The sequence below is a fragment of the Bos mutus genome, chromosome 22, assembly GCF_027580195.1.
Source record: "Bos mutus isolate GX-2022 chromosome 22, NWIPB_WYAK_1.1, whole genome shotgun sequence".
NCBI lineage: Eukaryota > Metazoa > Chordata > Mammalia > Artiodactyla > Bovidae > Bos > Bos mutus.
The window spans coordinates 58,115,716-58,257,053 of NC_091638.1; the positions used below are offsets into that span (position 1 = coordinate 58,115,716).

Sequence of the window (141,338 nt, forward strand, 5' to 3'; positions counted from 1 at the left end):
ATAGCTGGAACCTCACAAATGCAGTGAAGTCAGCGGCTTATTTGTATGCTGCCCATACTGTGATTTTTCTTTAAACCTAAATAAAACTAAAATTCAAAGCTTTTTCTTTTAATTTCACCTCATTCTAAATAATGACAGTTTCTGTGAAATCGTGGATTTGATGTATGAACCGCTACTTTTCTAAAAACATACCAAAGAAGCTTTGGTAATGTAGATCCTGGCACCCCTCAAACCACCCCAGGCACCACCGGCAATTTGGATACCACATTTCAGAAGCTGCTGTGCAAAGTGCCAGCCCCTCATTCCTGCAGGGAAGGAAGCATGGAAATACCCACTTGCAAGCAGATCGCTGCCCCCAGGGCAATTCTGTGGGCACTGAGAACATGAGGTCCGCTCATACAGGGGTCTCGGCGCAAGGCCGTGCAGTCCTGCTGCGGGTGAGGTCAGAGCTAGGGGGTTGGGTGCCCTTCTGAGCTCTCGGCCCTGAGACTGGAGTCGGGGCTGGAGCCTCCCGGGGATGCTATGCAATGGCGCCGTCTAGTGGCCAAAATCCAAGCCACTGAGGAGACGAGCCAGGAGGGGTCAGCTCCTTGACTTGAGAGAACTGTAGATGAGACACAGGGGCAGATAATGGAGACCCAGAGCAAGCTGGCCGCTGGTCAGATACTAAATGGGCAGGACAGAAATAACTTCAGTATCCATCCATGGATCACTGGTTAAAAGCTCACAGTGTGGGCGCTGCCAAGGATTCCATGAAGATATGCTATGGATACGGAAGGATGCTCAGTTGAGAGGGGAAGGAGCCCCCATCAAAGCAACTCCATGCAGCGTATGCAGACGTGAGTGCAAACCCACCTTGGGTCCATCTAGGAGAGAATGGCTGGTACATCTTCCCCATCCACACCGTGGCTTGAGCCAGAACCCAGCACTCACTCAGGCCTCTCCCCCACCTCTCCCCCCGCTCCTGTTTCCCTGCTCCTCTCCGTCTCCATGGCTACCACCTTGGGCAGAGCCAGCGTGACCTCTGCCTTCACCTCAGCCAAGAGAGCGGTCCCGAATGCCAGCCAGAGCACGCTGCCTCCCGGATAAAATACCCCAGCAGGTTCCTGTCCCCCTCTGCCCCCTGCCCCTCGCACTCCACTCCTACCTGCTGAGCTGCTCACTTCCTGCAGCCCCTGCGTCTTTGCGTGTGCTGGCCCCTGGCCCTGGAACACGCCTGGCTCTGCCCCTCTCCTGTCTGAAACGTTGCCTCAAACTCCAGGCCTGGGCACAGAGTCACCTCCCCAGACGTAATGGAATTTCATCTTTGCATTTTCTGATTCATTTTGGGGAACAAGTGGTATTGTGACATAATGAGAAGAAAGTCAAATCATAAACATTTTAAAACAAAATCAAGTGTAGATTACTGGCACATGGTGAATTTAAAGAAGGGAGAGGTCAGTGTGTCTGGAAGTCTGGGTTTCCAGGTAGGTGAGGATCAGAAGAATGGACACATTAATCATGGGAAAGAGCACAACATTCCAGAAAGGAAAACGTGTGAGCACAGACGTGGTACATTTGACGCCTGGTACATTTAATTCTGGTAGCAAATCCTCTTTCCCTCTCAGGATTCACCCTTCCCACATTCTCAGGGTTCGCAGTGAGGCTGATCCGCAATACGGGTGTTATGAATTGGTCTGAGCCAATGAGAGCCTTTCCTGGGATTTTTGCCCCTTTTTGCCTCCTCTGTTAAAGAGGGTGTTGCCTTTCCACGGGAGCTGCTAAGCTGGCAGGAGGTGTGCCAGACCTCCCTTGCCAAGGCAAAGGGAAAGCCTGAGAATAAACCTGCGCAGGAGAAACCGGAGCCGAAGGCAGAGGGGGTCACACTCATGAGAGCAGTGTTGGGGCATCCTGACCCAGCCACGCCTGAAGTCATTTCCCTCTCGAAGTTTCAGATCTGTGAACCAACAAATGTCCCCTCTTTTCAGGATTGGGCTGGTTTGCCATTTGTTCCCAACACTTGTGAGCTACAGGTTTCTGACTCCATGCTAGTCTGGGGTTGGGTGGCGGGGCAGGGGATGGTGGCAGAGACTTGCCATGGAACACAGGAAGGGGGCCTGAGCAGTGACAGCAGAGCAACAGATGCGGTGGCCGTTTCTTGAAGGCAAGACTTTTACTCCCAGTAGATTGAAGCATCTAGTGTGGGAATTGCAGAGTCTGAACATATGAGCCAACCCAGAAATCTGAAACAACAAAATGCCCTCTCCCCTGACTGCCCACAGGCCACAGTCTCTCTCATCCATGCAGAAATCCTTTGAAAGGATACCCAGGGACGGGAATGGCCTGGGGCAGCTCCTGTTCTTGGCTTCTTGGGGCTCTGGAAGGAAGCCTTCTGAGTCTTCCCAGACCGCACTGGGAAGGCCGAGACTCCACAAGACAACCGGGCAGGGGATGAAATGCTGAGGGTGGGATCAGCTGGAGCATTTTCCACGGCTCTCTGCCCGCTCGGGCACCGTCTGACTGCCCCCGAGGGCCTCTGGTCGGGCAGGGGGATGCTGTGGGGGCAGAAGAGAGAGACACGGGCCGGCCCTGTTCCTGGCCTAAATCAGGCTCCTAGGAGCTGCACAGTACTCTTGCCTGGAAACTCCCACGGACGGAGGAGCCTGGTGGGCTGCAGTCCATGGGGTCGCTAAGAGTCGGACACAACTGAGCTACTTCACTTTCCCTTTTCACTTTCATGCATTGGAGAAGGAAATGGCAACCCACCCCAGTGTTCTTGCCTGGAGAATCCCAGGGATGGGGCAGCCTGATAGGCTGCCGTCTGTGGGGTCGCACAGAGTCGGACACGACTGAATCGACTTAGCAGCAGCAGCAGTAGCAGGAGCTGCGCCAAGGCATGACACCCAGGAACCCTGCAGGCCCCAGGCAGTCAGCACCAGGGTCGCGTGTCCCCCACGACGACCAACCAGAGTGCCTGGCACAGGGCTGTGCAAAAGGGATTAATTTTCTTTCAGAAAACAGAGCCCAAGGCCCTGCTGGGAGTGAGCAGGGCAGGAGCTCACAAGGACTGAGGTGGGCGAGCACGCGTGACACTGCCGTGTCTCTTAGGGCTCCACACTGCCCCCGACTCCCACAGCCATCTTATCCCGCCCCCGCGAGGGCACCACCGCCTCTGAAACCTCCGGCCGGGAACCAGACACAGAACACTTCCCAGCTTCTAGAGCTGCAGCTGCAAGTGAGCGAAGATCAACAGAGAGAGGAAGATATTTGTGAAAAACTGATACCTAGTCATGATAAAAACTCTAAGGAACAAATAGTATCAAAGAGAACTGCCTTAATCTGATAAAGGGTATCTGACAAGCACAGAGACACGTACTGACAGACAGACAGACACACACTCGAGCACACACAGAGCTAACACCATTGCTGGTGAAATACTGAGTGCTTTTCTCCTAACAATCTCCTAGGATCAAGAAAAGGATGTCCATCACTGACATTTCTGCTCAAGACTGTATGGTAGGACCCAGTCATCTCCATAAGGCAAGAAATAAAAATAAAACAAACAAGGATTGGAATGGAAATATACAAATGGTCATTATTTCAGATGAGAAACCTGTGCATGGAAAAATCCAAAATAATCTACAAAATATTAGAATGAATCAGTAAGTTTTACAAGGTTGCTGGATATAATCAATGTACAAAAATTAATTGAATTCTTATAAACTAGCAACATCCAGAAAATGAAAAAATTTTAAGTCATTTATAATAATATCAAGAATCATCAAATCTTATGAATAAATCCAATTAAAGACATGTAAGACCCAACGCTAAAAACTAATAAACGCTGCAGAGAAACTGCTCAGTCACGTCTGACTGTTTGCGACCCCATGGGCTGCAGCCTGCCAGACTCCTCTGTCCATGGAGTTCTCCAGGCCAGAATACTGGAGTAGGTACTGTTTCCTTCTCCAGGGGATCTTCCCAACCCAGGGACTGAACCCAGGTCTCCTGCATTGCAGGCGGATTCTTTACCACCCGAGTCACTGGGGAAGCCCAGAGAAACTACAGAACAACTAAATAAATTGCGGGCAATGCCATGTTCACTAACTGGTCAACTTAAGATTATTAAGATGTCAATTCTCCCCAGATAGATTTGTATACAGATGGTCCTGACTGAGGATTTTTAGGACTTTTGTTGTTCAGTCAGTCTTGTCTGACTCTTTATGACCTGATGTACCACAGCACGCCAGGCTTCCCTGTCCTTCACTGTCTCCCCGAGTTTGCTCAGATTCATGTCCGTTGAGTCAGTGATGCTATACCCATCTCATGTCACCCTCTTCTCCTCCTGCCTTTAATCTTTCTAAACATCAAGGTCTTTTCCAAGGAGTTGTCTCTTCACATCAGGTGGCCAAAGTATTGTAGCTTCAGCTTCAACATCAGCCCTTCCGATGAATATTCAGGACTGATTTCCTTTAGGATGGGCTGGTTTCATCTCCTTGCAGTCCAAGGGACTCTCAAGAGTCTTCTCCAACACAATTGGAAAACGGCAGTTCTTCGGCACTCAGTTGTGGTCCAACTCTCACATCCATATGTGACTACTGGAAAAATCATAGCTTCGACTGTATGGACCTTTGTCAGCAAACTGACATCTCTGTTTTTTAATACACTGTCTAGGTTTGCCATGGCTTCCCTTTCAAGGCGCGAGCATCTTCTCATCTCATGGCTGCAGCCACCATCCGCAGTGATTTTGGAGCCCAAGAAAAGAAAATCTGTCACTGCTTCCACTTTTTCCCCCTTCTATTTTCCATGAAGTGATTGGATCAAATGCCATGATCTTAGTTTTTTGATGCTGAGTTTTACGATGCTGTGAGAGCAACACACATTCAGTAGAAACCTGACTTTTGCTCTCTTTTCAGGCTAGCATGACATGGTTACCGTTCTCTCTCGTGACGCTGGGCAGTAGCAGCTACAGCTCCTGGTGAGCCCTGCGATCAGGAGGGCGAACAACCCATACACTCACCACCGTTCTGTTCTTCGCTTTCAGTGTAGTATTCAATAAATTACATGAAATGTTATCATGAAATAGGCTTTATGTGATGACTTTGCCCAACTGCAGGCTAATGTAAGTGTTCTGGGCATGTGTACGGTAGGCTAGGCTACATGATGCTATTCAGTAGGTTCAGTTCAGTTCAGTCACTCAGTCGTGTCTGACTCTTTGTGACCCCATGAATCACAGCACGCCAGGATTCCCTGTCCATCACCAACTCCCAGAGCTTGCTCAAACTCATGTCCATGAAGTCGGTGATGCCATCCAACCATCTCGTTCTCTGTTGCTCCCTTCTCCTCCTGCCTTCAATCTTTCCCAGCATCAAGGTCTTTTCCAGTGAGTCAACTCTTCTCATCAGGTAGCCAAAGTATTGGAGTTTCAGCTTCAGCATCAGTCCTTCCAATGAATATTCAGGACTGATCTCCTTTAGGATGGACTGGTTGGATCTTTGCTGTCCAAAGGACCCCCAAGAGTCTTCTCCAACACCATAGTTCAAAAGCATCAATTCTTTGGCGCTCAACTTTCTTTATAGTCCAACTTTCACATCTATACACGACTAATGCAAAACCATAGCTTTGACCAGACGGACCTTTGTTGGCAAAGTAGTAGGTTCAGTTCAGTTCAGTCGCTCAGTCGTGTCCAACTCTTTGCGACCCCATGAATTTCAGCACGCCAGGCCTCCCTGTCCATCACCAACTCCCGGAGTTTACTCAAACTCATGTCCATCAAGTTGGTGATGCCATCCAGCCATCTCATCCTCTGTTGTCCCCTTCTCCTCCTGCCCCCAATCCCTCCCAGTATCAGGGTCTTTTCCAAGGAGTCATCTCTTCACATGAGGTGGCCAAAGTATTAGAGTTTCAGCTTCAGCATCAGTCCTTCCAATGAATACCCAGGACTGATCTCCTTTAGGATGGACTGGCTGGATCTCCTTGAAGTCCAAGGGACTCTCAAGAGTCTTCTCCAACACCACAGTTCAAAAGCATCAAGTAGTAGGTTAGCTGTATTAAATGCATTTTCAACTGAACCATATTTTCAGCAATGGGTTATCAGGAGGTAATTTCAGTTTAAAGTGAGGAAGATCTGTGTTCAGTGACTACCCAGTCAGTATCCCAGCAGGCGTTTCTGAGGAAATTGGCATGACGCTTTTAAAATTTATATGGACATTCAAAGGCTCTACCGTAGGTCAGACCAATCTCAAAAAACCAAAAACACAGAGCTGGAGGACTTATACCAACAGATGCCAGAGTTTTGATAAATCCACAGTAGGTAAGACAGGGTGGGACGGCACAATAGTCAAAGGGACCAGGACACAAGCCCAGAAAGAGCTTGAGGGCAGTTGACACATTCCGTCAGCCGATTTACAGCAAAGATGAGCTACGATCCAGGGCGGAGAAGGGTCTTTTTAGTAAATAGTATTAGCTCAGTTGGATATAACCACATGGGGGGAAAAAATGAACCTTCCTCATGCCACACACAAATACTAATTTAGCCTTAGATCTACAGTAAAATGATAATTCTCCGAGAAAAAAAAAATAGAATATCTTCATGACCCTGAGGTATGCAAAAATTCCTTAAAACAGGTTAAGAGAAGATGCTTGCAGTGTATCTGCGAATAAGAACTCACATCGAGAATATATAAAGAACTTTTATAAATTAGTAAGAAACTGGAGAACACCCCAGTTTCAAAAATGAGTAAAAGCTTGCACAGCCACCACGAGGAAGAGGACACGCAAACGGCCAGGAAGCAGAGGCGCGTCCCCGGCCGTCATGGACGCGCGGGCTAAATCTCAGCAGGGCTCCACCCCACCGTCCCCCGCAGGCACCGCCCCGCTGGCCAGTGCGTGTGGTGGACCCGAGAGCTCTCCCTTCCGGGGACGCTTGTTGGTCAGCCCCAGGAAGTGCCCCGCCGACGTCTGCCTCGGCTCCAGAGAGCCGCCCTGTGTGAGGCCACGGCCCTGGCAGAGCGGCCCACATCCGGCGATGCAGCCAGGCCCGCTGTTTCCGCCGCAGCGGCTGCTGGGACGGGAGGGCCGCCCCGGGACTCCCTGTGGCTGATGGGGCCTCGTCGGCCTGCGTCGCCCATCAGCGTCTCCCTCCGGCCCGTTCGGCCTGTCTCCTCACAGACGCTGGTCCTTCACAGACGCCTGGCAGCCCAGACTCCATCACAGCACCGGCTTGTGGAGGACGTGGACTCAGAGCAGCTGGAACGCTCAGGAAGTCCCGTCTGGCCCGGGATTTACTGCCCCTTCAGAACACGGTCTGACAGCATCTGCTGAGAGCCAAGGGTGCAAAACACCCTGCAGCCGGCAGACTCTCCCCTGGGTGGGCGTCCCTCTGGAATCAGTGCTCTGTCCGCAAAAGCTTTGTTCACAGAAGCTTTATTCCTGGCGGCCCAGGCTGGCAGCCTTCCAAATGGCCCCCCGCGAGAGAAGGGATGAATCCATGGTGGCAACACCCGACCGTACCTTGACAGGAAAAAGCTGTTCTGAACACCACGGGCACGAATTTCACTGGCGATATATGCTGCCCTGAAGACGCCAGATCCAGGATGGCATAGGCCGAGGGACTCCCCTCAGGTGCCGTCGGGAAACAGGCTCACCCCACCTGTGAGGACAGAGCCAGTGAGGTGGGGAGTCAGTGCTGGAGGGGCATTCTGGAAGCTGGAGGAGCCCCATACCTCGGTGGGGGCGGTGGCTATGTGTACGTATGAGTGTGTGTGTGTGTGTGTGTGTGTGTGTGTGTGTGTGTGTGTGAGTTGCTCAGTCATGTTTGAGTCTCTGCAGCCCCATGGACTGTAGTCTGCCAGGCTCCTCTGTCCATGGGATTCTCCAGGCAAGAATACTGGAGTGGGTTGCCATTTCCTTCTCCACGGGATCTTCCCGACCCAGGGATCAAATCTGGGTCCCCTGCCTTGCAGGCAGATTCTTTATCGCCTGAGCCACCAGCGAAGCCCGTGCACATGTATTCACGTGCAAAAACTGGTGAATCTCTACAAGTAAGACTGGCCTTTACTGACAGCTGCACCTCAGTAAAGAAAATGAGGTTAAAGAAGAAAACAGCACATAAGAAGGCCCAGGCCTCCAGAATGAGCCACATTTATTGAGAACTTAATCTGCTCCAGGTCCAGGGCCTGACATGCTGGCTCATATACTCCTCACACGGACCCACACACACATACACACGCACACACACCCCAACAGACACACCAACACGCACTCCAGCATACACACACGTCCCTACACACAGAAACACACGCCCGCCAGCGACAGGGCACAGCCGAGAGTGCAGCCCCAGAGCCCCGCTGTGCAAACCCTCTGTGCTCCTGTCTTCCCATCTTTTGATGTGATCACACACCCATCAGCACAGGTCCGGGGGCACCCAGAGCCCCCTGTGTGCAAGCGCTGGCCATTGCAGCCGGCGCAGCAGGGGGAGGACGCACCTGAGGGGCAGAGGGTGCCGGGGCCAAATGGACGCTAGGATGCAGACCTGGAACCTGGGCAGCTTCCGACAGCTTTTGGTGTAAACTCGGATTTTGCCCTCTACAGCCTAGGGAGAGGCGTGACCATCACGCCAACTATCCTCAACCCCCGAGAGACCATGCAATCCATTCTTGTCCTTGGTTTTTGAGAAGTGGGGGAAGCGGTGATTTCCTTCACAGGTCTGGTGGGTTTGGGGCTCAGGGGTCCCTCAGTCACCAAGGTGGGAGAGGCTCCAAGTTGGCAAGTGGTGCTCAGTCACACAGTGATGATGGACCAGAACCCACTCAGAAATAAGGTTTTATCTACCCCGCAAGTCACACGGAGGCCTGGAAAACACAGGCAGGTGGGAGGAGAAGCAAAAACAGCCCTGTTTCCTCCCTGCTTCTTCAGAGAAGCCCCTCCCTGCAGACCGAGACCCCCAGCGCAGCTCCTGTTGAAAGGACGCCGAGCCCTGGCCTGCCTTCTTGTTTGTCCAGCCTCAGGCTGGACAAACATGCAAATAAGAACCATGCTGGCGAATTCCTCCACCCACACTCAGGACCACATCCCATCCTGAGGGAGCGGAAGGGAACTCAGACCTCATGAGCCCCACCCCTGGGACCCAGGCAAAACGCATTCCTGAAGGTCTAGGGCTTCGGGCTGGGTGTCTGGAAACTCAGCGATGGAAAAGTCCCTAATCTCAGGGCCCTTGGGGAGGCCGTGGGCCCCGCCACCCCAGGCACTGAACCAAGGCACGGCCAGCCTGTGGTTAGGGCTCTCCTCAAGAGAAGCTGTTTTGGCAGGGGATGAGAGAAGGTCTGGCACTCCCCAGACTTGCTGCCGTCCCTAAGCCTTTCATGCCACTTATTCTGTGGTGACTTAGGACTCAATCCATGCAGCTGGGGCCCCGGGCCCTCTGCACGCCTGCAGGGAAGGCAGAGGCAAGAGGATCTTGGTTTTGGTCACTTGGCCCAAGTTCAACGCCCCCTGGAAAATTGTGTAACATACATACCAGGCCCACGCCTGGTCTGTCCAGCACACCAGGCCCTGGTCCTCCCACACCTTTGCTCGGTTCAGTCTGAACCCTGTGAACTCTGGTCTCCAGAGGGCTCGAGGTCCACCGGCAGACTGGTTTCCTGTGTGGGATCCACGTGCTTTGGTTGGCACACAGGGCTCCCCCCTTCAGTTTCCGACCTGGGCTTCTTGGCTTCAGTGCTGTGCCCGTCCTGTGTAACAGCACAGTGCCCGGAGGTGCAGACGGCACCCACGCTGGTGTCTCCCAGCCCCACAAGCAGGAGCTAACTGACGGGGCCCGGGCTGGGGCTCGTCCCAGACACAACCAGAGGGGGCTGCCTTGCAGCACCCTTGCATGCTTCCTGGCAGGAAAAGTGAACTAACAAATGGACTCAACCGACTGACTCAGGCCCGCCAGGGCCAAGTGCGGCATCGGGACAGCCAGCCAGTGATGAAGTGCTGGCCTCCGGATGCTCCCGGTGGTTGGGGGCGGCTGACAGGCGTGGAAGGAGTGAGCACACAGCACGGGGCCCCTTCTGGGCTGTGCAGGAGGGCCGCCTGCAGAGGGCGGGCGCAGCAGGAGGTCGGGGAGGTCTGGGGACAAGTACAGCGCCCAGGCGACCCTTACAGGGAGCCCAGTGCCCAGCGGGGGCACAGCAGGCCGTGACCTGTGCTCCCTCGTCTCTGTCTCTCTGAGCCTCTATCTCTCTCTGGGTCTCTGTCTCTGCCTTTGTCTCTCTGTCTTTCTGTCTCTGTCTCTCTGCATCTCCGTCTCTTTGGGTCTCTGTCTCTCTCGGACTCTCTGTCTGCATCTCCGTCTCTCCAGGTCTCTGTCTCTCTGGGTCTCTGTCTTTCTAGCTACAGGGCCCTGCCTCCAAAGGAGCCCAGAGAAATGAGTAATTAGCTGTACTCTGCCCCGAAATCCCTAAACTCAAGAGAATTAGAAAGATTTCAGAGAGAATCTAATCCAATCTTCATAAGAAAATTTAAGGTATAATTTACACACAGTAAAATGAATATATTTTCAATGTACAGCTTCCTGGCTCTTACATATGTGTACATGCATGTAACTACCAACCACATGGGGATATAAAACATTTCCAGCTCCTCAGAAAGTTCCTTCATGTCCTTTTCCAGTCAACTCCCACCTTCACCAAAGCAGCCACTGATCTGAATCCTTTCATCACAGTTTTGTTAAGCCGTTCTACAGATTCCTTTAAATGAAATCACCCTCTGAATCTGGGTTACCAAGCCCAGCATAATGTTTACGCAGTTCTTCAGTATTCTTGCGTGTATCCGTTTGCTCCTTTTGTTCCTGAGTTGCTGAGTAGCAGTCTATCAAATAAAGTTGTTGCATGGGTATATATCTCCATTGGTTTATTCATTCACCTGTTGATGGACACTTAGGTTATTTTCAGTTTTTAGTTATTACGAATAAAGATGCTATGAACTTTTATGTAAAAGTCTTTGTGTGGACCTGGGTTAAAGGACAAAGGAAATATTCTGATACAAAGGGCTGAAAACACCAGTGATGACAAAGGCTTCAGGTATGGTTGACCCAGAGGCTCACGATCCCAGCAGCCTCCGCCGCTTCTCGCTACTAGGCTCTCAGCTGTACCTTTCTGGCGCTCGAGGCCGCTCGCAGCCTCTTTGCTCTCTCCCTTCGCAGTTAGAGCGCTTTCGTCTTTGCTTATCCAACCGGCAGACAGCGATGGAGCCAACTCTGTGCCAGGCTCTGAGCTCCGGGGGAGAACAATGGGTGAGCGAGCTCTGCCCTTGCCCTCACTGAACTTGTGAGTGGCAGGAGTGGGGGACAGACGGGCACAGGAGCCCACAGATCGCTCTGGGGACGCCAGGAGCTCCACGTGAGAGGAGGGCTTCTGGGAGAGGGAGGAGAGGGATGCCAGTGACTGCCCTACTCGGGGCAATAAAATAAGGCCACAGGACGTTTGTTGCTTCCAGCTCTCCGCTGTGTCTCTGTGCAGTCTCCCTGGGGCTGCCTAGATGAAGCCTTCCAGATGTCAGATGTCCACACAGGGGCTGTTTGTTTGCCTCTGATCACAGACTTGTTTACGAAGCAAGGCTAGGAAAGCATTCCTTGTTCACATAGATGATGAAAACCCTGCAGAAGTCCGTGTCCTCTAAGGTTGGGAACGCAGTGTTCCACGTCAGTGTCCGTCTCTCCTTATGAACCTTCTGCTCAGCCACCAGGGCTGGTGGGATGGATTATCTGTCAGTTGAATTAAATGTGTCCTCAGGCTGGGGTCCTGGGGGCTTCCAGGGCGGGACCAATTTGTCCCCGAGGGAAGGGTTCTAAGGAAGATGGTTGACCTCTCTGTCCTCCCTGTCACTTCAGGATGGAGAGGTTTTGGATGACCGTGGATATTCTGCCCCAGAGTTTTTTCTCTCGGGCATCTCTCCTGCCCAGGCCTGGTACTCACCAGGCACTTGGGCCATGCTCTGGGGCACAGCGATGAACCTGCCAGACCCAGTGGAGCTCACAGTCTGGTGGAGGAGATGGGCGCCCCCAGGTCATCGCTCGTGCATTACATGCGTCGGGACAGACCAAGCGTCTGCCACAGGACAGAGGCGTGGGGTCTTTGGGCAGGTGATTGGGGTGACCTGGGGTCAGCTGGGGTACAGAGATCGGAAGGATGAGCAAGCGTGGCGTGGGAAGGGAGGGCAAGCGAGAGGGCAGTGTGTGCAAAGGGGAGACAGGTGGGTCAGGGCCCATCCGAGGAACCATGAGAACCCCACGTTGGGGCGCAGCGTGAGAGCCAGGAGGGAGACTCGGTGGGCACAGGGCAGCCACGCCGGCCCTGTGGAGCCTCAGCAGTGCCGAGAGGTGAGGAGGGCAGGACGTGTCGCTCTGCGTCCCTCCCTCGCAGCGCCGCCCTCTGACCCTCCTGCTCCCTGCAGGGTCTTCCCTACTCCCATCATGCGCCGCTTATAACCTGCTAATGGCCCTTCGCGGTGGACTGAGTGAGTGAAGTCGCTCAGTCGTGTCCGACTCTTTGCGACCCCGTGGACTGTAGCCTACCAGGCTCCTCTGTCCATGGGATTTTCCAGGCAAGGGCACTGGAGTGGGCTGCCGCTTCCTTCTCCAGAGGTCATGGGAAGCAGTGGTTTATTGTCTTTCTTCTCCCTTGGGGGGCGTCACACCGTGAGCTCCTGTAGGGCAGGGGTCGGGTAACCACCTTTTCTTGTGTCCCCAGCAGTGCCTAAGCTTGGACCAGCACCAGTCCCGTCACATCATTGTCATCACGGTTCCAGTAATTAAGGGGGAGCCACATGCCCTGGTCCACCCCGACTGGACGCACGGAGGCTCCAGCTTACAGACTCAGAGGAAGCGCTGGGCCCTGGGGTGATGCTTCTGGCTTCCCCAGCAGTCGTCCGAAGGCGGCACACACTTTCAGGGGAGTTCCGGCTGCAGGGGGTAAATCTGGACCCGTGAGAGACAGGCGATGGAAGGGGCTCCGTGATCAGCTCCTCCGCCTTCCTCTCTCACGCTCCGGCTCCCAGGTGCTGTGGCTCCCATCAGCTCTCCGGGGACTTCCCGCGGCTCGGTGACCCCTGCTCTCTCGCGCAGCTGTGAGCAGCTCAGCAGCACACCTTGTCTTTGCTTTCGCTCCTTCCTGCTTCTCTCCCGTTTCCCTGTCCGTACTCCCCGCCCCGCTCTGCAGGGAAACAGCAGTACCCAAGTCAGGCACCCCAGCCTAAGACAGGAGAAGAAACAGCGAGCTGTCAAACCGCAGCCGCTCAGAGTCGGAGGAGGACCGGCCACACGTAACGCTGGAGACGGTGTGGAGCAATGGGAACTCCTGCATGCTGCTGATGGGGATGTAACGTGAAACGGCCCCTTTGGAAGACAGTTCGGCAGTTTCTTAAAACGTTAAATACACAGCTACCGTATGACCCAACCTCAGACGTGTACCTGAATGTCTTGTTGTTCCGTTGCTCAGTCGTGTCCGACTCTTTGTGACCCCATGGGCTGCACCATGCCAGGCCTCCCTGTCCTTCACCAACTCCCGGAGTTTATTCAAACTCATGCAAACTAATTTAAACTAGCAGAAAGTGGGTCAGGGTTGCCTGGGGGCAGGGTTTGGGGGAAGATGGACTGTAAAGGGGCACAAGGAAACTTTCGGGGGGGACGGGACTGTCTGTCATGTTGCTTGTGCTGATGGTTTCACAGGAACAGCTTAATAAAGACGCTATTAAAAAGGGAGGGGAAAGAACGAAAAAAAAGGAAAAAAATCACCAGGTCCAACCAAAACCATAGAGATATGATAACGCCAATGTTATTTAAAGCATTTCAACGGGTAGAGTAATAAGGAAAGCTTCCAAATTCCTTTTATGCAACCGGCATGATTCTGATACCCAAAACCTGGCAAAAACAGCACGTTAATGAAGGGTGTGCACACAGCGGAGTTATTATTAACTCTGTAAATCAGCTACACTGCATCTGATCTAGTTTCAGAATTTTTCTTTGTTTTTGGTTTTCACGAGTTTAATTACGACGTGGCTTTGTGTGGATTTCTTTAGGCTTCCCCTCTTTGGGGAGACTGGCAACCAGGTAGGGCAGGAACAGGAGGCACCCTGGCCTCTAAGACTGATGCCAACGACTGGGCTTCTCACTGGTGGGACCCGGAGTGGGAGAGGGTGCTCAGAGCCCTCATGGAGGTCCCTGACGCCCACCCCCCACAGCCTCTCTGCTCCCACCGATCCACGCCTGCTCCCCACGCCCACAGCTCCCACCTCAGCGGATACCTCCGTCTCCTGCCTCTTCTCTGAAAGCCTCCTGCTCCTGCAGTCTCCAGCCTCTCCCTGTGATCCACCCCCACCACGTACAGAAGCCTCTGCTCATTCCCTGTCCCAGGCTCTGCTCCCGCACGGCCCAGAGAACGAGGTGCACACTTAGGGGCACAGCCCAGCAGGTTAGCCTCCCTCTCCACAACCCTGTGCCCCGGGGTTCGGATCGTGCTGGGGACCCACCACATCATTCGTGACGCTGTATCTCTGCAAGGCCGATCACCTTGCCTGGGGGTGTCTGCCCTGCCTCTCACAGGCAGGCTGCAGGTCTCTCCCCACTCGTCATGGGACCTGGCAGCAAACAGACGCCCCTGGAGACCTGTCGGGAGAAGATGCTCCCAGATGTCGCTCTGTGGGGCTGGCCCTGCTTGAGACGCTCTATACCCGACTGTGATCACAAGGAGGGCACGCTCCTGAGGGATAGGGGTCATCCGAGCAAGTTACCAAGCCAAGGGGACCGTGAGAGCCTCCCCAGTTTGCAGCGAGTTAGCTGGTCAGAATGGTGACCTGGTGAACCCCAAAGTGCGGCTGGCCTCCGAAGTAAGGTAGCCTTGCTGACGGCTGTGTCCTTTAACAGTGGAGTCTCTAGGTGGTTAGTGCCGGCCCTACACTGAGATGCTGAAATAGGTATTAATACTTTCTAAGTGAAAAGGGCCCACAAGAAGAAACCACATCCTTTCAATAGAATGTCAACTAATAAATGTAGAGTGATGACTGGAGTGAGGAAATACCCTTTGCAACCATGGCAGGAACAATCGATTTGAGCAAGAATCATCAAAGCACACTGAACCTCGTCGGGGGGACATTTGATGAGGTAGAGGGTATTTCCATGACGAAAGAGGAGTCTCACCGTACAAATTATTTACTGATTACAAAGGGGAAAATCGTAACTTTACACTGGAGAAACCTGGACACCATTCTAGCCAAGAGATAAAAGTTAACATCACCAATAATGGGACAAATTCACATCCAGCGCTTCTTGATGAGGTCTCTGGAGAAAGACAGGACTCCACTGCAGAGGAGTTTTTGTTAGAAGGCATTATCTGAGTCAATCAGGAGGAAACACCAGACCAACTGGGGGACGCTTTGTGAAATATTGGCCCGGACTCCTCTCAGGAAAGACAAATAGGGGCTTCCCTGGTGGCTCCATGGTAGAGAATCCTCCGCCTGCCAGTGCAGAAGATGCAGGCTCAGTCCCTGGTCTGGGAAGATCCCACGTGCCGCAAAGCAACTGAGCCTGTAGCCCACAGCTATGAGCCTGTGCTCTGCAACAAAAGAAGCCACCGCAGAGAGAAGCGCAGCCAAAAATGAATAAATAAATAAAACTGTTTTTTACAAAAGAAAGAAAAGTAAAGGCTGAGAAACTGTTCTGGATCAAAGGAAACTAAAGAGACATGAAAAGTAAATACAGTACATGATTCCAGATTGGATTCTGGGCCAAAAAAAAAAATTGCTAAACAAATATTATTGGGACAACTGGTGATATTTGAACATTTGCAGATTAGATAACATTATTGTCTCGATGTCGATTGTACTGTAGTTATGTAAATGAGTGTTCTTATTCTTAGAAATAGTGAAGTATTTAGGGGTAAGAGCATCAGGTCTGTGATTTACTCTCAAATAGTTAAGAAGACAAAATTGTACATGGTAATTTGTAAATAATAACATATAAAGTATAAAGTGATATATATTAAATATATAATATGTGCTATATAGAAAGGAAGGAAGGGAGAAAGACAGAGAAACAAAGGAAGGAAGAACAGGTACGGAAATGGGGCATCACGCGACCATCGATGGGTCTGGGTGAGAGGGATATGGGAGTTCTATGAATTATTCTTGCAACTTTTGGTTAGTTTGAAATTATTCAAAAGATGAAACTAAAGAACATAGCAGATACACTCGACCCCATTGTAAGTGAGGAAACTGAGGCTCAGTGAGGTTATATCAACAGGCCTGAGGATGCTCGGCAGTGGGTTTTGATTTGACTCCTAAGCTTCTTCCCCTCTACACTAGGGTTTGGTTCCAGGGCTGCCGACTGTCACCTGGCCGTGAGCACCTAGGAGTCCTGCCAGCTCTGAGTTCCTTGAACCTCTGGGAAAGCTGCCCAGAGTGCTGAGTTGGCCCAGAAACACCATCGACCATCTGGCCATCCCGAGGCTCTCAGTCCTGCCCACCTTCGCGGCTTCGCTCCCAATGTTTCCTCCGACTTTTGAAGGGCTGGGCAGCAGCGAAGATGCAAACTCTGGGTTAGGCAGAATCCCAGGGATGTGATTTGAGTCAGGGGCTTCAGCTCACTCTGTGGACTGTTATCTGTGCCTCCCGGATTGGGGGGGGGCGGCTACGCCACGTGCAGGATGCCCCAGTCACTGTACCTACGAGCCCCATGGCCGTCTTGTTAAAATGCAGATCTGGACTCAGCAGGTCTCGGGAGGAGCCGCGCCGCTGTTCCTGGCAGGCGCCCAGCTGATGCCGGTGCTGCTGGTCAGTGACCACACTTTGAGTAGCCAGGATAGTGTGCATGAAGTGCCCGCAATGCAATGTCTTGCTCATAATTAATGTTCCACCGGTTCCACAGTGGCTCAGGTGGTAAAGAATCTGCCTGCGATGCAGGAGACCTGGGTTTTATCCCTGGGTTGGGAAGAGTCCCCTGGAGAAAGACATGGCCACCCACTCCAGTATTCTTGCCTGGAGAGTCCTGTGGACAAAGAAGCCTGGAGGGCTATGGTCCACGGGGTCACAAAGAGTCGGATACGACTGAGTGACTCACACAACAGGGGTAGATACAGTGAAGAAAATAATAAAAAGTCACCATCTCTGGAAATCCAGCCCAGGTGTTTGCTCCGACCCCCTGGCTTTCTCTGATGAAAGGACTTGCACCAGTTTATTATCAGGGACAGATTTTTTTTTTCTCCCTGGCACGGACTTCTAAGAGAAATTGATCACCTGGATCCTCAGATAAGGACTCCAATTAGAACAAAGGACCATGTCTTCAGTCCTGCCGCGGAGGCCAGCCATGCGTGAGCCAAGAAGAGTGGTCAGGCGGGGTCTAAGGCGCGGGCCGCGCCTGCAGCGCCCTCCTGTCTCAGGGGCCACAGGCTCCTAGCTCCCCGCCTGCCCACCGCACAGGGGCAGCGGTGTCCTCCCCACAGGACTGTCGTGATGGCCACAGAAGGCACGTGCCCGTCATGGTCGCCCGCTCGGTGACAAGACCTTCAGCCCACACTGGGTAAAACAGCTGAGTGACCAGCTGCTGACCGACACCGGCCGGAGCCAAAAAGGACCCGCGTGATCCTTACCGCCGACCTTTGAGGCAGACGCCGTGTTCACCGCTGCCGCCCCGCTCCGCAGATACGAAAGGGCCGTCCTGCCTCTGGTCAGGTGGCTGGCGGTGGGCACAGCTGGGCTCACCTGCAGGCAGCCAGGCCTTCCTTCTGATGGCACCGCAGAGAAGACCCTGAATGCGTTTCCTCCCGGTCAGCCGGGTCTAATGCAGACCCTTACCAAAGCCCAGGGGCCGGAGCTGACTGTCCTTTCCTGGAGGCATTTCTGTAAGCAGCTCAGCCGGGTGGTTCTGGGAAGGGTGCTTGCTGGTGATCTGGCTGGAGCGTGAGAAGCTAGAGAGGGAAACAGGCTCGGCTGGGCCTTCACGAGCAGCCGTCCGAGCAGCCCCATCCCAGAGCCTGTGGGGACCCCATGTCTGCTGTGCAGCCAGACGTGGCTTTGTGGCTGTCAGCCTGGCTGAATCACTAGCCACCCCCCTACACCTTCCTCATCCTGCATCCTGGTCCCGAGACTAGCCCTGGCTCTCCCAACCCCCTCTCACATAAATCCCTCCCTGGGGAGGGGGGCTTCGGTTCCTGGGCCAGGCACCTTATGAGCACCAGTTTCATCCCGCCAGCAAGGGAGAGGCTGTGAGCCTCCAGTTCACCGATGGGGCTCAGACGGAGGGGCGTGTGCGCTCACGCGCGTGACCTACCCGGGTGGCTGAGCCCCGGTTCCAGCCTTCTCCCGCTCTGCTGGCCGCCGTGACCTTCCTTCCACACACCTCCAGGAGCCTGCGCCTCTGTGTCAGTGGGAAGAGCGGCACTGGGGCACTCAGGAGATGGGGCCAGGGCCGGCCGGCCCCAGTCCTCCAGGCCGGGGCAGCTGATTCAGCGCGAGTCCACATCCACGCCCAGGGACTGGCTCGGCCATGCCCGGCTGGTCAGAGCTAATCCTGGGCTGCTGCCAGAACGACTGAGAACAGGGGCCCTCTTGCTGTTGAGGTTACCAGGCAGACAGGACATTAGCCGGGAGCCGTGGGGACACCTTAGCCACCCGTCCACCCACCTGCCAGGGAAGCCACGCTCGAGGGAAGCAGAGCCAAGGCACAGAGAGAGACTGATGCTGACCATATCCTCTAAGGCTCTGTAAGTGCCTGTTTGCACTGCGTCTTACGTCCCCGAGTAGCCCCTGTTGTTCTTGAGCGGAAACGAGACCTTGCTGCAGCTTTCGTTGACTGGTTTAGTCTTTCCAGTCCAAGGGGTGGCAGAAGGCTCTCAGGGCAAGCGGATCTGGTTTCATAACCCAATGCTGACATTTCCTTGTCAAATCTCGATGAAAACTGGAAATAGAGCCGTGCAGGAGGACGCTGTGGGCACGCAAGAGCTACTGCCAGTGAGACCCCTGCCAGCCTGTCACATCGTCACTGTCAAAAGGTACCAGACTGAGGCCCCAGACAGCAGGGACCTCGGGTTCCCCAGTGCCCAGCCATGGTTGTTGGCACAGTGGGCCTGTGTGCCCAGTCACCTCAGTCATATCTGACTCTCTGCGACCCCATGGACCATAGACCACCAGGCTCCTCTGTCCATGGGGATTCTCTGGGCAAGAACACTGGAGCGGGTTTCCATGCCCTCCCCCAGGGGACCTTCCTGACCCAGGGATCGAACCCACATCTCTTACATCTCCTGCATTGGCAGGTGGGTTCTTTACCACTAGCTCCACCTCAATAAATGCTGGTTTAGATAAATCTGAAGTACATTCTGACCCCCCCCCGCCCCCACAATGGACAGCTGCTTGGGGACAGCTGATCTGTCACCTCAAGTCCTCTCTTCTTGTCCCTACCCGCAGCATCAATTTTTTCACACAAAAGATTTTCCTTCTGAAAAAAGTACTAACTCAATTATTCGGTGAATGTTTATCAGTTACAACTAAAGGAATGAAAATAAGATCCCATGGTATGAAAAACCCCTGCTGTTTAGGTTTCTAACACGGTATTCAACTATTTTCCTTATTTGATGTTTGTCTCCAGAAACCAAACAAAGCCAATCTGCCCTGCAGTCTGGGAATGCGACCCCATTCCCACAGCGTCTCTTCTGTCGTTGGGAGTGGTGTGGGCACATTTGGCAGTCGCCACGGGCTGCTGAGAGGGGGCGAGCAGGCAATGGGAGCAGCTGCTTGGCCCGCACACGGCTTGAAGCCCCAGATTGCTGACGAGGTGCCACAGACAAGAGACAGGCAGCTGTGGTTTGGGCGGAGGGCCCCGAGCAGCCGAGCTCCCTTGGTGAGGCAGGGCCGGCTCGGCTGGCCGCCGTGCGCCAGTCAGCTCGCCCTGCACACACACACGGTCTCCGTGCTAGAGCCGCGTGCACCCACAGGCACTGGGGGAAGGCCTCACCGTCCTCAGCCCTGCGGCAGCTTGTAGTTCTCCTCCAAGACACGACCCCCCTCAGCGGCCAGAACAGCCTCTGCCTGCATCAGCTGCACCAGCGGAAGGCATGTCACCCTTGAAGGCCAGAGACCAAGTGTGAGAAACACCCAAAGGCTTGGGGCCAGGCGGCCTGTCCCAACCACCGTGCGGCTCTGCTGATGCAACCTGCGAGCGGCCACAGACGCCACGGAAACGAACAGGCGAGACTGGGTTCCAATAAAACTTTATTTTCAAAAAAGAGGCGACACCTGGACCTCAAGCTGTGGTCGGTGGCTCATTGGTGCCTCTGTTCAAAACCCTGTAACGGCTCCACATCCCCGCAGAGTCAAACCCAGCTCCCGCCGTGGGCGGCAAGGAGCTGCGGGGCAGGTGGGTCCCCCAGCACCACACGAAGCACCTTCCGGCCTCAAGGCCTTTGCGCTGGCTGCTTCCTCCGCCTAGAGCACTCCCGGGCCCACCTCCCACTGTTACATGACTCACCATTCCCGTTACCGAGGTCTCACAAAGACCATTCTTTCAGCCCTCCGAAGTGACCTCAGCTCCCTCCCTACTCGCTTTTTAAAACATGTATTTATTGTTGGTCGCGCTGGGTCTCTGCTGCTGTGTGGGCTTTTCTCTAGCTGCAGCGCATGGGCTTCTCACTGAGCAGGCTTCTCTTGTGGAGCAGGGCTTCAGCAGCTGTGGCTCCCGGGTTCTGGAGCACAGGCTCAGTGGTTGTGCCGCAGGGGCTGAGCTGCTCGGTGGCACGTGGGATCTTCCCAGACCGGGGATCGAACCCGTGTCTCCTGCATGCGCAGGCAGATTCTTTACCACTGAGCCACCACGGAAGCCCCCTGCTAGCTCTTTATCGGAACACCTTGTCTTATTTTCTGCATAGCAGGCACCACCATCTGAATGAATCTCTTCTCTGTTTCAAATTAATTTTTATTTATCTGTTTATTTAATTTTTTGGCTGCACTTCATGGCTTGCAGGATGTTCCCTGACCAAAGACTGAGCTCAGGCTGTGGCTGAGCTCAGGCCCTGGGCCACTGGGCCGTCCGGGAACTCTGGGATGATCTCTTCCCTCTGTTCACCTTCCCGTAGTCCCTCTCCCATAAGCTGGGGGAGGGGAGGGAACCCAGTGGGTCTGCACACAGGGTTGGAGGGCAGCGCTCTGTGGAGAACGAAGGAGTGAGTGGATGGACAGGGAGCCCAGCAGCCTCCCAGGCCGCTTCCCCCACCCTTCCCTTCCCGGACCCCACAGCCCTCTGCTGACCGCTGTCTTCCACAGCGACTATCTGATCGCCCCCTGCCACTGCTCGAAGCCCCCTAGTTACCCCCATTGTTCAAAGTCCAGGCTCCTCTGCTGCCCGAGGCCCCGCCCAAGCGGACAGCTGCCTGCCTCTCCCTGCCCGACTCTCGTTCTGAAGACAGGCTGCCCTGAGGGTCCACGGACGTGATCCCAAAGGACACCATGTGTCCGTGGAGGTGTTTTTGCATGATCAGAAGACAGGTTATGTTCCAGGAATTCACTTTGAACAAAAGGACAAGGCTATGAACACCTGATTCATGAGAGGCTGGGAACCCATCCAGTTTCCTCCAGTCACCCAGCCCAGATCAGGATCTCGCAGTGACGCACTCCGGGCAGAAAGAGAGAATGTGATCTCTTCAGACTGACGCCAAAGCCCGGTGGGGTTGGCAGTGGAGGCGGGTGGGGTGTGGAACGCACTGCTCTCAGCGCTCGGTGTGGCCTGGCGGTGGAGTGGGGACGCAGAGTGGCAGCCTGGCGCTGTGAGCGCCTGTGTAGCTGTGTAGATGGCACAGTGCAGATGGCACCGTGTAGCCACACTGCATAGACCTCACTGTGTTGACCGCACCGTGTAGACCTCACCGTGCTGACCTCACCGTGTAGACCTCATCGTGTAGACATCACCGTGTAGACCTCACCGTGTAGACCTCACTGTGTAGACATCACCATGTAGACCTCACCGTGTAGACCTCACTGTGTAGACCTTACTGTGTTGACCGCACCGTGTAGACCTCACTGTGTAGACTTCACTGTGAGACCTCACTGTGCTGACCTCACTGTGTTGACTGCACCGTGTAGACCTCACTGTGTAGACATCACCATGTAGACCTCACCGTGTAGACCTCACTGTGTAGACCTTACTGTGTTGACCGCACCATGTAGACCTCACTGTGTAGACCTCACTGTGAGACCTCACTGTGCTGACCTCACCGTGTAGACCTCACCGTGTAGACCGCACTGTGAGACCGCACTGTGCTGACCTCACTGTGTTGACCGCACTGTGTAGACCTCACCGTGTAGACCTCACCGTGTAGACCTCACCGTGTAGACCTCACTGTGAGACCTCACTGTGCTGACCTCACCGTGTAGACCTCACCGTGTAGACCGCACTGTGCTGACCTCACTGTGTTGACCACACCGTGTAGACCTCACTGTGTAGACATCACCGTGTAGACCTCACCGTGTAGACCTCACTGTGAGACCGCACTGTGCTGACCTCACTGTGTTGACCGCACTGTGTAGACCTCACTGTGTAGACCTCACCGTGTAGACCTCACTGTGAGACCTCACTGTGCTGACCTCACCGTGTCCTCTGCTGCTTCGCTCAGCGACACTGGAGCGCAGAGACGAGGCCGTGGGGGCGGCCCTCACAGGCTGGGTGTAGCACATGCTTGTCTGCACTGAGGTGAGAGACTAGAGAGCTGCGCTTCAGTGCTTCTTCTCCAGTCGGCCTAGAGAGCAACATCAAGTGGCTGAAGGTAGCACCGACTGGCTCATGGACGCTGCACAACACAGGTACTCAGTGTGAAAAGACGACGGAGGCGCTTCCGTTTCAGGCGTGTGCTGGGGAACGACCCTGACGTGTCTGCTCTTCTGAACTGATGCTCATCACGCAGCGTCAACAGAGCGCCCACTCTGGGGCGTTATTAAAGCCGGGCCGCTGTACGGGGCATCACGCCCGCCAGGCTTATGAGCAACTACTTCCCGTCTCTGACCGCCGCGCCTATTTGGTTCCCACTTGCTTTCACTTGACCTCTCCTGCCCTATTGTGAATTCTAATCTCCTGTACCCCGAGCAGCTCCCCCTTTCCGACGGTCTCCAGATTTGGCCCGTCCTGACTCTGGGGTCCTGGCTCTCCTTCTCGGGCTTGGCCTCGCTTGCTCACCCCTCACTGCTGGTGGGTAAGCCGCGCCCCGAGCCCCCGGAGCAGGGAGGAGGTGGCAGGCAGCACTAATGGGACAGATGTGGTGTCCCCACCCTGGGCGCCTGCACCTCTTCCACAAGCACCATCCCTCCGTTACCCTCCTCCACCAGAGCACCCCCAAGGCCAGGAAACACTGACTTCCTGGGCCTGTTCTTGTCGCTCTCTGGCAACACTCTCAGAGAACACGAGCTGTCGAAAGGCTTGAGAGCGGCCCTGAAGCCATCTGTTTCCTGCAGGGTGCTGACGCCGGGTGTGAGCTCCGAGGCGGCTGTCAACATCCATTCTGCCTCTCACTTGCTGGGACCAGCGCTGGAGCCTGCCACTTAAGTTCATCACTTCCCCTTCTCACCGGCACAGGCTCCTGTGCTTGTTCTGCCTCTGGCCATTCATGCTCAGCAGATAACCGCGGCCACGGCCCCGTGTGGAACACGGGCAGGGTTCCGAGCGAGCCAGATATAGCCTGTTATCGCTGCGGTTACAGTGTGTGGGCTCATTGAGAACTTTCGGGACACTTTATCAATGAGGGCCGCTGTGCCAGGAGCTCTGGCGTGGCTCATGTGAAGGAGCAGAGGTGCAGATGAAGGCTGTGGAGACAGCCGGCCTGCTTATCTGGCGTGCTTTCCCAGTGAGGTCAGACACCAGCGCCACGCCGTCTCCCCTGGTGGAAACAAACCACAGAAGGACAGAGCCGGACGCCCAGGGAGGCTTCACGGAGGGAGGAGACCCAGCGTGAGGACAGGTCTTGTCCAAGGTCCTGCAGCGAGGTCAGGTCAGAGACTCGGGTCCACAGAAGAAGAGCCCCGCTGCCCTCTGCAAGCAGTGTCAGGCTTCCAAGGAGAAGCAGGAGGTTTGAGGGTGTGAATGCCTTGCTTTTCTGCCTTTAAAAACATAAAGAGGTCAGCAGGAAGTCCGGAGCGAGCTGTTTCTCTAGAACCCCACTCGAAGCAGGACTTTTCATTCCCATCAAGCGTCTGTATTTTAAAAATAATTTCATTCAGGACTTCCCAGGTGGTTCAGTGGTAAAGAACCCGCCCGCCAGTGCAGGAGCAGGGCCCTGACCACCAGTCCGGGAAGAAGAACCCGCCCGCCAGTGCAGGAGCAGGGCCCTGACCACCAGTCCGGGAAGATCCCACACGCCTTGGAGCAACCAAGGCCGCGGGCCACAACCACCGCGCTTGCGCACTGGGGCCCGCGCTCGGCGCAAGAGAAGCCACCGCAATGAGAGCCTGGGCACCGCAACGAGCAGGAGCCTGGACATTCGGCAGCCAGAGAGAAGCCCGCGCGGCAACGGAGACCCAGCGCGGCCAAAGATGAAGGAGTAAACAGATGCAGACCTCGTTTTTAAAAAGTTATAACTTCACTCGTTTTCAGGTTTTCTTGTGTACATATAAAAATAAAATGACTTTAAAAGAAGCACACTGAGAACTATTAAGTGACGATAGTTTTTATGTCAATGGCACTGCATGATTCAAACGGAAAACTGGTTACTTCCTCTGATGTTCGTTTTTTTAAAAATCCAATCCAATTCATTGATGTTCATTCAGCCAAAGGGGATATGTGTGACAGTATTGTGAAGGCTACTGTAATTTTAAAGTGCAACGCTAGAGAAAAAAAAAAATCATCTGTTTCTGAGGTGGTAACACGTGTAAAAATTTTATTGGTACATATAATCATGATCAGAGAAGGCACTGGCAACCCACTCCAGTACTCTTGCTTGGAAACTCCCATGGACGGAGCAGCCTGGTAGGCTGCAGTCCATGGGGTCTCTAAGAGTCGGACTCGACTGAGCGACTTCCCTTTCACTTTCCAGTTTCATGCATTGGAGAAGGAAATGGCAACCCACTCCAGTGTTCTTGCCTGGAGAATCCCAGGGACGGAGGAGCCTGATGAGCTGCCATCTATGGGGTTGCACAGAGTCGGACACGACTGAAGCGACTTAGCAGCAGCAGCAGCAGCATAATCATGATAAAACAATGTTGTACTAAATAGAATTGCATTGCAGGCGGATTCTTTACCAACTGAGCTATCAGTGAAGCCCTCTATTCTAATGAGTAAAATTAATCATGGTATACACAGACTTCATAGTTGTCTCCAAATAAGCTGCAATATTAATGATATGAAGCTAACGATTGTATAGCCCCATACTTAGAGTAACTATGTTGGAGTATCTTCATGATAAATGGTGAAAACAAAAACAAAAAATTCCCAGTTCACAACTCTAATGACTAGATGAGTTGCTCAAGTGTGTATCCGTGAGACCCATGGGGAAGGAAGACACCTATCTGTGCCCACTGGTCCATCTATAACTGCGTGCTGAGTGCGCCCACCCATTCCTGCAGCAGTCCTGCTCTGGGCAGAGGAGCTGTGGAGGCGAACCAGAAGTCCAGGGCCCACTCTCACAGAACACACGGGGATAGTGGGTAATAAGCAAATAAGAACAGAGAATGTAGAGAAAATAGAATTTTAGATGATGATAGGTGCTTTGAAAAAAAATAATAAAGCAGATTAAAGGAATAAGTTCAGAGGACGTGGGTTGTTGTTGATACAGGGTAGCCAAGGGAGGTACTGCAGAGAAGCTGACGTTTGAGCAGAAATCTGAAGAAGTAAAGGAGCAAGCTTCGGGGGCACTGTGGGGAGTTGTGCAGGCAGGACAGAAACACTGCCAAGGGCCTGAGGCGGGAGTGAGCCTGAATACAGCGTGCAGAGGAGGCCCAAGCTGATAATGTTGATTTGGGGTTGCTGACCTGCAGGAGGCCTTTAAAACCTTCTACGAGATACAACAAAACCTTCTAAAAGGAGATGTGATGACATGACCAAGGGAGTGAGTGTGGCTGGAGCAGAGGAGCTAGGGGAGAGAATGCCTCAAGGAGAGAGTCTAAGCCGTGTCCGCTGCTGCGGAGTGGTCAGGAAAGAATGAGGGACCATCGGCCATGGGAGTCAGCGACTCGGAAGCCCCTGCTGGCCCTGGTGGACGGTCTCAGTGAAGTAACAGGTACAGAGGCCTGGCTCTGAGGTCAGGAGGATCGGAGGTCCCTACCACCTGGAGACAGGATAGACTCTTGCTATCTAGGGTTAGGACTAGGGTACTGGGTCAAGACAGAGAACAGCTCTCAAAGTTCCTAGAAATACGGCTCCCCCGCCCCCCGGATCCCACACCCCCATGGCCAGGAGAGAAGCCAGGCTCCAGCTCGGAGTGCTCCTAGCAAGGCCTCCTCACTCCCACCCAACCCTCAGAGCCTCCCCACTGCCACCCATCTGCTCTGGAGACAGTCAGGGCCCATCGCAACATTGCTGTGTGGTTGTCAAAAGAGAGATATTAATCATATGCATAATATACAGTAAAGGTACCAAGACAACTTACTGTAAGCACAAAATAGACAAAGTGTACTCTGAAAGAGGATAGTGGAGGAAAACGATTATATTAGAAGTCTTGGAGAAAGCCTTTCTCAGGAAGTGGCTTTAAAGCTAAAATATAAGTAAGAATCCACCATGCAACAAACGGTGGGAAGACCACTGCAGTGGAAACGCACGTGCAAAGGCTCTGAGGTGAGATGCAGCAGGGAAAGCTACAAAACTGGCGGAAGACTGGGAGGACGGGGCCTCAGAGAGGCTGGAGGGAGGCTGGGGCCAGGTTTTGCAGGGTCCTGCAGACTGTTAGAGAAGGCTTTGGGTTTTATTTTTCATTCCAAGTACAATGGGCAGCCACTCAATGAGCAAACCAGTATGTCCATCCAAGCACTCACTATTTTATGCTTGAAAAGAAAGGAAAACAGTCAGAAGCAAGACATGAAGCTTCCTTGAGGAAATGGGGACAGACAGGGCCTCTTCTACTCCTAATACTTGGTTCTCATATACTGGCCACGGTTTCAAAGTGCACACTGAATCTTTTTTTTTTTTTTTTTTGCACACTGCATTCTTAAAAGACAGCACTCCAGAGTGAAAATGGCAGAGTAGGGAACTATAAAATTTCATTATTCCACACAAGGAGCAAATAAATTGGCAAGAGAACCAAACGTATTGGAACTTGAGAAACTAATGAAAAGTTCACAGCAACCAGGAGAATGCTTAATCAAGGGGAAAAAAACCGCCAGAATCTTGATAATAGAGCCTTGTAGTGTTCTGACTTACCCTGACTCAGCAGTGGCCTTGAAAACAACAACCTTCGTTCCTGGTATAGTGTCTAGTATATAATGGAACAGAATAAATCTAATTCCCAAAGAATTGTGGTTGTTCGCTTTGACCTGTCTTGTGGCTCCCTAAAGGACCAATTCTTTATTCCAGCTACCACTAAACTCTCCAAGGACTGAGGCAGTTATCCACAGGGCATTTGTCAAAAACATTTAAAGGTAAATGTATTAACTGCTGCCACTTTAGGCAAAGGATAATACTTGGGACAAACTATAGACAAATCAAAAAGCTTAGGAGGAAAGACTACAGACGGAGACATTTTAGGGAAGGGTTTTAAAAGCCGGGAATCTAGAAGGTCACCTGCCTGCCCAGGAGTGGATGCAAGCTCAGGAGAGAACTGTCATTGCTGCTGTTCAGTCTCAAGTCATGTCCACCTCTTTGTGACCTCACAGACTGTAGCACAGCAGGCTTCCCTGTCTTTCACTGTCTTCCGGAGTTTGCTCAAACTCACGGTCATGGAGTCGATAATGCCATCCAACCATCTCATCCTCTGTCACCCTTCTCCTCCTGCCCTCAATATTTCCCAGAATCAAGCTCTTTTCCAATGATTCAGCTCTGCACATCAGGTGGCCAAATTATCAGAGCTTCAGCATCAGTCCTTCCAATGAATATTCAGGGTTGATTTCCCTTAGGATTGACTGGTTGGATCTCCTTGCTGTCCAAGGGACTCTCAAGCATCTTCTTCAGCACCACATTTCCAAAAAGCATCAGTTCTTCGGTGCTCAGCCTTCTTCATGGTCCAACTCTCACATCCACACGTGACTACTGGGAAAACCGGAGCTCTCACTATACTCACCCCACACGTGACCACTGGGAAAACCAGAGCTCTCACTATACTCACCTTTGTTGGCAAAGTGATGTCTCTGCTTTCTAATAGGCTGTCAAGGTTGGTCATAGCTTTTCTTCCAAGGAGCAAGCATCTTTTATTTTCATGGCTCTCGTCATTGTCTGTAGTGATTTTGTAGCCCAAGAATATAAAATCTGTCACTGTTTCCACTTTTCCCCATCTATTTGCCATGAAGGAATGGGACCAGATGCCATGATCTTAGCTATTGGAGTGTTGAGTTTTACCTCAGCTCTTTCACTCTCCTCTTTCCCCCTCACCTCTGGCTGACTCTGAAGCCCCCACAAGCAGGAGGCGAAGCGTAAGGCACAACTGTGAAATACCTGCTGAGATCGAAGACGGGCCCAACGCATGCATGAGGTCTACTTGCATAAACTGGGAGGTTTTGTTGTTATAAGCAACAAATACAAATTTATGTTTTTTGTCATGTAGGGCTATTGAAATTTGTCAAATCGTTACTGAGCATTGTCTAGCAGAACAGAGGCTTCAGTGGCTGTATAAACAAGGGATCTAGACTTTACAAACTTAGTCAGAAAAGAGAGCCAAGCTCACAAACAATGACGACAACAGCAACAGTGAACCCTAGAGAGGGAGGAGAGTACGATTCCTAGAGTTGCCACATTACACTAAAAATGTCCAGTTTTCGGGACTTCTCTGGTGGCTCAGTGGTGAAGAATCCACCTGCTAACGCAGGGGACATGGGTTTGATTTCCAGTCCAGGAAGATCCCACATGCCACGGGACAACTAAGCCTGTGTGCCACAGTTACTGAAGCCTGCACGCCACGGAGCCCATGCTCCGCAACCAGAGGCCTGCGCATCACATCTAGAGCCCAGCCCCTGCTCACTGCGACCAGAGAGGCCCTCACACACAATCAGGACCCAGTGCAGCCATAAACGAACCAACTCATCTATAAAATGTCCAGTTTTCAACAAAAAATTAGGTGCCATGCAAAGATGCAAGAAAGTATGCTTCATACACAGGAATAAAGAAATGAATAGAGATGTTCCGTCAGGAAGCCAAGACATTGAACTCACTTAAAAAAAGACTGTAAGTCAACTATTTAAAAATATGTTCAGAAAAACTAAAGGAAACACTGAGAATAATGTGTCAATAAATAGAAGCTATCAATACAGAGACAGAAGCTATATAAGAAACTAGAGAGAAATTCTGAAGTTGAAAAGTACAATAACTACAATGGAAATTTTATTAGAGAGATAAATAGCATGTTGGAGCAGGCAGAAGCAAGATTCAGCAAACTTAGAGATATAGGGTGATTGAATGAGATTACCTAGTCTGAGCAGCAGAAAAAAAAAAAAAGAAAGAAAAATGAAGAGAGCCTAAGAGACTTACAGTACAGCATTAAGCATACAGACATATGTATGTAAATCCCAGAAGGAGAGCAGAGAGAGAAAGGAGCAGAAAGAATATCTGAAATAATAACAGCCAAAAATGCTGCAGATTTGATGAAACATACGAATACATGTTTCACACACATCCAATATATGTTTCATAAACATCCAAGAATCTCAATGAATCTCAAGATCCTCACTGAGACACACTGTAACCAAACTGTTGAAAGCCAAGGGCAGAATCCTAAAGGCAGCAGCAAGAGATGACTCAATACGTACAAAATTCTAAATAAGATTAATCGCTAATTTCACTTGAGGAATCATGAAGGCCAGAAGGTAGTGGGAAGATGTATTCAAAGTGCTGAAAGAATAAAATGGTCAAGCAAGATTTCTATACCCATGGGAACTACCCTTCAAAAATGAAAGAGAAATTAAGACTTTCAGATAAACAGACAGAGAGTTTATTGCCTGTAGACGTACCCTACAAGAAATGTTAAAGGAGATCCTTCAGGCTAAGTGAAAGAACAATAAATGGTGACTTGAATCTGCAGAAGAAAAAAAGAACAGCAGTAAAAGTAATCTCATAAGTAAATGTAAAAACTAATTTTAAAGCATTTGTGGTCTGTAACTCCTCTTTATTTCCTGTATAATTTAAAACACAACTACATAAAACAACAATTTTAAATATATTAATGGGCGCACAGTGTATAAAGATGTAATTTGTGACAATAACAATATCTACATGCTGTCTACAGAGACCTACTTTGGATCCAAAGACACAAATAGGTTGAAAGTGAAAGGATGGAAAAAGATATTCCATGTAAATGGTAACTTGAAGAATCGGAGTGGCTATGTTGATATAGGCTTCCCTCGTAGCTCAGTTGGTAAAGAATCTGCCTGCAATGCAGGAGACTCAGGTTTGATTCCTGGGTCAGGAAGATCCCCTGGAGAAGTAAATGGCAACCCACTCCAGTATTCTTGCCCGGAGAATCCTATGGATGGAGGAGCCCATGGATGGAGGAGCCATGCGATGGACAGGGAGGCCTGGCGTGCTGCGATTCATGGGGTCGCAAAGAGTCGGACACGACTGAGCGACTGAACTGAACTGAACTGACCTGAAACCAGATACTGAAGCAGACAAAATAGATGTTAAGACATAAAGTATAACAAGAGGTAAAGACATCACATAATGATAAAAGAGCACTTTTGTTAGGTTGCACTCCAATCTTGTGGTCTAGCACCCTAAGCTGGCATCTTAACTTTGCTTCTAGGAGGCTCTTCCAACATTCCAGAGGGCCCATGGCAGCCTTTGGCCCAAGGCAGGTGATGCCTTCCTGCGGAGATCAGGGGGTCCTGGATCATGTGCCCATTGTCACACACCCTTTGTCAATATGGGGGTCCCTTGGTGATGTGGGACTTCCCTGGTGACTCAGTGGTAAAGAATCTGCCTGCAATGTGGGAGACCTGGGTCCAATCCCTGAGTCAGAAAGATCACCTGGATAAGGAAATGGCAACCCACTCCAGTATTCTTGCCTGGAGAGTTCCATGGACAGAGGAGCCTGGCGGGCTACAGTCCACGGGGTCGCAGAGTCGGACACGACTGTGAGACTGCCACTTGGCTTTCTTTGCTGGTGTGGGTCTTGTGGAGATCAGGCAGACCCTCTGTGAGTGCTCAGGTGGTGGTGCTGGCTGTGGCCCTGCTGGAGGAGAGGGGATGAGAGGCAGATGCTGGCTGCCCTGCCGGAAGCTGGCTCTGGATTCAAGGTACCATAAAGGTCTGATGGGATGAGGGTGAGGAACCTACAGTGCATTTATCAAAAGAGAAGTTCTAACCCCTGAAAATCTTCCTGCCTGAGGTATCCTAGGCAAGGCAACGTTAGCACTTCGGGGAGGGGACCCCTGGAAAAATGAGGTAGCTTTCCATTTCTATCAAAAAGCAAATCTCCATTTATGGTGCAACATGGCATCACCTGTGTACAGTCTCCATGGATTCTTTTAGATGCTCTTGAGGGTGAGTGTCCTCACTGTGCAAATCGGGGAACTGTCGCCTGTGAGGCTGAGTCACTGCCCTGTGACCACAAGACTGAGAGGAGGCGGCGACCACGAACACGGCTGTCACGCTCCGTGGCCCGTGCTGTGTCTTTAAGAGGCTTGGGGCACACACGGCAGGTCTGCCGCCGTCACCCACGCCAGTGCCCCTGCAGACGTTAATCAGTCACGCTTCCTTCCCCTCTGAGTCTGCGCTCAGCTCTACCATCCTCTGCGAGGCAGCCACGCTAAATCATAGTGGGCACCTAGGAGGAAAACTCCTCTGCTGGGCTAGCGTCACACACCACACTGCCTCTGTTTATCTGAACTGGCGTCCCCCAAATCTACTTCCAGCCAACAGAAAGGCCCAGCTCAACCCAGAAGACTCCTCTAGGAGGGTGGCCACTTCTTTTCTGGGGCCAGATGAGGTGTGGTCGTGAAGCCTGGGAAGCAGTCGGTCAACTGAAGACACAGACAAGGGTCAGGAAACGGAAAGAAATGGGAGGAAATAAAGGGGGAAGGTGAGGGTCCCAGCCCCACGTCTGCTTCACTTCCAGGAGGAAACAAGCGACTCGGGCAATGAGACCCAGCGACTGAAACGGGCATGTGCTCTGGGCCAGGCCCAGCATAACGAGTCCTGGAACTTTGCGTGAAAATTTGGGAAGGAGGCAGGACGGCTAGGCCATGGAATGTCCCCTTGGTGCTGCTGCGGCCATCCAGCCAGCATGAAGGGCGGGCCGGGCTGAGAGCTGAGTCAGCAGAAGTGACGCGGAGCCAAGGGATGGAGCGAGACAGGCTCCTGCCGACACGGCTCTGGCCCCTGGACCAGCCGTGTCTGGTCAGCTCTCCTGCTCCTGTCCATTTCCTGAGCCAGTTGGAGCTGTTTATTTGTCAACTGTCAGTGAAAACATTCTGGTTAAGATGATCTATTTGTCTTCCAAAGCTGTTCTTTGCCTCAATTATTGTTAGAAAATATGCCTTTATCTCCTGCACATATGGAGCATCTCTCCTCTCGTCTTTGCCGGGATCACTACCCTGCCTCCCTGTGACTGTTGCATGCCAACCTACAGGCCCTTCCTGGGCTCCCTGCTCAGCACCTCGGGCTTTATGACACAGCTGCCTCGTGAGCCTCTGTGCGTCTTTTGGAAACCCTCCTTCTTCTAAGACAGGAACTACTGTGTTTGTTACTCAGTGTTCCCAGTGAAGAAACCGTGACACAAAATCCTCTGAGACCGCAGTGCCAGGAAAATACAGGTGCTATTATTATCCGCATTTTCGTATGGGGAACAAGGGCCCTGGGAGATTAAATTTCTTGCCCAAGATCACTCAGTCATTTCATGACGGGGCCAGGACTCATACCTAGGGTGTATGGCTCCCGAGCTCGGTTCACGCCGAAGCGCCCTGTCCCCGGTCAGTAAGTGGCTGTGATGCTTGTCACTAACAATAACAATCGGGCGCTGCCATGCGATGGCCTGGCTGCTGGCCCCGCTCCATCTTCCCCCTACTCCAGTTTGCTTTATGAGAAATAATCTACTGCTGGATAAGAGGTAAAGTAGCCATGTGAGGACCCGTACTCCAGAAGGAAGAAAGTCACCTGGGGTGGACACAGAGTTTCCTTGTTCCACAGCTATCTTTTTCAATATGATAAGCTTCAAAAAGCCAGTTTATCTGGGCATGTATTCAGAGAAAACCATGATTCAAAAAGACACACGCACCCCAATTATCAGAGCAGCACTATTTATAATAGCTGAGACCCAGAAGCAAGTGACATGTTCATCGAGAGTGGAATGGATAAAGAAGATGTGGTGTATATATATGTATGTATGTATATACACAATGGAATATTACTCAGCCATAAGAAGAAGGAAATAATGCCATCTGCAGCAACTTGGATGGGCCTAGAGATTATCGTACTGAGGGAAGTAAGTCAGAGAAAGACAAATGCCACACAATATCACTCATATGTATAATCTAACTTCTAAAAAATAATACAAATGAACTTATTTACAAAGTAGAAACAGACTTACAGATACCAAAAACCTGCATTTACCAAAGGGGAGAGGCGGGGAGGGGTGAGTTGGGAATTTGGGATTCACACACACACACTACTCTACCCGGGAGACAACAGACAAGGTCCTAGTGTAGAGCACAGGGAGCTCTACTCCGTGTTGTGTGATAGCCTGCGTGGGGAAAGAGTCTGGGAAAGAAGGAACACGCGCTTGTGTGTGTGTGCTCAATCACTTCAATCGTGTCTGACTCTGCAACCCTGTGGACTGCAGCCCGCCAGGCTCCTCTGTCCATGGGATTCTTCAGGCAAGAGTGCTGGAGGGGGTGCCACGCCCACCTCCAGGGGATCTTCCCGACCAGGGACGGAACCCGTGATCTTACGTGTCCTGCACGGGCAGGTGGTTTCTTTACCACTAGTGCTGCCTGGGAAACCCAAACATACGTGTCCATACAACATGGCTCAACCACGTTGCTGTATTCCTGAAACTGACACAGTGCTGTGAGTCAACCATCCTTCAACAGCATTTTAAAACTTGCTTATTTAGTACAATAAAAGCTGGGCCGATCCATACATTATTACCTGGCGATCTCTGTTCCACCAATCTTACCTGGGCATTATAGGTGATATGAACTATGAACCTGGGAGTTAAGGCATGTGGGTCCCAGGCCTAGCTCTGCCATCAACCATGCCCAGCTTCAGGCCACTTCCTTCCCCTCTGAACCTCACTTTCCACATCTGTAAGGTTGCAGGAGTGTGTGTGTGTGTGTGTGTGTGTGTGTGGTCTAACTAGAGTCTGACATTTCCCAAAGGGTTTTCTAGTAGGCAGTTTTCAGAAGTTAAAAAAAAAAAATCCCCCTAGCCTTCCCTCTGCCCTGGTCCAGTAATTCTGGGGACGCCGGGCGGGACAGAGTTAAACAGCAATGTGTGTGCCGCTGGTCTTCTTGGGAGCTTCAGCTGCCCCTACACATTGTGACTCTCGGGCAGGAGGGCAGAGGACACAGCAGTTGCCAACCTTACTTGACAGAGGAAATGTTTCTGGCTACGCTATCTTATGGGGAAGTTGCTTTGTGAAACAGAATTTGGGAAAAATCAGATTAGGGGATGTGCAGGATCCCTTTCAACTCTGAGAGGTTTTCATTCAAAATTCACTGTTTTGGCATAGGGCTCTGTGATATGCTAAATGACATGCTGAAGCATGAAAGAAGAGAAATAATTAGTAGTCAGCAACCTCAGATATGCAGATGACACTACCCTTATGGCAGAAAGTGAAGAGGAACTAAAAAGCCTCATGATGAAAGTGGAGAGTGAAAAAGTTGGCTTAAAGCTCAACATTCAGAAAACGAAGATCATGGCATCTGGTCCCATCACTTCATGGGAAATAGATGGGGAAACAGTGGAAACAGTGTCAGACTTTATTTTGGGGGGGCTCCAAAATCACTGCAGATGGTGACTGCAGCCATGAAATTAAAAGACGCTTACTCCTTGGAAGGAAAGTTATGACCAACCTAGATAGCATATTCAAAAGCAGAGACATTACTTGGCCAACAAAGGTTCGTCTAGTCAAGGCTATGGTTTTTCCAGTGGTCATGTATGGATGTGAAAGTTGGACTGTGAAGAAGGCTGAGCGCCAAAGAATTGATGCCTTTGAACTGTGGTGTTGGAGAAGACTCTTGAGAGTCCCTTGGACTGCAAGGAGATCCAACCAGTCCATTCTTAAAGAGATCAGCCCTGGGATTTCTTTGAAAGGAATGATGCTAAAGCTGAAACTCCAGTACTTTGGCCACCTCATGCAAAGAGTTGACTCATTGGAAAAGACTCTGATGCTGGGAGGGATTGGGGGCAGGAGGAGAAGGGGACAACAGAGGATGAGATGGCTGGATGGCATCACTGACTCGATGGACGTGAGTCTGAGTGAACTCCGGGAGTTGGTGATGGACAGGGAGGCCTGGCGTGCTGCGATTCATGGGGTCGCAGAGCGACTGAACTGAACTGAACTGAAAGTTTAGGTGGAGCTCAGTTGTAATTTATAGAATTCTAGTTGCTGAAAATGAGAGAGCCCAAGAGTGAATGGAGGGTTATGATCCAATAAACAAAACATTCAATGAACTTGGACCATGCCAGTCAACAGAGGGAACTATATTGTAAGCCGACCTTGCTACAAGTTTCCTCTTTGGAAATTTGAGAATATATAGGCTACCCTTTCTGCGCTACCAGAGTCTGGGAATATAGAAAGTCACAAATTTGTGGCTTGAAGAAAGTGACTTAGAGACTCTGAGCTATAAAATCAAAGGACTTTGAACCATCTCAGAGAGGAAAAGCAACCGCCTGTCGGCGCGCGTGTTGTCTGCAGGGAAGCAAAAAGCAAAATGGACCAACAAGCGCCTTGCTGAGCCTGCTTGGGGAAGAGATGAATTCTTCAGAGCCCTGATTACTAATTATAAACACACAGTGCAACTTACACTCTCTCCAGGGAGCTTTCTTCATTGTCATATTTACCGAGTATAAAAAATACACAAAGGAACGGACTTCACGGATTCATTCTTGACTGACGGCCTTTAAATCTGCTTTCACTCAAAACTGAACTCTCTCATTATGGTGTTTTCGAGAGGCAGCGAGGTGTGGCGCAACAGGACCGCCCTGGAGTCAGACATTGACTCAAGGAATATGCATCGGGTGGCTGCTCTGTGCCACACACCAGGGATACAGCAGTGAATCGAAAGAGTCGGAAATCCCTATCCTGACAGAGCTGCCGTCCTGGCTCTGTGACATCAGCTGTGTGAGCTTGGCCAAGTCACTCACTGTCTCTGAGCCGTAGCTCACTAGGGCATGGCCACGGGATTGCTGGGAAAGCTCTGTGTCAGATTTTGCATGTGGAGTGGCAAGCCTAGGGCCTGGCACCTGAAAGGCTTCTAAAGAGGGCAGTCAGATCATGGCCTTGCAGCCAGAGGGGGAGAAGGGAGCTCAGGTGGATGCGGGGAATCCTCACACTACCCCAGAGCCTCTGAAGAAGCTGCAGAATGAGCTGGGGCACCTGCGAATAAAGACCTGCCTCCTCAAAGAAAGCCCCACTCGTGCCCCCTGCCTTTCCTCAGGTTTGCAACATGGACAGCTACCGGGCTGGTGACACTTTGACCCTGGGGCCCGGTCTGCGGGTCCATGTCCTCACACAGGGACCCAGCTTTCCTGCCAGAAGTTCAGCCCCCACGGCCCCCGCCCCATGGATGCTCTTCAAGGTCACAGACAGACCTCTCTCAGCCTCAAAGCCAGGCATCCCTGCCAGCCCAAAGGCACCTAGGAGGTGGTCAGCGCAGGCCCATCCCACTCCACCCGAAGGCCATTCACCCTCACGTCCTGCCTGGCCAGCCACCATCCTGCCTCATGCCCTCAAGTTGCTCGCCTCCACCCCAGTCCGAGCCGGGTTCTCCTCTGCAGACTGAAGGGATCATCCCAACCGCCCTGCGGGTGCTGCCTGGCTCTAAGGCTCTACAAGGTTCTTCTCACAGGACATCTGGCAGAAATTGGGAATTAGTCAAAACTCAGTTTCCCTGATATTTCCACTTTCAGAGCTCAGTTTTTCTATCTGCAAAATTGGGGTTAATAATCCCTACTCTTCAATCAAGACTGTTGACACAGTGGAGAGAACATGAATGCTGAGTCGGACAGACTTGATCGTGAACACTGGCATCACCATTTGCGAGACAAGTCACTTCTGCTCTCTGGAAGCCTGTGTTTCTTCATCTGTGAAATAGGCATATGGCATCTACCTCGAAGAACTGTAGAGCTAAGTGAGGCAGATTATGCCTCATACCTGCACATGGTAGATGATCAGAGGAGATGCAGAGAACTGGCAGCTCCTGTTATCATTGTGGCTGTTATTTACTCTAAAATAAGTGCCTGATTAAAAGCTGACACCATCCCCAGCCTCCACCACCGTGCTCACCGTCTCTGGGTCTCGGAGGCTGGGGTGCCTTCTGTCTGTAATCAGAGATGGGGCTTCTATGGCTGAAAGCTACATCCAGAGGTATCCCAGAGGCTGCCTCGAGTCCCTTTTAGGCTGCACAGTCCACGGTCCAGGAAACACTTTCTACTGAAAGGTGTGCTCTCAAGCACACAACGCCCTACTCACCCTCTCCTTCTGGAATCCTAGTTCTGGTTCATGGTTTGTAGCAGATATAAAGTCATCTTTCTTTGTGAGATTTGAATCTCAAATTTTCCTGTGATCTTACCGTTCACCACCCTTTGTCCCACATGTGGCTGCGGAGCTCAGACTGTCTGTTCAGAAGAGCACGGGACACGGAAAGGGACTAGAATTCCCAAATCTCAGGGTTAGAGGGGATGAATGGCATTGAGCTGAAACTCTCTTCTGGTGCTTGAACCTTCTCTGCTCCACCCTCTGCGGAGGGCTCCTATCCTTAGTTACCTCCAGTGATGGAGAACTCACTAGGTGGTCGTCTCATCACCCACCTGGTTGCCAGTTAGCTGCCTGGCTTGCTTGAAAAAAATAAGTGCCACCCCTTGGTGACAAAAAGCTTCTTGTGGGTAAATCATCTGTGAAATTGTGGTTCCAAAGAATAACACTGTTTTCCTGTTCACCCCCCTCCCTAACTCTGAACTGTGTGGCCACTGAAAAGGAGATCAGACATTTTTCTCTAGAATGACAAGACTCTGTTAATGCGTCTCTTCTATGCACCCACTCGCCAGACATTCCCGCAAGGAATCTACTTTAGGTGCCCACAGAGAATGCATTCCAACTCTGAACATAATTAGCTGGCTTCCAGAAGGAGGAGAGGCATTCATGGGCACAGATAAATCATGTCCTTGGCCAAATACCCTCTTCTATTCTCCAACAGGGGACCCAGGGAAATTTCAGAACACAACTCAGGGGGGTAACAGCTTTCCTTGTGCGGCTCCAGAAACCCAGTTACAGAGAGGCGAAGGTCACCCAACAAATCAAGGGTGGAGGCATGCACCAGACCCCAGGAATCCGAGACCTCCCAGTGCAGTAATTGATCCTTTAAGATAAATGTTTGTCTTGCTGACCAGCGAGATTTATTGTGGTCTTTTCACAGGGATTCCTGAGGCTCAAAATTATAAACAGGGAAACAGGGCCGGGTAATAAGTTGAGTGATTAATTGGTGGAGAACGCTTTCAAGGAGGGGAAAGATCAATGGGTTGAAGAAAAATCAAACATCTTTTAGGAAGTTTCCCCACTCCCTTACATTGTTTTAATTCTTTATGCTTGGTCTCTGCATTAAACATTTCTGAGGTGGGTTTTTATTTGGTTTCTTGGTTTTTGCTTTTTCAGTTATTTTTTCTGGTATGCTTGTTTGATTGTGTCTCCTGCTTAGATTGTTTCTTAGGTTACACTGAACTTAGCCTTTGCCCAGTGAGGCAGAACAGACTCTAGCTTATCTGAAGCAAACGGCACCAAGAAGCCGTGGAGTAATCAAACACACGATCAGGATGGCTGAGATACAGCACGTTCTATTCCTTTCCGAGCAAAGGGGCACCGTGAGGGTGAGAGTCGAGGTCACGGGAGATGGGGGGCTGGGGGAGCCCTGGGGGCGTCCGAGGCCGGCTCGCAGCAGCAGGAGCTCCTTGGGGGTGGCCAAGTCCCAGCACTGCAGAGCAGATGGGCTTGGGGTGAGACGCTGGTTACCTTCCCAGCTCCGCCCTGAGCCTGAGCAGATGGGCTTGGGGCGAGACACTGGTCGCCTCCCAGCTCCGCCCTGAGCCTGCTGTGTGGCTTCAGCGAGCTGGGCAGCCTCTCTGGGTCCTGGCTTTCTCAGCAGCTCTGGCTAATCAGGCTAGCTCCATCGGGGTAAGGGTTGTGCCTGTCATAATCAGTGTTTCCTTAGTGCCTAGTGAGGAACAGGCACTCGATATGTTGTCTGCTAAACAGGTGAACGGAAAAGGGTCATTGTGAAGATTAAATGAGAGATTGTAAATAAAAGGGCTTCCCAGGTGGCGCTAATGGTAAAGAACCTGTCAGCCAATGCGGGAGACGTAAGAGACGCAGGTTCGATCCCCAGGTCGGGAAGATCCCCTGGAGGAGGGCATGGCAACCCGCTCCAGTATTCTTGCCTGGACAATCCCACGGACAGAGGAGCCTGGCGGGCTACAGCCCACGGGGTCGCAGAGAGTCGGACAGGACTGATGTGACTTAGCACACACGGCCTGCAACTACAAGCCTAGGAGAGTTCAGACGCTCTTTATCTTTAGACAGCAGTTCACACGTTGTCAGACTCCTGCCAGTGTCGGGGCTGGGAAAGGGTCTGCTGTTGCATTGTAGAGCAGCGCCTCGCTCGTTCTCAGGTCGAGGGGACTGAGGTCTGGTGTCTGTTCATTCACTTAACACACACAGGAGGTGCCTCTGAGCTGTTAGGCTCTGTGCTGGGGGTATATCAAGGCAGATACAGTCTCTGTGCTGACGCAGCTCACATCCGAGGGGAGAGACAGTAAATGAGTAGACAGGCGTGTGAACAAGGATAATTCTACATGCCCACGAAGTGCTATGAGGGTAGGAGTGCAGTGAAACAGTAGAGAGGGTCTGACTGACAGAGTGGTGGCTGGGCTGCACTGGATGGAGTGATCCATGGAGGAGGCCGGCAGGCTGGACTCGGAAGCCTGGGCGCTCCGATCACTGCTGCGTCCTTGCTCTATTCCGTTTGTTCTCGTGGGTCTTTTCCTGAGGGGAGGGGATGTGACTTTTATTCTGATATAGTTTTAAACATACAGAAAAGTTCTGAAACAGTACAAGGAGCTCCCGTCTTCAGAGTCACCACCAGCTGTTCGTGTTTCGCCCTCCTCTCTCTTCTGTCTCTCTCTATATAGCACACATTACACACATATACACACTCGCTCATGCACACACACTTTCTTCGGACCATTTGAGAGTAAATACTGTAATATCCTGCCCCATTACCCTACAGTTTCTAAGATAAAAACACCCGCTTACACAACCACAGTCCATACTTAAGTTTTGTCAGTTGCTTCTTTTAAAACGACATACGTTTTTCCGGGGCCGGGATCTCATACTGCATGGGGCCCTGACGTGTCTTTAGTCTCCTTCAGTCTGGAACAGTTCTCTGGCCATCCTTTGTCTCTTGACCTTGGCATTTTTTAAGCATGCAGGCTGGTTACTCTGTGACCTGTTGCTTTATTTGGATTTCCTGATGCTTCCTGAGGAAAGACTGCCATGGGAGGGATACTGTGCCCTCCTCAGCACCTCGCAGCAGGAGGCGGGTGGTGCCGGGCTGTCCCAGGGTGGGCGATGCTAACTAAGATTGCCGGATGAAGGGGGTCGCTGACAGGTTTCTCCACTAAAAAGTTATACTGTCCACTTTGCGATTAATAAATCATGTGTGGGGAGGCACTTTTGGACTAGAAGCATCCTGTTCCTCAAATTTTCACCATGAGTTTTAGCACCTGTGGGTGATTTTCTTACTCCATCTTTCCTTCTATGCTTATTAGCTGGCATTCGACTACAAGGAAGAGTTTTCCCTTCTCTTTCATATTTATACAACCATGTATTTCCTTTGTTGTACAGTCACTCGGTCGTATCTGACTCTGCGACCCCACGAATTGCAGCATGCCAAGCTTCCCTGCCCTTCACTATCTCTTGGCGTTTGTCAAACTCATGTCCATTGAGTCATGATGCCATCCAACCATCTCACCCTGTTATTTCCTTACAGTACAACAAATTCATCGGCTTTGCTTTTATCCAGCCGGTTACAACGCACCACTGCCAGAGCAGCCTTTCCTCCGAGTCTCTGGGTGTTAGATTCGGAAGTTGGGCTCTAGGTGCTGGGGGGCTCCCGGGGCGTTACCGCTCTTCGGTCTCCCGGCCCGTTACCGCTCTTCGGGGCTCCCGGCGCGTTACCGCTCTTCGGGGCTCCCGGGGCGTTACCGCTCTTCGGGGCTCCCGGGGCGTTACCGCTCTTCGGTCTCCCGGGGCGTTACCGCTCTTCGGTCTCCCGTGGCGCGGAGCTAGACAGCTTCTCCAACGGGAACGTGCAGGAGGCGCTGGGATGTTGGGTGCAGCTTCCGGTTCAGTGGGTTGGGTTCACCAGCTTGTGTCAGATTTTGCTGTTCTAACAAGCCTGCAAGGGCTGCTGGCCCGCAGGCCACCTCTCGAGCAGGAGCATGTGGGGCAGTGGTTCTCAGGCTTCGGCAGGCACCACATATTCCCAGGGGCTACTTTTAAAGTTTCCAAGGCAGTAAGTCTAGGGTTGGGCTTCCCAGGTGATGCTACTATTTCTGATTTAGAACCACTGAACCAAGACGCTGCTTTTGGAACGTGGTTATATTGGAATTTTTGCGGAATTTTTTTTTACACCCCAGAGATGATGATTTAATTGGTACAGAATGTGGCTTGGGCATTGAGAATGCTATGAGTTTCATAAGGGTTTCTATTGCTCAGCACAAGTTGAGATTATTCTAGAAAGAGGTAGGAGTAAATGAAAAGGCCTTTGAGAGGGAATGAGCTTGCCATTTTCGAGGGCCAGCGAGGAGGCCAGTGAGGAGGCCAGAAGGAAATGAGATCAGAGAGGTGGGCCAGGCTGGGGTGGGGAGGGGATGAGACAGGTTGGGCAGGAAAGGTTACTCTGGTGAGATGGGAAGGCACCAGAGGCTTTAGGCAAGGATGCTGTGACCTGAATGCCCTGACCATGAGCCTCACCGGCCAGTCCCGAGGCCAGCTCTCCTTATGCAGGTCCAGAGGCTTTCTACCCAAGTGCGCCTGGACTGTGATGAACCGAGGATGAAGCTCCACAGCCCTCTCTTAGTGCTCCCTACACTTTAAGTGCTGCCCATGGACTTTGTCTAGAACTAGTTTTTGAGGCTTTGAAATCCTGGGAAAGGATTATAACTTAGGCATTATGTCAGGGGAGAAAAACATTACAGAGAGGGGATGTCTCTAATTGTTGATAGAGACGTTCAGGAGTGCTTGCTTTAAGAAACGCGGTGTGTGTGGCACACTGTGAACACACCTAACACTGCTGAACCGTGCGCTTAGAAGTGGTTAAAGAGAGTAAATTTTACACTGGGTTTTTACAGTTAAAAAAGAGATAATACCCACCATATATGTGAAAGACAAATCTACAAAGCTCTGAATTCTTCAATTTTTGTTTTTTGTTCTTCAGGCAAGCTATCATGGGTATTTCACTACCATTTGGAAAACTCTATTATACCATTAATAATAATAAAAAATTTAAGCCAAGGAGAAAAAAAATGTAAAAATCATGAATTGGGAAATGGATAAAGTTGGGCATAACCGCTCATTTTAACAAAAGGATTCCTTAGGTAAGGGACTTTGCACCAGCGTCCCTCTAGGGCTAAAACTAGGATTCACTTGACACACAGCCTGGCGGAAACATGACCAGCTGGGAGAGAGAGGCTGCCCAGAGGCCTTCCGTGATGTCACTTCCAACAGAGCGATAATAACTTTGCGATTTCGCTTATCTGCTCCGTCCCCTCCAGGCCGGAGGGGACAATATGAGTGTGCTTGGATTGCACAGGATTCCTGGGACACCATCCACATTCTATTTTGATTCTGGCACTTGGTAACCTTTCTTCTAGGAAATGGAACAACCAAAAAAGCCACCCGTTGGTGATATTCAGTTGTCCTGAGGAAGCAAGGGCAGCGAGGCCACCCAAGGCAGACTGAGCAGAGGCAGGCGTGGCCCCGGGTCATTTTAACTCCGGGCCTGATGTTTGATGGTGGCCTGCAATCAGCTCTGCCAACCTGCCATGGAGATGACCTGTCCTCTCCTTCAGTTATTTGAGCCCTAGGTTTTTCCTGGGCAAGAGCTGACAGTGACGTCATCACCTCGTGATGCTGTTGGGTGACCTTGTTCAAAGAGCTGGTTCCACTCATTTCCCCTGGATCCTAAAGCTGTATGAGAAAAACACCGCCGAGAGCCAAGGGTTGGGGGGGGGGGGTCGAAACTCTGCACAGGGGAAGCCCCCTGCCCTTCATCTGACTTCCAAATCCTCATCATGATGCACTTTTATCCAACCCACTTGCTAGCAGTCCTCAGCCTGGGAAAGTCTTAAAGGAAAAACCATGGCAGGTATCAATGTGATGATTACTTTTTAAATAATGTTGTAGTAGAGTCAGCCAGGTAGAAACTATGACTTCATAAAGAAGAGCTCTGATCCTTATTATAAGAGAAGTGTTTACAAGTGGTCTTTTGTACTCTGGACGAGTACAGAGGCCTGAAAGACAGTCAGGAGTCAGGGAGCACACGGCATAGAACCACTGGTTTAATTAGGGAAACAAGAGATACTCTGAGCTCCGACTGCAGGCCGGCCCTGAGCCAGATCCTGCGTGGACGTCGCTGAAGGCTCAGCCTCCTCGTAAGGTGAGCACAGCTCCCACCCTCAGGTCAGGGAGGAGCAAACTGAGGCTCAGAGGCTGGGCCACTAGGCAGTCATGCTGGCAAACAAGACCTCGGGGCTCCAAATCTCTCCTCTTCGCGGAGCACACACTGCTGGCTTGCAAATACCATCACCGAGAGTTTTTTCAAGAACTCCAAGCCGAGGCTCTGTTAATCAATAACAGAATGACCGCAGGCCTTCCCGCAACACACAGGGCTTAAGCTGAAAGGACAGTGCACAGCTGAAGGCCCCGAGGCCGCGAGGTGAAAACATCCCCTCAACGGTGGCAGCCTCCTGACTCAAACCCCGACGAGGGCGCCTCGCCCGCCCGCCGACTACAGACGCGCACAGGACAGAGTGCTGACCCGAGGCATCTTGTCTGGGATGCGGCCGGGCCGACGATGGGTCTCGTTTTAACTCAGCAGTATGTGGGCACGCAGGGCATTTTACCCGACGATTTGCTCCCTGGCGCCTTAACAGCTCGCGATTTTCTTTCCTTCTTTGCTCCTGGTAGCGACAGATACTGTTAGGCTGGAGCTCCACACGCTGTCCGGGTTTAAGGAAATGAATGGCAGCCGTGGCTGGCCAATTCCAAAAGATGCTGGGTGCGAACCGAGGACCGCGGCGGCAGAAAGGCACGGAGCGCAGCGCCACCTGCTGCCGACAGCGGAGGCGGCCGTGAGGCGAGCGCGGGGCCGGAAGCCGGGCGGAGCGCGAGCCCAGGCTGCGGCCCTCCTCGCCCCTCTCTCCAGGCGAGGCGCTGAGGCCGGAAGCTGGACGCCGAGACGCTTTCGCCGGAACTCGCACGCGAGAGCCGACCCCGCCCCAGGGGGAGCCCCTCGCCCTCTGAGCAGGGTGGGCGCTTTGTGGAGGCGACGCCAGGGGCACAGCCCCGGGGCCTGCCTCACCCGCGGGTGTGAGATGCCCAGAGCCACCGTGCAGTCACGGACTGGGGCCGCGCACGCGCCGGTTTTGCACGTTGGCCGCTCCCCTGCCCTCACCGGGGCACGGCGGGATAGCCGGGCTTACGGACCACCGAAACCACGCTGAGCCAGGATGCGTGGGGAGCCACCGACAAACACGTGCTGAGCACCAGGGAAAGGGGAGCGAAAAGGAGGAAAAAGAGTCGGCGTGCGACCAGGAGGGCCCGTGCAGACTCCTCGTCACTAACGCCAGGGCCCCTGTGCGGCCTCGCTCCTTCTCCAGTCACTGGCCTCCCTGCAGACCCCTGACCGGGCAGAAACGGCTCCCGCCTGGGAGCTCGGCGGGGCTCCCAGGGCCCTGGACTCACGCCCCTTCCTGCTGCTCAGAAGACAGCTCAGACCGGACCCACTTCCGCCACCGTGTGCTCAGCCCCGCACCTCGTCGCCACGTCCTGTACAGCACCGGCACTGGGCAGTTCGCCACTGACAAAGCCTGGCACTGAGAACTCATTTGAGTATAAATTTTAATTGAGTTAAATTTTTTCACATTCATGGTCCTCCTGAAATCTATCTGGGGAGGAAAAAAGAAAGTGGGGATAGTTGGAAGAGAGTGAGTGAGTGACCTGAGGAAACTGAATGGGCCTCCCAGGACTGCCTCCCCTTCAGGACATCCAAACCCAAGGTCCGTGATGTGTCAGTGACATTCTAGGCTCTGTCCCGGCTTCCTACAGAAATGCTTTCCAGCCCTTACAGGCTGACGTTACGGTGTGAGTAACTGGCCCAGCTGGTCTGTGGCACAGCTGGGATTTGAAGCCGGGTTTATTTGACTTGGGGCTTCCCTGGTGGCTCAGCAGTAAAGAATCCGCCTACTGCCTATCCTCCTAGTGCAGGAGCCGTGGGTTCAATCCCTGGGGTGGGAAGATCCCCTGGAGAAGGAAATGGCAACCCACTCCAGTATTCTTGCTTGGGAAATCCCATGGACAGAGGAGCCTGGGGTGGCAAAAGAATTGGACACGACTTGGGGGCTCAACAACAATCAATGGCAGAAACTACAGTGGGGCATGCTACTTCCACATCCAGAAGACCTCTAGAAGCAGTCCAGAAAATAAATCTACATGTTCCAGGTACTAAACTTGGGCAATGGATCTAAAAATGAATTTAAAACACTTGGCTTCTTTATTTTCTTGGTGTTAGTTTTCTGTGTAAATTGGTAACTAGTGAGGAAAGGTCCGTCTAGTCAAGGCTATGGTTTTTCCAGTGGTCAGGTATGGATGTGAGAGTTGGACTGTGAAGAAGGCTGAGTGCCGAAGAATTGATGCTTTTGAACTGTGGTGTTGGAGAAGACTCTTGAGAGTCCCTTGGACTGCAAGGAGATCCAACCAGTCCATTCTGAAGGAGATCAGCCCTGGGATATCTTTGGAGGGAATGATGCTGAAGCTGAAACTCCAGTACTTTGGCCACCTCATGTGAAGAGTTGACTCATTGGAAAAGACTCTGATGCTGGGAGGGACTGTGGGCAGGAGGAGAAGGGGACGACAGAGGATGAGATGGCTGGATGGCATCACTGACTCGATGTACGTGAGTCTGAGTAAAGTCCGGGAGTTGGTGATGGACAGGGAGGCCTGGCGTTCTGTGATTCACGGGGTCGCAAAGAGTCGGACACGACTGAGCGACTGAACTGAACTGAACTGAGGTGTCTACTGTGGTTCTCAGGTAAATGGCAATGGGCCAAGATGGCTAGAAGGGCAACTGTCCACTTGTGGGCAGGACATCACAAGTGTCTGGAAAGCAGTGCGCAAAGCTCACCTGTGAAGGAACCCTTTGCCCTGAATGGATAAAGCAGTAGTGATAACACGCATATGTGCATATGATGGACTGTTATTCAGCCACAAGGAAAGAAGAAATTCTGCCATTTGCAACAACACAGACCTTGAGGGCATTATGCTAAGTGGAATAAGCCAGACACTGCATGTACCATGTGTGAAATCTAAAAAAAAGGAAAAGGTCAAACTCTTAGAAAATGGTCTCTAGGTCTGGAGGATGGGGAGACACAGATGGCAGAGAAGGAGTAGACTCTCAGGTATGAGTGAATCTGACAGTTCAGTGTGAACCATGGTGACTAAGCTGACCACACTCTAATCTGCTAAGAAAGTGCTCACCACACGCACACACAGACGGACATGAGGTGATGGATGCATTCATAACCAGAAGGTGGGGATCCCTTCACAATGTATACATTCGTCCAATCATTACAATGCCCACTTGAAATACCTCACAATTATATCAATTTCACTTCAATAAAGCTGAAAAAAAAGTACCATTTACTCTTTCCAATGGTAGGGTTGTCATTGGCTTTCTTATAGTTTAACTGCTCAGTCATTCAGCATTTCCTGGGGACACGCTTTTGGCCAGGCCCTGGGCCCAGGGGTTGAGACGACGGTACCTGCTAACAAGCCGCTTGTTGGGTGGGACTCATTCTCACTCACATCATGCAAATAACCCGCCTTCCTCAGAGCTCCAAGGACCCCAGTGCTTACTCTCAGCCGAATACACTCATGTTGCGGGCCCCCAGCTCAGCCCCCGAAGAGGGCTCCAGCTACTGTCACTGCTGCTGCTGCCGCCGAGTCGCTTCAGTCGTGTCCGACTCTGTGCGACCCCACAGACGGCAGCCCACCAGGCTCCCCCGTCCCTGGGATTCTCCAGGCAGGAACACTGGAGTGGGGGGCCATTTCCTTCTCCAGCCAGTCATGAAACACCTAAGCTGCATGCACACTGACCCCCCCAGGGTACTCGAGGGCCTGTTACTAGATTCCAGAGCAGTGACTTCCAATCATAACATCTCTGCTATGAAGTCTGTTCCAAAAACTTTGCCACTAATAATTCATTAATAATCAAAGGCTCTATTTTTGTGTAAGTTAGGGGAGATGGCAAGTTATTCTTATATAACAGGCACTCTGTCTCCAGCTCCCACCCACTCTTTCCCCTGGTTCCTTTGAGAGAAGTACCCCTCTCCTCACTCAGACCAGATTATCCCTAGGTGGATAATCTGACCCTTAGTTCTATGATGGGCACGTGGCTCAGGCCCAACCAATCAGTGTGCTCACTCAGTCGTGTCCGACTCCTTGGCACCCCATGGACTGTAGCCCGCGAGGCTCCTCCATCCATGGGATTTTCCAGGCAAGAACACTGGAGTGGGCTGCCACCTTTCTCCAGGGGATCTTCCCGACTTTGGGACCGAAGCCGCATCTCCTACACTGGCGGGGAGATTCTCTGCCACTGAGTCACCTGGGAAGTCGTCCTCTAGGTTCCTCGCTTTCAACGCTGCTGCCGGAAGAGCTGCATCCTCTCACCTCCATGCTTCTGCCCTCGTCCCTGTTGTTGAACACATTAAAAACAACGTCTAATTGAGAAGCGTCCATCTCACATACACAATCTAACTTCTGATTTTGTAACCTCTGGGGCACTTTGCCTGACGAAGGTCATATTTGTCATCCTTACATTCTCAGGGCCCTCAGGCTATCTGTGTAGCACCTGCAAACTTGATAAATCCTTTCTAGAAACCGATGGCCCTTCAGTTGGTTTTCCCCTCAGGAATCTTAAGTTTGGTTCAGCTACCCCGCTGGGTTTCCTCTCAGATCTCTGTGCTGAACGGCAGTCCTCTGACCCCCTTTTCCCCGGATGCAATAGCATGAAGGCCTCTGCACATGGTGCACGCGTGCCAACTCACTGCAGCTGGGACGGCTCTGTGTGACCCCATGGCCTGCAGCCCCCCAGGCTCCTCTGTCCATGGGATTCTCCAGGCAACAATACTGGAGCGGGTTGCCACACCCTCTTCCAGGGGATCTTCCCAACCCAGGGATGGAACCCAAGTCCCCTGTGGCTCCTGCACTGCAGGCAGATTCTTCGATGCTGAGCCACCGGGGAAGCCCTTTACACGTTATCTTTTCTCTTTTCCCTGCTTTTTTGCAAAACACTTGTAACTGTGAGATCACGTAATAGTTGAGTGAGCGATTCAGGGACCATTGCTCTTCTGATCCTAACATATATTGGGTTCTCCTCGCCATGAAGGCTAGGCAGGGACCAGCACGTGAGCCAGTCGAAAATGAAAGCTCAGCAGCTGGCAAGCAGCTGGCTGTAATGCTGGATCTGCTACTGGGAAGGGCCTGCCCAAGAATGAAATCCACGAAGCTCACCAGAGCCGAGGGACACAAGCATCACTGAGCCTCTGGAGCCTGCCAGGGTGACTCCCGGAATTTCCAGTGACTTGCCATCCAGTGCAGGTGAGCATTGCTCACAGCTGGCAACCGCTCGCCCAGTGGAACATTCCTCCCCTCCGACTGCAGGCTAAAACGTAGGTATGTATTACAGGCATTCCTTGCTGATCGTGTTTCACTTTATTGCTTATTTTTTTTTAACAAATTGAATGTTTGCGCAACCCTGCATTAAGTTTCCTGGAGCGTTTTTTCCAACAGCATTTGCTCACTTCATGTCTCTGTGTCACATTTTCATAATTCCTGCACCAGTTCAAACTTTTTCACTGTCATGGTAATCTGTCATCAGTGATACTGGCTTTATCGTGGGGGTCTGGAACCAAACCTGCAATAGCTCCACAATGTGCCTACATCTGTCACAGAAGGATGTGTGAAAACAGCCTAGTTTGGGCAGACCTTTAAAAACCACTATTTAAAACGTATGAAAAGTGCCTATTTGCAGCTGATGCTTTTAGTCTTACTTGGGAAGCTCAAGTTACTCAGGTTTTAATTGGGGCACGTGTCACCTCAATGCTGAGTATGTACCCGCACATTTTGTCTGTCCATCCTTGTTCGTGGGGAACCACAAGTCGGGACCATAAGCCACCAACACGGGGATGCAGGTATGGCATCTGCTAGAGAGGCTCCCCCTTGAGTGATGTGATACCACGTTGCAGAAACTACCAGTCACCAGCTCCGGTGACATTGGGCCATCCAGCTGGCTGGAGCTCAGGGTGCCGTGCAGCCCTGGAAATCCAAGGCATGGCTCTGGGGCCCTCTGACTGCACCCTCTGAGGGCAGCACCCCTGTAGGCCTGGAGAAGCAGCCTGGCAGGAAGCTGCTTGAATGGCCCCTACTGTGGCTTGGGCCCCAGCTCCAACCCTCCAGGCAGGCAGCCTGAGCTCCGTAAGGGCTCGCAAAACCCGTCTGGGGACACGCAGAGGACTATCCTGCAGGTACACTTTTTTACTATTTACTTGGCTGTGCCAGGTCTTGGTTGAGCACTCGGATCTCCAACCTCCGCTGTGGTGTGCAGGCTCTCTAGTTGTGGGATGTGGGACCTAGCTCCCTATCAGGGACGGAACCCACAGCCCTTGCATTGAGATCGCAGTCCCAGCCACTGGACCACCAGGAAGTCCTATCCCCTGTATCTTAGCAGCAAGGACTAAGCAGACGTTTGCATAGAGCAGCTGGGTTTTATGTGCACACGATGGCAGCTGGGTCAGATGGTAAGGTCCATGGTTTTTAGAAACATAGTGTGTGCAGACCGTAGTCCTCACAGCCAAAAACAGTTCTATGTAACCTATCAACTCTAGGAGAAAACACAGAAAGATGACCAAGAAAAGAATAGAGAAAGCATTCAAGAATTAAGCACAGATACCAGATGCCACAGGGAGAGAATCGGAGTGGCCATCACCAGCCTGTGGTGGACATCAGGAGCCAGGGCTGCCCGCACGCTCCCCCGGGAACTGCCTGGGACCCACAGGCAAGAACTGAGAGCTCACGGAACTTCAGCTTCTCGTCACGTCCTGCAGGACGTGCCACAGGGGATGCCAGAGAAGACAGGCACAAAATGCCTCTGCTCGGTGCACTCTGACAAGAGATGGCAATTATCACACGGACCGACGACAGCGGCTCCGAAACAGTGTTCTGTTCAGGAAGGATGATCCAGAGGATCGACCGCTCGCCACCATCACAAACACAGTCCCACTTCTTCAACAGTGAAGAGGCTGCTGGAAGCAGGCTCCCTCTTGGGACTCCCTGAAGCCTGGACCAAGTGTGCGGATGCAGAAGGTTCTCTCCTGTCTTCTGACATAGATGAAGCCTCTGTCGGCTTGCCCACACTTGTTTTCCTCGTCTCCATTAACTTGTAGGAACAGGCACAATAAAGAAAATGAAACCACTTTATACAATGTCTAACGAAAGCATCTTTCTCGCACATGGCTTAAAACCCTGCATGTTGGCACAGTGCGCTAGATAATGGATTAACCACCACTGAAGCCCGACCTTAGAAAATCAGGCCAGACAGAAGGAACAGCACCGGGCTTCACCGTTCACCGCAGTGCTAGTGTTTCCGATGAGACGGCATCACCACCACACCTGCCCAGCCAGGTGGTTCTGGCTCGGGCGCTGGTCCCTGCGTGCTCACGGCATCCCATACACGTATGCCACCACCAGCACAGCCCTCACTGCCTGGCAGTCACTGCGCCTCAACAAGTGCCTTCCCGAAGGGTCCAGGGAGGGACACAGATCCACAAAACTACAGTTCCCGGGACTCAACTTGGTGCTGCAAATACAGCAGACGCAGAACAAGTGGACGACTGAACGGAAGACGTGCTTCTTTTAAAGAATTCACAAGACAGGAGACCACGTTAAAAACCAAAGCGGAAACGACACATTTAATTTAAAGAAGAAACCCAGAAATTGTGCAAAAAAACAGTGGAGCAAATCAATTCCTGAAAAAGCTCTGTATCTTGATGATCGCATTTATTGGAAGGGTTGGAGAAAAATAAAAATGCCGTTTAGCTGAAGAATTTGTGAGTTATCTACAGACCAACTTATTTCAGGAGTGGAAGAATTCTTGGTTACTTCTTAGTATCAAGATGTACATTGGTCTCTCCTGAATATCTTCCACATTCAAAGAGGCAATCACAGTATAGCCATCTTCCACACAGGATAAATTCTCCATTTCAGCCAACTCTCAGTGGCGGGGCAACTAGCACAACACCATCTCCCCGTACAAAGAGCATCGGAATATTCCGTTTTGTTGACTGGAAGAGGGAAAAAAAAAAAAACACAGAACCCATTTGTACAAATTTGTAGTAGTGGTATTCATTTTCTGAGATAGAAATTTGGAAACAAAAACCCACAGATTCATCGTAACACAAACAGATGGCTTTAAAACCCTGGCCACTTACCTTTGTGACACAAAGAACCATCTCCGGAGTGTTTCTTTTCCTGGAACACAGCCGGGGGAGGGGCTGCAGCCATCCAGGCAGCCCGTCCCCCCTCTTCCCGGCACACAGCTCGACATTCCTCACACTCCCGGGTTCTAACCAATGAGAAGTGAGCAGGAGTGATGGCTGACCCTAAGCCTCCCACAAAGGCCCCTCTGGAGTCTCCCCCCGACATGGACTCAGACTACGGAGAACACTGGGGCCGGCAGAGCCAGTAAGCCGGGGTCCCTGACTGAGCACGAGCAGGGCTGGTGCACCGAGCTAAAGCCTCGCTAGAGACTGTGGGCACAAATAAAACCCTCCCCTGCTGCTTCACTGTGGCACTAATCCACTCACGTATGGAATGGGTATCTTTTGTGTGAGCCACGGGACGAGCCTTAGGCGGTAAGGAAACAGACAAGGAAGGTCTGAAATCTTCTCACGCCTCAGTAAAACTGTTGCCTCAAGTGAACTGAAGTGAAGTGGCTCAGCTGTGTCCAACTCTTTGCGACCCCATGGACTGTAGCCTACTACGCTCCTCTGTCCATGGGGTTTTTCAGGCAAGAGTACTGGAGTGGGTTGCTATTTCCTTCTCCAAAGGATCTTCATGACCCAGGGATCGAACCCAGGTCTCCCACACTGTAGGCAGACGCTTTACCGTCTGAGCCACCAGGGCAGTCCCAGAACTGTTGCCTAGAAAGTAGCTAAAAAGTAGCCTAAAGACGTCCCAAACCTAGGTTCTGGGGAAAAGGTTGGAAAAAGCCAAACATTGGTAGTGTTGCTGTTAATCTGATGCGCTGGGCAGGGCAGTGTAAGGAAGAGATGAGCTCAGGCGATAACTAGCAGGTTTTCAACCAGCGATGATAAGAAACAGAATTCATAAGGTCAGAAAAGCCAACTGTTTTTAGACTCCAAACTGTGGACAAAAAGCAAGAAAAACAGCTCCGAGGCACAAAGCAGCCCTGTCCATGTTCTCAGTTAAACAAACTCAGCCCTAAGGGGAAGATGAGATAAGGGTGCTCCCTCCCCATCCAAGTTTACATTAGCAGGTGACCCGGGGCAGCCAACATTACTTTGTAGAGGAGCCCACGTTAGAGGTGGGTAACTAGAGACACAAAGGCCTCTGTGAGTTTCACCGAGAGAAGGGTTTCGGGGTTACGGGCCCAAAGAGCTGGCTGGAAAGAAACAGACGGGAAACACAAGAAGTCCTAAGTTCTAAAGAAATGGCACTCACAAAGGATCCGGTGACTGGCTAACAAAAGCCTCTGACAAACTGAATATCCCAGCATACTTCAGTGTTTCTGTCAACACTCTGCAGCTCCCATATTTAACAATAAAAATACAGGTAACCAATAAAGAGTTCTAAACAAAGAAAGAGTAAGGTTTTTTTAGTATAAGTATGTCCCAAATATCGCACAGGTCATACTTTCACTACTCACGCCTCCCAGGGGATCATCACTTAAGGACCAGTGACTGCTCAGGGTCCTCCCCTTTTCTGAAAGCGAGTGTTTATGGTGGCGGACATCCTGTCCCTGCTCTGCTGCAGTGCAGGCGGGAGGGACAGTGACAACCTGTCCTTCTTAGCTTACAGGAATCTGTACAGCTGACTCCATGTAGCTCTGACAGAACTGTTTCTGTGCCAGGCAGGAAGTACTGGTAATAGCTAGGGTTCCAGAACTTTTTTTTAACATGTAAAAACTATGTTTTATGAGCTTCTTAGGTACTGGAACATAAAAAGAGAACCCTGAACAGTAAATTCAAGTAATACCTGTAAATTTAGTATGTTAAATCAAGTATACCTATCTGTCAGCCATGAATGGATCTAACTCTTTGTATCTCTCAGCGTTCTCAAGTTTTACTGTGCATAAGGTCACCTGTTTAACAGCTTTTAAGGCCGTTTTCTGGCTCCATGCCCAGAGATCCTTACTCCATAGGCCAGGGTGGAGCCTGTGAACCTGCATTTCTAACAAGCTCTGGGTCTGCCCATATTTCAAAACTCTTGAGGAAATTAATCCTCCCAACAACCATCAAAGTGAGCTTAGCAGCGGAACCTTCCCAACTGTAGTCTTCAGATGAGACCCCAGACCCTGTGCAACCTCATGAGAGACCCTAACACAGAAGACCCAGCTGAGTCTGAACACCTGACCCCCAGAAACTGCAAGCTGGTAAGTGGATGTGCTTTTAAGACACTAAGGTTTGGGCTGACTTGTTATACAAAACTCTGAGATAAAGGGTCCAAATAACTTAAGAAAGTCACGATCAGAAACAAGGAATTGAGAATGACCTCATTTTGAAGGTGAAGAACACCAGGAGTCTAGTTTTAGATGTACTGAGTTTAAGATAACATCCAAAGTGGGTATTTATGCAGTAAGAATATTAGAAAAGAGAGATGCTCAGAAAAGACACAGATTTATCCATAATCATAATGGCCACCACCCATCACCTGCTGCCAGCTTCGCAAGCACCAAATGCAGTGCATCTTGGAAGGCACAATTACTGTACTGGCATTTTACTGAGCAGGTCCTCGAGGCTTAGAGAATTTCTAGAATTTGCCCACGGTTACAAAACTCATCAGCAGCAGCCAAGATGTGAACAAAGATCTGTTCACCCAGAGCTCAAGCTTTTATGCTGTGCTGTCATCACAGACTGATGCTTAGAGCAGACAGTGACTACCAATTAACACGTGTGAGGGAAAAACACACATTAAAACAAAAAAATCCATCCATGTTCAGAAGGAAAAAGAATACTAGCCAAGGAGTCAAGAGTGCCTGAAAAGAGGAGAGCCGGGATAAAGCAGAAGCACAAAAACCAACAAAGGCTAACATCGGAGCACTTACTATGTGCCTGTCGCCGTCTAAAGGCTTTTCACGGAATCTCTCAATGAATCCTCAACCGTAGTATGAAATGAGTCGGTATTACCATCCCTATTTTACAGGCATGGAAACTCAGTCACAGACAAGTTGGGTAACTGATAAAATTATAGAGCTGGTAAGCAACAGAGTCAAGACATGAATCCCAGCGGCCCTGTGGCCTGAGCCTACACAGGAAAGCACGATACTAGAGGAGGGTCAGAGACGGCTTCTCAATACTTACAAGACTGAAGAATAAAATGTGCCAATATATGGAAGATCTGCATAATTCAGTGAACTAATACTTTCCAAATGACCAGAGTTTGATGTAACAAAATTATGCATATATACAAGATCCATTCCAAGTGCAAGGTACCAATGAACCTACATATAACAAGAGTATGGAGGTTCACCGATGTAGTCTTAGATTCCACACTACAACTAACCTTTAAGAAACTACTGCTCGTTGAGTTTGGGTGTAGCATCAAAGGCAAGCATCCACAAAAACTCTGTCAATCCCAGTTAACCTATCTGTGTGATGTTCAACCACAGCGTAGCACAACAGATTAAATGCAGAAGAAAAGATGCAATTAAATGTTGTCTATTAAGACAAGCATTTGCAAAACATAAAACAAAGACACTCCTCACTAAATGTTTTGTTTCAGAAAATATAGTTAGTATTCATGAGAATGTTACTTATGTCAACATGCAATAGATTTATTGTTTTAATGAGTTAATATTTTTTAATTTCTCAGTTTTAGTTTCCAACAAGTACTGATAGATAAATTCACATCAAACAAAACATCGTCCTGTATTAATGTTACTCACAGCCGTATCTCAATGCATCCTGGCAAGCCAAACAGAAGTGACCAGTGTTCCTGCCCAGCAGTGAGGAAGTCACGTCGCAAAGGTACTTCCTGCCCAACATATCCCAGGTAGGAAGCGGCCAAGCCAACACTGGAAACCCAGGTCTGTCCAACTCCAAAGCCTTTGCTTTTAATTGTTACATTCTACTGAGCCCATGAATAGGTATCAAAACATGAAAGGCTTTCCATAAATAACTATTAAGTTGTTGTATTCTGAGAATTGACATTTTGAACGTGTTGACTAGAACTGCATGACTTACTTTATATATCTCTTCATATGTTTCTTCATCAATTTCTATAGTTGTCACAGTTTCTTCCACATCTCCCAATATCATATTTAAATGCTGATCATAAGCCTGAAGTGGGAAGGTGAGGGACCAAGAAATTTAATAAGCAAATTAGGAAAAAATAAACAGGGCTTACCATATGCAAATGGATCAATTACAAGTAACACATAACATTAACTTACACCACAAACTTTACATGCAAATAAAAAATAACTCTGCTGTGCTAATACACTGTTTCTTTGCAGACCATCTCCCACGATTACTTAATTGACCTAACACAAATATAAAACTGTTTATGGTCAAAGATGAATTTACTCAAAATAATTTGAAGTTTTGTATAGTAAAGGAAAACAAATTCTGTAACTGCTAAGATGACAGCACTGGTTTCATAAAGGCACAAGATGCTGTCACTCAAACCTCCCTGTCCCAGACAACACCAAAGAGTAAACTCGCGTGGAGCAGCACCTGCGCATCTCACAGCCTCGCCAGAACTAACTGCTCAGCACAGTCAGCAAACAGTGCAGCTCGGATACTCAGGGATGCCCTCAATCTATGCTCCAAAGCTCAGGCATCTGACCAAATGGTGAACCTCCAGAGCGGGGCAGAGGGTCTTGTTTAGAACCCACTTCAGTTACTTCTAGTCAAGTGTTAAATGGTTCACCAGCTCACATCAAAATAAGAGCAGCCAATTAGCAACACAGGGAAGTGCCAGGCAAAGCACACCAACAAGGGCAAAGATCCACAGATGAGGCCCCAAAACAGAAGGCGGGGTGGGGTGGGGCGGGGCGAGGTCATTCAGTGCAGAGGGGAATGAGTCCACACAGGGACTGAAGAAGCGGGGCGGGGAGGGGGCATTCAGTGCAGAGGGGAGTGAGTCCACACAGGGGCTGAAGAAGCGGGGCGGGGAGGGGGCATCCAGTGCAGAGGGGAGTGAGTCCACACAGGGGCTGAAGAAGCGGGGCAGGGAGGGGGCATCCAGTGCAGGGGGGAGTGAGTCCACACAGGGGCTGAAGAAGCCTCCAAGAGTTAAGGCAACATGTCCGTCCGGGAGGGCCTGTCTATGTGCCACTGGCCCAGGTAAAAAAGCTCAGTTCTATTTTTCTCTGCAAAGTTGCCACTATTCCATGTCCTGGGGCTCATCTTCCTTTCTGCAATTTAAGATTTAGCACAGGAGGTTCTTTACCTTTAGGTTTCATATTAGGTAGAATCATGGTACTGAAGAGACAGTGGAAGTCAGATGGCTTAGGTTCCTAGTCTGGCCCTCCTTTCTACTGGCTGTCACCTTAATCAAGTAACTTTACCTTTCTGAGCCTGAGCTTCTTCAAATGCAAAATGGGGATAATGAGTATCTGCACTCACAGAGTTGTTATAGAGATTAAATGAGATATTACAGGCAAAACACTCAGAATAACAGCACCTGGTTTAGTGCTGGATAAAAACTAGTACTTTAGGGTAGAATGGCAATGATAAAAAGAACACACTCAGCAAAGAAATAAGTTACCAAGAAGAGACAAAATCTTTTAATACACTCTCTTTATGAATAAATGGAACCACCTCAAAGGACCAACCCTACGGAAATATTTATATGTGCAGATGTAAACAAAGGTCTACGTATAAAAAGCAGCCTTACTTTTAGCAGCAAGAAATGGAAAACGAATTCTGGTGTCACTACTGCCGCGTAAAGAATCCTGCAAAGTCATCAGTGTATACAGTGCAAGTATATGCACACAGACACATGCTCATGTACGTAAATACAGAGAAAAGACCTGGAAGATTACAGACCCAATAGAAGGAACGGCTACTGGTAGAAGAAATAGCATTCTACTTTTACTCTACGTGTGTCTGTGCTATCTAAAATTTTTCACAACAAAACACAAGTTAATATGTATATATGTCAGTAGTTTAAAGAACACTTAAATAAGAATGGAGAGCAAGTAAATGTTATTGACAAAAAAATAGAAAGGAAAAAATGAAAGAAATGAAAGTGTTCTTTAATAAATACACCATTTCCATTAAGAGGAAAAAATGTTAAAAATATGAATAAAATACCACCGCATTTGGCCTTTAGAAATATGGGCGACTCTCCACCTCCTTCCGGTCAACAGTCAGCACACTCTTCCAGAGCAGACAGTTTCCACCTTTTAGAGGAGGAGGGAGAGGGAAACTGTCTCAAGGGGTCAGTTCACTCACATGCAACCTGCCTCGGAGCTCTCTGTCGTTCCTCATCTTCACGTAGATGCGCTCGTCCAGGCTGAGCCGGATGAGATCCAAGGGCTCTTCCACAGTGTTGGTCGTTTGTTGCTGATGAAAGAAACAGGCTGAGTGGCGCTACAGGACTAGAGTGAAGGATCGGGACCCCCGCGCCCTGTGTGGCAGCGGGCGAGCGCTTAGCCCCCCGGCGCCCCAGTCCCCTAATCTGCACAATGCGTGTACCAACAGCGCCTACCTAACACCGCTGTTGTGAGGCTTGAAGGACAGTGTATGAAGGTGCAGAGCAGTGCCCAACACTAAGTGCTGGATTACGAAGAAGACAGAGAGGAGTCAGGACAAAATAACATGACTCTGTTCCCTCAAAATCCGAACTGTCTGACCCCATCTCAGGGTGGAGGGAGTCACTCTCTCAGGGACTTCACATTTATTTCAAGTATCATTTAGTAGACTGAAGACCATACACTTAATGACTACCACATACGAGAGAATGCTAAGCAGAGATCAATGTTTGAAGGAGGATTATGAATGCAGCGCAGGGCAGGCTGAGTTTAGGGCGCCATTTGGCCCGTAAGATGAATATATCAGTATTTAGCATCCAGTATAGAATAATGGGTGAAGGCACTGCCTGTGACTCTGGGCGTGTGGGCTCAACTCCTGATTCTGACACTTGGAAACTGGGATTAAAAACCGTGCCATCTCTAATTCTCAGTTTCCCTGTTTACAAATGACGGGTAAAGAATCCGCCTGGCAATTCAGGAGACGCGGATTCGATCCCGGGGTCGGGAAGAACCCCTTGGAGGAGGAAACGGCAACCCACTCCAGTGTTCTTGCCTGAGAAACCCCGCGGATAGAAGAGCCTGGCGGGCTGCAGTCCACGGGCTCGCAGGAGTCGGACACGACTTAGCAGCATCCTCCCTTCATGATTATTGCCAGGAGTAAAAAAGGGCCAACGTATTAATTTGATGCATTTTAAATAGTATCTGGCAAACAGAAATATACTCAAGAGAAAGGAAGTGGCGAGAGTGAGGAATAATTAGTTTTCAGCGGGTTTCGAACAGTAAAAGATCTCAAGGCCCGACGTAAAATTCGGAGGGGGCGCGGTTAGCCAAAAGGCAGATTTGAGGCCGTGAAGACCCAGAAAGAGGCGGCACAACTGGCCACCTTTCTGTGAGACTGGAAAACGCAACCCTGGTAGGCAAACCCGCGCAGAACCAGGGCCGGGAACAAGTAAGCTGCTTCGGAGATGGCGCTTCAGAAGACACTCACCTGGTCCACGTCGTCCGCCATCTTTCAAACCCTGCGCTCTTTCCCGCCTCTCGCGAGAATATGAGAACCCCCACCCCCGCCTCAGGTCTCTGGAAACGCGAGAACGCAACGCACCGGAAGTAGAAAGGAATCGGTCTTGCGCCTTCTCGCTTCCGGCAGCTGACATTGGTACTCCGGGGCTGGGGCGGAGTGGGGTGTGGCCTACGCGAGGGGGCGGGGCCTCTGTCGCCCCGCCTCGGGGCGGAGCCAGCTCGCGGGCAGCGTCCGGCGCCGGCGCGGTGCGTCCCTTCCCAGGCGAGTCTTGCCCGGGCAGAGATGGCGCGGAAACGCGCGGCTGGCCGGGGTCCCCGCGGCCAGACGGCCAAGGGCAAAACCAAAGCCCGGCGCAAGGAGGAGGAGGCGGGTGAGAGCAAGGCCGAGCCGGGCTTGAAGGGGAGAGGCTGGAGGAGGGCAGGAGGCAGGCCGGGCGCGGGGAGGGCAAGGCCGGCCTCCCGCGGGTGCGGGTAGGCAATCCTGCGCCCACCTGCGCGGAGGAGACCGGGTCCCGGTGACCGCGGGAGGCAGGCGGCGTGCGCCCGCCCCGGGCCACTCCGACGTCGCTGCGCCTTTGCCCTCCGTGCAGGATGCGCACTGAGCGGTTCCGCCAATCCTGGCCGGACCGCGAGCTCCCCTGCGCAGTCTCTTCCTGCGCCCTGCCGCCCGCAGGGTCAAGTCCGGTCTCCTGGCAGATGCAGAGGGCGAATAGGCAAAAGGCACTGGTTTTGTGCCCCCACGAGACCAGCGGACCCGTACTTAAGAGTGCGGGAGTGTGCTGATCTCCTGAACAGTAGTTGTTCAGTCGCTACGTCCTGCCCGACACTTTGCGACCCCACGGCCTGCAGCACGCCAGGCTTCCTTAACGGTACCTTCAGCTAAATCCCACCCTAGACCCCCAGATTTCGGATCCCAGCCGACTTCTCCACGTGCATATCGAATAGGTTTCTTAAATTTGTCCTGGGCAAACTAAACCTGCCCCTTCCCCACTTATCCCCCCCTCATTGATCACTTCATCACTTGTTAGAACAAACCCCTCTTCTTTACACTGCACACCTCCAGGCCTTCAGCAAGCTCTGTCATTTCCACCTCAGAACCCTGTCTCAAATCTCTCCACTTCTCTTTATTTTCCTGGCCACACCTCCTGCCCAAGCCACCTTCACTTTTCAGTTGAACGACTGCAATCGTCTGTTTACTAACGTTAACCCTAGGGTTAGGGTTAGAGTTCTCCATGCAGCAGCAAGTGATCTTAAGAAAAAAAGGAGATCTTGCCACGCTCCTACTTCAAACGCTCTGGCTTCCACTGCCCTTGGCATAAAATCTAGATTCCTCACACGGCCTACAAGACCCTACATGATTTCGCTGCTGCTCTCTCCTCTCCCAGACAATCTCCTTTTTGGCCTCCTTTGGGTTCCTCAGGCACCCCGCGTTATTTCTCACCTGAGCCTTTGCCTTTGATGTTCCTTCTCCCTTGAATGTTCTTCGCGGCTTTTGCCATGGCTGCCTTCTTTTCCTGCAGGTCTCAACCCAGGCACTCCTTGAGTGTCTTGCCTAAGGTGGTCTTTCCCAGGTACACCTCATCACAGAGGATCTTGGTGATTTAGTTGCTTCCTTTTTGACCTGTCTTAACCAGATAAGCTTATGAAAACATGTCTGTCTTTTTGCTGTATCTCATCTTGTCCTCTCCACTTCTCTGCATATACTAAGTGCAAATAACTTTGTAATGCATGCAGTAGAAGGAATTTCTGGGGTACCTCATATACCTGAGTAGACGATTGGGCCGAATCACTAGTAAGGCCCCCTATGACTCTAGATTGCGTAATTCTGTGATTCTGCAGGGTGGCTGTGAGTTTTCAGTGAGATGGCACATCAGGCTCCGGGCCTGGTCTGGGTGAGGTGATCAGATGGGCTAACTCTATCACTCAGCCCACGCGTAGGCAAGGGGGGCACTCAAGCCCCATTTGCACTCTGCGAGCCAGAGTGCTGCAGTAAGTTTCCAAGGCAGCTTCCGGGAAGAACTGTGGTCTTTGCTGTGGTTTTGGCTGCAGCTGAAATTGATTTGGTGACTCGTCTTTGGTGACTGGTCAGCGTAGTGTATAACAGCACCACAGTGCATGCAAATAAAGCTGATGCTTCGCTGCTTTCAACAGCCATCTCTTTGGCTTCCCATTATAGCTTTGTTTCTATTAGGGCCCCTGTAGTTTCTACATATTCGATCTCAACATTCCTTCGTCGATTTACTCCTTCATCATTAGCTCCTTCAGCAGATACTTACTGAGCACCTGGCTATTTTCAGGCCCAGTTATCGGCACTGGAAGGGTAGCAGTCAACAGGACAGGCAAGGTTCTGCTCTCATGATGCTTGTAATCTTTGGGGAAGGGGAGGTTGGACAAACAAGTTAAAAAGCAAATTCCCATGGTGCCAGGAGCCATGAAGAAGGCAGAGTAGGTCTCTGTAATAAAACTGGCATGGGCACAGGGAAGATGCCGCAGAGTCAGAATCAGTGGCCAAAAAGTCCTGTCCGAGGACACGGTGCTTTCAGCCAATTACTGACTGTAATGAGGGGCCTTTTGTAGGATGTGGGCAGAGGAATCAGTAAGTTTAAAACTCTTAGAAAGGAATGTTTTAGAATTGAGGTGAGAGAAATAACTGGGACCCTTAGGTTGGAGACCAGACTAAGGAGTTTGTATTTTATTCTTACTGCTGTGAGGTGCTGCCGGCAGTTCTAAGCAGGTGGGGTTTTTTGGTTGTTGTTAAATTAGTAGCTGGCTGAGCAAGCCCAGTGGTTAATTCCTGCCCTGCTCAAATAACCAGGTTATATAACAGTGTAGTTCAGTCAGCCCTCCACAGGTTGCACATCTGTGGATTCAAGCAAAGTTCAATCCGAGGTTAGTTAAATCCACAGATTTGGAACCAGGGGATCCAGAACGGACGGCTGACTCTAGCAGACAGCTCTAGATCTTGGAGAGTCTTGGAAAATGGCCTCTTTTTAAATTATAGTTGAGTTATTATAGCATTAGTTCAGATGTACAACAATGATTGGATATTGGATTGTATTCCATATAAGGGCTCCCCTGGTGGCTCAAACAGTAAAGAGTTCACCTGCAATGCAGGAGACCTGGGTTCAATCCCTGGGTCAGGAAGATCCCCTGGAGAATACAATGGCCACCCACTCCAGTATTCTTGCCTGGAGAATTCTATGGACAGAGAAGCCTGACAGGCTACAGTCCATGGGGTCACAAATCGGACCTGACTGAGCGACTAACACTTTCACACTTAATACTCCATATAAAGTTATTACAAAGGATCGACCATATCCCTGTGTTACACATGACATCCTGGTAATTTACTGACTGTATGCCTGCCACTTGGTGCCTCTTAATCCTCTTCCCCTGTCTTGCCTCTCCCCTACCCCTTTCCCCACTGGTGGCCACTAATTTGTTCTCTGTATCTGTGAGTCTGTTTTTGTTTTATTTGTTCACTTATTTTTTAGATTCCGTATACAAGGGAAAACATGGTGTTTGTCTTTCTCTTTATCACCAAGCATAATATCCTCCATGTTGTTGCGAATGGCAGCATTTCTTTTTTATGACTGATACTTCTGATTCCTTTAGATGGTAGGTTAGGTTGTTGGAGACTTCTCCTGTTTCTGGAGGTGGGGCTGTATTGCTCTAAGCTTCCCTCTTAAAACTGCTTTCGCTGTGTCCTGTAGATTTTGTAAACTTGTGTTTTTATTTTCGCCGTCCTGCGGCATTTCCTGATTTTCTCTACGGTATCGTGAGTCATCGTTGGCTGGTTGCTTTGTGTAGCATCCTGTTTAGTCTCGTGGGTTTGTGCTTCATTTTTCTCCTGTAATTGATTTCTGGTTTCATGCTGTTGTCATCGGAAAAGATACTTAATACCTTTTCAGTCTTGGATTTGTTGGGACTCGTTTTGTGGCTAGCATGCGGTCGATCGATCCTGGAAAAGGTTCCGTGCGCATTTGAAAAGACTGTGTTCTGCTGTTTTGGACACAGTGTCTTGAAGTTACCTATTAAGTTCATCTGGTCCAATGTGTCATTTAAGGCACCGTTAACCTTATTGATTTTTCTTTCTGAATGATCTGTCCGGTAGGTGGGGTGTTGAAGTCGCCTACAATTATTGTATTACTGTCAACTTCTCCCTTTATTTGTGTTAATATTTTCTGCATATATTCAGATGCTTCTATGTTAGGTGCATATATGTTAATCAGTGATATCGTTTTCTTGTATTGAGCCCTTTATCGTTATATAATGTCTTTGTCTATTATTATAGACTTTGTTTTATGGTCTATCTTGCCTGATACGATTGTTGCTGTCTGAGCTATATTTTAGCTTCCATTTGCATGGAATGTCTAGATAATAGCCTCCTTGATACCCTGGCGCATACACAAAACACACAAAGAATTTAGGAAAAGAACGTTACCATGTGTCTACCATCCAGAAACCACCGCCCCTAGACAATACTGTGTTTCTTTCTAGTCTGTGGTAGAAACTCTGCAAACAACTGCACCCTTAGCGTTGCCTCGCGTGTCTTTTTCCTCCGTCTTAAAAGATGACCAGGTTATATCACTGTGTGACTGTACCGTAGTTAATCGTTTAATTACTGTCCATTTAATGGATGGGCGTCCAGACTTTTAAACTTTTGGATACTTTGACTGCTGATACTATAAACTGTCTTTTCATTCACAGTTTGTTCCCCTTGTTCTCACTTTCAACTTCTCTCTTTCTCTATTCAAAGCACAGAAACGCACACCTCTGCCTTTTAACCAACCAAGTTTAGAGAGGAAGAAACAGTACTCCTGAAGCAAATTCCCACCTGCATGTTTACACTAGAAAGTATTTAGCATCTTATTAACAGAGGGCTAAAAATCATTGTAAGATCTAGAAATCCTGGTTTTCAGTATGCCCTACCAAATTGTCAGGTCATAAATAAACTTTTGGCCTTGAAATAAGAAATCTGAAGAAACAGAACTGAATCAGTGATTTTAGCCAGCATTAAAACAAATGCTGCTAAAAAGGTGAAATTTATTAAAATTCAGTTGTTTCTTTTTTAGCTCAAAAAGGGAGAGTCTTTTTCTTCCATGCAAAATTGTATTCTTGGGGACTAAAAATACGTATCCAGGGAGTCAGCAGTTAAAACCATAAATGAAAGGAATGAATTAATTTGACACTTTAGGTTAATATCACAGCTCCTTTTGGAACCTCAAAAAAGGTTAGAGTATTTTTGTTTTGCAATATTAACTGAAGCAGAGTTGTGCAGAGGAAAAAAGATGATTTATTTCAGATTTAAGAGAATTTGCCTGACTATAATAGAAAAATATTTTCCCCTGTTGTATTAATATATTATAACATATGTAATATAGTTATATGTTAAGAAACCATACCCTAGTTGAACTAAAGCGAATAGTGTATGGATTTTTTATATTTCCTTTTAACAACATGTTATTATTTTATTTATTAATTATTAATAATGGTTAGTTATTAAAATACAGTTGTTTTTCAATTACTGCTAACTTATTCCAACCTTAAGGCTGCTGAGGGGCTTCCCAGGTGGAGCTAGTGGTAAAGAACGCACCTGCCAATGCAGGAGACATAAGAGACACAGGTTCAATTTCTGGTTCAAAAGATCCCCTGGAGGAGGGCATGGCAACCTACTCCAGTATTCTTGCTTGGAAAATGCCATGGACAGAGGAGCCTGGCAAGCTATAGTCCATGGGATTGCACAGAGTTGGACACGACTGAAATGACTTACACACACGAGCTTGTGTGAGTGACATTTGGGTTAGACTGGATAGATTTCATAAAGTATGTGTTTTGAGTAGCGTTTGGTTTTAAAAGACAGCAGAAGCTTAGATTAGGGGAAATCATTGTTGTTCAGTTGCTCAGTCGTGTCTGACTCTTTGCGGCCCCATGGACTGTAGCACACCAGGCTTCCCTGTCCTTCACACTCAGACGTGTATAAACCTGAAGCTCTGCACTTAGTAGGAGTGGATTATCCCTAATTAGTCTCAGCAGGAAGTAACGAGCAAAGTGGTAACTAGTGGACTGATGCGTTTTCCTTGCTGGACGTGAGGTAAAATTTCAGGTTTGCAGTTGAGGTTTTATGGGTCGTGTGCTGCTGTCTCTATAGCCTTAGGAGGTAGAACAGAGTAACTGATGAAGGAAGCGTGTAGTGTGCAGACCAGCTGGAGGCGGAAGGGGCCGAACGCTGCTTGTTGACCAGATGTGGGATGTTGATGGGTGTCTGGAGAGAGGTTACCAGGGAGGACTTCTGTGACCCTGCACACGAACCTGCAATGTCTCCGCTTTTCCTATGTCCCTCCTCTCGTGTTCCGTGTGGTCATCTAGATGTCTTCGAAGATGAGAAACTGCTAAAGAAGAGCCCTCCCACAAAAGTTTCCCGAGGAAAGCGGAAGAGAGGCTGTGGTGATGCTGGGGGCTCAGCAGATGGTCCAGTGAGAAGGAAGGCGGCCAAGGTTTCCGTGAAATCTGAAGAGCCCCAGGTTATAAAGGATGAAGCCCTCAGCCATGGGGAAGGTTTCAGGTGAGATGGCAGAAAACGTCTTGACCGGGTCCATCAGGGAAGTGTGACCAAGGAAACCTGCTCTTGTTGCTCGTCTCTGGGGTCTGTGGAAAAGGTGGGATCTTTAAACACATCTAGGTGGCGCTCGGGCCGCTGGTAAGACTGGAACAGTCGTGGTGACTGTGTGGGTCACGTCCCAGCCTCTGCAGGTGAGGACCACAGCTTGCAGAGAGTGCGTTACTCACGGCTACACAGCTAGATGGTAGGTCACCTCCCAGCCTCTGCAGGTGAGGACCACAGCTTGCAGAGAGTGCGTTACTCACGGCTACACAGCTAGATGGTAGGTCACGTCCCAGCCTCTGCAGGTGAGGACCACAGCTTGCAGAGAGTGCGTTACTCACGGCTACACAGCTAGATGGTAGGTCACGTCCCAGCCTCTGCAGGTGAGGACCACAGCTTGCAGAGAGTGCGTTACTCACGGCTACACAGCTAGATGGTAGGTCACGTCCCAGCCTCTGCAGGTGAGGACCACAGCTTGCAGAGAGTGCGTTACTCACGGCTACACAGCTAGATGGTAGGTCACGTCCCAGCCTCTGCAGGTGAGGACCACAGCTTGCAGAGAGTGCGTTACTCACGGCTACACAGCTAGATGGTAGGTCACGTCCCAGCCTCTGCAGGTGAGGACCACAGCTTGCAGAGAGTGCGTTACTCACGGCTACACAGCTAGATGGTGGGTCACCTCCCAGCCTCTGCAGGTGAGGACCACAGCTTGCAGAGAGTGCGTTACTCACGGCTACACAGCTAGATGGTGGGTCACGTCCCAGCCTCTGCAGGTGAGGACCACAGCTTGCAGAGAGTGCGTTACTCACGGCTACACAGCTAGATGGTGGGTCACGTCCCAGCCTCTGCAGGTGAGGACCACAGCTTGCAGAGAGTGCGTTACTCACGGCTACACAGCTAGATGGTAGGTCACGTCCCAGCCTCTGCAGGTGAGGACCACAGCTTGCAGAGAGTGCGTTACTCACGGCTACACAGCTAGATGGTAGGTCACGTCCCAGCCTCTGCAGGTGAGGACCACAGCTTGCAGAGAGTGCGTTACTCACGGCTACACAGCTAGATGGTAGGTCACGTCCCAGCCTCTGCAGGTGAGGACCACAGCTTGCAGAGAGTGCGTTACTCACGGCTACACAGCTAGATGGTAGGTCACCTCCCAGCCTCTGCAGGTGAGGACCACAGCTTGCAGAGTGCGTTACTCACGGCTACACAGCTAGATGGTAGGTCACGTCCCAGCCTCTGCAGGTGAGGACCACAGCTTGCAGAGGAGTGCGTTACTCACGGCTACACAGCTAGATGGTAGGTCACGTCCCAGCCTCTGCAGGTGAGGACCACAGCTTGCAGATGGTAGGTCACCTCCCAGCCTCTGCATGGTGAGGACCCCAGCCTCTGCAGGTGAGGACCACAGCTTGCAGAGAGCGTTACTCACGGCTACACAGCTAGATGGTGGGTCACCTCCCAGCCTCTGCAGGTGAGGACCACAGCTTGCAGAGAGTGCGTTACTCACGGCTACACAGCTAGATGGTGGGTCACGTCCCAGCCTCTGCAGGTGAGGACCACAGCTTGCAGAGAGTGCGTTACTCACGGCTACACAGCTAGATGGTGGGTCACGTCCCAGCCTCTGCAGGTGAGGACCACAGCTTGCAGAGAGTGCGTTACTCACGGCTACACAGCTAGATGGTGGGTCACGTCCCAGCCTCTGCAGGTGAGGACCACAGCTTGCAGAGAGTGCGCGTTACTCACGGCTACACAGCTAGATGGTAGGTCACGTCCCAGCCTCTGCAGGTGAGGACCACAGCTTGCAGAGAGTGCGTTACTCACGGCTACACAGCTAGATGGTGGGTCACCTCCCAGCCTCTGCAGGTGAGGACCACAGCTTGCAGAGAGCGTTACTCACGGCTACACAGCTAGATGGTGGGTCACGTCCCAGCCTCTGCAGGTGAGGACCACAGCTTGCAGAGAGTGCGTTACTCACGGCTACACAGCTAGATGGTGGGTCACGTCCCAGCCTCTGCAGGTGAGGACCACAGCTTGCAGAGAGTGCGTTACTCACGGCTACACAGCTAGATGGTAGGTCACGTCCCAGCCTCTGCAGGTGAGGACCACAGCTTGCAGAGAGTGCGTTACTCACGGCTACACAGCTAGATGGTAGGTCACGTCCCAGCCTCTGCAGGTGAGGACCACAGCTTGCAGAGAGTGCGTTACTCACGGCTACACAGCTAGATGGTAGGTCACCTCCCAGCCTCTGCAGGTGAGGACCACAGCTTGCAGAGAGTGCGTTACTCACGGCTACACAGCTAGATGGTGGGTCACCTCCCAGCCTCTGCAGGTGAGGACCACAGCTTGCAGAGAGTGCGTTACTCACGGCTACACAGCTAGATGGTGGGTCACCTCCCAGCCTCTGCAGGTGAGGACCACAGCTTGCAGAGAGTGCGTTACTCACGGCTACACAGCTAGATGGTAGGTCACCTCCCAGCCTCTGCAGGTGAGGACCACAGCTTGCAGAGAGTGCGTTACTCACGGCTACACAGCTAGATGGTGGCAGGAGCCAGGATAAGACGCAGGTCTTCAGCTCCTGGCCCGGTGCTGTTTCTACCACACAGACATTAGGTACTTGAGTCGTTTCCCCGACGTCCCAGCTGCGTCCTGTCCTGCTCCCCTTGGGTTCGCACTGCTCCTGCCCAGCTGGACGCCCCCCTTCACTCGACACGTGCTCACAGTCTGCTTGCAGCCTGGAAGCGTTCTGCAACCTTGACGATGCAGAACAGAACTCACCTGCCCCTTGGCCCCCTCTCCTCCTCTGGCTTCTTGCTGCATCTCTGAAGAGTGTAACTCACCTGCCTTGTGTTACACTTGCTTGTGTCCAAGCCACACACCCCTGTGAGCTCTCAGACGTCCGTTATATTTACTTGTGTCTCCATCATACCTTCCTGTGAGTGCACAGACGGCTGTTACACTTGCTTGTGTCCAAGCCACACACCCCTGTGAGCTCTCAGACGTCCGTTATATTTAGTTGTGTCTCCATCATAGCCTCCTGTGAGTGCACAGACGCCTGTTACACTTGCTTGTGTCCATGCCGCACACGCCTGTGAGCTCTCAGACGGCCGGAACCACACCGGCTCATCTGTGTATGCCGCTTGGCATCTAGGGCAGGGCCTCTTACAGTGACTGAGCTATTGATAACGTGGTGAACCATGCGTGTAGACCTCGTGATCCCTTGATCATCTGCCTCCGGGGAGTGCTGGGGGAGGGGTGGGGGTGCAGGCAGGAGGGCCAACGGAGAGACCGCAGTCCCCGCTTCACGTCGGAGACCAGCCCTCCCAGTGTTGGCTCTCCCGATCCCCCAGTCCCGGCTGGAGGAGACCAGCCCTCCCAGTGTCGGCTGTCCCGATCCCGCAGTCCCGGCTGGAGGAGACCAGCCCTCCCAGTGTCGGCTCTCCCGATCCCCCAGTCCCGGCTGGAGGAGACCAGCCCTCCCAGTGTCGGCTCTCCCGATCCCCCAGTCCCGCCTGGAGGAGACCAGCCCTCCCGGTGTCGGCTCTCCCGATCCCCCAGTCCCGGCTGGAGGAGACCAGCCCTCCCAGTGTCGGCTCTCCCGATCCCCCAGTCCCGCCTGGAGGAGACCAGCCCTCCCGGTGTCGGCTCTCCCGATCCCCCAGTCCGGGCTGGGAGGTAGCCCAGGACAGGGCAGCTGTGGGAAGGAGCACGGGGTCTCCCGGCATCCCCCAGTCCTGCTGGGAGGTAGCCCAGGACAGGGCAGCTGTGGGAAGGAGCACGGGGGCACGTGGACTCAGCACCGCCATTCGCCTCCTCTTCCCTAAGACTCTTCCTTGCAATGCCACTGAGCTTCCCGCTTCCCGCTCCCACCTGCTGGATTCTTTCTGCAGAGAAGTCCACGTACAGATCAGCCAGGACGCTGCCAGGGAGAGCCCGGCTCCCCTTTTTGCCTCTAGGCTGGGAAGTGACATTTCTCCCACGTTTACTCTTAAGGGGATATTTTTGTTTCTGTGCTTTTGAAAGGAAGCGGCAGGCTAAAAAGGGAATGCCTTGTCTTTTTAGAGCTGCAGTCTGAAGCTTGTTAATTTAAGTATTTGTGCTAAAATCTTGGGTAATATCCTCACTGGACACCATGTGTCAAATCTTACAAAAACTAAAAGTAACTCGGGGCTCTAAAGATGTTTTATGTGTGAACTTGCAGGAATACTAACATGTTGCGTGTGAACAAGCACTGAGTCCTGAGCCGGGGTGTAGCCAGCTGCGCATCTGCAGAGTTCTGTGCCTCCGCTCCCGCCGTCCGTGTTCCTCATGACACACCCCCACGTGCCTAGGAGTTAAATTCTGCCAGCCTCAGTCGCCTTTCATCTTGCCCCTCAGAGGCGGCGAGCGGCAGCGAGTGTAATCCTTCCCTCTTTCTTGCTGGCGTCTGGCTGCACACGTGCGCTCGGGCATCATGGCTTCTCCTTCTGGGCCCTGCATTCTCTTCGTGGTCTCGTCTCCCTTTCCTGTCTGTTTGCAGACGGCTGTTTCCCTTCACACAGCCTCAGGGTGCGGGTTCATCACGCTCCTCCTGTTTCCGAAGACACGTCTAGTGTTAGACCCCTGATCAGAGCCCATCCTGCTGGGAACCCGAGGCCCAGGATAATGCAGGGCGTGAGGCTCAGAGCTCCCAAACCATCTTCAACTAACGGCAGCAGATTCACAGTAAACAGAAGGAGCCTTGAAAGGGGAGCTTAGCTTCCCCACGGCACCGGGACGTGCGCGCTTTCTTCACCTTCTTCTGTGATCTCTGCGCAGGGACTTGCCGAGCGCCCGCAGGAAGGGCCAGCCCCCGGAGAGAGAGGCCGCTGCGGACAAAGGCAGCTGCGAGGGGGACGACGAGGAAGACAGTGAGGAGGACTGGGAAGAAGTGGAAGGTAAATGACCCCCTCTGCTCCCAGAACAGTTCATCCTGTTTGCCTGCTTGGTTCTGTTCGGGGTCATGTCACGGCAGCCCTGTCCTTTTCTTGGAAAACGAGGAAGACAAAGATAAGGTCGCAGTAGGGACTTGCTTCGGTGTAAGGAACAGTTCACGACCAGGGCGCCCCAGAGGGTTGTGCCTTCTCTCCCTGCGGGGCACTCAGTGAGAGATCAGTGAGAGAGGCACGTGCTCGCGCGTGCCTCGGGTCCAGCTTGGCCCCTCGTGCAGCGGTGTGCGCGAGTGCGTCCAGCGGTGCGAGCTGAGCTTGCTCTCGGGACGGTCGGTGAGCGCTGCGCAGCCCCTGTGAGCCGGGTGGCTGTGGGAGAGCGTGACGGGCCTGGCGCATCCCTACTTGCGTAAACAGCGGCCAGGCTCACCGTCCTTAAGCCCACCTTCCTGGCAGGGCTTTTCCTAGCTTTTCCTTTTGAAAGTGTTCAAACCTACAAAGAAATGCAGCCTGGAGTCCAGGCTCTCTTCGCCTCGACGCCCTGACTTGACTGTTGGGCCGTAGGGACCGTGTCTCTCTTTCTGTAACTCTGCTGGTGGGACTACTTACTACGCGAAAGTAAGTCACAGACATCCTGACTCTTCACTGTAATACTTCAGCGTTTATCTCCGGAGAGTAAGGCATTGTCCCACCTGATGAAATACTGTCATCACCTAATCAAGGCCCTGATTACTGTGAGATGATCCGTTATAGCTGCCTTTTTTTCTTGTTTCCGCCCTGCCCACGCCCAGTGCAGGATCTAATCAAGGTATTTGGTTTCTCTAATCTAGAGCAGAGGCTCCACCCACCACAGCAGCAGGATCTTAGTCCCCTGCCCAGGAACTGAACCCGTGCCCCCTGCATGGGAGTGAGGAGCTCTAACCACTGGGACACCAGGGAAGCCCCCGCCCCCGCCCCCGCCTCACTGTTCTGCTTTTCTTTGTTCTTAGTCATTAAGTCCTGCCGACTCTGTGACCCCATGGACAGCAGCTCGCCAGGGTCTCGTGTCCGCGAGTATCTCCTGGAGTTTGCTCCAATTCATAGCACTGTTTTTTTTTTTTTTTTTCATTTTGGCAGAGTCCTGGCCTCTTGTTCTGTAGAATGTCTCATGTTCTGGTTTATCATGATGGTTAGCTTGTTTGAATGCCCTCCTGCCTGTGCTATGAACCGTGAGTCCAAAGACCTGGTTGCCTTTAGAGTAACCGTTCTTTGGCAGGAATACTGCCGATGATAATGCTCCGTATTATCACCGAGCTCTGCGCCTCGTAGCGCATCCACTAAGAGGCACCTGGCGTTGGGTGGTCCTGCGGGCGATGCTAAGCTCGACCGTGTCTGTGGCCCTGCCTGGCTGTGCCAGTGTAAAGGCTCATTTTCCTTCTGAGTCTCTGTGAAGATCCTGTGCACCAGTCCTTTTCTACTTAATGGTGTCGGTGTGATCTTGACTGAATCAAAGATTATTATAGTGAGCATTGCAAGGTGGCAATGTTTTGATTGTCGTTTCGCATATAATTATTAGCTGACTGATTTGTAAAGCAGAGGTCTCCGTTTTAAGGACTTTTTACTTAGTCATTTCTTTCGGGTATCACTGTGGACGTTAAAATTCAACTACGTCAGCAGTTATCCTCTTTAGCCTTTTGACCTTCAGATTGCCCCCACATTTGGCGAGCAGGAGCCCCTTTAAGCAGCCGCGCTGTGGTGTCTAACGTGGCCTCAGTAGTTTCTGAGAATGTTTTTGTTCTCTGGCACAATAGATATACGGGCGTTCCAGGGTCTCCCTGCGGCAGAGCTGGAATCGGCCCTGTTCATTTTAGTAGGAGCTGGCACACAGGAGCCAGGGTCCCAACACCGGGTGTGCTCACTGCTTCTAGGTCCAGAGCTGCTTTGAAAGGCTTAGCTAATGAAGTTCACTGTTACATTCAGTTCAGCAGAGTTAAGTTCGGCTGGTGACCGACTCTAGTACTCTTGCCTGGAAAATCCCACGGACGGAGGAGCCTGGTAGGCTGCAGTCCATGGGGTCGCAGAGAGTCAGACACGACTGAGCGGCTTCACTTTAACTTTTCACTTTCCTGCACTGGAGAAGGAATTGGCACCCCACTCCAGTGTTCTTGCCTGGAGAATCCCAGGGACGGCGGAGCCTGGTGGGCCGCTGTCTGTGGGGTCACAAAAGAGTTGGACACAACTGATGCGCCTTAGCAGCAGCAGCAGCAGTGTTTACAAGCAGTGTAGCGGAGAAGGAGATGAAAAAGATGCATGCCTCACCATGTACACGTTTACAGTCGAGTCTGAAGTCATACCTCTACAAAGTGAGCTGTGGGCGGACTTTACTGTAATAATACGGAGAGCAAGACACGGCTCCCATGCCCCGGCTTCATGGCCCCAGGGTCTGTGTCTGACTCACCCCCCGTCCCTGTGTCTGTGGATCTTCCCCCAGGGCTGTTGCTCTGGGCGCTCATGCAGGTTAGTGAGACACCTGGACGTGCGCGCTCAGGGCCTCTCCTAGGAACTCGGAGCAGGGGTCTCGACAGTTTCCTGCCTCACTTCCTCCACCCCAGCAGAACCTTGTTGTTGTTCAGTACACTGCCTCTTATAACAATAATTGTTATCATTGATCTAAAAAATTACTGTTGCTAGAAGTTAGTGAGCCCGTGCCGGGTGACGTGGGGGAAAGCGCAGCCTTCTCTGCATCTGCTCTGCCCGTGAAGCCAGTGGAGATAGAGATTGAGACACCGGAGCAGGTGAAGGCCAGAGAAAGAAGGTACGATCAAGCACTTGCTTCTAGATTTCCGTCACGTCTCACCATCGGCAGCTGCTCCCCAGGAAAGCTTTTGGAAAGCACATAGGAGACGTGGGCTGAGTGTCCAGGTTGTCAGGAGCCTTAGGCGAGAGAGCCCTGGGCTCACCTCGAGGACTTGAAGGCGAAACCTTTGTGTCCAGGCGAGCGCAGACGTGCCAGGGGCCGTGCAGGGCGCCTGTTACCGTACTGACTCTTCAGGACAGCGTGTGAGTGAGGGCTGAGGAATGTTTCAGCTGTGAGTGGAGGAGCCCCGATCTGTGTCTGTCAGGCTGATCGGACACCCCAGCTCGTGTCCCGCGGCATCGCAGCAGGGCCTGTGGCAGTGCCCCCCGCGGTTGGGGGCCTCCCCCACTCCTTCCAGGGGTCTCCGGTCCCTCTGCAGCCCCTGGTGGCCTGGCTGTATGCAGTGCATCTCCTGGTAGTTAACTGGTCCTGAGTCTCCCACGTGATAGGCACTTTATCAGGCGTCAAGGAGGTAGATAAAAGAAGTCGTTCAAGAGGTTTTCTTAAAAGGGCTTGGGACAGAGACGAGAGGGATCTTACAGCAGAACAGCGTTGCACAGACAAGCGACGTGTGCTGACTTAACGCCAAGGCAGTGGCCCCAGGAAGTGGGCAGTCGGGGGGTGGGCAGAAGGGAGGTCCTGGGGCAGCCGCTCTGGAGGCCTGGCAGGTGCGGGTCAGGGGAGGGAATGACCTGGGCCAGGGTTTGCGGGCAAGGAGGTGCAGGACGGGCCAGCGGCAGGTCTGCTGGGTAGCGCGGCCTGAGTCATTGCCCCCAAAAGGTGTCGGCGGGGACGGGCGAGTGGGGTCAGGCCTCCCCCTCCACTTCAGGATTGTTCAATGTGCGTTGCAGTGAAAAGATCAAAATGGAGTTTGAGACGTATCTTCGGAGAATGATGAAACGTTTCAGTAAGGAGGTTCACGAGGACACGCACAAGGTAAGGAGGGGCAGGCGGTGGGCAGGCAGACGGGCCGCTCCGACGAGGGGGTGGTGTGTGGGGCACTGGCGCTCCGTCAGCCACGCCTCCGGCTCTCCTGAAGCGAGGTGGGGTGATAAGGGGGTGACAGTGACCTCTGCCCGGGAGGGCACATGAGGTGTCAGCTCAGCACTCCGCTCAGCCAACCGGTAACACTGGGCCTGGCCTCAGCTGAAGGCGCGGCGGCTCCTGACTTCAGCTGGTACTGACTGGACACACACTGAGGCCTTGAGAGGAGCCTGGCGTTGTGGGGAGAGAGACTTGCACAGAGCTTGTCTTCTACTGTTCAAGGCTTTCTGTCTCACAGATGGAACAGGACAGACCTCAGAACAGGGAGACCTAGGATGCAGAGCTAGGGGAGATCAGTGCGGGCCCCAGCAGCTGAGGAAGGCCTCATTTAAGTGAGGGGTCGGGGCGGGTCAGGGGAGGATGGCGCGGGGAGAGGCCGTACTGACGGTCCTTTAGACCCCAGGCTTCCTAACGTTTCATCCACAGATCCTTCAGGATGCACCTCCAAAAGACAAGACCTCTTAGAGAAAGGAAGTTTGTATTTTGCAGCTTTGAGATTTGTCTCTCTGAGGGAAGGAGCATCTAGAGAGAAGAGGGGGTGAAAGACAGAGCCTTGGGAAACGGCAGTGTTAGGAGTTCTACGTTTTTGTATATAGAAATGACGGCAGGTATTTCCTGTCCTCGAAACGTCACTGAATTTGGCAGCCAAACTCCCTCTGGTCTTCAGGCTTCCCATTTCCCTCTTCTCAGGTTCACCTGCTGTGTCTGCTGGCAAACGGCTTCTACCGAAACAGCATCTGCAACCAGCCAGACCTGCAAGCCATTGGCCTCTCCATCATCCCAACGCGCTTCACCAAAGTGCCACCCCGAGACGTGGACGTCTCCTACCTGTCCAACCTGGTGAAATGGTAGGGCCCTGCGGCCTGTCCTGCAGAGCGTAGGGCAGGATTTGGGTCTCAGAGGCTGGGTGCAGGTCAGTCCCACAGACCCTCCTCGAGGGGAAGGTCTGGGCTGGGTCTTCAGGAGTTGGCCAGACAGGCTGGGAAGAGGAGCACGGGGAGGGGGGCTCCTGAGCCCCTCTTGAGGCTCCCCACTGTGGGTTCTGGCCGTAGGAGAACGAGGTTTCTCTTTGCCCTGGCCTCTCACGCAGAGAAGTACCTGGTTTCTCTCCAGGTTCATCGGAACGTTTACAGTGAACGCGGAACTCTCGACCAACGAGCAGGACGGCCTGCAGACGACGCTGGAGCGGAGATTTGCTATTTACTCGGCAAGAAATGACGAGGAGCTGGTCCACGTGAGTGGCACCCCTGGCAGCAGTGTTCTGTAGGTCTGTGAGCCAACGACAGCAGCGGTCACGTGCCACGCACCAGTCAGGCTGTTTTACAAACACTTCCTTGCTCAGTTCTCATAAGATAAAAACAGGTACCCGAGCTCAGAGAAGCGGAATCACTTCCTTAGGGCCAGTCTAAGCACTGGAGTCAGGACTGGGGCCATCCTGAGCGCTGAAAGCTGCCCCTCTCCGGTCTCCACTCGGCGTCCTGGGGTAAAGCACTTCGTTCGTGGTCAGGTGCCCTACAGTTGTGTACAGTATTCAAAAGTAGTGTCTAAAAGTCCCAAGGAGGGACTTCCCTGGTGGTACAGTGGCTAAGACTTGCATGCTCCCAGTGAAGGGGGCTTGGGTTCGAACCCTGGTCTGGGAACTAGATCCCAGATGCCACAAGTAAGACCAGTGCAGCCATAATAAATAAACATTAAAAAAAAAAAAAAAGGCGTAATGTTGGCTGCAGAAGTCCTTCAAGGGGGTTTCCTCACCATCCACATCGGGCAGTGACCTGGCAGACAGCTGTGCGGCGAGGAGGTTCTGTCCAGGAGCCATGGCGAAGAGCTTCTGTGCACACAGGCTTTGTCACACGCTCACAATCCCCTCAGGTAGAGCTCCGTCTCAGCGAAACACGTAGAAACGTGCTTTTATCCTCGAAGATTCCTGTCAGTGCCTATGCTTGTGTCGGAGCCTCAGATTCTGTTCAGGGAAAGAGACAGACATTTTGTATCTTTATAGAGACCATATGACCAGCATCTTTACTTTCTCTTCTGATGTGGCTTGAAAACGTCTGAGTATCTGGCCAGGAATTGTGCTGTTTAACCACCAGCCAGAGGAGAACAGTGGTATTTCAGTATCATCCTCCCAGACTCTGTTCCTGTGTATCTCTGTACACCTTTTCTTCCTGAAGTTTTATTAAGCAAAAACAATAGTTGTTTTGTTCTGTTTTTTAAGAAAAAGAAGTGAGCAGTTCCATTCACAGTACTGTATAACCACTGCCTATTCCCAAATCCCGTCTGCTGCCCCGGAAGGGAACCCCGTGCCCACCGCACAGCCACTCCATTCCCCGGCCTCCCAGCTCCCCGGTAGCTGGCAGCCACCGGCCTGGGTCTGTCTCTGTGGATTCATAGTTTGGATACTTCATATGTACAGTCAGGCTCATGGTCTGCCACCTCTGCGTTCACAGACTCACTGACTGCCGATCAGACGTCTCCCTACAGGGGTTAAGCCCGCAGAGGTGGGACCTGAGGGTACAGAGCGCCGGCTGCTGTACCCTGCTGTGGGGCGGCATCATAGGCTCTGGAGTGCAAGCGGGTCCTGGGAGTGGTCCTTGCAGGTAGCCAAGGGACAGCTCCGTGCGACCTTCCATGTCTGGCTCCTTTGACTTGCAGTGTCTTCAGGGGTCACTCACCACACAGGATCACTCCAGTCCTTACTTCTCCCGAGGACAAGCATGTTGCTCTTTCTCATTGTAGATATCTCTGCTGCTTCTCCGGGCCCTGCACCTCCCTACCCGCGTCAGGGTTCACTCACCACACGGGATTTCTCCAGTCCTTCCTCCCAAGGACGAGCGTGTTGTTCTTTCTCATTGTAGATATTTCTGCTGCTTCTCCGGGCCCTGCATCTCCCTACCCGCCTCGTACTGTCTCTGCAGCCAGTTCCTCTGAAGTTATCAGCAGAGAAGGTGACGTTCCCGGGCCTTCCAGAGGAAAGGCTGGGTGGTCAGGGAGGAGTGAGAAATTACCTGAGACTTAAACAGATCTGCTCCTGAGACTGCTTTTAAAGGCTTCCTCCGAGTGGGCCTGGCTCAGGCGCTGTGCAGGGAAGCTCTGTGCAGGGCGGGCATCCAGCAGCCTGGGCTTTGCATGTGCAGAGGGGCCTGCGGGCCGGGCTCCTTGGTGCTCTCGTTTCTGGTCTGTGGATGGTACAGTAAAGAGGTCCTCGTCCTCCTCAGTGTTGTGGGGTGAGGATGGGGAGCCTCTGAACTCTGCCGTCACCCAGGAAGGGGGGTGAACGCTGCTCCTTGGGGGTGCTGGCACTGTCTGAAATTTGGTCCAGAAGTCAAGTTTTAATAATTTCTGAATTCTTAATAATGCGATTTTCCTTGAAAAGTGCCTTATGTGTAAGATGGGTACTCCTGCTGAGGAAACTGAAACTCAGCAGTGACATGATTTATCCAAATCACATAAAACTAAGATGCAGAAGTGGAATGTGAACCCGAGTTTGTCTGTTCCCACATCCTGTGCTCACTTTACAGTGAGAAGAATCAGACTGTGGGCTCCTTTCGGGTGCTGTAGAATTTAGTAAATGCTTTCTCACCCCCGCTGGAGGGCAGCCAGCCCGTCACTGAGCTGGGGACCTCTCGTGTAGGCTGGCGCTCCAGCGGGACTTAGGCCTGTTAGATGGCAGAATCTTTATCGTATCATTAGCTAAAGATAAAAAGCAGAAATTTCCTGTTCTGTTTAAGGGAAAGAAACCTTGCAAGGAAAGATCCACAGAGGCGCCTGGGGGCTCCTCAGAAGCTGCCAGCCACGCTCCTGGAAAGCCCAGCGGAGGAAGCGGAGGAGAGCACGCGTCTTCTGGGGGCGCTGGTGGGGCCCGTGCCAGAGGGAAGGGGGGCAAGGCGGCCGCAGGCAGGAGGCCGCGGGGGGAGTCCCCGTCCAGCGGGGAGGACGCGGGCCAGGCTCGGGGGCAGAGGCGGGGGACCCAGAGGCGAGCGCAGGCCCGGAGGCGGCGGGTGGCCGCCAAGGTGTCCTACAAGGAGGAGAGCGGGAGTGACGCAGCCAGCAGTGGCTCTGACTTTGAGCCTTCCAGCGAGGACAGCTGCCTCCCGTCCGACGAGGATTCCGAGCCCGGCCTGCTGAGGCCGCGGAGGGCCCCCGCCCCTCAGAGGACGAAGGCGGGGTCCAAGAGCAGGTCCAAGTCCCAGCACGGAAGCCGCGGTCTGCGCCCTGGCTTCGTAGAAGCATCGGCGAGCGCTGCGGGCAGTAAGCCGAAGGGAGGCAAGAAGCCGTCAGCGGACGGCGGGAAGGCAGGCAGACAGGGAGCGGCCGGCGTGGACCAGTGGCTGGAGGTGTTCTTGGAGCGCGAGGAGAAGTGGGTGTGTGTGGACTGCGTGCACGGTGTGGTGGGCCAGCCCCTGACCTGCTACCAGTATGCCACCAAGCCCGTGACCTACGTCGTGGGCATCGACGGCGCCGGCTGCGTGCGCGACGTCACGCAGAGGTACGACCCCGCCTGGCTGACAGCGACCCGCAAGAGCCGCGTGGACGCTGCCTGGTGGGCGGAGACCCTGCGCCCCTACCGGAGCCCGCTGGTGGACAGGGAGCAGCGGGAGGATCAGGAGGTAAGGACCGGGCGTAGCGCCGGGCCCGCGCTGAGGGGTTCGGAGTGTTGCCTCAGTTAATGGTCAGAGCGGCTGGGGCGCTCTAAATCAAGCTGGGGTAATTGCAGCCTTGATTTCACCAGCTGCACATTGAGGCTCTGAGAGAGGAGCGGACTTGGTATTGGAACCCAGGTTGCTCTGGCTCCAAAGCCTGTGTTCTTGCAGTCATTGCCCGGTTAGAAATGTGAAGATTGATGTAAGTCAGGTAAGTCGTCCCAAGTAAAAGAGGAAGACACTCAGTGTAGCCCCCGCTCAGCGTGCGCCCGCGCACAGCACCCAGGACTCAGCTCCCAGGAGGAGTGCGGAGGGCTGAGGAGGTGCCTTGTCGGTTGCGGGGCGCGCCCAGAGCTCGCTCTTGCCTGGAGAATCCCATGGACAGAGGACCCTGTCGGGCTACATACAGTCTGTGGGGTCGCAAAGAGTCAGACAGGACTAAGCACGCGTGTAGCACACTCGGCAGTCTCTGTCTGACTTTTGCAGTTTCAGGCGAAGCACCTGGACCAGCCTCTGCCCACCGTCATCGGCACGTATAAGAACCACCCTCTCTACGCTCTCAAGAGGCACCTCCTCAAGTATGAGGCCATTTACCCTGAGACGGCCGCTGTTCTCGGGTACTGCCGCGGGGAGGCCGTCTACTCCAGGTGAGGAGCCGCCCAGTGGGGCTCGCGGCCTTCCGAGGGCAGGGAGATGAGTTTGACTGCGCATGCGTGCCGTGTGCAGCGGCGGGGGTGGGACGTGGGGGAGTGTGTAACAGCCTAAAGCCTGAAAGTTAAAACCACAGGGATTAAAAGATCGGGGGCAGGCCGATCTTATAGGAGGAAAAATAAGTAGGGCGGGTAAGGTTTATATGGGCAATTAAAAAAAAAACCCCAAAACTGAAGTCAAACGAACACATAAAAGGAAGGAGTAAAGGGTTTATAGTGAAAATTAAAATCACTGGATATTTTAAAAGGTATAGAGTTTCAGCCTGGGAGGATGAGAAGTTCAGGCGACGATGGTGGTGATGGTTAGGTAACAGTGTCACTGAGCTACAGGCCTGAAGATGGTTCAGGTGGTAAATTGTATGTTACGTGTGTCTTTTCTGCAGTAAAGAGAAATTGCCAAAGAGGAAGGAGAAATAAACATGGAAAATGAGCGTAAAATACATGTAGTTATAACTGAACAAAGCTTTAATAACATGAGTAAAACATAACAACCAGAAGAAGACATTTAAGAAATGGTAATAGGAAATAAGTGACTTTTTAAGAATATTGACCTACAAGACCAAAAAATAGAGGATGTTCTTGGTAAATGGGGAAAGAAAGGCAAAAAAGGAAACTTCGGGAAATGCACAGGAGTAGGTGATTCAAGTGCCCTGCCTGGGAGCTACCTCCTGCGGGTGAACCCTGAGGGGTTAGGGTCTGTGTGGGAGCTCCCTGTCCCCTGCCTGGTCAGGGGCCCCCGCCGCCACCTAGACACTTGTTCCTCTCTTTCTCTATCTGGGGTTGAGCAGCCGACTAAACCCTAAGGCAGGGGGGACACACCTGACCTGCACGGCTGGGGCTCTCTGCCCCCCAACCCAGCTGCCGGGACCTCCCCGTGGAAGGAGGTGCTGTGTGCGGCCGTTGGGGTTGGGGTCTGAGTGGACACGTCCCCCACAAGATGGCAGGCCGTGGGCCTCCCCAGGGCCCTGGGCGAGGCAGCGGGGCGCTCGGTGCTTCGGTGGGTGTGAGCAGTCCTCTGTCTCCCGCCCGCTCCTCAGGGACTGTGTGCACACGCTGCACTCCAGGGACACGTGGCTGAAACAGGCGCGTGTGGTGCGGCTCGGAGAAGTGCCCTACAAGGTGAGAGCCGCGGGACGGGAGGCGGCCGCGCCCCGGGGCAGGGGAAGAGCGTGGGCACGTGGGAGAGCAGGGGGGGGAAAGCAGCCCTCCGACCCCCGGCGTGTGCCTGAGGCCCTGGGGTCAGATCTGTGTCCCCTGCATGTTCAGAGAGGCCATAGCCCCACTTAGTGTGGACACGCCCACACCAGCTCTCTGCGGTCTCTGCTGAGCCTTGGAGTTGGCATCACACGTGAATTTTACAGACAGGAAAGCAGGAGCTGAGAAAGGGCAGCTTGTCCGAGGCCTGAGCTAGCGAGACAGCGGCCCCAGGGCCCTGCCCTGGCCTCAGTGCTACACCGGGTCGGTCAACTGCCCAGAGACGTGTGAATTCAGCACAGATCGCAAGGCTGGGATGGGACACGGGGCCCAGTTCAGCCAGCAGAGGACAGTGTGGGCAGTCGTGAGCCACGGGCGCTTCTGAGAGATCGCTGGGAGGAGCCCTTTGGGTTGTTGAGACCTGGGGAGCTGGGCCAGGTAGGGGGCCTCTGGTTTGTGGGAAGGGATTGAGGCACAGGGAGCAGGTCACGGCCCAAAGCAGGCCTGTCGCTCACCAGCCGTGGAAACATCTCGAGTCCACTGTCCCCTTCAGTGATGGACACAGTTTAAGGCCGTGACGGGGGTGAACTACTCACACCTCCTAGATTGCTCACCTCTTAATACGGGGTGATGCTAATGACGCACCCACCTCCGGGCCTGCGGGAAAGGGTGTACTGAGCTCAGTACCCAGTGCGCTGGGAGCGCGTGGTGTGAGCGGTGGCTACTCCCTCTGGTGTAGATGGTGAAAGGCTACTCCAACCGGGCCCGGAGAGCCCGCCAGGCCGAGCCGCAGCTGCACGACTACAACGACCTGGGCCTGTTTGGCAGGTGGCAGACCGAGGAGTACCAGCCGCCGGTGGCCGTGGACGGGAAGGTAAGGAGGGCCGTGTCCGCGGGGGCCGGGACCAGGCCGCCTCCCTCTGCAGCTGGCTGGACCTGGGCGCCTGCCTCCGCAGGTGCCCCGGAACGAGTTTGGGAACGTGTACCTGTTCCTGCCCAGCATGATGCCCGTGGGCTGCATCCAGTTGAACCTGCCCAACCTGCACCGCGTGGCCCGGAAGCTGAACATCGACTGCGCGCAGGCCGTCACCGGCTTCGATTTCCACAAAGGCTACTGCCATCCTATGTGTGTGAGGGGCATGCCACCGAGGCGGGGAGGCAGGGCGGCAGGCTGGCGTGGGGGCGAGGCCCCGGCTCTTACTTTCAGGGTTTTCCTCTGGATTTGCAGGATCAGCCTTGATCCTTGACCTTTTCACACTTTCCCTCTGGGGCTTCTGTCCAGAGGCTGCAAAGCCGGTGAAACCAGCACCCTGAGGTGCCAGGTTAAACACTGTTCTGAGGGCGCTCAGGGTGACCGAGCAGCATGCTTCCTGGCTGGTGGCCTCGGCCTGTTCCCGCGGTGGAGGAAGAGAGGGGAGGGTCCATCGCCCCGCTTTCCGCCCGGGTGGTGTCTGCCAGCAGCCCTGGCCAGGACGGTGGGCCACCGGCCAGGGAGTCCTTCAGGGCCCGAGTGCTTAGGGCTGGCCGGCTGTCCCCACGGCGGGGAGTAGAGAGGCCAGAGCAGGCGCGGGCTCAAGGACCACGTGTGCTGACCCCGCAGAACCGACGGCTACGTGGTCTGCGAGGAGTACAGAGACGTGCTCCTGACCGCCTGGGAGAACGAGCAGGCGCTCATAGAGAAGAAGGAGAAGGAGGTGAGCGGGCGGCCGGGGGCACACAGGGCGGGGCTGCCCCCCGGGCCGCCTGCACCACGGCTGCGAGGAGCGGGGAGCCGGGCCTCGCATGCTTTCCGCTTCCGACTGCCTCCTAAAGGGATCTGCTGTGGTCCAGGGCCCCCCCATTGTCCCCAAAACACCTCAGAACTGGTACCGGTTAAGGAGAGGGGTTTGGCTTTGGTGCCTCTCCTGTGTATTGCTTCATGAGGCATAGACCAAGCGGCTCTGCCGACCCGCTGTGTCCCCTGTATCTGTTCCTGAATGGCCGTGCTTAGCATCTCCCATTCTCTGTCCGCCTCTGCAGAAGAGGGAGAAGCGGGCTCTGGGGAACTGGAAGCTGCTGGTCAAAGGGCTGCTGATCCGGGAGCGGCTGAAGCTTCGCTACGGGGCCCAGGTCAGTGTGGTCCCCGGAGGCTGACGCGCCCAGGGAAGGGCCGCAGACCTGTGTCTCCTGGGCCGTGTCCTGTCCGTGTTGAGAAAGGTGTCCTGGAGTCAGGCCGTGGGCCCTGCCCCGTCTACACAGGGTGCCCGCCGTGGGCTGGACCCGGTGCTGAGCCCACTTGGGCGGACAGGTGTCTGCACCTCCTGGCCTCATACTGCCCCTGGGGCTGCGACCACCCCCCCAGGCCCGCCCGCCCCCAGTGCTCATTCAGGCCCTTCTGCAGCACTGTGGCCCCTAAGGGCTCCCGTGGGGGCACAGTCACACGGAGTGGTGCATCAGTGCCGGGTCAGACGTGGAGACGTGCTCTGGCAGCATCTGACCACCCCCCCGCCCCACCTGCATCTGCTCCCTCCTCAGATCCCTGATGCCCCCTCTCCCAGCTCTGTGTTCCCATGGGCTCCTTCCTCCTGCCCGAGCTTTCTGCCCCTGCCTCCCCGGACTCGAGGCCTCCAGGGCTGCTCCCTCGGAACATCCGACACTGACTGTTAGTGCTTTAAGTATTTGGGCACTTTTTTGGTTCAAAACCCAGGCAATCAGTGCAGCGCGCCACTGGCAGTCACCTGCTGGGTTGGCGCAGCTCCCTGCGGGCAGTCCCTTGGCCTTGGCCCCCGCATCCCAGGGCCATGCTCCTGGACGCGTGGGCTTCCTGACGCCACCGCTTCTCCTGTCTCCCCCGCCCTGGCCCGGCCCCCCAGAGTGAGGCGGCCGCTCCCCACACGGATGTGGGAGGTGGGCTCTCATCAGATGAGGAGGAGGGGACCAGCTCTCAAGCAGAAGCGGCCAGGATCCTAGCGGCCTCCTGGCCCCAAAACCGAGAGGCTGAGAAGCCAAAGTGCCCCAGGAAGACCAGGAGAGAGAAGAAGGAAGCGGCTGCCCACCTGTTCCCGTTTGAGAAGCTGTGACGCGACCAGTCACCTCCTTGGCGGCTCGGCTCTGCCCCAGACTCTGCTCCGGGGCAGAGTCCTCCTGCGTCCACACTCGAGCCGCTGCAGATGGCTCAGGCCCGGCCTCGGGGGGCCCCTTGCTCCTCAGGCAGCTCCCTGACGCTGTGTGCAGGCGGAGCGGGTCAGCGCAGGCCCCCTCAGGCGATACTGCTGCCTGCTTTGCCAGGAACACTTCAGGGCAGCAGAGGACTAGAACGAAGAGCCACAACAGGAAAAACAACGAGACTTGCACATTACTAAGAGGCTTCCCCGGTGGCACTGGTGGCAAAGAACCCGCCTGGCACTGCAGAGACGAGAGAGACACGTTTGGTCCTCGGGTCAAGAAGATCCCCGGAGGAGGGCGTGACTTAAAAGTTAGGAAGAATGGATCAGTGTTTAACCAGATTTTATTCATTATTGGATCCACGTATAAAGCCCTGAACACTGTAGATGTTTAGGAGAAATAACTTTTGTAACATTTTGAGAAAAAAATAAAGCATTTATCTAAAAAGGCTTGGCTCTACATCTTTCAGATTTTGCATCAGCTAAGGAAACCTGGGTGACAGTGCTGTGTACACAGGTCGGTTGTGTTCAGTCGCTCAGTCGTCGACTCTGTGACCCCACAGACTGCAGCACGCCAGGCTCCCCTGTCCTTCACTGTCTCCCGGAGCTTGTTCAAACTCTTGTCCATTGAGTCAGTGATGCCATCTAACCATCTCATCCTCCGTTGCCCCCTTTTGACTTCAATCTTCCCCAGCATCAGGGTCTTATCCAGTGAGTTGGCTCTTCGCAGCAGGTGGCCAGAGTCTTGGAGTTTCAGCCTCAGTCCTTCTAATGAACAGTCAGGGTTGATTTCCTTTAGGGCTGACTGGCGTGGCTCACAGCTCCACAAGTCTGGTCCATGAAGCAGGTACACAGATCAGGACTACATTAAAGATCGGAGTTTGTTTTCCCGCAGGCTGAGAACGTAGCGTTAACAGAGGAATATTTTTCTGTTTAGTTGAGGAGGTATTACTTAATCTTGATAGTAGCCATTAAAAATCAGAGTCTGTTTTATCCAAGGGAAACAAACAAAACCCTCTGGAGTGTGACTCATGTGGCAGGAACTGGCAGGAAGGCTCTTGTTGAGAAACACGGGGAGTTGCCGTGGAAACCACTAGCTGTGGCACTTTCTGAGTCAGAGCTTGGTCTCGCCCTCCTGCAGGTGAGCGCCCTGTTTTCTGGGAGTGGAGTCGAGCACTGCCCGCTTTCTGCAGGAATAACCTGTTCTTCAGGCAGACAGCAGGCAGCTCCTGGGGACACATTGTGGAAATGGAGCCTAACCTTGGGTTCTGAAAAGTTAGCACTCACCTGCCTCGAATCCTGTAATAAGGGGAAAAGACGTTCAAACTGCAGGATGGACGCTTGGCAACCGTCTGCTGCTTCAGAACGGGCTTGTGGGCTTCCTCTCGCTCCGTGCCCACCAGCACCCGTGGGGTAGACACACCCCCCACGTCACAGGGGAGGAGGCTGAGGCTCAGGTCACCGTCATGGCAGGTGCCACACAGCTCATCTGCCAAGGCGGGGGACGCCTTCTGCGCTGGGTCCCGCTCACTCCCTCCCACCTCCTAGAACCATCTACAGACGGGTGCCAGGAGCCACACTCGGTCCACACAGAACAAAGGTTTTCAAGTGCTACAAATATCGAGGTGCTGTTTAAAAAAATTTAAACCAAGTTTAACTACTAAAAGCAATATATAAGTTGCAAAAATTCCTAGGTTCTAAATAAACTCTATGGCTGAATTCTTATGATAGAAATTTCAGAAAGAATGCAAAAAGGAATATGGCAAGTTCTATATCAAAAGATGTTTAGAAGTTTATTTTGAATTTTTATCAAAAATACAAAGGTAATACAAGTTTCATTATGATTTTCCAAATGCTCAAAATATTTATTAACATTCTTTTGTTCTTTAAGAACACTTGAAATTGGCAGTAACTTAAAATCTGTACTAGAAAAAAGTCACACAGATGTCAAGGATTTTGTATTTGGCCATCATTTTGTTGCTGTGCTTTCCAAACGCACCTTTAGGAGTTGATAGAAGAAACCATTGATTTAACAAGCAATAGTGAACACTATTTCAGTCCTTAAACCCAGATAACTCATCCCTGGGGCTGGCTGTTTTGTACATGAAAAATCTCAATTTACACCACAAGTCCCCCAGGACACTGAGAGAGATTACTCACTCACTAAAGCAGCCACCCCAGCAAGGCATAGCAAGTTCCAAATAGTCAAAGGACGTACCATCTCTTAAGACATCGACGTTACCACACACTTTATCTTTCGAAGGGTGTGAAAGCCATTAGGAAACTTAGAAACTGTGAACTAAGTGTGGGTGGATTTGAGTTAGGAATAAAGCTGTGGACACTGAACACATAAGGCCCCCAGGAGCAGCCACTTGGGGCCGGGTGCTAACGGCAAAGCGTGTGGTGAGCAGAGCTGGGCGAGAGCTTCCCGACACGCAGCCTCTGATGCCCGACTGTGGTCGAGCTGTGTGTGTGCGCAAGGGGGTCAACGTGAAGCAACACACTTGGGACAGCTGAATAACAAAATCATCTTCAAGAAAACAGTGCGTTTTGATGCCACAGAAGAAAGGAAATGCCTTTCAGACGCAGAGACACCCGTCTCGTCTCAGAGGGAAAACAAGCCTTCTGCTAACACTGGTTTCAAAGCACCTGAAGCTTTGAAAACCTTCCCAGGGACCCAGAATACGGATGGGTAACTTCCTCAACCAGGTAAGTCACAGCCCCACCGAACTTCCCATGCTCTGAACTGACTTCAACAGACAGAACACAGAGGGCTTTTGTGTAACAGTCTGAGATATGAATCATTCAGGAGGGGTTTTGTTTTTTAAGTCTTATTTGAAACAACCCCCACTTAACAACGCCCCAAACAATCCCCTTGTCAGGGAGTTTCATGCAGAGACAGGAAACGATAAGAACTAAGTAACCAGACCTTCGAAGATCCTGCGTACCAAAAGGGTTCTGCCAAACCGCAACATGTGTGGGAGGCCGGACAGACATCCACGGTCCTCATCCAGACTCCCGTGGCCTCTGAGCACCCAGCTGAGTCGCACACAGAGTGGGTTTGGGGTGCCCAGGCCACCTTGTCCTGGACCCTGGTGTGGTGGTGGCTGTGGCAGGGCCTGGCACCGTCTCCGGTCTGAGTGTCACCACCTTTACAGACATCAGCTAAGAGACACGGGTGGCCACGTGGTGCCCAGAGAGGGAAAGGAGACAAGCAGGAAGGCGGAGGTCACGCTGCCAGACAGGAGCTGCCTCCTGCCAGCAAAGCTGCCCACTGCAAGAAGGGGCATGAAGGGCTAACTGACGGACACCAACCCGCTGCCTGTGTGCACGGCCAGGGCAGGGTGTGTGTGGAATCCGAGACCCAGGCAGCTCAGGGGAGGGCGGCCCGGGTCTGAGGTGCGGGGGTGTCTGCGGGCACTGCGCCCGCTCACTCCAGCTTCTTGGCCGGCACCCGAGTCCGAGCAATGATGATGGGCACCAGGGCCAGGCCAGCGATCCCGAGCGCCCACAGGGGCCGATAGAAGAGCCAGCCGGCGGCCACGGTCAGCAAGGTCAGTGAGGTGGCCACGCAGAAGGCAAAGGCCTTCAGGCCGATGTTGACCAGGTCTCGGAAGACAGGGAACCAGTCCACTGTGGGGAGAGAGCGGCAGTCAGGGTTCCCAGGCCCCCGGCTCAGCTCCTCCCTCCCCCTGCCGGCAGCCCGCCTGTCTCTGGACCAGGTGCGGAGGGAGAGGCAGCGGCGGGACACACGCGGGAGAGCCCCACGCACGGCCATGGCTTGGCTCAGCCCAGCCCCGGTGTGCCCTGGGGCAGATGAGCGATGCTGGCGAGCACCTCTCTGCTACCCGACAAAGCAGCAGGGCTGAACCCCCCGCGGGCCTGTTCGGCGCCCAGCCCTTCCTGGAGGAGCCTGTTGCTCACCCAAGCTGTGACCGGTCGCCTGTGTGCCAGCTCCAGGGAGGACCTGTGAGGGCTCAATGGACCGGAGGAGCCACCCACCCGGAGACCCCCACAGGCCGCCACCCGACGTGGGCTCCATCAGCCCTTCTGCAGTCGCCCTGTCCTTGCCTGTGGACTGCTGAGGCAGGCCTCCCGTGGCCCGCACGCACCGGGGGCCTGCACTCAGTTCCCAGGAGGCCGGGGTCTGGTGCCTGTGAGATGCAGGGGCCCGCAGGCCGCCTGGGGCCCATCTGGGTCCAGCCCCACGTGGGCCCGACAGCCCCCGCAACAAGCAGGGCTCGTGTGTGGGCGCTGGCTGGGGGACCACGAACCTCATCCAACCCTGCCCTCCTGTACACCAGTGCCGTTCCTAACCTCGGTTCACCCACAAGATCGCCGAGGCCTGGCAGTTAAGTTTACAGCCAGAAGGTGCCAGAACCACAATTTAAATCCAGGCTGTCTGAGTGCAGAGCCTCTGCTCTTGGCCACCACGCTAAGCCCAGAGGACTGGTACCCTGCCCGTCCTGCTGGCGGCATGGCCTCCAGGGCCCGCAGCCCATGGTCACGCAGCAGGCTCTCAGAAGGTGCTTGTCACAGGAATGGAGGGTGGGGCGGGGTGGACGGGCGCCCCGCTAGCAGCTTCCCTTGTCCCTCCCCTGCACCGAGTCCCTCTGTGCGCTCACTCTGTCCTGACCCTAGAGGCTCAGCCTCTGGCGTGGAGTGAACCAGTCAGAGGGCAGCCCCCGAGACAGACCTGATGAGGGGGGACTGGGCCCCGAGAGGAAAGGGCCTAACCGAGGTCGTGGCCACGATGGGCCTAGTGACCATGCAGGTTGCGTTCCTGGGTGCGGTTCCGCCATCTGGGGGAAGCGGCCTCCCCCACCCCCACTGCTCCTCAGTCTTCCCGCCTGTAAAATGGGCTGATTGTCTGGGGGCTGCAGCCAGACTCTCCCAGCTGGAAAGGCTAAGCGGAGGAGGGGTTTCTGGGAACCATAACCACCTGACTGGATGGGACTCAGCCCCCTGAGAAGCCCCATCCTCCTGCACAGCAGCCAGGCCCAGCGCCAGTCACCCACCCTGGGGTTGGGTCCTGAGCCGAGCGCCTGGGCTCAAGCAGGCCAACCTGGGGCCATGAGCAGCCTGGCACAGCCTCCCCTGCGTTCCAGACCTGCTGCGGCTGTCTCAAGTCTAGTTCAGGGTTTGGGGGGTGGGGCGTGAAGGATGACGGCTCTTGAGTGTTTCCTATTTGCCAAGCTCTTCACTAAACTCAGCAAGTTAGGTGTGAGGAACCTGAGGCTAGGCAGGAAAGGAACCTGGAGCTCTCCCAGCCGGCCAACCCCCAAGCACGGCTCCACAGCTGTGGGTGAAGGGGTGAAGGCTGAGGGGATGTGCGGTGGGCAGGGCAGGGAGACTGCAGCCTTGGGGGCCAGCGTCCACCCCCGGCTCACCCATCCCAAGGCCCTGAGGTCACAGCAGGGGCTGAGCACACCCAGTGGGTGGTGGGGGCCAAAGAGGCCCTGTGTGCCCACCTACCCAGCGTGTAGAGGATCCGCGTCATGAGGTTGAGGCCCATGAACATGGCAGCCCAGCCAGCCGCCCTCAGGCCCCACGTCTTCAGCGAGTTGCTCTTCTGTTCCCGACGAAACACCTCCTGCAGGACCAGCAGGGAGGGGAGGTGGTCACAGCGAGGGGTCCCACGCCGCCCCGCCGGCAGGCGCTGGGCCAGACGCCCCTCTCTGCGCCCTGTCCTCGGGGTGTGGGTGAGGGCTGACCCTGTTTCGGATGGGGGTGCAGGTCTCCCTGGGGGTGCCCACTCTCACTCACCTGGTCCTGCACAGCTCACCCCTTCACCCCAGCTCACCCCCAGCTCGCCTCCCGCTCTGCACAGGGCCACTCGGCGTCCCGGCCCCGGCAAGGGGGCCCTGGGCTGCGACAAGACTGACCCACCCGGCTCTTCACTTGGGACTCAGCAAAGACGTCGCTCGCCACCCACTGCCGAAGGAGGCTCCTGTTACCACGTCTGTTACCTCCGAGCATCTTGGGGGGTCCGGGGGATTCTCTGCTTTGTTCACTGCTCCCTCTCTCGGAGGGCAGCCGGGCCGCACACACAAGGACCCCTCACCCCTTCCATTGCCTTCTCCTGCCTCACGGCCCTGGCTCTGCCACCCTGGGGGCAGGCTGGTGACCAGAGCACTGAAGCGCGGCGCACAGGCGCACCGCGGCTGCTCACCTCTGCCGAGAAGTCCCCATGGTGCAGGAGAAGCAGGGTGTCCCCCGACTTGGTGGAGTAGGGGACCAGCTGGTCGCCCCGCTGCCGGGCAATCACGGTGACCTGGTCAGAGAACTCCGGCTCAGAGCTGCGGGGCCAGCGCCCTCCTCGCTGTGCGCCAAGGCAGTGGGGAGCCCCAGGCCGCCCCAGCCCCTGCCGCCACGTGGGCCTGGGGGAGGCGCTCCTGCTGGCCTGCTCTCTTCACAGCCCTGGGGAGGACCCGGGGGCGGGGGGTGGAGGCGGGGCTGGGGTGACAGGGTCTGGAGCGCAGGACAGAGCATTTACAGGGCAGAAGTCAGTGGTCGGGGAAAGCACCTGCACAGGGCTGGAAGAACCTCTTCAAGCACCACGCTGAGACCCTCGCCACTCCCCCGCCTGGGGCCCATGGAAATGCACACACACGAGGGGGAGGGGTATGCCCTAAGCATGCACTTGGGCCCGGGTCTGCACCCAGGAAGGCCCCCGTTGTCTGCCTGGGGAGCCGCTTACCACATGAGCTGGGCCCAGGTCGGGGTCGTCACTGCTCAGGCCCGCGTAGGAGAAGGAGACACGCAGATCTCCAACCTGGGGTGGAAGAGAGGCGAGTGAGGGAGGTGGGAGTCCAAGCTGGGGCCCAGGGCGCCCACCTGCCCACGAGGGGGTCACACCACCCCCACCTGCACCCAGGCAGCCCCAGTGCGCAGACAGCCCCTCCCTCCGCCCTCGCCAGTGCCGGCCGGCCGAGTGCAGCCGTGAGTCATGGAACCCGATGGGAGCTGAAGCGCGGCTCGGACTCTCCCGCACTGTGGGGGGGCGGGACTCAGGGGCCCCGACCTCTGCCATCGGAGCGCCCGAACCCACTGGGTACCTCGGGGTACTTGGGGTTTTCACTGTGGTAGAAATAGTCCCCCCGGCGAATGATGTCCACATGCGGGTCCTCCAGCTTAGACAGGCTCAGCGTCTTGAAGTTGTCCACTTTATCGATGAGCCCTGAGAGGCCAGTGGTTAGAAACAGTGTGTCCACTGCAGCCCCGTCTGCAAACCCGCAGCCTGATGGCCTTCCCAGCCAGCCCCACAAGCCCGGCTGCGCGGCCACCTGCCGGCTCGTCCCCCCGGGGCCTCTGCATGCCCGCTCTCCCACCCGGAGTCCCTGCTCCAACTCCGTCCGTCCACAGGACCAGCCCCTTCAGCCTCCAGCGCCTCCAGGAAGCCAACCCCGTCAGGCGGTGACCACAGCCCCGGGAGGGCCTCAGCCCTGTGGCCACTGCTCCCCAGGTCCCGTCACCTGCGTCCCGGCCTGGCTCCCTGCTGCCCTGCAGCATGAGGCCGGGCTGCCTGACATGGCTGGCACCGACTGCGGGCCAGAGCACACCACCGACAGGCCAGGCCCTGCTCACGCGGTCTCTGCCCTGCCCCTCGACGCAGTGGCCCCAGGGGTCCTCTCTCTCTCGTCAGGTCTGGCCCGGGGGCGGGCCCCAGGAGTGTCGGTGGCAGTCTCACAACCACACTGACCCCTGCAAGCCCCTCTCTGTGGGAGGCCCTCCGGGGTCTGGCCCGGGGGCAGCCCCAGGAGTGTCGGTGGCAGTCTCACAGCCACACTGACCCCTGCAAGCTCCTCTCTGTGGGAGGCCCTCTGGGGTCTGGCTCAGGGCCGGGGGCCCGTGGGGCTCAGGAGTGGAGGCGGGGCCTTGTGTGCGCTGCCCTCCAGGGCTGCCTGAGGAGGGGCTCTCAGCCCCGCCTGCTCAGCCCGGCAAGGACCCACACCTGGCAGCTGCTCCCTGAACAGGTTTCGGGGGGTTCCACACAGACCCCCCTTCCTGGGGACAGACCTGCCCTTTGGCCCCAGCCCAAAAGTATGACGCTGGAGAAGTGCTGGCCGACCCCTGCCCAGGGCAGCGGGAGACCCCTTTAACCACCCAAGGAATGAGTGCAGGGCCCCGGCTCCTAGGAGGCGACCGGGTGGAAGTGCAGGGTTCTGGGTCCACGGTGGCTCATCTAATGGCCCTAGACTTACCCGCCGAGAGGAAAAACCTGCCGATCTGGACAAAGGGGGCTGTTGCGGTGAACGACTCCACGGCCATCGCGCTGGGGAGACAGGGGGAGCTGTTGGCGATGTGGGGTGCCAGGGGAGCTGCCTGGGTCCCCGGGGAGGTGCTGGGCAGGGTCCGCACCCAGGGGGCTCCTGCCAGCCCAGCCCAGCCCGGCCCCGCAGTCTTGTCTTTCCCCGACCCCATCCCCTGCCGAGGAAGGGCAGCTTCCGCTGGCTTCCCGTCGCCCAGAGCTTCTTACGATCTTGCCTGGACCCCTGCCAGCCTGTCCCACCCTGCCCCCCAGCCGTCAGACGGCCCTGCCATGGACTTCACACCCTCCCCTCCAGACCCTTCCCGCCAGCATCCAAGCCTCACTGGGAACGTTCAAGGCCCTTCCTGGCCTTGCCCAGCTCATCACAGCACACAGACCACACGGGGCCTGTCCAGTGTCACGCCCGTCTCAACACCCTGACCCCTGCCCCTGAGCTAACTGTCCTCAGCCAGATCCCTGAACGAGGGTGTCAAATGCAGCCGCTCCTGAAAGCCCTGGGGACGGTCTCCCCACACCCACCACTGACCACCCCTAGGGCCAGGGGCGTCAGGCCCCGCCTCTGCTCACAGTGCCGGAGCGGGCCTCCGAACCCTAGCCCACGTTTCATCAGCCCGCGAGACAGAAGTAACTCAGCCCCATGACTCAGATGAGGACGCTGAGGCTGGGAACCTGCCAGGGGCTGGTTCTCACCTGGGGTTTTTGTGGCCAATCTCTCGGTCAAAGTTTCTGCTGTTGACGATCTCCGACCTCCATTCTGTGTCTGTTTTGAGCAGAGAGAACATGCGGAAACCACGGTAAGCCTCAGGTTTGAGGCCCGCCGGCCCCACGTCCTCTCATCCAAGCCCGGGACCCCCTGGCAGCTCCTGGAGCCTCACTGGATAGACGGGGGAGCAGGGCTCCGAGGACCAGCATGCGGGGACCCTGATGCTGGCTAAGGAGAGACACAGGCTGCGGGGAGCAGGGAGGGCCCGCGACTCACTGTAGGAGTACTTCCTCTCCGTCTTCACCTGCCCGTCCTCCGTGTACTCCCTGCGGGGAAAACACAGGCGCCCGAGTCAGCCCGCCACCCCCGAGGCAGCCCCAGCTCTGGGCGAATCCAGCCTGAAGCAGCCTCGGGGCTCCCAGGCCAGACTCCCCATACGGCGCAGGCTTGGTCCACACCAGCCCAGACACACGGCGATCCCTGGGAGCTAGCCCAGCCACTTTCTTCCCCCAGGCACTCCGAAGGAGACCCCTGCCGCCTCCAATCGAGACCATGGGCCAGTCTCTGGGGGACAATCTGACGTTCCTCTGAAAGGAAGACTTCCCACGGTAGCCTTCAGCAGTGCCGCAGTGAAGGCCGGCTGCGCATCCCCCTAACCCCGTGCCTCCCGCAGCCCCAGCCGGCCCCTCACCTGGACTCCTCGGTCTCCACCCACTGATACATCTCCACGTGCCGCCGCAGCTTCACGGCCGGGAGGTGGACCCCGTAGTTAGGATCAGACAGGAGCTTCACAGAGGAACAGACCAGGAAGACAAAGGACAAGAACGCTCAGCTCAGGGAGGCCAGGCTGGGGAGAGACAGGCCCAGAGGGCAGGCCAGCCCGGAGAACTCTGCGCTGCTCGTGGGGCGCCAAGCGGAGCCACCGCCTCAAGAGCTGAGCCTGTGACCCAAGCTGCACGCGTGGCTCAGGGTGCGAGCCCGGGGCTGCAGGGCCGGGCAGCGTGAAGGGTCTTCAGACAGGAGACGCTGCCCCAGGCACGCAGGCCCATCATCACTGTTAAAGCGCCTCTGTGTGAGGCTCTGGCCAAGGGCCATCGTGCCAGGACGGGAGACCCTGAATCTGGGCTGATCTGCAGAGCTCACTCGGGTTGTTACAAGGTTTCTCCCCATTTGACAGAGGAAGACTCTGAGACTCTGGAGAGACGGGTCCACAGCCACCGAGTGGTGTAGCGCGACTTACACCAGGAGTCTGTTTCTGAGGCCCAGGCCTCCAGACGACACCCACAAGGTACCCGAGCCCCCACGGTCAGTGGGTGCCACCGGCCTACCTTGGACGTCCGCAGGGCCCCGATGACATGCACCAGCCTCCCCTCGTTCTCTGGAGCCACAGTGTGGATGCTGCTGGGAGACACCACCAGCGACAGCCCCTCTGCCAGCGAGGTCGCCGTCTTCAACGCGCGGCCCTGTGCACGCCGGAGAGAGAGGATTTCAGCTGCTGGACGCCTGCTGCCCGGGGCAAGGAGAACCCAGGACGCCCGCTCTCCAGGCCTCCCCGCACCCACGCAGCACCAGCTGCGCCAGGAAGAACGGCGGCTGCCTCTGCCCTGCGCCCCTCCATCCATGTGCTTCACTAGGGCTGATGGCACAGCTGTTCAATGTGACCCAGGCCTCACCAACCGCATCCTGTGTTCACTGGCCCCACAGAGTGGTTCAGAGAGGACTGAGGACACTCAGAAGTCTCCCTGGGCCTTTGGCTAAACTGACTTAGAAACAGAGACGCGTCCTCTTTTCTCTGGGGTTGCTAAGCTGCTGGGATGTGACACAGGAGTTGCCGGGCCACCTTTGCCACCACAGGGGAAGAGCCCGCTGAACAACAGAGAAATGGGCAACAGACGGAGAAACGGAGGCTCCTAGGGGCCCAGCGTGAATGCCTGGATCCAGCCACGCCTGCGGCTGAGACTGTCCCCATTTCAGAGTTTAAACAGCTCAGTTGGTAAAGAATCCGCCTGTAAAGCAGGAGACCCTGGTTCAATTCCCAGGTTGGGAAGATCTGCTCGAGAAGGGATAGCTCCCCACTCCAGTATTCTGGCCAGGAGAATTCCACGGACTGTACAGTCCACGGGGCTGCAAAGAGTCAAACACGACTGAGCGACTTCACTTTTCACCTTTTCTTTCACCCCATTTCAGGTACGTGAATTGATCCACTTCCCCTCCTGCCTCTGTTCGTCGTGAAGTGGAGCCCAACACAATGAACTGACTGACTCAACCCTCATCCCCATAAAATCTTGACCCTTATTACCATATCCAGCCTCTGCACTGAGATGCTGCAGGGACCCTCACTCTGCACAGAGGGACCCCGAACATCATACCTCATTGGTGAAGATTAAGTAGAAGGAGACCAGGAAGGTCATGAGCCCCACAAACATTCCACCCGAGGTCTCGCTCAGCCGCTCCAAGAAGCCCGGCTGGGACTTGTTTGTGATTCTGACGTGATCTTTCTTGTTACTCGTACTGGAATACTGAAAAACACAAAAAGGAAACTGGTTTTCAAAAAACAAACTGCATTTACACTCAGTCAAACGCACAGACTGAGTGTTCAGTTTTGACAAGTGCAGAGCCGTGTTCGTCAACACACAAAATATGTCTCTCGCCTGAAAGCTCCCTGTGCCCCCTCCCTGCCAGTACCCCGTCTCCCCACCGCCCAGAGGTAACAGCGATCTGAATCTGTATCACTGCGATTCAGTCCTGCCTCTTCCCGAACGTGGTACGAATGGATCGTGACACAGCATGAGCTGCTTCTGTCCAGATTCCCGGACTTGGCCTAACGCTTGGGGCCACCTGTGTCATGGCATCAGGAGTCCGCTCCTTCTTGTGGCCGAGTAGAATTCCACATCTGTCAATTTACTCACCAGTCAATGGATACCTTGGATACTTCAGGTTCCTAGCGATTATGAGCAATGCTTCTGTGAACACTCATTTACAAGCTGGTGACACGTAATTTCTACCTGAGGGCAGGACATGAAAATCTGAACAGAAAACTCTGTGCCGTGTGGGTCTCCCCGCTCCCTAACACGCAGTCTGCATCTGCATCAAAGACGGGGGCGCCTGCTCAACCATAAGGACCTTCTCCCCTTTCTTCTGACGTCTGCAGTGAAACTTCTTAAAAGAGCAGCGTTCTTTCGCAGCTCTGCGAGGGGCCACGGTGACTGACCACTCGCTTTGTATGCGTACCTCCCTGGCCTCTGTGTCCCTGGTGAACCGTGTGTAAACCATCTGTGTACCCCTTTCGTGTGTGACCCTGTCCCAGCAATGCGCACAACTGTGTCTTCACCTTCCAGCAGGTGAGAGTTCTCAGAGCTTCTGGGAGGCTGTGTCCAGGGTTACAATCCTGTTTGGCTCAAATAAAATGCCTTTTTCTTCTTGATTTGATTAACTAAATTTTCATCCACTTTTGATTGGCGTAGTTGGGGGGCTGTCAGACGCATCCACCAGAGGACACTTGGAGTCCACCCCAAACTGGGGCCTGGTACCAGCACGGGCCCCTGGGGCACCACCAGCTTCTCTGTGTTCCTTCGGTGCTTTCGAGAGTTCTCCTGAGTTCTCCTGACACCTGGACATCATCGCTTTAAATCCCACTCTGAGTTTTACTCAAGCTGTTCCTCTTGGGACTTGGAGTCTTAAAAGGGTTACTGGACTGTCTCCTAGGCAGAGACCTGGGATGTGCTTTGGAGTGAACGGGGCTCTCTGGTCTTTCTTAACAGACTGACTTAAATTGGAAAGACTGTTGCATATATGGTGTGAACAAACCGCTGGTGGAATGAGAGATTGAGCCTGCACAGCTCCACAGTTAAGGGACACTTGCTCCTCAGCCAGGAGCAGCTCCCAGGCAGCGGAGGACCCAGCAGAAGTGCCTGAGCATCCGTCCCTGAGACGTGCAGTGGCCCCACAGGGCCCACTACAGCCACCAAGTCAGTTCTGCTCGCTGGGCAGCGGTGGCGGCTGGCCACCCGGCACTCCCAGCCCCTGCAGCATGCTCAACTGCTGGAGGGAGAAGCCGAGACACAGGAGAGCCAAGCCCACCCCAGGGGAACGTTCCATCACAGGGCCCTCAGAAAGTTGTCGAGATCCTATCTGAACTGGGCTGCCAAAGTAATAACGGGAAACCGTCCCTCAAAGGCCGAAAGGCCTCCTGGCTGGCTTCATGACAAAACCAATGCCTGCAAACACATGACTCTTGAATGGCCAGGAGGGAGCTTCTTAGATGTTCCAACACCGTAGAGAAAGCTGGCTTGGTAAAACATCTGTTCCAAATTCAGAAGCATTCCTAGGAGAAAGCCTGAAGTTATAATCCTTATCATGTTCCTGAAATGTGAACACAGCCCACACTGCCTTGAGTCTACAGTCTTGGCTTAGCATGCCAGGCCTCTCTGTCCTTCAGCATCTCCTGGAGTTTGCCCAAGTTCATCTCCATTGAGTCGGTGATGCCATCTAGACATCTCATTCTCTATCACCCCCTTCTCCTCCCGCCTTCAGTCTTTCCCAGCATCAGGGTCTTTTCCAGTGAGTCAGTTCTTCACATCAGGTGGCCAAAGTACTGGAGTTTCCGTTTCAACATCAGTCCTTCCGATGAGTATTCAGGGTTGATTTCCTTTCGGATTGACTGGTTTGATCTCCTTGCAGTCCAAGGGACTCTCAAAAAGTTTTCTCCAGCACCACATTTCAAAGGCATCAATTCTTTGGCATTCTGCCTTCTTTATGGTCCAACTGTCATATCTGTACATAACTACTAGAAAGACCATAGCTTTGACTAGATGGACCTTTGTCAGCAAAGTGACGTCTTCGCTTTTTAAAACACTGTCTAGGTTTGTCACAGCTTTCCTTCCAAGAAGAAATTGTCTTCTAATTTCATGCTGCAGTCACCATCCACAGTGATTTTAGAGCCCAAGAAGAGGAAATCTGTCACGGCTTCCACCTTTCCTACCCTCTATTTGCCATGAAGTGATGGGACAGATGCCATGATCTTAGTTTCTTTAACACTGAGCTTTCAGTCAGTTTAGTTGCTCAGTCGTGTCAGACTCTTTGCGACCCCGTGAACCGCAGCACGCCAGGCCTTCCTGCCCATCACCAACTCCCGGAGTTTACTCAAACTCATGTCCATTGAGTCGGTGATGCCATCCAGCCATCTCATCCTCTGTCGTCCCCTTCTCCTCCTGCCTTCAATCTTTCCCAGCACCAGGGTCTTTTACAATGAGTCAGTTCTTCGCATTAGGTGGCCAAAGTATTAAGCCAGCTTTTTCACTCTCCTCTTTCACCCTCATCAAAAGGCTCTTTCGTTCCTCTTTGCTTTCTGCCATTAGAGTGGTATCATCTGTGTATCTGAGGTTGTTGATACTTCTCCTGGCAATCTTGATTCCGGCTTGTAACTCATCCAGCCCTCATCCAGTACACCACACGGCATTTTGTGTGGTGTACTCTGTGCCTAAGTTAAATAGGCATGGTACCAGTAAACAGCCTTGTCATACTCCTTTCTCAATTTTGAAGCAGTCAGTTGTTCCATATAAGGTTCTAACTGTTGCTTCTTGAGCTGCATACAAGTTTCTCAACAGACGAGTAAGCTGGCCTGTTATTCCCATTTTTTTCCAGAGTTTGTCACAGTTTGTTATGATCCACACAGTCAAAGGCTTTAATGTAGTCAATGAAACAGAAGTCGGTGTTTTTCTGGAATTCCCTTGCTTTCTCTATGATCCAATGAATGTTGGCAATTTGATCTCTGGTTCTTCTGCCTTTTCTAAGCTGGTACATCTGGAAGTTCTCAATTCAAGTCCTGCTGAGGCCTGGCTCAGAGGATTCTGAGCACACGCTTACTAGCGTGGGGAGTGAGCGCTGAGCACACGCTTACTAGCGTGGGGAGTGAGCGCTGAGCACACGCTTACTAGCGTGGGGAGTGAGCGCTGAGCACACGCTTACTAGCGTGGGGAGTGAGCGCTGAGCACACGCTTACTAGCGTGGGGAGTGAGCGCGACCATCCGACAGTCTGAGCATTCTCTAGCACTTTTCTTCTCGGGGACTGGGATGAAGATCGACCTTTTTTCTTCTTTCCAGTTTTAGAGTCTACTTGGCTTAATTAGTAGACTCAAAAGGAAAAAAGGGGGTGTGTATGTGTGTGTGAAAACAGATCTTTGTAAAACTCAAGCAGAACAGCTATTTCTGTGTGTATCTGGATATATGTACGTCTGTATACACAAGTATGATTCATCTCTAACTTCAGAGGTTACTATCAACGTTAATGTAAAAGAGTTCTACTTAATTAATTTCAAAGTAAATGTTTACAAATCAAATATTTTACTTAAACTAGCCCAAACTGTCAAAGGATCACATAATCTAGGATTAATCTTTAATGGAAGAAAACAAGTTAAAATTGATGGTCTAATTAATACAGACATGGATTTACACTCATCATTAAGTGTAATATTTTAGCTGTACCCAGGTTTCCTGAAAGTTAACATGCTCATGTTATTGTGATTATAAAATGTGTCAACAAGAAAATTAACTTGGTATGGTAATATTTTCATAAATAATGAATAAGTTTTGGAGTGAATTCTTTTAAGAATAATTTTGTTTTAGGATATATGTACCCAAAAACAGGGCTTCCCTGGTAGCTCAGTTGGTAAAGAATCCACCTGCAATACAGGAGACCCTGGTTTGATTCCTGAGTTGGGAAGATCCCCTGGAGAAGGGAAAGGCTACTCACTCCAGTATTCTGGCCTGGAGAATTCCATGGAACGTACAGTCCATGGGGTCGCAGAGTCAGACACAACCAAGTGACTTTCACTTTCACATGTAAAAACAGTTTCTCCCAGTTTGGGGGGATTTGAAATTTTAGAGTTCTGCTGCTGCTACTGCTGCTAAGTCGCTTCAGTCGTGTCCGACTCTGTGGGACCCCATAGACGGCAGCCCACCAGGCTCCGCCGTCCCTGGGATTCTCCAGGCAAGAACACTGGAGTGGGTTGCCATTCCTTCTCCAGTGCATGAAAGTGAAGTCGCTCAGTCATGTCTGACTCTTCACGACCCCATGGACTATAGGCTACCAGGCTCCTCTGTCCATGGGATTTTCCAGGCAAGAGTACCGGAGTGGGGTGCCCAAATGATGGAATTCACTGAATGTCTAGACTGTTTTCTGAATAAGAAAATACTGGAAGATTAAGTGCTACATAAGTCTTTACTTACTTACTTTTACGGCACCCACTCCAGTGTTCTTGCCTGGAGAGTCCCATGGACAGAGGAGACTGGCTGCCCATGGGGTAGCAGAGTCAGACATGACTGAGCAACACACACACACACACACACAGACTAAATGTGTTTGAGACTATTAATAAATATAATCTGCGCTTCACTCAAAGACTGAACTATAAAGTAACATATATTTTAAAAACGGAACCCTGAAAAAAGTTTTTGTACATGGCCAGGACTTACTAAGATCAGATTAAATTTAATTAAACGAATGAATTTTAATAATAAAGGTAAAATGGTGAAAACCAACTTTTTTATCTGTGAAGAGGACAAAGCATTCTTGAAACACTGATCTGGTTTTGGTAAAGATTAGAGAGTTTCTTTACCTCTAACTTATCTGATGTAGCTCTCTGTCATTTACTTTTGAAATCTTTTTATTATCCCTTTGGTTGAAGCGAATAAATAGTTTCACAGTGACTTATGATCCTACTTAGTCAAACATTTAAAACCTTTTCATATCTTTCACAAACTTCCTCAAATCAAATTTTTTTTTTTAAACTTTACAATATTGTATTACTTTTGCCAAATATCAAAATGAATCCGCCACAGGTATACCTGTGTTCCCCATCCTGAACCCTCCTCCCTCCCCATACCCTCCCTCTGGGTCGTCCCAGTGCACCAGCCCCAAGCATCCAGTATCATGCATCGAACCTGGACTGGCGACTCGTTTCATACATGATATTATACATGTTTCAATGCTATTCTCCCAAATCTCCCCACCCTCTCCCTCAGTCCATAAGACTGATCTATACGTCAGTGTCTCTTTTGCTGTCTCGTACACAGGGTTATTGTTACCATCTTTCTAAATTCCATATATATGCATTAATATACTGTATTGGTGTTTTTCTTTCTGGCTTACTTCACTCTGTATAATAGGTTCCAGTTTCATCCATCTCATTAGAACTGATTCAAATGTATTCTTTTTAATGGCTGAGTAATACTCCATTGTGTATATGTTACACAGCTTTCTTATCCATTCATCTGCTGATGGACATCTAGGTTGCTTCCATGTCCTGGCTATTATAAACAGTGCTGCGATGAACATTGGGGTACACGTGTCTCTTTCCCTTCTGGTTTCCTCAGTGTGTATGCCCAGCAGTGGGATTGCTGGGTCATAAGGCAGTTCTATTTCCAGTTTTTTAAGGAATCTCCACACTGTTCTCCATAGTGGCTGTACTAGTTTGCATTCCCACCAACAGTGTAAGAGAGTTCCCTTTTCTCCACACTCTCTCCAGCATTTATTGCTTGTAGACTTATGGATTGCAGCCATTCTGACTGGCGTGAAATGGTACCTCATAGTGGTTTTGATTTGCATTTCTCTGATAATGAGTGATGTTGAGCATCTTTTCATGTGTCTGTTAGCTATCTGTAAGTCTTCTTGGAGAAATGTCTATTTAGTTCTTTGGCCCATTTTTTGATTGGGTCATTTATTTTTCTGGAGTTGAGCTGTAGGAGTTGCTTGTATATTTTTGAGATTAGTCGTTTGTCCGTTGCTTCATTTGCTATTATCTTCTCCCATTCTGAAGGCTGCCTTTTCACCTTGCTAATAGTTTCCTTTGTTGTGCAGAAGCTTTTAAGTTTAATTAGGTCCCATTTGTTTATTTTTGCTTTTATTTCCAATATTCTGGGAGGTGGGTCATAGAGGATCCTGCTGTGATGTATGTCGGAGAGTGTTTTGCCTATGTTCTCCTCTAAGAGTTTTATAGTTTCTGGTCTTACGTTGAGATCTTTAATCCATTTTGAGTTTATTTTTGTGTATGGTGTTAGAAAGTGTTCTAGTTTCATTCTTTTACAAGTGGTTGACCAGACTTCCCAGCACCACTTGTTAAAGAGATTGTCTTTAATCCATTGTATATTCTTGCCTCCTTTGTCAAAGATAAGGCGTCCATAGGTGCGTGGATTTATCTCTGGGCTTTCTATTTTGTTCCATTGATCTATATTTCTGTCTTTGTGCCAGGACCATACTGTCTTGATAACTGTGGCTTTCTAGTAGAGCCTGAAGTCAGGTAGGTTGATTCCTCCAGTTCCCTTCTTCTTTCTCAAGATAGCTTTGGCTATTCGAGGTTTTTTGTATTTCCATACAAATTGTGAAATTATTTGTTCTATCAAATCAAATTCTTAATGAAGCTCTTTTTTTTGTTTGTTTTGTTTTTGTTTTGTTTTGTTTTGTTTTCGTGTCCCATTCTTTGCAACCCCAAATTTTCCAGGCAAGAATACTGGAGTGGGTTGCCATTCCCTTCTCTGGGCGATCTTCCCAAACCAGGGGTTGAACCTGAGTTTCCTGCATTGCAGGCAGATTCTTTACCATCTGAGCCACCAGGGAAGCCCCTTTATCACTGAGCCAGTTGGAAACCCCCCTGATTGTGGTGGTGGCTAACAAACCTATTCATGGGTTAAAAGTCATAGAACTGTACTCCAAAACTCCCTCTGCAGGTGCCAAGGGGGAGCAGGGGAAGTGAGCTTCCCCTCAGTCTTCAGCATTGGCAGTAGACATGTCCAATGTCAAGTACAGTTTCATTTTCCCCATTTCCAATCATTCTGGAACCCCTAAGCTCTTCCCATATGGAAATAATGGAGCAGGCTATTACCCCCATGGTCTTCCCTGGTGGCTCAGTGGTAAAGAATCCACCTACCAGTGCAGGAGATGTGGGTTCAATCCCTGGACCAGGAAGATCCCCTGGAGGAGGAAATGGCAACCTGCTTCAATATTCTTGCCTGGGAAATCCCATGGACAGAGGAATCTGGTGAGCTAAAGTCCATGGGATTGCAAGAGTCATACGTGACTTAGTGACTAAACAACAACAAACTGCCCTCAGACCTCCCTTCCCTCCCTTTGTTTCCCAATCGGCCTTACAAAATGCAAAAGAAACCTTCTAGTAAGGGAGGACCTGCAATGTGGGTAAAGTGGGGAGAAAACGGGCTAGGCTGGCATCATCCTGGGGTGATCAGCAGAAGGTAAAGTTTGGAAACCCACTTTAAAGTAACCATGAATGTGAAAGTGAAAGGCTTAGTCGTTCGGCCATGTCTGACTCTTTTCAATCCCATGGACTGTAGCCCACCAGGCTCCTTCGTCCATGGAATTCTTCAGGCTTGAATACTGGAATGGGTTGCCATTTCCTCCTCCAGGGGGTCCTCCTGATCCAGGGAATTGAACCCAGCTCTCCTGCCTTGCAGGCAGATTCTTCACCCTCTGAGCCTCCAAGGAAGCCCCATACATACATCCAAATACATTATTTGAAACGGCCAAGTTGGGAAGCTCTAGACTTGATATTATCATGCCACCGCCACGGTCCAAAACATTTCCAGAATTTTTTTTAATAGCCTCCAAGCCAGTATGGGCTGCACAAGGACTCCAACACTAACAATGAAGATTTGAGCCCTTTCTATGCGTTAATGTATAATTTAATCCTCATAACAACTCTGTGAGGTAGGATCCCATTTTACAGATGAGAAAAAGTAAGGCACAAAGTTTAAGCAACCTGATCAAGTTTGCGGGGCTAGCAGTAGCTGTGGCAGAGGCTGGCTTTGAACCCAAATGATAAAGATCACGACCCATGTTCTTAACCATGAAGCTAGGGCATCTACTGGTACTTTCAATTTCTTTCTTTTGTACAAATTATTAGATTATTTTTTAACCTCAAGTTGTATTGATCCATTTTATTCCAATTGGATTTTAGTGATTCCTAAAAAAAGTAAGCTCTCCTCCAAAGAAAATCACCAACACAGAATAAACTCAGAAGAACTTGCTGCAGACTCTGGAAGTAACTCCCAAGAAAGTTACCCAATCGCTTGGGTAACAGCAGTCTTCTGGGATGCCGTGTTCTATCCGAGGCCCCAGAGATTGGAGCTGGTATGTTGATTAGCAATCGCCTACCTCACTCCTTTGGAGTCACACCTCAAAGCAAACAGACACCTGGGTGGCAGGTGATGGGTGCAGCTTCCAGAATCCTGCATCCCCTTCCTTCTCAAGGATGCTCAGTGAGCGTGAGAGGGCAAGTCAAATCCCTGACTCAGACATAGAAGATTAACAACTTCTCCCCTGCCCATTTACCCCAAACAAGGAATATTTCTGCCCGATGTGTTTGGCGAGCTCCAGGATTTGGAGTGGGAGTAAGAAGGTGAGTGAAGAACAGCTCGGCTATCAGCACTCTCAATGAAGCTCTTTTGACCTCCAGCTAACTCTGGGATGCTTCAGAAAACCCCTGAACATCTCAAAGAGAAATATTAAGCTAATTGGGCTCATTTGGTATGTTACATTACATGGGAAACACTGAGTAATGATAAATTCTTAGGTCATATTGTGTGGATAAATATATTAATATAAACATTCTAGAACTTGTAGGAAGTTCCTAAAATTTGAAATCTTCTGGTATGTGTCAGTCATGATTCTGGCTACTCTCTTAAAATGTTGTATGCTACATAAATAGCCAGTTTCCTTGACAACTGTAATCAGGTCTTTAACCAAGATTTTAAGTCTTCTGTCATTTATACACAGTTATGTCTATACATAACTGACGCTTTTACAAAACTGTTTCATGACTTGCTTTAGGCTCTCAAACTAGACTCGGCAGCCAAGGGACTCCCTCCTGTACAAGGGCCATTTCGGCCACAGCTCTCCTGGAAGGCCCCGAGGAACGCGCTGCCCTCTCGGTTCATGGCCGCACTCAGCTGAGTTTCTTTCGCACTCTCACCACCCGCAGCGCCGCTCGGTGAGCTGCCCAGCTTCCCGTGAGGGTCACTGCCTGGTGCCACCTGGGTTCCACGGAATAACCCTGCCCTGCAGCTCTGCTGCCTGTGCCACAGTTAGAAAACAGCCACGACTGCATTTTGTGAACCGGTTAGATCACCTTCTTGTTCCCAGGAAGCCCGTATCGATAATGCTGATCTCTAATTTAATGTACAGCTGGTCCTACTTAAGGGAGGAGCAGGGACGTTACCAAGATGGATATGCAGTAACGCCCACAGTGGGCATCATTAAAAGCTTTTATTTACGGGAAACAAAGCACAAGCTGAATGAATTGCCTTAACTCTAGCGAACGACCCCGGTGACACATATTCACACTGACAGTCGCTGTGCCTCTGGAGTGACACCCCACTCTGGAATGCTATGCAAACAGTGAGGTGTTTAACCTCTTCAGGACAACCTAATAAAAAAAAACAAAACGGAAGAGTTATCGTTCTACAACTGCCAAAACAGTTCACTGCTGACAACTCTGGGCGTTCTAAGGTCAAGGCCATGGAAGCTAAAGGCATCGGCGCGCTGAGGCGGGGTTAAACCCCCAAGCTGTCCACCCTTCAGAACGTCCGCGGCTCTCAGGGAACGCTCCTAACCCAGCGCAAGCGTTCCTTCCACAGGCTCAAGACACTGACAGACACGGCCCCGAAAAGGGGAATTTTGACCCCGCCACCCAAATCCGGTTTAGACCTGATTTAAAAAACAAACAGCACACAAGGCTCACACCTGGAGCACAGCTGCCGTCACCCCAGCAAGTATCTCCTTTAACTCTGTGCACCCGAGAAAATGGGTCATGGGGAAAACAGTATTTTTGGAAACTTTCCCCTGTGGTGGCTCAAGGGACACATTACATTATTGTCAGGGTCTTATTGAGACACTTAAAAAAACAAAGTTGGTAATAAGTTTTTTTTTTTACAGCTTCCAGAAAACCCTACAGATCACGGATTATAACAGAAATTTTGTCTATTGAAAAGGACATCAAATAAATGATTCTTTGCAACCACGACAGACAGCAAGTGCTTTATCCGTTGTTAACTTACCTCTGCTCAGCCAAATTGAACATTAATTCATGGATTCAAGTCTCTCATTTTGAAAAGGCACCTCGACTTCGACCCCTGTTTCTATACCCAGTTTCCTCTAACACAAACATCACCGATGGTCTTGACTTTCCAGGCCATTTGGAAACGTCAGTGGAGCAGTTTGCTGCAGGCAGATAGGTGACCACCAGCCATTATGATGATGGCAATGGCAAGCACTCCAGTCTATCAGACGCCAGTTCTGCACAAGCCCCAGGAGGTGGGCACCATCACGACCGCACGTCACAGGTGGGAAAACAGGGGTCAGCCGTTACAGCACCAGTCCACACCACACAGCCTCTAAGAGGCGGACTCAGGACTCCTGTCTGGGCAACTGGGGGCCACTCTCTGCCACTCTACTCCGGACTGCCTTCCTCACGCCTGGGGCCACAACAGGAGCTGAACACCGGGAGCCCGAGTAGGCACGCAGCACGGAAAAGAAGCCAGTCCCCAACTTGGGCCCTGGAAGGCCTGGCTTCCTCCTGGGCCTCCCCTCAGCCACCCCTAACAGCCAACATCAAGATAAGCGGCTCAAAGATGGCCTTCAAGAGAAGAAAGAAGGTGATCCTCAGGCTGGCATGACACACTCGGCCCACATTCTAGACCAAATTCCCAGTAAACAAAGACAGGGAAGATTTCCTCCCTGCCCGCTCCCCTACTCCAGGCTTAAAAGCAATGAGCAGTGTGTGGCGGGATAGGGGCTGACCTACCAGGATTTTCAGGTCCTGAAAATCACTTCCTGTGCAACCCAGAGTCAGCTGCTCTACCCCTCTGATCCTGTTTACTCATTTATGAAGCACAGATGTCAACAGTAACCCCATTACTCGATGGAGTTTACGGTGATTAAGAGCCCTGTGTCCTTCCTGCCCAGCCCACCATCTGATCTTTCTTTCGCACCGGGCCTCCCAGTCCCTGTAAACGTGCACCCACTACAGGGTGAGTCAACGAAGGTTTGGTGGCAGAGGACACCCAAATTCATCTACACTCTTTGGCAAAGATCAGGACCCTACGTATCCAAGATTCTCTGCCCATCAGGACTGAAGATAAACTGTTTTTTAATGTAATTAAGGACCTACGGTGCACCAGGCACTGTGCTAAAAGCAGAGTCTTCCTTCAACTTCACAGTAACTGGGCCCATGAGGAAACAAAAATCCCAAGAAATTAAGGTCACATAGCTACTGAGAAAGAATCTGGATCTTTCCCCAGGTGGGCCTGACTCCAAAGCCTGCCACACCTTCCCATGACCCGCCAAGCTGGCTGTGGGGCCCTGGGCAAGCGCGTCCCCCTGCTGGGAAGTCCCCATCTGTAAGGTATCGTGGTGGTGGTCTGGGGCACACCTGTCTCCTGACATAGCCCAGGCCTCCCCCGGCAGACCCTGCATCTGGGGGACCACCTCTAGGTGCACCACTTAAGGCTTCTCAGCCTCCCAAACAACTCTAAACCAGGCAAGGTGTACTGGGGCCGTGGGTGACGAAAGCCCTGGCTTCTCAGGGGGTGTGGGAAGCAGAGAGGACGCTTAGGGACAGAGGAGGAGCCTGGAAGGGTGTAACAGAGCAGCGGAGAGTGGCTAGGACACTCAACCAAAGCAAGAGGGAGGGAGTGCCCAGGCTGGCAGGGCTCCGAGCTGGCTCCAGACACTTTCACAGAGGAGCAGAGCCTGAGTCACCAGCTCCTTCTTCGCCCAACACCCTGGTGGGAGGTGCCCCTCGGTTTGTTGAATGAATGTTTGGCTTAAATAGAAAGGTTCCTGAGAAAGGCTGGCTCCTGGCAGTAGGCCAGCAGCCTTTCCAGGGGCACCACATTCAGCGAGGGGCTCTGCAACTAAACCCCTGCTAGGAGGACGAGCGCCCGGCCGTAGGGAAATGCCCCCCTCTGCCCGCCGCCCTGAAGTCTCTGCTCCCCACCTGGCCTGCGCTCCTGTATCATAACAGCCCCGGTCTTACATATCCCTCTGGGCACGGAGCTCACCGCCCGCCCCGTAACAGCACGTCGCTGGACAGCTCCACCCGGGCGGATCGGCTTCCCCACCGCCCCCGTGGACTGGCCACCTCTCTGCGGCCCCGTCCGGCCCTCCAAGTCCGCACACGTGACAACCCCGAAGGTCCAGGAGGGAACCGGGAACGAAGGGAAGGGCTGCGGGGAGGGGCCCCGCGCCAGAGGACCCCGAGGCGGAGCCACGGACCAGAGGCCCGGTCCCCAACACCGCGGGACCGAAGGAGTCGGCCCGCGCTGAGCAAGACAGACGGCACAGCTGCCGGAAGGCGCGGACACGGGCGTGAGAGTGAGGCCGGCGGGCTGGACGGAGGGGACCACCGGGCAGGGGGCCGCGACACGCCCGCGGGAAGAGGGGGCCGGAGGACCGGGAGGCCTGGGTGTGGCCGGCGGACCAGGAGACACTCACGTTCGCGGCCATGGTGGGGCCCGGTCGCCGCCCGCCTCGCTCGGCTCAACGTGGAGTAGGGTTTACGCCAGCAGCACTGAGTCCGCGACCTCTCGCCCGCCGAAGAGCAGCAGACAGCAGCACAAGCCCAGAGCCCGGGACACGCCACAGAGCTATCGCCCAGAAAGCCCAGGCTTTTTTGGCTCCCGCTCGCCGTGCCGCACTGCCTCCTGGGAAACGTAGTCCTTTCGGGTGCTTTGCGAAAGTTGCAACCCACTGACTCCTCACTGACGAGCCCGCGCACTGCAAGCTATTCTGGGAAATGTAGTTCCTACTGCCTGGGGCGTGGCCGCGAGGCGCGCAGCCTGCCGGGAAATGTAGTTATCGGCTGAGAGCGCCGAACTGGAAGCGCCGAGGCAGGCGCGCGGCGGGCAGGCCTGGGGGGCGGGCCCGTGCGGGCCTCCGAGCCGCCCTCCCCGCCGCGGAGAGGTCACGGCGTGAGGCCGCCGCCGCGATCGCCGCGAGGTCGGAGCGCCGGGCTGCATCATGGCCTACTGCCGGCAGGAAGGTAGGAGGGCGGGCTGCGTGGAGACGGCCTCCGAGGCCCTGCAGGGGACACGCGGTCCGTGCAGCGCCCCCACTGAGGGCGCGGGGCACAGGTTCTCGGGAGGAGGGTGCGGGTTGGCGGCGGGGTCGCCAGCCCCACTTTTCGGATGAGAAAACCGAGGCCCGCGGAGGAGCAAGGCCGTCCCGGGTCGCCGAGAGACTCGAACCTGGACCTCGGAGGGAACAGCACGTGGGGAGACTCGTAAACTAGGCCCAGGGGTTAGGGCGGCGCGAGTGCGCTGCCTGAGGCTGGTAACGGGAAATGTGCTGATTACTAATTATGTTGCTACGCCGCTCGCCACACACCACGTGTTCCCGTTTGCACCGCCTCTAACTGTCCCGGAAGGTCGCCCCTCGGTGGGCGCGACGCTGGCGGTGGGAGTGCCGCCGGCGGGCACGGGTCAGGCCCTGCGCCAGGAGCCTTGAGTGGCCTGTCTCGCAGCGACTTTACTAAGTCAGGCCCTGCTCTTAACCCAAGAGTAAACCAAGACCCCAGAGGTGACTTGCTTGAGCCACGCGGCCGGCTACTCGCGGAGCTGGGGTTGGAGCCCCGCGGTCTGATTCCAGAGCTTCCCCGTCTGGTGCCCAGTGGACTCCAGGGAGCCCTCCGCTGGGAAGACATCCCGCAGAGAAAAACAAAAGTTGGTCCCCGCTTGCCAAAAGTTGGTCCCCGCTTGCGGTCTCTCACCTAGGAAGTCTCCAGGCCGCGGTCCGAGTGTCTCCCCGCGCAACCACGAACTGTCCCTGAGCTGACACCCAAACCCTCCAGGCCCAGTTGTCCAGTCTTGTAAAATGAGAAGTTAGTCTTCATTCATTCCGCAGATATTCATGAAGCACCTTCGCCATGTCAGGTGAGGGGGAGGGAGGATATCTGAGACTATGAAGTTACAGAGAGAAGTGGAACTCCCTGGAAATTCTCTAGTGAATACTCCAGCTCCCTCAGTTATTTCAGGAAATCCTGAGCCCAGAGATGGAGGTGACCTGCCCAAGGTCATGTTTCAATTAGGAGAAGCGTGTCAAGCTTCAGCTCACAACTCAATTTAAAATGCTAAGCCTTTTTGCCAGTGGCCTTCCCTGGTGGTTCAGATGCCAATGCGGGAGACTGGAGTTCGATCCCTGGGTGGGGAAGATCCCCTGGAAGAGGAAAGTGAAAGTGGCTCAGTCCTGTCTGACTCTTTGTGACCCTAGGGAGTATACAGTCCATGGAATTCTAATAAATGGCAACCCACTCCAGCGTTCTTGCCTGGAAAATGCCATGGACAGAGCAGCAGTCCATGGGGTTGCAAAACAAAGAGTTGGACACGACTGAGCGACCACGCAACAATTTCCCAGTACCCCATTCTGCCTCTGGAACCCTCCTTCCCTGGGTCGCAAAGCCATAATGCTCAGTGATGTCTCTGAGAAGTAGTTTCCATTGACTGATATTGAACTCTGCCATGAGCAGAAGTCCTCTGCCCTCACCAGTTTGTTAGAGAGTAGGTCTCTAGTTTTTTATTTCATTGTCCTGAGTCTAATGTACTCCTTTATGTAGCAGATTTTTTTTAGTCTTTTAAGTATAATGAGGCTATAATCCTCATTCTTGTGGGTTTCTAGGAGTCACATGTTATCTGGGAAGCAGAGGTAAGTGTTCAGACCCATATCTTTTCCTGTATCAAAGATCTCTTTCTTTCTTTGGGGATAAGAATTAAAAGCACTCACTTTAGGCCTTGCCTAGTTTTTATCTATCCAGGCCACTGTCCCCTCAGTGCCGAACTTCTTGTTTTGCTATCCATGGATTCTTTATGCTTCCCATGGGACTTAGAGAACTGATCCCAGCTCCTTCCTGATTAAGGCCTATGTGACTGAGGCCTGACCTGGCTCCTGCTGGTCTCTACGCACCAGTCACTGTGCAGCCAGGCTGGCCTCTGGCTATTCCCTTTGCCTGGTGCATCCCTCCCCCAGCTCTTCTCACGGCTGCTTCCTCATCCTTTAAGATTCAATGCAGATGCCACCTCCTCAGTGAGGTCTTCCTTGGCCTGTGCATCTTCCACATCCTAAAGTCTCTGAAATACCTGGTGTATTTTTGTCCTCTTTCGGCTTGTTTGCCTTGCAGCAGACTGAGAGCATTAGATGGGCCGTGTCCCCGCAGCATTACCCAGTGAACCGGTACACAAGGGAATCACTTGCCCATGCACTTGACTTCAGGGGTCCGCCCCCTGCCTTGGGGTCGGAGGCCGAAGCTGGTCATTCAAGGTGTTAGGCAGCATGGACTCAGGCCGGCTCCCTGGCCCAGGGCCACACTGCTCCTGTCTTTGTTCCCCCTTTTCTAATGCTGGTGCTGCTCTTTCCTGTTCCGTCAGCAAACAGTTACTGAGCACCTGTGATGTGCCAGCCCTGATCACATGGCAGAGGCAGCTGGCACAGGTGGGTAGTCTGCCTTGTGGCCTGGTGGAGGCAGTGGAGGGGGCAGGTTGGATGTTGCAAGAGATGATGTGTTCTAGGGGAAACGAGACCACCCAAACAAGGTTTGATTTTGTTCCCTGTGACCTACTTCATGGTGAGAGCCATCTGTCCTCCATACTCAGCTGGGCCTGGGATCTTCATGTCTGAATTCAGAGTTCATTTCCCCATTCACTTTTCCAACAAATACTGATTACTCACTATGTCTCGGGCACTGTACTAGGCTCTGAGGTACTGCAGTGAATGGAACAGATACATCCTTGCCCCTGAGAGCTGACATTTCAGTCGGGGAGATGGATGGTAAACAGATATGTAATTGTGGGTGAGAGAAGGCGGGTTAAGGGCAATGGAGAGAGATGAAGGAAGATGCCATCTGAGCAGGAGGTCTGAAGTCAGGGAGAGGTGGCTGTGAGGTATCTGAATACGCTCCTGGACGACAGAACGGCCTGGCAGGTCCCCGAGGTAGGCGTGTGCTCAGCGTCTTCGGGTAGAAGCAAGGAGACGCTGAATGGAGGGAGCGGGGGTGGGGGTGGCGTCCTACAGGTGAGGGATGCGGGTCTTTCTGGATGGACTTGAAGGCAGAGCCCGCCGGGCGGATGAGGGAGGTGGAGAGAAGGACGGCAGTCAGTGTGACTGCATAGAGTACAGCTGCGGATCCGGGCGTCGGCGTGTCTCTCCGCTCTGTGCTTCCTCTGTCCTCAGCCAGCCCTGAGCTCCTGCTTTCAGAGCCTCCGGCGCCCTGACTCCCAGTCCTGCCAGGCTCTGGCTGGGGACTGCCCCTTCTGGGGACTCTGCGGGCACCTTTCTTCAGTCTTTTCAGGGAAGAGCACGGCTCTACCCGTTTTCCCACTTCCAATCCTTACTGACATCTCCAGCCCCATTCTCTCTTCACAGAGATGTTTGTCATTTGATGCCGCTGAAAGAGTTACTGTGTTTTGAGCAGAATTCCAGGTGCAAGTAGAAACTCAGTTCACCTCCTTGTTTTCCCGATGTCTCTTGACCCTTGCCCGAACCGGGGAGGGAAGTGGGCTGAGCTGGGAGGTGCCTGAGCGCACACAGCTGTTGTGTGCTTGTGCCCCGATTTGAACCCCAGTCTTGAGCCTCTGGGATGCTGATGGCACCGGGAGCCAGAGCCTCCCAAACTGGCCCTACCTCTCCCGCGCAGGGCCGCGCTTGCGCTCTTCCTGCAGATGGTGTCGAGCCCTGACTGTCAACTGGTCTGTTCAGCCAGCATGGCCATCGAGCACCGGGGCTGGAGATATAAGATAAGTCACTGCCCAGGCTTGGACCCCTTGGCTCTGGGCCTAACACCAGCCTCCGCACTGGGCTGGGCCTGGCTGAGATCTTGGTAAACAAAACTGTCAGAGCGGAGCTGAGCAGTCGTGTCAGCTCATGTCTTCTGCTTAGCACAGCACTTCTGTGGACTGCTTTCGAGTGTTCTGAACTCTGGCCGGAATGACCGAGGTCTTTAGGTTCTTCAGCGTGCCCTGGCTGCCTGGCCTCAGGCCGTGTGGGACAAGCCGCCTTCTCTGAGGTCAAGTGTGGGGTGCTGGAGCGGGCCGTGGGCCTGTGTGTGTGGAGTGTCAGCCGTCATTGCTGTCACCCGCCTCTGAAATGGTGTACCGCCCCGCACCTTCCCTCTGTCTTCGCACTGCCCTCTCCTGCACGCCTCTCTGAGCTCCATACGGTCACCCTGGTGCTCTTCACAAGCCTCTGCCGGAGGAGCCTGGCGGGCGGAGTGTCATCTGAGGGCGCCTGCTGGCAGGTCCCTCGGGGCCTGGACGAGGTGCTCCCAGGCCACGGGAATGAACAAAGCTGTGGAGCCGTGGGAGTTCAGAGCAGGGCAAGACCGCCTGTTAGACATCATCAGACTCGGGGGCTGAGAGCAGCTGCAGTTGAGGGGTTGGGGCGTCTCGTCTCCACCGAGAATGCGCAGTGGCACCAAGACGTGCTGTCTCCCTCTCCCCACTCCAGCCACAGGCTCACGGTGTGCTGGTGCCGCTGGACTGTCCCCCAGGTCGGCAGCGGGTCCCCGGGGGAGCGCATCAGGGTTTCAGAGGGGACAAGCTTCACACAAGGCTTCCGTGGCTGCTTGGGTTCAGGCTGAGCCACAGCTCCTGGTGAAACATGGCTCCCTCTGTTCTCCAAACTCTAGGGAAGGATCGAATCATATTTGTGACCAAAGAAGACCATGAGACTCCAAGCAACGCAGAGCTGGTGGCCGACGACCCCAATGATCCATACGAGGAGCATGGTGAGCGTGGGGGCCGGGGTCGGCGGGTGGTAGTCCGATGTTCCTGGCCGCAGCTGGGTGTTCACCTCGGCCAGCACTGCTCCCAGGACACGAGTGCGTCTCCCTCAGGTGGGAGGGGCTGTGCGCTGACCAGGCCATCAGGCCAAACCTAGGAGTTGCTTCTGAGTTTTGAACAGTTTTCCACTTTGACAAAATGGAGGAGCCTCAGTGCTCTGACACGCCCAGCGCCCCTTGGACACCGTCCAGCCTCGCTTTTTCCAGTCCTCGCGCTGTGCTGAGAGCAGCCGAGGAACAGGAGGGGCTTGAAGGGAGGGCGTGGGGGGTCCTGACCGTCCATGTGGAAGGGGGAGGCCAGGACTCCTCCTTCAAGCCTTTGGACTAAACAATTTCCCCTGTGTAGTCCTGAGCACAGGCACGGCCACAGCCCTAAGGGGTGGCTTAGCACATCCAGCGGAGCTGCACCTGGAGAAAGTCGTCCATGGTGACTTCTCTTCAGCTGAGCCGAGAATGCTCGGTGGGTTTCTGCCGGGAGTTTAAACCCCATCCCGAGGGGGAAGCAGGGCCACCAGCCGGTGCCAGCCAGGCAGCAGTTTGTCTTACCATTATTCCTGTGAGGCCCAGCCTTGGGTTTGCTTTTTATGAAACCTGTCTCACTTCCTTGCCCATCTTCCCGTCCCAGGACTGATCCTGCCAAACGGAGACATCAACTGGAACTGCCCGTGCCTTGGGGGGATGGCCAGTGGCCCGTGCGGGGAACAGTTCAAGGCGGCCTTTTCCTGCTTCCACTACAGCAAGGAGGATGTCAAGGGGTCGGACTGTGTGGACCAGTTCCGGGCCATGCAGGAGTGCATGCAGAAGTACCCAGACCTGTACCCCCAGGAGGAGGAGGAGGAGGAGGAGCAGCCAGCAGACCCCTTACCGGAAGCTGCCTCTGAGGCCAGCGCAACCAAAGAGGCGGCGGCGTCGAGCTAATGACGGCCGGGGCCCTGGGCTCCAGCCGCCTTCAGAGCCCAGATGAACCTCTCCAAGAAAGTGTCTTTTCCCTCCGTTGTTCTGTGCACTGTAATGTACAAAATAAGTTATTGTGCTGATTGGGGGTCTTGGCCCCTTGCCGTATTTACACTGAAAGATGGGGTTGTGTGTATGTGTGTCTCACATGAACCTGTCGGTGAATGTAGCTGCCACTTTTGAGTTCGCAGATTGTCCTGAATTTTGCCACTTGGAAATAACGTGCTGAATCATCTCAGCAACCAGAAATCTCTATCTGGGAGGGACTCTTGTGAGTGAGCTGATTTGTTTTGACTCTTTGTGTTCCTTTTAGTAGATTTGATACCCAGTTGGAAAGTGAAATAGAAACAAAACGTTTTCCCTTACAAATGCTGGGGTGGGGCCATTCCTTGTAAGCAGAGGTGAGTTGATCAGACCTCGAGTATTTGAGGAGGCGCTATGCTTCATTTCCGGTTCCTTCTGGTTTCCAGTTTTGCCTTGAGCTCCAGGTTTTCTGCAGTTAGAAAGCAGAGCTTTGGACCCTCTGAGTGAATCCCTTTGTAAGTGAAAAGAAAGGCTGATTTTTGATGTTCTTATTATTCCCAAAGCTCTGCTCTGGGACCGTGTTCACACTGGTTCTGTCTCAGCCTGTCCAGATGCAGTGCTCCTGAGAGGTGGGGACCTAATCATTACCAGAGTGGGAGGCAAGAGAGGACACAGTGTCAATTAAAAGGAAAACATGGTTTTTACCTGATTGTGAGTGTGTCCTCTGTTTTTACTAATTAAAAATATTTCTGATACAAGGAAATAGGAATTGTGAAAAACTCAATTGAAATTCTCTGAAGATACCGGTAGATCAGTTTGAGTCCAGTTTTCTGTGTTACATTCAAACAAAGCTCAGGTGATTTTGTCTGTGAGCAGATGCTGTCACATGGGCATTGCTGTCAACGTTTCTGTTGTATTTGTCAGAACTAAGTCACAGCCCACAGTGCCCAAGGGACATGGAGACACAGCACAGGAGGCTGCCTCTGACACCAGAGAGTAAGCCTGCAGGCCCAGCTCAGGGCGAGGGCACGGAAGCTGGAATGGCCAGGTTTGGAAGCCTTGACACCTGGAGAAGCCCTGGGACTTCTTTGAACTGCAGGCAGAGCCTTGCGCGTTTAACAGACATACCGGAAACATTTTGACCAAGACGTCACTGATCTGTGACCATGTCTTGGATCCCATGCATTCCATGCATTCAGGGAACCTGTACGGTCCATGTCCTAGGGACATGGGAAGGTGACCCATCTTGTCCCCAGCTGCATGAAGATACAGTCCAGCCAGGGGTCAGCATTTACTTAAAAGCAGAAAAGTAAGGAGAAAGGCAGATCCCGGGGGCTAGGACAAAATGGCCAAGTAGACGGACCTGACCTCACCTTCTCTCATGAAAACACCAAGATCACAAACAACCGCTGAACAACCTTCGACGAAAAAGGATGGTCTATGTCCAGAGAAAACGGAGCCACTCCGAGACGCGAGGGAGGGGTGCGCTCACAACGTAATCGAGCAGCACACCCACTGAGCAGGTGACCTGCAGACGCAAAGAACATACTGCAGAGGTTCTCCCACAGGAGTCAGAGTTCTGAGAGCCTGGGGGTCTGGCAGTGGGAGGAGGAGCCCCAAGAACATTTGGCTTTGAGGGCCCTAAATCCCATGGACAGAGGAGCCTGGTGGGCTGCAGTCCATGGGGTTGCTGAGGGTCGGACACGACTGAGCGACTTCACTTTCACTTTTCACTTACATGCATTGGAGAAGGAAATGGCAACCCACTCCAGTGTTCTTGCCTGGAGGATCCCAGGGACGGGGGAGCCTGGTGGGCTGCAGTCTATGGGGTCGCACAGAGTCGGACATGACTGAAGTGACTTAGCAGCAGCAGCAGGGCTTGATCACAGGAACTCCATAGGACTGGAGGTAACAGATGACACTCTTCGAGGGCACACACAAATCTGGTGCACACTGGGACCTGGGGGAAAAAACTGACTTCGTAGGAGCCTGGGCCAGACCTACCTGCTGGTCCCGGAGGGTCTTCTGGGAGGTGGGAGGTGGTGTGGCTCACTGCAGGGACAAGGACATTAGTGACACAGGTATTGGGGAGTACTCACTGGTGTGAGCTGCCCTGGAGATTTTGGCGCTGAGACCTAACCCCACCCATCAGACCTTAGGCTCAAGTGCTGGGTGGCCTCAGGCCAAACAACCAACAGAGTGGGATCGCAGCCGCAACCGGCAGCAGACAGATGCTTAAAGTCTTCCTGAGCCCTCAGCCACCTCTAAACGATCCTTGATGTGACCCTGTCCACCAGGGGGTCAAGACCGAGCTCTACCCACCAGTGGGCAAGCACCAGTCCCTCCCACCAGGAAGACTGCACAAGCCTCACTGACTAGCCTCACCCACCAGAGGGCAGACACAAGCAAGGGGAACTACTATCTTGCAGGCTGCAGCATGGAGAACGCAAATAAGACGGCGGAGGAATATGTGTCAGATGAGAACAAGATAAAACCCCAGAAGAACGGCTAAATAAAGGGCTGATAGGCAATCTACCTGAAAGAGAATTGAGAGTGATGATAGTAAAGATGATCTCAGATCTCACAGAAAGAATGGAAGCACAGACTAAGAAGATACATGAAATGTTTAACAATGAGCTAGAGGATGTAAAGAACAAACAACTGAACAATAACTGCAATGAAAACTACAGGAGCAGGAATCAATAGAGCTAATGAGGCAGCACAATGGATAAGTGAGCTGGAAGACAATAGTGGAAATCACTGCTACGGAACAGAATAAAAAAATGAAACGACAGTTTAAGAGCCCTCTGGGACAACATTAAACGTACCAGTGTTCACATTATAGGGGTCCCAGAAGAAGAAGAGAGAGAGAACCTGAGAAAAAACTCAAAACAGATAATAGCTAGAAACTTCCCTAACTGGGAAAGGAAATATTAGGGAAAGGAAATAGTCACCCAAGTCCAGGAAGTACAGATAATCCCAGGCAGGATAAACCTAAGGAGGAACACTCCAAGACACATAGTAATCAATTGCTATTAATAAAAATTAACGACAAAGAGAAAAATATTAAAAGCAACAAAGGAGAAAGAACATACAAGAGAATACCTATCAGGTTAACAACTGGTTTTTCAGCAGAAACTCGGGATAGAAGGGAGTGTTGTTGTTTACTTGCTCAGTTGTGTCCAATTTTGTGTGACCCCATGGACTGTAGCCGCCAGGCTCCTCTGTCCATGGGATTCTCCAGGCAAGAATACTGGAGTGGGTTGCCATTTCCTTCTCCAGGGGATCTTCCTGGCCCAGGGATCAAAACCCCATCTCCTGCATTGGCAGGCAGATTCTTTTTTGCTGCTGCTGCTAAGCCGCTTCAGTCGTGTCCGACTCTGTGCAACCCCATAGACAGCAGCCCACCAGGCTCCCCTGTCCCTGGGATTCTCCAGGCAAGAACACTGGAGTGGGTTGCCATTCCTTCTCCAATGCATGAAAGTGAAAAGTGAAAGTGAAGTCGCTCAGTCGTGTCCGACTCTTCGAGACCCCATGGACTGCAGCCCACCAGGCTCCTCTGTCCATGGGATTTTCCAGGCAAGAGGACTGGAGTGGGGTGCCATTGCCTTCTCCTCTTTCCCGCTGAGCCACCAGGGAAATCCAATAGAAGGGAGTGGCATAATATATTTAAAGTGATGAAAGGGAAAAACCTACAACCAAGAATACTCTACCCAACAAGGCTCCTGTTCAGATTTGATAGAGAAATCAAAAGTTTATACAGAAAAGCAAAAGCTAAGAGAACTCAGCAACAGCAAACCAGCTTTACAACAACTGGTTTCTGGAGAACGGCAGCTCAAGACCAGCTGACTTGGAGGTGCTAGTTGCCCAGTGGTTTGTGTCGGTTTTATTTTGTGACGTAGGCAAGTACCCCAGCCAGGCTTTTTAGCAGGACACTGGATTTTAAGTCCTCAGGAAGTTATGTGACTGCACACATCTTAACTTAGTAATATTTTAGTAACCCGTATTGTCTCACATGATTAGAAACTATAGACCTCATGTAAAGTAAAAGGTTCCTCACTCACCTGGAAGAACCAAAGAAAAGTCATGCGTGCCTGGATGGTTTCACCAATAACTTTCAGGATCCGCAGGGTGTGAAGAGCTGCTGGAAGACAGCTGTCAGGGGGCTAAGCAGACAGACTTCCTCCTTTGCTCATCTGAACAGCAGAGAAAGGGGACACTCAGTTCATCGAAACAGGGCAGGAAGAAAACAGAGCCGGGGCCCCCATGAGTTGGTACCTGAATCATTCTACTTTCCTACACGTCTGAAACCTTCCATGGAAAAAGTTAGAAAGGCATAGGCTAAGCAACACTGTTTAACCATGCTGGTTCAGGTTCAGGGCCACATTGCTCCGTCCCACATGGTGGCTGCCTGAGCTCAGCTATAATTAACGCTCCAAGCTTCAAATCAAGGCTGATGGGAAAGTTGTTTAAAAAGATACTGATCGGGTTGACGTCCCTTTAGTCCCCATTCCTGTCCTCTGCGTCTTCAGATATAATTTAGGCTCCCTTTCCAATCTACCTTTTTATGATATTTTTGGAATTTTTTTTTGGCTGTGCTGGGTCTTCATCGCTGCACATGGGCTTTCTCTAGCTGTGGCAAGCGGGGGCTACTCTTTGCTGCGGCGCGAGGGCTTCTTGTCGTGGAGGCTTCTCTCGTTGCAGAGCACAGGCTCAAGGCACACAGGCTCTGGCAGTTCAGCGCGTGGGCTCAGTGGTTTGCAGGGCCGGGGCTCTGGAGAGCTGGCTCAGTAGTTGTGGCACACGGGCTTAGTTGCTCCGTGGTATGCGGGATCTTCCCAGACCAGGGATCGATTGGCAAGCAGCTCTTAACCACTGGACCACCAGGAAAGTCCCTAAAAAGCTGTGGGAAAATAAACATGACATACAGTTTGTCATTTTAACCTTTTTCAAGCCTGTGGCTTTAAATCCATTCACATTGTGTAGCCAACATCACTATTCATCTCCAGGACCGTTTCATTTTCCCAAACTGAAACCCTGTCCCCATTAAACACCAGCTCCTCTCCTTGCCCCTCCCACTGTCTGTGCCTATGACTTTGACTCCTCTAGGGACCTCACATGAGTGGGGTCAAACATAATGTTTGTCTTTCTGTGACTGGCTTATCTCACTTGGCATGATGTCCTCCAGGTCCATCCACGTTGTCGCATGGACATTTGGGCTGCTCCCGCCTTTTGGCTTCTGTGAATACTGCTGCTGTGACATGGCTGTACACCTTCCAATGTATTTTTAACACATCTGTCACCAATACTGCATTTTAAAAAATTTGACACTAACACACCAGACACAATCAATGTCTTATAGCCAACTTTTGTCATTCACATTATTTCTAAAGTGTGTGTACTGCTAGGTCATTTTGAGTAACATGTGGCATTCTTCGGGTCTTCTCTGGTGGCTCAGTTGGTAAAGAATCTGCCTGCAGTGCAGGAGACCTGGGTTCAATTCCAGGGTCGGGAAGATCCCCTTGGGAAGGATATGGCAACCCGCTCCAGGATTCTGGCCTGGGAAATCCCATGGACAGAGTAGCCTGGTGGGTTACAGCCCGTGGGGCCGTAAAGAGTGGAATATGACTGAGTGACTAACACTCTGACTTTTGATGGCATTCTTATAACATAAGGTAAGTATATCTTATCAAAATCTTAATATATCTCTTAAACTTTTATGCATTTATTCTCTCGATGGCTTTAGATGGTTTCTAACTTATTTCTGACCTGTTGAAGGTCATGCTGGCAGGGACACCTTTGTACAGCCTCTCTGTGCACAGATGCCTCTCCAGAGACAGAACTACTCATTTGTAGAATGGACACATTCCCATTTTATTTGATTTTCTGAATTTCCCTATAAAGTCGCTCTGTCAATTTATATGGTCAGATATTTGGAACCAAGAAGGGAGGAGTCTCCATTATGATGACACCATTATGGTGACTCCCCCTTATCTGAAATTTCAATTTTTGCTTTTAGTTACCACTGTCAATCTCAGTCCAAAAATATTACATTAAAAAATTCCAGAAATAAAAAACTCATTCATAAGTTTTAAGTTGTGCACAGTTCTGAATAGCATGATGAAATTTTGCACCATCCTGTTCCCTTCTGCCCAGAACGTGAATCATTCCTTTGCCCAGCACATCCATGCTGGCTACCTAGCAGTCTCCATTATCAGATCCACGGTATCACAATGTTTGTGTTCAAGTAACCCTTAGATCAGAGAAGGCGACGGCACCCCACTCCAGTCCTCTTGCCTGGAAAATCCCATGGACGGAGGAGCCTGGTAGGCTGCAGTCCATGGGGTCGAGAAGAGTTGGACACGACTGAGCGACTTCACTTTCACTTTTCACTTTCATGCATTGGAGAAGGAAATGGCAACCCACTCCAGTGTTCTTGCCTGGAGAATCCCAGGGACGGGGGAGCCTGGTGAGCTGCCGTCTATGGGGTCGCACAGAGTCAAACACGACTTAAACAACTTAGCAGCAGCAGCAGCAGCAGCAGCAGCTACCCTTATATAATACTTAACAATGTCCCCAAAGTGCAAGAGTACTGATACTCTGGCAAATTGGATATTCTCTTACTATGTCTAATTTATAAATTTAACATCTTCATAGTTATGTTTGTATAGGAAAAAGCATAGTATAGGTAGGGAATAGTACCATTCATGGTTTGAGGCATCCACTGGGGGTCTTGGCATATATCTTTCCCCACCCACTTAAAACTGGGACTACTGAGTCATTTGCTTCTCCTTCAAAATCACTTAATGGAAAATATGCTTAATTTGCTGATTTATATACCCCAAATTTGAAATCTGTGATCATTCAATGACTGGATTAAAATTCTACTTAACTAATATTTTGGGAAGAAAGTTCTCAATGAGAACATCATCACTTAAAATTTGGGAGGAAGGAACAGTGAAAAATCCTTTAGAAGATAAACTACTATTGAGCAAGAGATAAAATAAGCTTGTCTAAACTATGATAAATTTTCTTATTTATTACAGAAAATTCAGTGAGACTACAACAAAGAAATTTCTTATTTCTAGAGGCTTTAATAAATTTAATGTAATGAAATCTTTTAAAATAGTATCTGGAGTTAAACTCAATATCCTCTCCTCCATGATTATAAGTTAGTAAAGAATAACTCTAAAGTTAACAGATCAGCTAAGAGAAGACGCTGTATGTATGTATGCTCAGTCACCCAGTCATGTCTGACTCTTCGCAACCCCATGAACTGTAGCCCACCAGGCTCCTCTGTCCATGGGGTTTTACAGGCAAGAATACTGGAGTGGAGTGCCATTCCCTTCTCCAGGGAATCTTCCCAACCCAGGGATCGAACCTGAGTCTCTTGCATCTCCTGCATTGGTAGGAGGATTTTTTTACCACTAGCACCAGCTGGGAAGTCCCAGATATCAAGGAAAAATTTCCCCAAGGACATATAAAGTGTAGTTAGATAAATGGACCCCTGTACTTACCTATGATAATATCCCTATGCTGAGCCATGAAAAACACCACGTTTTATTTTATCCACAAATTTAAACTTAATCTGCCATTTTAGCATCTCCTTACATCCTGGGATATTTAAAAAAAGCTTAATATGTACCTGGCCTAAGTTTAAAAAAATATCTACGTGGTAGTGAATAGGCTTTCCCAGTAACTCAATCGGTAAAGAATCTGCCTGCAGTGCTGGAAACCCAGGTTTGATTCCATGGTCAGGAAGATCCCCTGGAGAAGGCAATGGCAACCCACTCCAGTATTCTTGCCTGGAAAATCTCATGGACAGAAAAGCCTGGTGGGCTACAGTCCAAGGGGTTCCAAAGAGTTGGACATGACTTAGCAACTAAACCAGTGAAAAGGAAGGTGAAATCATTCTAATATAGAGTAGCCAAAAACATTTTATGAGAATGCAATGTCAGTTTCATGGAAATACATTCTATACAGAAAATCAGATTACATTAATAGCATTTTTAATATTCAGGTTTCTCTCTGAACTTGTGAATTACCAAAACAGGATATGAAAAGTTTTAAGTCATAGAAATGAATGTAAGCCTAGGAATTCCTGGCTTTTTGAGATGGTTTTACTTATGTAAGCCTTTATTCAAGAAGAGTCACTCATCTAAGACAAGCTTCACTAAATACTAATGCTATCAAAGTTCAAAGACATTCTGTGGTGCATTTAGAGATAAACACCTATGTCCAGGTTCTGATTCAGTGAAAGTCAGAATTCAGGATGCCTCCTCTGCTTCCTCTTCCATTTAGATTTTCCAAATCTGAAAAATCAAGAGAGACTCAGCTGGATCTCTCTGTGTTGAGGCTGCCGGGTGTGCTTATATGGAAAGATGGCTTTAGCTCATCTCTTCACAGACCGGTAATCTTGCTGTTGCATCAAAAGTCTGACAGCACCTGTCATGTCACAGGGAAAGAGGGAGTCACCAAAGTAAAAGACGTCTTTTATCCTCAGAAAATGATAAAGAAGTAACATGTGGATGAAAACTTTTTTGTGTATAGATCTCAGTTTCCAAGGCCATATGAATCTGAGTTTTTTATCAGGTGCCAATCATGGAATATTCTCCAGTAAGTGATTTTAGACCCTGAGGCATCGCAAGGTGCGTGGACAGCTGCAAAGGGAGTGGGCAGTGCTGGCTGCTACCACCCAGCAGAGCAATCCCAGCCCCAGACTTCAGGCGGATTCCACGGAGGCACAGCCTCCATGAAGCATTGTTGCTGAAAGGGTTTGCTGCTGCTAAGTCACTTCAGTCGTGTCCGACTCTGTGCGACCCCTTAGACGGCAGCCCACCAGGCTCCGCCGTCCCTGGGATTCTCCAGGCAAGAACACTGGAGTAGGTTGCCATTTCCTTCTCCAATGCATGAAAGTGAAAAGTGAAAGTGAAGTCGCTCAGTTGTGTCCGACCCTCAGCGACCCCATGGACTACAGCCTACCAGGCTCCTCCATCCATGGGATTTTCCAGGCAAGAGTACTGGAGTGGGGTGCCATTGCCTTCTCCGGCTGAAAGGGTTTAACTTGATCCAATTAAGGGTTTAGCTAGAGCTTTAATTGTTTTACCTTCTTCCAGAAAATAAAGGAGGTTGATTATGGTAATTAGGTGATATATTCTCATTATTAAAGAGAAAAACCATTATAGAAACTACATCAGCCAACTTTGTTCTTTGAAAGAAATTCACCAGCTCCTGGAGACTCCAAATTAGCCCACAGTGGGTATGACAACACTGGATGCCAGTCACCCGAGACTCTCCCTACCAGCAGAGTCGCAGCATAAGACAGCATCTTTACTTCCCTGGTGGCTCAGCTGGTAAGGAATCCGCCTGCAATGCAGGAGACCTGGGTTCGATCCCTGGGTTGGGAAGATTTCCTGGAGAAGGGACAGGCTACCCAGTCCAGTATTCTGGCCTGGAGAAGTCCATGGACTGTATAGTGCATGGGGTCACAACGAGTCGGACACGACTGAGCGACTTTCACTTACCCGTTAACACTGGCAAAAAAACGTAAGGGAAGCTAGTGGCTAGTCCACCTCCCCAGGTAGTGCAGCGGTGAAGAGCCCTCCTGCCAATGCAGAGACTCGGGTTCCATTCCATGGTCAGGAAGATCCCCTGGAGGAAGAAATGGCAACCCACTCCAGTATTGTTGCCTGGGAAATCCTATGAACAGAGGATTCTGGCGAGCTACATACAGTCCATGGGGCTGCAAAGAGACAGACACTGAAAGTGAAAGTGAAGTCACTCAGTTGTGTCTGACTCTTTGCAACCCCATGGACTATAGCCTACCAGGCTCCTCTCCTCCATCCATGGGATTTTCCAGGCAAGAGTGCTGGAGTGGATTGCCATTTCCTTCTCTAGGGGATCTTCCCGACCCAGGAATCAAACCCAGGTCTCCTGCATTGCAGGCAGACGCTTTACTGTCTGAGCCACCAGGGAAGCCAGACAGACACTACTTAGACTAAAACTAGAGTGTAAACTGTAAAAATGGATTTGGTTGACCTGATGATTGGAAAGGGCCAGCAAGACCTCAAAGGGAAACTAAAAGGAAGGCAGAGTTTGTGCAGGTAACCAAGGCTCTATACAGTCACCTGTGTTCACTGGGCAAGAGCTGGTCCTCAAGTTGTGTGTGACCAAGCCGGGAATTCTCCTAAATCTGCTATATTTAATATATGTTATCTTTTATTGAGATATAATTGACATATAACATTAGGTTGCACTTCCCTGGTGGCTCAGTGGTAAAGAATATGCCTGCAGTGAAGGAGCAGTGAAGTGTGTCTCCTGTCCAGGAGACACAGGTTCGATCCCTGGGTCAGGAAGATCCCCAGGAGGAGGGCATGGCAACCCACTCCTGTGTTGTTGCCTGAAGAATCCCATGGAGAGAGGAGTCTGGTGGGCTACAGTCCATGGGGTCGCAAAGAGCTGGACACGACTGAGTGACTGAGCACGCATACATGCAACATTATGTTCGTTTCAGGTGTACAACACAAGGACTTGAGATACTCATATACTGTGAAACAATCGCCACAGTAAGTTAACACCCATACCCATAATTGTTACACATTTTTTTCTCGTGATTTTAAGTTTTAAGATCTACTCTCAGCAACTGTCATCAAACACGTAATACAGTATTATTAACCACAGTCACCGCATGTTGGGGGCCAGAGTGAGGTACTCCGCCCGTGACAAAGGTCATGAGGAAGGAGGCTCAACATACGCAAAGGCGGGATCGAGCCTCAGGAGTCCCCCTGGAACTCCTCGAGCATCTACCCCCATAACCAGAGCCTGCCTACTTTACTACTTTGTGCTCTCACCTACATCTCTGACTTTACGGGGGGCTGTCCCCCACCACCTCTTTCGGAGAAGGAGTTAACCTAGAGCTCCAGTTAATAATAATTCCTGGGCATGATAAGAGTGTTTTAACCTACAAACTCCTCTGAAGGTTCTCTAGCCTGCCTGACAGGCTTGTCCGGCCACATGTGATTGCTCACAGCCTCCCAACCGTGAGAGGCACAAGATGCTTTAAACCTTCTAAAAACAGGTTCCTTAGAAAAGTTAGAAAACTATAAGTATAATGGGCTGATTAGAAACTGTATTGGTGAAGGGTTTTTCATTTGTTGAGCCAATGTTTGTTGCTAAGTCTCCACATCCCCTGCCCTTACACACATTAATGAATATATAGAAGAAATAAGTATTAACCTTTGATATTAATCACGTTAGACCTTAGGCTAAGTAAATTCTTTCCTTAACTAAAACCCACTACACCCTCACCCTATAGGAATGTAACTTTATTTGGGTGGCGTCTGTTTTAAGAATAATCACCCCTGGAGAAATAAGTGTCCTGGTTGACTGACTGTTGTCACAAGGAGAGGGTCATAAATTGTCAGCAGGCCCCCCTGGCCAGAAGATGATGTAACACCCCTAAGACCTCTGTATACATTTGTATGAAGCACCTGACTTTGATAAAAGTCAGGACTACTGACCCCAGCGTGACTTTTGCATAACATCTCAGTGTATAAAAGTAGACCATGGAAAATAAAGAATTGGGATCAGTTTCTCGAAATACTGGTCTCCCCATGTCGCTCTCTCTCTCACTCTGGCTGAGTCTCCATCTGGAGCGCGGAACCCGCCATGCTTACTAATTATGCCTGGGCTTCTAAGATCCGACCGGGGAGGCCTCAGTGTCTCCTCTCCTTCGGGAGAACGGAAGGACGCCTGCGGCCTACGTAAGTGGTGCAAACTTCTTGTCTTGAAGTTTTATTGGTCTCCCGCGTAAACCAAGCTACTCAGCCTCTTTTCTCCACTGAATTTTCTTACTGAGCTATCCTCATCCTATTACTCTTTATATCTTTGATAAAATATTTAAATAAATAGGTCGCCGACGCCGTCCCCGCTTCGAATACCCTGGATCAGCCAGGGCAGGACCCCGGCAACCGCACTCTACATCACACCTCATGCTCTGCTTCATAACTGGAAATTTGTGTCTTTTGATCCCCTTCACCCATTTTGCCCACCCACACCCTCGCCTTTAGCGAGCGCCAGTTTAGAAGGCTCAGTGGATCCCATACAGGACGAATACTTAACCAACAAACTGCTTAAAACTAAAGGCAAAGAAAATATTTTGAAGTCTCTCAGGAGAAAACGATGCATTTTGTGTACAGGAACCAATATTCAAATTACAGTGTCCTTTAAGAAGTGAATGCATGAACAAATTGTGTTATTTTACTTATAACTCCTGAGAGCTTCTTTAAGTCTATAACTTCAATATCTGTGCTATCTTGGGTTTGGCATCTACGTATTTATTGTGCCTTAGTATATTGGTCACATTTTCCTATTTCTTTATATGGTGAGTAATTGTGAACTGTATTTCGGACTTCTGAATATTGTACTATGTTTTCAGTCCTGTTACAATCCTCTGGGGAATGTTTATGCTTTTCTTTTAGAGGAAAACTGAAAGTTCTGCTTCATCTTCTTTTTGGTCTATTCCAGTCTCAGCTGTGTTGGTTCAGGTCTGTCCAGTGTGTGTATCCAGTTGTTCCGAGACTTGTGAGGGGCGTACACAGCATTCAGTTCAGTTCAGTTCAGTCACTCAGTTGTGTCCAACTCTTTGCAACCCCATGGACTGCAGCACGCCAGGCTTCCCTGTCCTTCACCATCTCCCAGAGCTTACTCAAACTCATATTGAGTTGGTGACGCCATCCAACCATCTCATCCTCTGTCGTCCCTTTCTTCTCCTGCCTTCAATCTTCCCCAGCATCAGCATCTTTTCTAATGAGTCAGTTTTTTGCATCAGGTGGCCAAAGTGTTGGAGCTTCAGCTTCCGCATCGGTCCTTCCAATGAATATTCAGGACTGATTTCCTGTAGGATGGACTGGTTGGATCTCCTTGCAGTCCAAGGGACTCTCAAGAGTCTTCTTCAACACCACAGTTCAAAAGCATCAATTCTTCGATGCTCAGCTTTCTTTATGGTCCAACTTTCACATCCATACATGACCCACTGGAAAAACCATAGCTTTGACGAGGTGGACCTTTGTCAGCAAAGTCATGTCTCTGCTTTTTAATACACTGTCTAGGTTTGTCATAGCTTTTCTTCAAAGACCAACTGTCTTTTAATTTCATGGCTGCAATCACCATCTGCAGTGATTTGGGAACCCCCCAAAATGAAGTCTCTCACTGTTTCCATTGTTTCCTCATCTATTTGCTATGAAGTGATGGGAGCTGATGCCATGATCTTCGTCTTTCGAATGTTGAGTTTTAAGCCAGATTTTTCACTCTCCTCTTTCATTTTTATCAAAAGTCTCTAGTTCATCTTCGCTTTTTGCCATAAGGGTGGTGTCATCTGCATATCTGAGGTTATTGGTATTTCTCATGTCAATCTTGATTCCAGCTTGTGCTTCATCCAGCCCAGCATTTTGCATGATGTACTCTGCATATAAGCTAAATAAAAAGGGTGACAATATACAGCCTTGATGTACTCCTTTCCCGATTTGGAATCAGTCTGTTGTTCCATGTCCAGTTCTAACTGTTGCTTTTGATTGGCATACAGATTTGTCAGGAGACAGGTAAGGTGGTCTGCTATTCCCATCTCTTGAAGAATACATAGAATTAGAAAGGCCTTCTCTGGTTGTCTCTCCTGTGGCATTCCCTCCAAGTCTCTGGCCCTCCCAGGCCCTTTGGCCTGTTTCCTCTGGGCAGAAGTATATTATTTCTGTTATCATTGTCGTGTCAATTCATGAGCTCTTTAGAAGTCCATGTGAGAAAAGAAGTGGAAAACTGACACCTAGGTAGGCTGCATCTCCAAGATATGACTTCTTCCACAAGCAGCTTGTATTTGTGTCCTTATCAGAGTTCTCAGGTAGTCTTGAAAAAATATTTTGTCCAAATATATCAGCCACAATTAACAAGAGGAATGGGTTCCACTGGTCTAGAACTGGACAGTATTTTTTAATTTCAATTTCTAAAAATTTCATGTCTAGAATTTTTATGAGTGCTTTTTATTTCTTTAACAGGTGTCATGTTTATTTTAGATTGGTGGTTATTCCGGTATCTACAACCACAATCAACCCCCAAATTTTCTTTGAGCCCCTTTGTTATGTTTTCTTTTTGTTTTCTCTTGGCCCTTTGTCCATCTCCAGATAGTAATTGTTCTATTTCATCTCACTTTAGAGTTTGAAACTGTGTTAAGAGCTCTGTCTCAGGAGACTGATTAGAAGTTCGTGTCTTCTTAAATAGTTGTAGAGTTACATTATCTACTAGGTACTTGTCAGCCACAAATATCAAGTAAATACATTTAGGAGAAAAAGCATAACTCCATATATTTAAATTATTCAAGACAGCAAATCCTCTATACCACCATTAATCATTCCGAAACTAGTGAATTGGCTCACTTAAGAGAAGCTATCTATCAGTGAATAATTAGACATCTACTGTCCTTCCCTTCATGAATTTTAAGAACTCGATCCTTTGTTTTTAGTGTGGATTAGCACAAAAGGACTGATGGTGGCATAGCCATTGCCCACCAGCATCTGGACAAAAAGAAGACCTGGGTTACTCTTCCTCAACATTCCTGAGAAGGAAGTGATCATGCAGTCCAGAAAGTACAAGACGACAAAGACTTACTCGTGAGCAACAGAATGGTCTCAGTGGCCCCTTCTTCTGGGGATGTTTCTGGAGAAAGCTTGGTGCTGTGAAGGTGCTGTGACTGCCTCTTATGCCTGTATAAGAGAGTCACCATGCATCCACTTGAGACTGCAATGAGCCCTATGAGAGAGACGTCCCAGAAGGTCGCTGGGGAGAAACGTATGTACCTGAGAACGTAACTCAAGGTCCAAAGTGAGCAGGATTCAGTGATAACCAGAAAACTGCCCGAGGTCACATTGGGAGTGGCAGTGGTTGAGACTAAATAGCGACTACTAACGGACATGTTAAAGACCCAGAGGAGGAGAAAGCAACGTAGGTTGGGATTTGACGGTTCAAGTTTGAATTTTGCCAAACAGGAGTTTCTGAGGTTGAGGGTGATAGCCTGGAAGACGCTCAGCAGGCAGGTGGTACAAATGGAGAGGCCCCTTGTCAACCTGTTTGAGTAGAAAACTGACTTACATTTTATGTCATCCCTAGCGTTCTGAGACCCAAAGATGTCTGTACCTATGAACCCCACGGCTACTAGCATGACTATGTGGATTAGGGCCAAGTGACTAATCGTCAGATCCAGTGGGCTCGGGTCTGTGCTCGAGAAGGAAGGTGTAGACGTGCAAGAGAAGAAGGATGGTGTCGGCTGAGATCCCAATACCAACCTCGCAGAAGAATGCATTTCTTACAGCAAAAGAACTGGAGGGTTTATCTTTATCCATCTCTATGGGGACATCTATTTATAGTAAACATCTGAAGAGAAAAACAAGAAAAATTCTCTTTACCACAAATATTACCTTCACCATTTTCAACCAACTCTATTACCATCATGAAAACACGTGGACTGATCCAAATGCATCCGTGTTTGGGTCCACGCATCCATGGGCTTGATACTCAAGTCTGCCTTCGCGCCTACCTGGATGCCGTTACGTTTCTCTCCCCCAGCCCACCCCTGCGCAGCCCATCCACGGTGGATAATGTACCCCACTACTGGGCTGGGCTCTGGCGGCACCGCTACAATTGTCATGCTTTATAGGCGTCAGTTGCTCATTTTTACCTTACTTTTTACTTTTCACAGTCAACAGTCACTATTATAACCACTGGCAAATCTTATTTCTCTATAGGAAAATTCCATAGTAGAAGCAGAAAAGTTGATCTCCTTTCTCCAAAATATTGATCCAGGCAGGTAACAAACATTAACACAATCAAAAGCACCCATTTACATTAGCTGGCATGGAGTGCCAGGAGAGACAAAGGGAATTATGACTCTAATCATCCAACTACACCCAGACTTCAGGGTTCACAGACAACTCTATTAGTGAGAAACATACTGCAAATATTCATTTATCTGTTTATTTTTACATGAACATGATAAAGAAAGATCCCGAGTGCCACAGCTAAGACCCAGCGCAGACAAATAAATAAACATTTTTTTAGAAAAGAAAGATATATGCCTATTTCTGTGCTTCATTAGCAAACATATTCTGGAAAATATGAATATTTCATTAAAACAAGCTAAAATAAATCCTACTGTGTGAGTCCTCGCACATCCATGCTTCATCACGCTAACTGCTTGAACTGCACACCACTGTTCAGGAGAGCAGTGACAGAGCGGAAACTTTTCCCGTCAGTAGGGTAATAATCCATGAGACCCTCCTCCAATAAGCCTCTCAGCAGTGACTGATGTTCAGAGGGTATCTGGCTCACTAATGTACCAAGCACAAAAAAATCTCATTTATACACCTGAGATGCCCTCAAAGGGGCTTGATCATAATGACCTAAGTCACAGGCACACACACACACACAATAACATAAACGAAAATTCGGAAACAGGTCATATTCTAAGAGGCTACACGGAGAAAGAGGAAATAAAAGCTATGTGGGAAAATTAGGAAACAAAAATGAAAGATAAAACAAGGAAAAGAAAACAACACACACATGGAGTGACACACGTCAGTGAGAAGTGTCAGCTTCATCTGGGAAAATCACCGCCAGGAGCTGCTGTGACTGATGGCGCAGACCAGGGCTCATAGCTGAGGCGCCTTTCAAACACCCGGTCAAGGAAGCAATCACTTTAGACATTGTATCACTGTGCGATTATGTGAATCACGGATAATCATGTGGTACACAGTGCCATCAAAACGGGCCACACACTGCTGAAGAATGTTAAGGTCATTTCACTCGAGCCAGGGGTCAGAGAAGTGACGAGTGTGCGTGGAAAGAGGACACCCTGCACCAGAGCCCAAGGTAAACGTGGGCGTGGTGACCTTGTGGTGACCTTGTGGACAGACGACAGGGTGAAGGAAAGGAGAGAGCATCTTGTTCGCTCTACACGAGCAGAGTAATGGCTTGGGATGGAGATGAGGCATAAACAGCGTGGTCTATGCTCAGCGATGTGCAGTGTGCCCTAGTCACACGAAAGAGCACGTCTTGGTACCGCTGTGTGACGCAGCGCCTTCACTCCCATCGTTGCTATCCTCTGTCATAAAGCAGGAATGAACAGAAAGCATCTGGGAGGAGAGAGTGACCATATGCCGTGTATGTGGGTTTGGACTGTGGGTGTGCTAGAAAACACGTTCCACCTTGTGGCACCTTTCAGCTGGAGAACCAGGAAGAGAGCGATGGAGAAAGAGCCTGAAAAGTCAGGGAAGCACAATCACCACGGTCCAGATGCCAGTGACGGGTACAGAGCATCTGAAAACATGAACCTCAGGAGAGCGAAAAACAGAAACCTGAGGTACAGTCGAGTGTAACAGCAGCAGTTTCCTAAACACACGGGTGAGAATTATCTACTGTTTTTACAGATTTCAAGGATTGAGAAGTATAGCTCGGGGTGGTTGCTTACCCATGGCTGTTTGGGTATTTACAGCATCGATATTTTTACATCTATTCTGTGAAAAGGCAAAACAAGAGTAATCATTATCCCAAACACAAAGGAAAACCCCACAGGTGCTTTATCACAAACCCAGAAAGCCCTAGATAAGAATGGGTCTGGTTTACTTGCTTCAGAGTTTTTACTTTATCATCCTCTTCTTTGTATTTCAGTAACAAAAAAAGATCAATTCCCATTTCTCTCATAATAAATTCACAAGACATAGTTTGGAAAAAAAATCTAAAACTCAAGCATAGAGGTCAGGGCAGATGAAAATGGTTTTTGTTCCAAATTTTCCTTCTGATGAAATGGGTTCTGGCATATCCGAAATGAAAGGGAACAGATATTTTTAAAATGAATAACCTATGAAGAAAAGAGAAGTAGACACAAAGTCTTTCTCCTCACCACATACTGTTGACTCTACTTAGGTCTTCAGTAGACAAGCAGAGGACATGCCTACCATCAGCACTATATTTTCTTTATTTTTCATGTAATCCCACCCTCATTTTCACTGTCCTTTGATTTGAAATTCCCTAAGTGCTAGAGCATAGTCCTATCTACATTAATTTGAAACTTATGAAGGTAAAACTGGGACAAGAAAGATCTTCATGAGAAAAAAGTGGTAAATATTTTGTAGGAATGTGAGGTTAAACTCTCTTTACAAAGTGATGTTTCAAACAAAGAATCTGGTTTTCTTCTAAATGCTTAGTTTTTTGTTTTCAACTTCCAACTGAAAGGAAATAAAAGAAAAAATAGAATAAAAGAGGCAGAGCTAGAGGTTGAGAGCTGAGGTAACGACAGGCATATTGAACATAATTAAAGCTGAGGTGTCGCCCACCTCAACTCAACTGTATGAGGAACCTGAATGACCTGGGCCTCCTCCTAACAGAGGCAGCCAAGAGCCTTCATTTTCTCTGAAGTACACAATATCAAATTATGCTTCAGTATCAAATGTAGTTTACACAAAATTATATAAACAACTATAAAACATGTGACAAAATGGGGCCCCATAACTTGTAATCAAAAGAAAACATAATCTCTGGAAGCAGACCCACCCATGTTCTAGGTATTAGAATTAGGAGACAGTGCTTTAAAACAAGTGGGGCTTCCCAGGTGACGCAGTGGTAAAAGATTTGTCTGCCAAGGCAGGAGATGTAAGAGATGTGGGTTCAATCCTTGGGTTGGGAAGAGTCCCTGGAGTAGGAAATGGCAACCCACTCCAGTATTCTTGCCTGAAAAATTCTGCGGACAGAGGAGCCTGGCAGGCTACAGTCCATGGGGTCGCAGAGTTGGAGACGACTAAGCAACTTGAGCGTGCACGCACGCACGCACACACACTCTTTAACACAACTACTATCAATACTTTGAAGGTTAGAGCAGATATAACAGATGAAAAGATTGTTTCTGTAGAGACATTAAAACCTAAAAGGAACTAAATAGAAATGTAAGAAATAAATATATAATGTCTACAATCTAGAATTTCAAATGGGAGGATTGGATACCACAGAGAAAAGCTTCAAGGAACTTCAGAACGATTAACAGATATCCAAACTCATTTAGGGAGGGAAAAGGCTTTTTTAATGAAATAAGCCTAAGTAGGGTAATAAGCACTCTCTAATATGTGTTATCAGGGTCTCTGAAAGAAAAGAAAATGAGAAGAAAACACTGGGAGAAAATAAAGGTCAAAGTCTTCCCAAATATGACATAGACCAAGATCTGAAAAAGTGCTGAGAAAAACGAAAGAAAACAAGACCTCAGGGACTTCCCTGCTGGTCCGGTGGGTAAGAGCCTGCCTTGCAATGCGGGGGACGTGGGTTTGATATCTGGCTGGGGAGCCAGGATGCCGCACGCTGTGGAAAAACGAAGCCCACATGGGAAAACTACTGACTCCGAGGCCACAACTAGAGAGCCCACAAGCATGCAGTGAAGACCCCGAACGCCGCGACTGAGACGCGACGCAGCCAAATAAATAAACAAATAATGAATATTAAAAAACAAGACCTCAGCACAGTACAGTGAAACTGCTCAAAAACAAAGAGAAAAGAGAAAAACCTTAAAAGTAGCCAAAACGAGAGACATTTTAAAATAGATGAAAAAAGACAAAAATCAGAGACATCAGCATATCAAAAATCGTGCAATCAGAAGACAATGAAAATGTTTTCCTACAGATTCCTATATCTAGTGAAAATCATATTTGAAGATGAGAACAATATTTTTTAGAAATATAAAAGTTGAGAGAGCTAATCACTAGCATAAACAAATAAATGATATATAAACACATACAACAGAAGGTTCTTGAGGATGTAATTAAGAAATAAATGATTGAAACATGGATCCACAGGAAGAAATAAAGAATAAAAATGACAAATATGTAAAAAATACAAAAAGCTATGCTTTTTTTTCTCTTAATTTTAAAAAAACCTAATGACTGTTTAAAGCAAAAGGAACAATACATTGTGGGATTGATAACACTTGTAGAACTAAAATACAGGACAAAGGATAGAGAAGGGGTATAGATGCAAAAATCCTTAACAAAATATTAGCAAGTCAAATCCACCAACACATAAAAAGATATAAACCGCAGGACTATGTGGATTCATTCCCACCTAGGGTGGGTCAACACTTGAAAATCAATGATCATAATCCATTATATCAACTGAGAAAAAGAAAACACATATATAATAATTATATCAATAGATGCAGAAAAAACATTTGACAAAATCCAACACCCAGTCTTGATGGAAAATAAAAAAAAGAACTCAACAAACTAATATGAGAAGGGGATTTCCTTTTCCTGATAAAGAGCAGCTACCAAACGTGTACCGTTAACATCATACTTAAAGGTAAGAGGTCTTCCCTCTAAGATCAGAAACAAGGTAAGGTAGTAATACTCTTTTATGCATCCAGTAGGATATATGAAATTATAGACCAAAACCAAAAATGTGGCAAGGATGTTAATCAGCGAGTCTCAGGCATCGCTGGTGGGAATGTAAAATGATACGATGAGTCTGGAAGATTGCGGCAGTTTCTTACTGAGTCAAACATAAACCTACCCTTTTGCTCAGCGATTCCACATATTAATATGCATTTATCCCAGAAAAAAATGCAAACACATCCACAAAAAAAAAAAAAAAGACTTGTACATTCACGGCAGCATTTCACAGTAGACAACAGTTGGAAACAATCCAAGTGTCCTTGAAGAAGTGAATTGTTATTTCACTTCAGCAGGATACTGCTCAACAATCCAAGTGACAGAACTACTTCCTCAGGCATTGTCATGCCAAACAAAAGAAGCCAGACTCTCCGAGTAAACACTGCCTGATGTCTCTGTTCTAGTGGAGTCAGAGGTGACCTAAGGGGAAAATGAAATGGTCATAGTGTTGCCTGTAGGATGTGGAGGGGCTGACTGTGCAGGCACCTGAGCAAGTCTTCTGGGAAAGTGGAGATACTCCATATTGCCTGCTTGGAGGTTTCACAAGTGCCTCCATTTGTCAAAATTGTATGGGTAAGGTTTGTACATTTAAACAATAAATTGAAACCTCTAAATGAACCGTAAGTGGTGATGAATGATGGGCTGGTGTGCAGTGGACGAAGATGCAAATGACAGAAAGACCATAACTGCCAAAGCTGTTAATAAGCGTTCATTGAATCATTCTGCAGGCTTTACATTTTAAATCATGTATGATAAACTGTTAAAATAACATCAACACTGGAACGCAAGAATAATAAAGAAAAAACCGAGAATGAGTTTTTTCATTTCTAGATCAGATCTTTGGAATTGTCTTGGTCAATGTCAAAAAGTGAGACAAGCTTTTTTTTTTTTTTTTTTTGCTCAAACTTTGGAAAAGAAGCAAAAAGTAGGCTTCTCATGATTTTAATTACTTCCTTACTGACGGTGCACAAGAAAAAGCCAAACGTAGCTGACTGATCTGTCTGCTAGGTGGTGTCTGGTTGACACGGCTGGGGGAGAGAACGTCACTGCTTTTGCGTGTGTGGTTACCACTCCCACTCCCTTTCATGGTTTCTCCTTGTTGTTCAGTATGTCTGATTAGCAACCACAGATAAAGCTTCCACATTTCTGAACAGAGACAGCAAGTGCAGATCTATGTGATGGACCTCACACGTCATGGTGTGGGTTAGCCCACAGCACTGGAAGATATGAGATGGTTTAGGGTCCTTTTTTATGAAGACTCAGTTGATCAAATATCAGTGGTGTGTATTTAGTCTAGGTAAAGTGAAAGTGAAGTCGTTCAGTCATGTCCAACTCTTTGCAACCCCATGGACTGTAGCCTGCCAGGCTCCTCCATCCGTGAGATTTTCCAGGCAAGAGTACTGGAGTGGGGTGCCATTTCCTTCTCCAGGGGATCTTCCCGACCCAGGGATTGAACCCGGGGCTCGCACACTGTAGGCAGACTCTACATTCTGTAGGTATATAGTAATTTTTTTCCTGAGCATTTTAATTTTCTTTTTTAACTGCTTTGAATGGGCAGAAACTGGTCTTTTTTTCTGGTTCCCTTTCTAATGAATTGGAAAAGAAAAGCTAAGAATCACTCAATATCCAACTGTGTGGGATTTTTGCTTTTACAAACTATGTCACTGAATTCCGAGGTACTTCTACTGCCAGAATCTACGGACAGCTCCACACTGGGCCATAACAATATAGTTCTCGCTTGTTGCCCTAGAAGAATCAGGAGCTGGGCTTCTCAGTGCCTTGGTCACAGAATGCAAAAGATTCCCAGATCTTTTCAGAATGTGTATTCCATCTTAGAAAGGGCCATTAACATATAGGGGATGAGTCTTTATATCACATTACGGGGCTACTTTAGGAAATTGTGGAAAATGAAAAGAAATTGGCTCCAAGGAGTTTCTGCTGTCTTCACCTATGGCCATAGGGATACTTTAATATCTTATTTAATCTGAAACTGGGCTTCCCTGGTGGCTCAGTTGGTAAAGAATTGCATGCAGTGCAGGAGACCCAAGTTTGATGCCTGGGTTGGGAAGATCCCCTGGAGAAGGAAACAGCTACCCAGTCTATATTCTTGGCTGGAGAATTCCATGGACAGAGGACCCTGGTGGACTACAGTCCATGGGGTCACAAGAATTGGACACAACTTAGCAACCGACTCAGTCTGAAACTGATAAGATAGGAATCATGGAATAGAAGGACAATAACACCCAGAAACCACGTGCTGTCCTGAGAACCAACCCCAGGAAGAGGGTGCCCATCACACGTTGTGGGGACAGCACACACACAGCCGCTGTGAACGCATGTGAGGCACCGGAAATCTTTCACCCCCGAGAGTGACATGACAGAGTGTGGAGTGAGATAACACTAATGTGATCTCAGGACGAAAATGAGAGCACTTGGTACTGTGACCTTTCGCCCCTCCACACAGCTATGGCAAGGGAATGGGTGGAAAAGTTTTGAGCTCAAATCTTCCCAGCTTGTTATTTTCCAAGAGAAAATAAAGTCAAGGGACAAGTAAAACATTCCACTGGGGACAGGATGGTTCTGTTGTCCCCAGCCAGATCTTGTCACATTTCTACAGACACTAAAATTACAGGCCTGCAGAGAGATGAGGTAATGACATCCTTGCCTTAAAACTGTGCGGGCCCTTCTCACGTGCACAGGTCACCCCACACGTCCATCTGGGTAAGTGCCTCTCTATTCCACACACTTAGAATAGTGCGTGGGTAGGGTCTAGACAGGGCACGGAAGGAGGAAATGGGGTCTACGGTGAGGCTTTTTGGTAGCCTCAGATTAGGCATCCAGCTAAGCCATCTACCATAGCTCAGAGGACTGCTTTGTCTACAAGGCAATATGAACATTCTAAATATGCTTATCATTTAATTTCATGACTCATAAAAATTATTTGATTCTCAAATGAGTAGTCAATTAATTTTAGGTACCCATTCAATTTCTCTGAATAAAATTACTTTCATTTATTAATTGTATCAGTTCTCAAGTTACATATGATTATATTATCTACTCATTTTAGACTGAAATTTTACTAATTCATATGTATACTCATCATGAAAGGGTAAATTTTAGCTCTGGTTTTTAATTAAATATACTCAATTTAGTTCTCTCCACAAAGCAACTAAAACTATTATATTTATTGTGTCTTCTGTAGTTGGTATAGTTTTAAAAATTTAGATTCCTTATGAGGAAATTAGGTTCTTTGTTCAAAAAACTGTTTCATAAAGAGACTTTAACTTTGCATAACTATAAAATATCTACAGTATTTTTTCATGAAAACCTTTTTTGTCTTGGTTTTAATACCACAAATTTTAATGGTGTCAGCACTTAAACCTACGTTTTAGCAGCTACAAAACCTCAAATCACAGAACAGTGAAAATGAGGCTGCAATTACATTAAAAATTAAGAAAAAAAGTGATGATGATGATAGAGATTTCCTATGCTTGTCTAAGGATATTATCTCCCAGAAATCTGTGAGGAGAAAGACTATTTGGGTCCATTTGTTTATCTTTAATCCATATATTATTTCATATTCATTAAAAGATTTCCATTGGTATGGATATACCAGAACAAATTTCATTAGGAAGAAAATTATAACCCTTATCTCTATGCTTGGGTTTTGCATTTTCTTTTTCCTTTCTTTGTGATTTTTCAGTTGAGGCATAATTGACACACATCATATCAGTAATTTCGGATGCACAACATAATGATTTGATAGTTGTATGTGTGGTAAAATGACCACCACAATCAGTCTCGTTAACATGCTTACTGTAAATGTTTACAGAATTTTTTTTTCCCGTGGTGAGAACTACATTTTACTTTTCAAACTATATCTTATCATGCATTTATAATAATAAACAGATAGATGTTAACCAATCTCCCTTCTTGTTACTAAAATACCAAGACTGTGATGATAAATGAAAGTGAAAGCAGTTTAGCAAGAAAGCCTTTCTGCTCTTATTTTGCCGTTGGTTGATTAGGGAAACCAACTCTCACACAGGACTCTGTATTCTCGAGGTTTGACAACTTAATATTTGTGACATGTAGAGCCTCTGGGGTTTTACTGTTCCTTTAATTGGAAAAAATAATTACTCTTCTCACTATAGATAAAACATATTTACACTATAAATACTGTGGTTCAAGTGAGCACCTGAGATTGGACTTCACAATCCTTTCACTTAGGAAAATCAATAGATAATTCTCGCCCATGTTTTCTGGGAAATAGCTGCCATCCATCAACTCACATACTCCCAATGTTTGTCTTCCTCATCCCTCTGGGGTTTACACACGTCACCAGTGCTCTGCACACCGCACTGACATCTGGCTGATGCTTGGGCTTTCCTGAGAGTGCTAGACAGTTCCCTGCAGTTCTCTTCGCAGTTTTCCAGCAACAGTTGTGCTTCAAGGTAGGTGGAGAATATACCCAATATACCCGCAGCCCCAAACCCACTAGAGTGGTACATGATCAACTGCATCTTATAAATGCCTCTGGACCATTTTAACTTGATTTATGGATGACAAATGTAACAGCAAAGATGAAGCTGACCTATAAGATAATGAGAAACCAATATACATGCTCTTTCACATCTCAGGCCAATTCCTAAGTGCTGACATTAAACATTATTTACACATTACCTCCACCCTAATAAGTGTGCATTGTTATATGATCCTGTTGCAGATGAAAAAGCGCACACGTCCTTTCTTCTCTTCTCCTGGTGTCTATGAAATATTCAAATCCTCCAGGATGTTTTCTAATAAAAACACTATGTTAGCACAGAAATGGCTACATATCTTCATAATGCAGTCAGTTCTCTGTATGTGTGGGTTTCATATCCACAGAGTCAACCAACCAGGGTGGAAAATATTTTTTGTAATTCCAGAAAATTCCAAAAACCAACACTTGAATTTGCCACATGCTGGCAACTAGTTACACAGCATTACATTGTTTTAAGTATTGTAAGTAACCTAGAGATAATTTGGGGCTTCCCTGGTAGCTCTGCTGGTAAAGAATTTGCCTGCCATGCAGGAGACTCCAGTTCAATTCCTGAGTCGGGAAGATCTTCAGGGGAAGCGATAGGCTACCCACTCCAGTATTCATGGGCTTCCCTGGAGGCTCAGCTGGTAAAGAATCTGTCTGCAACATGGGATATCTGGGTTTGATCCCGGCGTTGGGAAGATCCCCTGAAGAAAGGAATGACAACCCACTCCAGTATTCTTGCCTGGAGAATCCCACGGACAGTGGAGTCTAGTGGACTATCCACAGGGTCGAAAAGAGCTGGACATGACTGAGCAACTACGCACAGCACAGCATGTTCAGAGCAACTAAGCAATAGAACTTCTT

At 51.1% G+C, this 141,338-nt stretch overlaps 4 protein-coding genes across 6 annotated transcripts; 2 read left to right on the top strand and 2 right to left on the bottom strand.

Annotated features, from left to right (window-relative positions):
* Positions 1-51,646: 51,646 nt before the first annotated feature.
* On the bottom strand, positions 51,647-59,646 carry LSM3 (LSM3 homolog, U6 small nuclear RNA and mRNA degradation associated). Its single transcript, XM_005898785.3, has 4 exons — positions 59,594-59,646; positions 58,307-58,417; positions 56,090-56,185; positions 51,647-51,949 (listed from the first exon to the last, which is right to left on the bottom strand). The coding sequence occupies exons 1-4, from the start codon at positions 59,612-59,614 to the stop codon at positions 51,869-51,871; spliced, it is 309 nt and encodes a 102-aa protein (XP_005898847.1). The 5' UTR covers positions 59,615-59,646; the 3' UTR covers positions 51,647-51,868.
* A 190-nt stretch (positions 59,647-59,836) lies between these two features.
* XPC (XPC complex subunit, DNA damage recognition and repair factor) lies at positions 59,837-84,905 on the top strand. Of its 2 annotated transcripts, none has more exons than XM_070359282.1 (16): positions 59,837-59,996; positions 65,995-66,190; positions 71,018-71,136; positions 73,798-73,921; positions 74,815-74,899; positions 75,698-75,855; positions 76,121-76,241; positions 77,863-77,952; positions 78,736-79,614; positions 80,134-80,294; positions 81,395-81,476; positions 82,291-82,425; positions 82,508-82,677; positions 83,152-83,245; positions 83,571-83,660; positions 84,404-84,905. In XM_070359282.1, the coding sequence occupies exons 1-16, from the start codon at positions 59,909-59,911 to the stop codon at positions 84,608-84,610; spliced, it is 2,799 nt and encodes a 932-aa protein (XP_070215383.1). In that variant the 5' UTR covers positions 59,837-59,908; the 3' UTR covers positions 84,611-84,905. The 2 variants fall into 2 exon arrangements, with proteins under 2 accessions (XP_070215383.1, XP_070215384.1); XM_070359283.1 differs by having other exon boundaries at positions 82,552-82,677; positions 84,404-84,540.
* Positions 84,906-85,020: 115 nt separating this feature from the next.
* Positions 85,021-109,350, bottom strand: TMEM43 (transmembrane protein 43). Of its 2 annotated transcripts, none has more exons than XM_070359284.1 (12): positions 109,172-109,350; positions 96,039-96,188; positions 94,998-95,132; positions 94,361-94,455; positions 93,946-93,995; positions 93,657-93,726; positions 92,899-92,969; positions 91,753-91,874; positions 91,395-91,469; positions 90,867-90,968; positions 90,170-90,287; positions 85,021-88,327 (listed from the first exon to the last, which is right to left on the bottom strand). In XM_070359284.1, the coding sequence occupies exons 1-12, from the start codon at positions 109,181-109,183 to the stop codon at positions 88,125-88,127; spliced, it is 1,203 nt and encodes a 400-aa protein (XP_070215385.1). In that variant the 5' UTR covers positions 109,184-109,350; the 3' UTR covers positions 85,021-88,124. The 2 variants fall into 2 exon arrangements, with proteins under 2 accessions (XP_070215385.1, XP_070215386.1); XM_070359285.1 differs by lacking the exon at positions 109,172-109,350 and adding an exon at positions 108,675-108,803.
* Positions 109,351-109,550: 200 nt separating this feature from the next.
* On the top strand, positions 109,551-116,190 carry CHCHD4 (coiled-coil-helix-coiled-coil-helix domain containing 4). The gene is made up of 3 exons (XM_070359286.1): positions 109,551-109,718; positions 114,351-114,449; positions 115,129-116,190. Exons 1-3 carry the CDS (start codon positions 109,697-109,699, stop codon positions 115,419-115,421), a joined length of 414 nt encoding a protein of 137 aa, XP_070215387.1. The 5' UTR covers positions 109,551-109,696; the 3' UTR covers positions 115,422-116,190.
* The last annotated feature ends 25,148 nt before the right edge of the window (positions 116,191-141,338 follow it).

Bases quoted from the DNA above. Each gene is read 5' to 3' on its own strand.
- XPC (XM_070359282.1), top strand. From the start codon at position 59,909: ATGGCGCGGAAACGCGCGGCTGGCCGGGGTCCCCGCGGCCAGACGGCC. The intron at 66,191-71,017 runs GTGAGATGGCAG...ATCTCTGCGCAG, and splicing joins AGCCATGGGGAAGGTTTCAG to GGACTTGCCGAGCGCCCGCA. The intron at 77,953-78,735 runs GTGACGTTCCCG...GTTCTGTTTAAG, and splicing joins TGAAGTTATCAGCAGAGAAG to GGAAAGAAACCTTGCAAGGA.
- CHCHD4 (XM_070359286.1), top strand. From the start codon at position 109,697: ATGGCCTACTGCCGGCAGGAAG. The intron at 109,719-114,350 runs GTAGGAGGGCGG...TCCAAACTCTAG, and splicing joins GGCCTACTGCCGGCAGGAAG to GGAAGGATCGAATCATATTT. The intron at 114,450-115,128 runs GTGAGCGTGGGG...TTCCCGTCCCAG, and splicing joins TGATCCATACGAGGAGCATG to GACTGATCCTGCCAAACGGA.
- TMEM43 (XM_070359284.1), bottom strand. The intron at 95,133-96,038 runs GTATGATGTTCG...CGGCGTGCACAG, and splicing joins ACTTAATCTTCACCAATGAG to GGCCGCGCGTTGAAGACGGC. The intron at 93,996-94,360 runs GTGAGGGGCCGG...TTTTCCCCGCAG, and splicing joins GTGGAGACCGAGGAGTCCAG to GGAGTACACGGAGGACGGGC.
- LSM3 (XM_005898785.3), bottom strand. From the start codon at position 59,614: ATGGCGGACGACGTGGACCAG. The intron at 56,186-58,306 runs GTGAGTGAACTG...TTCCCACTTCAG, and splicing joins AGCTCCGAGGCAGGTTGCAT to GCTTATGATCAGCATTTAAA. The intron at 51,950-56,089 runs GTAAGTCATGCA...TCCCTCTTCCAG, and splicing joins CATATGAAGAGATATATAAA to TCAACAAAACGGAATATTCC.